The sequence below is a fragment of the Sarcophilus harrisii genome, chromosome 3 (assembly GCF_902635505.1).
Source record: "Sarcophilus harrisii chromosome 3, mSarHar1.11, whole genome shotgun sequence".
Lineage (NCBI taxonomy): Eukaryota > Metazoa > Chordata > Mammalia > Dasyuromorphia > Dasyuridae > Sarcophilus > Sarcophilus harrisii.
The window spans coordinates 214,181,234-214,325,412 of NC_045428.1; the positions used below are offsets into that span (position 1 = coordinate 214,181,234).

The 144,179-nt window shown below is 33.9% G+C and overlaps 1 protein-coding gene across 2 annotated transcripts; it reads left to right on the plus strand.

Moving 5' to 3' along the window:
* The first annotated feature begins 13,854 nt into the window (after positions 1-13,854).
* On the plus strand, positions 13,855-72,419 carry MXRA5 (matrix remodeling associated 5). 2 transcript variants are annotated; one of them, XM_031959039.1, is made up of 8 exons: positions 13,855-14,534; positions 17,427-17,638; positions 27,025-27,154; positions 27,374-27,764; positions 32,159-37,276; positions 42,157-43,057; positions 48,462-50,409; positions 71,937-72,419. In XM_031959039.1, the coding sequence occupies exons 2-7, from the start codon at positions 17,439-17,441 to the stop codon at positions 50,368-50,370; spliced, it is 8,649 nt and encodes a 2,882-aa protein (XP_031814899.1). In that variant the 5' UTR covers positions 13,855-14,534; positions 17,427-17,438; the 3' UTR covers positions 50,371-50,409; positions 71,937-72,419. The 2 variants fall into 2 exon arrangements, with proteins under 2 accessions (XP_031814899.1, XP_012401571.1); XM_012546117.3 differs by lacking the exon at positions 71,937-72,419 and having other exon boundaries at positions 48,462-51,953.
* Positions 72,420-144,179: the final 71,760 nt, after the last annotated feature.

The following is a 144,179-nucleotide window of genomic DNA, read 5'->3' on the forward strand; positions in this document are numbered from 1 at the left end:
CTTTCCTTCTTGAATGGACTACTCATATAGCTCTATGTCTCTGTGCCTACCCCATGTGAATTTTTTTCTATGTTACTACATACATGTCTGATTTGAATATCAGATCACCTTTTCCTTTCCCCCACCTCTTTCCTATTTTGTATATAAAACTTACATATTAAACTGCTTTGCCTCTTATTATGATATTATTCATGGTATTCAAACTCATTACAAAGCTAGTTTTCCTTGACATGTTTGCCCCAAAGGCTTTTCCTTGACATAAAGTTGGTCCCAGATAAAGACTTTCCCTTTTGACAGATATATCCCATGTTAGAGCTTGGGTACTGTGAGCCCTGTCCTAGAAAATGAGTATTGAAAGGAGAACCTCTGTCCTCCCAGCATGGACTTCTTTAGGCCAAAGGATTGCCACAAAACACATTATATATATATATACACACACACATATATATATACACACACACATACAAGTACATATGTATATATATGTCCCAGTTTTCCCGCATCCCCTCCAACAATCATCATTATTTTTTCTATAAAATGAGGTGAAGAAGGAAATGGTAAACCACTCTGTATCTCTGCCAAGAAAACTCCAAATGGGATCACAAAAAGTCAGACAGAAAATATAAACAAAAGAATAAGTGAATGAACAAATAAATTTAAAGAAATACATATACATGCATACATACTGAAATTATTAACTTAATTAACTGAAATTATTATTCTTCAAGCTTGCTCTTTTTATAGTTAGAAACACATGTATAAATGGATCCTGAATATTTGTGCCCTGTCATGTATAGAGTGAACAAAAAATAACTTGCTTCTTTATTGAAAATAATTTAAAGGCAGAAGTGTTAAACTTAGGCTTTAAAGTTACTGTAAAACTAACAAGTTTGTATCCAATCATTTTAAAATACAATAACTAAATTAAATAAAAATATATAAATTAATTAAAATAAAATACAACATAGATAATGTCAATTTATCAATATGTTGCCTGCAGGGATCAGATCTATTTGAGTTTGATACCAATGGTTTAACATAAATATACTGCCATACACACACCCACACACACACACACACAATTACTCAATTTCTTGTTAGTTAAGCCAAGACATTCTTACTAATCTGTAAATTAAATGGCAGCAGATATAATGTCTTTCTGTGCCTTAAAAGAGTTAATAGGTAATTAGAATCATTTCAGACCTTTCCTCACTGCATAGTACCTTTTATTTGCCTTCAGTTAAAAGAGAACAAAAATATATTTTATGATATTCTTTTCTCCCAAGTTTCCAGGCCAACTTCTATATGAAATCCCCACAAGCCTCTTGGTTTCCATCCTGAGGCAGGCCAGCTGCCTGGAGTACTATGTGGAATGGTGTCAGCATAAATAGTAGCCAAAAATGAGTTGTAAAAAATGGCCTCTCTAAACGTGACAAAATAATTTTAAGTATTCAGTGCTGACCTAATGTATTTTTTTACAATAAATGTTTCCATGTGTAAAAGTAAAGATTCTTTTAGATCTACAACTCCAAAAAAAAAAAAAAAAAAAAAAAAAAAAAAAAAAAAAAACAGGAGAGAGAACAGTCTTGTTTCTCACTGCTTTGTAAATGTTGTATCATTTGCTTATGGAAATAATCACTGAAAAATTGCTAAATTTCACATAAAGATAAAATCTTCAAAGTAATTATATGTGGTATTATCTTCAAAACTCAACATTCATTTTATCTGGTTTTTTATATACCTGAAAATAGAGATCAAATAGGATGAAATGTTGTTTCGGTGTGTGTATGTGCATCATTATCTCTACTAATGAGAACAATTCCTGTTCCTAATGATTATTAGAGAAAACTAATGGCATTTTTCTGATTTTAGTGTAACACATACACTCATCATATATCAACTTCATATATTAATTCTTTTTGCTGCATGTACACAGGCATTTGTTGCTATTGTTGAATCATTTCAATTGTGTCTGACTCTTTGAACCCTATTTGGATTTTCTTGGCAAAGATATTGGAGTGATTTGTCATTTGTCATTTCCTTCTTCAGCTGATTTTACAGATGAGGAAACTAAGGAATTCAGGTTTAAGTAATTTGTTCAAGGTCGCACAGCTAATAAGTATCTGAAACTAGATTTGAATTCATGGGAATGTCTTCCTGATTCTAAGTTCAATGTTCTATCCAATGCACTACCCAGCTGCCCTTACACAGGTATATAGTTATCAATACCAGAATCAAATGTGATCAAGTAAGTGAAATACCAAATATTTATGAAAATTAACTATTATTTTTAATTCATCTTTTCCCCCAATAAAATTCTGTGACAAAAGGGTTTTAGAATACCATTCTATACTATTCTTTTATATTTCATTTTCTACATGTTATTTCACAGGTGGATAAAATAACTGATTTTCAAAACTGTATAAAAATATTAGGATAAAGTGGCATCTTTTGTAGACTTACTAAAAGCATTTTAGTTACAAGTAAGAGGACAGAGTCAGTGGTATATAGTACATATTTTCCCACATGAATTTTATTTCTTCCACTATGTTGCAGTATTTTTAAATATTTTCTTTCCATATAGCTTGGAAAATATGAGCATTTTATATAGTGACATCAATTGAAATGCTATTCTTAATTTTTTTATGGATCAGTATTATGTATAAGTAGTCAGTGAATTAGCATTTTTGAACACTTTCTAGGTGTCGGGCAATGTGTTAAGTACCACAGTTACAAATACAACAAATGTTGACACTCCTTAGTCACAAAGAGCTTAATGGGGAAAGGTAATGCAAAAGGAATATAGAAGAAAAAGGGGAGGTGAAAAAAGAAAATACTCTAAATAGATGTAGTCTACTCCAAAAGAGAATAATAAAATGAAAAAACCAAGAGAGAGCTCACTTTGGACTCCTCTTTAAACAATGGATTTGGTATCATATAATTCCATATAACTAATATCAGTCATTTGGCCATTTGGTCATATTTATTAAATGCAATGATTTCTAACTTTTGACAGCCTTTATTATTTTTTTGTAAATTAAGGTATGCTATTTTTCAAAATGTTTCTGTGACTGCTTAATCTATTTATAATGTGCTATGGAAAAATCTATTGCTATTCACTTTCCTTTGTAATGAAAAAGTGTTCTACTTTTTTATAATGCAAATCAAAATGTCATCCTCAGAATATCACTGGTCCTCTTCAAGAATGAAAAAAGAATAACAGCAAGTGATGAATTCTTTGTTTTGTTAATATTATATGAGTTTTTGTTTCAATACTTTCTAAATTCATTTTTACCCGTTTTTATTGTTCTAAATCTCTGTTAATGCTCCTATTATATAGGAGTGAATTGTTCTAATAGTTCTTTTCCCATCTCTTAACATACATCTTTCTCCTTGATAACTTCATATTTTATTTGCCTTGACTGAAGAATAACAAGATATTTGTAGGTAATTCCTTCATGTATTGGTTCAACTTGATCTCCATATTAAAGCTCATAATTTCCCATTTCTATTTTTCCTTGGTACACATTAAAAATCCCATATTTATCTTGAAGGTCAAATAACATTGCAAAATTATTAGAAAAAGTTTCCACTAGATGACACAGCTATTAGTTTATTTTTCAGTGGAGCCATATAACTTAGTGCTAATTAATTACTACTATGACATGGCACAATTCCATCTTTTACTTCCAAGTCATGCTGAGTTCTAGTCAGGAGTGACAATTATGAATTTGACTACATAGAATTAGAGCATGCTTAAAATGTTTTTTAGAAGATGGCATGTTTCATATTAATCATTCTTAACATTATCATGTTGGTGCTTAAGCTTTAAATATGAAACCATTTTCTACATAGACATTAAATACCTATTATTCTCACTATGCTTAGATATTTGAAATATTTGAAATACATTACAAAGCCAGGAGTATGGAATTGATTAAAAGAGTTTGTAATCAATAAAAATGGCTGATTATTAAAAATTCATACTCTGGGGACTTTTTTGGCAGATTACTTTTGCTTCTTAGGAATTGCTTTCTGTGAGTGTTTATGCATATTTAAGTGATGCAAGCAGTAATTTCTTTTTAGAAAGCACATAAATTTATATAATTGGTTTGTATTTTGATGACTCACTGAGGTTCTTATCTTTTTTGTAATACATATGTAGAATACTCTGACAAGAAGAGTAAAATTAGCCCTATATAAAAAAGGGAGCAATTAAAAGTATTTAATAGCAATTTATATTTCACTGTGAAGCCTTTGAACAAATAATTATGGCTCTCATTCATATCTATCACTTAAAAATTTCAGTTATTTCTCTTGACTTAAGTAGTGTACTATTATGCATTATATCAATAGTGACAAAATTTCCATTTTGTATTGTAGCCAATTCAAACATTTGTTATGTTAGACTTTCTTTGACCATGGAGTAAAGTTTTTTTTATACATTTCCATTGATAAGAGTTCATTCTCTTCTCTAATTTCATTGATTTTCAAGTCTCTATACTATAGTGTTTGATGGATCATTAAGTGGTTTGTTTTATTCTTTATATTGTTTTTAGAGCTTGCATCAAGTTAATCTTTTGACTTCTGTCCTCAAGAGTTTCTTATCAAGACTTTCTTAAATAATTTTTTAAGTTCTTTACTCCATTTTCATGTCTTTTTGTTTTCATTAATTGTATAACACATTAATCAAGTTTTCTTTTTTTTAAATTTTAATAGATTTTTATTTACAAGTATTATGCATAGGTAATTTTATGGCATTGACAATTGCCAAACCTTTTGTTCCAATTTTTCCCCTCTTTCCTCCGACCCCCTCCCCTAGATGGCAGGATGACCAATACATGTTAAATATATTAAAGTATAAATTAAATACAAAATAAGTACACATGTCCAAATCTTTATTTTGCTGTACAAAAAGAATCAGATTCTGAAATATTGTATAAATAGCCTGTGAAGGAAATCCAAAATGCAGGCAGGCAAAAATATAGGGTTTGGAAATTCAATGTAATGGTTCTTTGTCATCTCCCAGAGTTCTTTTGTTGGGTGTAGTGGTTCAGTTCATTACTGCTCCATTGGAACTGATTTGGTTCATCTAATTGCTGAAGATGGCCAGGTCTATCAGAATTGATCATCATATAGTATTGTTGTTGAAATATATAATGATCTCCTAGTCCTGCTCATTTCACTCAGCATCAGTTCGTGTAAGTCTCTTCAGGTCTTTCTGAGATCATCCTGTTGGTCATTTCTTACAGAAAAATAATATTCCATAATATTTATATACCATAATTTATTCAGCCATTCTCTAATTGATGGACACTACATTCTGGCCACTACAAAGAGGGATGCCACAAACATTCTTGCACATACAGGTCCCTTTCCCTTCTTTAAGATCTCTTTGGGATAAAAGCCCAGTAGTAACACTGCTGGATCAAAGGGTATGCACAGTTTGATAACTTTTTGGGCATAGTTCCAAACTACTCTCCAGAATGGTTGGATTCATTCACAACTCCACCAACAATGCATCAATGTCCCAGTTTTCCCGCATCCCCTCCAACAATCATCATTATTTTTTCCTGTCATCTTAGCCAATCTGACAGGTGTGTAGTGGTATCTTAGAGTTATCTTAATTTGCATTTCTCTGATTAATAATGACTTGGAGCATCTTTTCATATGACTAGAAATAGTTTCAATTTCTTCATCTGAGAATTGTCTGTTCATATCCTTTGACCATTTTTCAATTGGAGAATGGCTTGATTTCTTATAAATTTGAGTCAATTCTCTCTATATTTTGGAAATGAGGCCTTTATCAGAACCTTTGACTGAAAAAAATGTTTTCCCAGTTTATTACTTCCCTTCTAATCTTGTCTGCATTAGTTTTGTTTGTACAAAAACTTTTCAATTTGATATAATCAAAATTTTCTATTTTGTGATCAGTAATGATCTCTAGTTCTTCCTTGGTCATAAATTCCTTCCTCTCCCACAGGTCTGAGAAGTAAACTATCCTGTGTTCCTCTAATTTATTTATAATCTCATTCTTTATGCCTAGGTCATGAACCCATTTTGACTCCCTTCAGACTAAAAGGGTATGGAGCAGAGCAATTAATTCCTCTCTCAGTATCATTTTCTTTTTCTTTTTGACTGGATATTCTGCTTGTTTTCCCCTCCACAAAAATCATTTCCCAAGAGAGATAACTTCTGATACCCTCCATTACCATTTTCAGTTTCCTTTTGTGAATTGCCTTCCTCTATTAGATTGAGGGTAGAAACTGTCTTTCTTTTTCCTCTTTATATCCTCAATGCTTAGAATAATAGCTGCAGATAATAGGAATAAATAAATGTTTATTGATCTTTAACTAAAACAATGAGGTTTTTTTCTATATGATGTTAAATAAATGATTAATTAAAAAATATTTTCCCCTCAATCATTTTGGTTCTATGCAAACATAGCTAAATTATGCTTACAGATTAAGAACAATAACAAAAACAAAATCTTTTAGCTTGTATTACTGGATGCTTTATATTCCATTATCCTATTTTAAGATGATCTAAGCCAGCCTAGAAAGATCTTTGTAATATCAGAACTATAGGCTATGAACCTCTAGGGAACCATAGAGTTTTCAGGAGTTCTTTAAATATATATGGAAATCTATAAGCAACAAACCTTTAAAGGCTAATCCATATATGGGAACTATATAATAATTTTTCACAGAATTTAAGATTTGGAAAGGGACTTGGTTAGTTAGTTGGTTGATTCAATCTATACACAAAAGAATCTTAAGTATAATAAACTCTTTTCTTAAAGCCCTCTGTTCTCCACAGAGTAGGTAGCTGTCCACCCCTTCAATTGAAGGGAAACATAATTATGACTAATAATAATTTGGGTCATACATGTTCTCAGTCAACAGATTAACAGTATTACACATGGAGAATAAACAAAATATGTTTATATTGAAAAATTCACATTTGAAAATATTGGGGACTATTGACCTAGAATATAATTCCTCAAATTGATTATTCTGGGTGTCCACAATTAGAATACACCTCTCATTTTCAGCAACCTGTGGCTTACATTATTATTTAAGGTTACTTCAAAGAGAGTCAAGATTGAATAGAACTGAATTCTTTAAAAATCTGTTTCTGATCATCTAAGAATACATTTGCAATTGCTATTACTCTACTCATGAGATTTTCTTGTGAGGCTAACTCTAGAGTGCTGAGTTGGGATTTCCTGTTCAGCCAAGTTTTTTTTTTTTTTTAAACTTTTATAGGAATGATGATCTATATTCTCCTGATTATAAAGATTTAAAAAAAAGTTTTTATAAATATAAGGAATACTTTTAGTTATATATAGACTTTGGAGCTACATTTGCAATAATTATTAACTAAAAGTCACATGACTACTCTATTCTCAGTCTACTATAGTATAATTGTCTAATGTACAATTTAGGCTGCATATCAGATAACTACATACAGTTTTAGTCTCCATCTGATTTTCACTTCTTTACTTTCTACAGGGGAAAGGATTGAGAAGAAGAAAAGACACAGGCACAAAGAGGAGATCCCATAAATACTTTTATTAACAAGATGTTAAATAACTTAAATCTTCACCTCTTCCCAGTCCTAGTTCAAGAACATCAGGCCTAATCAATCATCTAATGGCATTGACAACTCCTGTTGTGTTAGGGAAGAAAATTTCTCTCCCCAAATATAAGGGGAGAAAAAGTGCTATTGAGCTTGGGTGGTACAACACACAATAAGAGTTCACTTAAATGGAAGATAGGGAACAAAAAAAGGCTGATTTTGAGAACATGCAACTATATGTTTCTGAATGCACAAAACAGAGAAGTGTATTTAGAGAACAAGAACTTCTCAGTTATGTCATTTCAATTTATAGGTCTTTATAGGACTGTGTGCTATCAAACTACTGATAAAGGGTAAGGGCATTTAATGCAGGCAGGATTCTAATGAAAAGCAATTAGCATGATAGACACTTGTAAAAAAAAGTTTCCATTCTTATATTTATTTTTTGTAGACCAAGTAATAAGTGTAATAAATGTATATGTGTATGCATATCTATCTATCTATCCAGTTCCAAATCTAGTAGAAGGATAGGCATGTTTCTAAACAAGAAATAAAACAAGAGCTCCTGATAATTTAATCTGGAAATTTAGCAAGCTAGCTTTTGACTTTCCCAGTATTTGGAACAAATATAGCATATATATCTAAGATGGGTCAGGCAATCTGGTGTATTTTGGAATCCAAATCTGGGTTTGATGTAATGGACACTTATTAGCTTTGTTGTCCAAAGTTAATTACTTAATTTCTTTGACCCTGTAGGTCCCTCTTGTTAATTTTCCCCATTTCTCTTCTTTACAATATTGTTTTACTTCAGGCTGTCCTTATTTGTCATCTAGAGACCTCTAACTGATCTTGCCTTCATACAATTCCTTTTCCAATCCATTCTATACAATTGCCAGATTAATCTTCCTAATGGCCAGATCATATCACATCACTAAATAAAATCTCCCAAAACCTCTCTATTGATTACTTTTCATGTCCAGACTCCTTAATTTGGCATTCAAGGCCATGATCTAACTTTGTTAGATGAATAAATGAAAAACCATTTGCTAAATCCTTACTTTGTGGCAAGCACTTCACTGAGTGTTGGGTATATAAAGAGCAAAGTAAGACAAGTCCTGCCTTCAAAGAGCTAACATTCTAAAAGTGAAGGTAACACATATTGGGAATTTAGCTACAAGGCCCTTAATTGCAGTGGCAAAGGTGGATAATAACATATCTTCTTTGAATTAATTTTCATTATTAAAATCATACCAGGAGGGTGGAGCCAAGATGGCAGAGAGGACATATGCTTCTTTCTGAGTTCTCCTATTACCCCCTTATTAATTACAAAATTCAGCTGGTGAATGGTAAAATCCATGAATATTGGGAATGTAGACTTACCAGCAGAAGTTAATTTCAAAGATCACCAGAAAAGGTCTGTTTTGATTGGGCGTGAGCATGAGAGGAGGCCAGGCACAGGCAGGGAGGCGTAGCATGGAGGCCAGCTCAAGCTGAGTAGACCGGGGACAGAACAGACTATCTACAGGGAGGACTCTACCACATTGTTGGCTACTCTGCCCTGGTTGCAAGCCAGTAGATCAGCAGAGAAGTTATAAAACATCCAACACAAATGCAAAAGATAGAGTGTACTGCAAAGCACCAGAATCTCACAGGACCTGGCCATGCCCACCCAGCACCTGGAGTGACTCAGCCTGATCCCAGCTCAGCCATGGTCGCTGCCTGGTCTGTAGAGGAAGTTTGGAATATCCTTGCCCTAAAAGCAGATCCCAACTTTTTTTTTTTTTTAATGAGTAAAAAGGTAAAGTCAACTCTAATTATAGACAGGTTTTATAGTGAAAGAAAACAGATTTCAAACCCTAAGGAGACTAAAAGTAGATTGTCTCCAGATGAAGTCCCAAAGGGTGATATTATCTGGTCCCCACCACACAAGGTTCTCCCTGAAATGTGAAACAGAAAAGGTAAAGAACTCCCAGGAAATTTAATTGAATTGGAAAAAGAAAATAACAACAAAAGAAAAAATAACAATAAAATTCATCTGGAAGAACAAAAGGTCAAGAATTTCAAGGGAACTAATAAAAAAACAATCAAATGAAGGTGACTTAGCTATAGTAGATCTAAAACAATATTATAAAGTGGCAATCATCAAAATAATTTGGCACTGGCTAATAACTAGATTAGTTGATCAGTGGAATAAGTTAGGTTCACATGACAAAATATTCAATAACTATAGAAATCTAGTGTTTGACAAACTCAAACACTTCAGCTTTTGGGATAAGAATTCACCATTTGACAAAAACTGGAAACTAGTATGGCAGAAACTAGGCATTGACCCACACTTAACACCATATACCAAGATAAGATCAAAATGGGTTAATGATCTAGACATAAAGAATGAGATTATAAATAAATTAGAAGAACATAGGATAGTTTACCTCTCAGACCTGCGGAAGAGGAAGGAATTTGTGACCAAAGAAGAACTAGAGATCATTATTGATCACAAAATGGGAAATTTTGATTATATTAAATTTAAAAGTTTTTGTACAAACAAAACTAATGCAGACAAGATTAGAAGGGAAGTAATAAACTGGGAAAACATTTTTTCGGTCAAAGGTTCTGATAAAGGCCTCATTTCCAAAATATATAGAGAATTGACTCAAATTTATAAGAAATCAAGTCAATTTCCAATAGATAAATGATCAAAGGGTATTAACAGACAATTTTCAAATGAAGAAATTGAAATTATTTCTAGTCATATGAAGAGGTGCTCCAAATCATTATTGATCAGAGAAATGCAAATTAAGACAACTCTGAGATATCACAATATACCTCTCAAGTTGGCTAAGATGACAGGAAAAGATAATGATGAATGTTAGAGGGAATGTGGGAAAACTGGCACACTACTACATTGTTGGTGGAATTGTGAACAAATCCAACCATTCTGGAGAGTAATTTGGAACTATGCTCAAAAAGTTATTGAATTGTGCATACCCTTTGATTCAACAGTGTTACTATTGGGCTTATATCCCAAAAAGATCTTAAAGAAGGGAAAAGAACCCACATGTACAAAAATGTTTGTGGCAGCCCTTTTTGTAGTGGCTAGAAATTGGAAACTGAATGGATGCTCATCAATTGAAGAATGGCTAAATAAATTGTGGTATATGAATGTTATCAAATATTATTGTTCTGTAAGAAATTACCAACAGAAAGTTTTCAGAGAAGCCTGAAGAGACTTACATGAATTGATGCTAAGTGAAATGAGAAGAACCAGGAGATCATTATCCACGGCAACACCAAAATTATACGATAATTAATTCTGATGGATGTGGCTTTCTTCAATGATGAGACGATTCAAACCAGTTCCAATTGTTCAGTAATAAAGAGAGTCAGCTACACCCAGAGAAAGAACTATGGGAAATGAGTGTGGACCTCAACATAGCATTTTCACTTTTTCTGTTATTGTTTGCTTGCATTTTTGTTTTCCTTCTCAGTTTTTTCTTTCTTTCTAGATCCTATTTTTCTCATGCAGCAAGATAACTATATAAATATGTATGTGCGTGTGTGTGTGTGTGTGTGTATACATATATAGGATTAAACAGATACTTTAACATATTTAACATATATTGGACTATCTGACATCTAAGGGAGAGGGGAGAAGGAAGGAGGGGAAAAGTTTAAACAGAAGGTTTTGCAAGGGTAAGTGTTGAAAAATTACTCATGAATATGTTTTTGTAAATAAAAAGCTATAATAAAAAATCATACCCTTATATTATTATCTCACACCAGTCTCATTAATATGCTTTCTACTCTACCCAACCTGGCCTTCTTAGTATGTACACAATTCAGGTATCACTTCCCTATTCCCAATCTCTAGTCTTTTCTTAGAATTATATCTTTTTAAATCTCTACCAATTGAAGGATTAACACCTTGAAATGCTAAATCAAATACTGCCTTTGTAACCCTATCTCATTATAGTACTCCCTGCCCTTGGACCTCTCTTCCTCTGATTGGAGAGGGTGGATGGTGGACATAGGAGAGTTCCTCCCAGATCTTCCATATAAGCATAGCACCCAGGATAGCCATCTCATCATTTCCCTAATACCTGGCAAAATATGTATATATGTGTATGTATACACACATATTATACATATGTATACACACATTAGCTATTATTCGTATCATTATCACAAAAATTGAATTGATGAGATCTAATGAAATCACACAGTGAAACTATGTAGTAAGAGAAAAGAAAGGAGTCAGGACATAACCTTGAGAGACATCCAAACTTAGAAGGAATGATTTAGATTAAGATACAAAAAAAAAAAAAAAAGAGACTGAGGAAAAACAATCAGACAGTTAGAAAACTGAAGCACTAAAAATAATATTTTGAATTGAAATATTATTTCAAATATTATGTCCTTTTATAAGTAAATGTTTTAAGGTCATTTAAGGTCAAAAGAAAAATTAATCAATGTGCTTAATGGATTCATGGATTTATAGCTGGGAAAATCTTACAAATCAAAATCCCCATATTATTAATGAGGAAACTGAGCTGTAGAACATTCTTAGGATTGCTAAAGTGACATCCAATGTGTCACAAAGATAGCAGAGTAGATATGTGAATTTAGAGGCTTCAAATTCAAATTCATTGTCACTTTTTCAAAGTGTTGGAAGTTTCAGAGATGGATCACATGTCAGCCCCTTGGAGATCTATCTATCTATCCATATCTATATATATATATATCTATATATCTATCTATATATATATATATATTTACCTCACAAATTGTAGCAATAAAAAAAGAAAGTGGCAATAACAATGTCAAAAGGTATTGTTTCCTTCTGATAATCAGGGATCTGTGATATTTTATTTTTTTAGCAGATTCAATCAAGAGATGTTCTGTTCCAATTCTGTTTATTTAATTTCATTTATGATTAAAATCAATTCTTTGCTATCCTTTTCCCACCTTAAAGCATAGGGGCTTTGTCTTTGATTCATACTGTCTTCAGATATCATCACGCTACATTCACGATGGCCACCCCACGCACCTGGGGAGAAATTATAGTGGAAACAATGTCTCTTTCACACAGGATAGGAGCAGCTCTCTACTTTCTAAATTATTCTTGTGAAATAGATTACTTGACTTTCACACACACACACAAAAACCATGAAATGGGAATTAAGATTATCTCCACTTTTTGGGCAAAGCAAGTTAAGTCCCAGAGGGACACAAAGTGACTTACCTATGTCCTCATAACTAGTATGTATAAGGACTGGAATTCAAATTCAGATTCTTGCAATGCTTAAGTCCAGAAAACCATTAGTAATACTGTGATGCTTCTCTTCAAAAGGGCAATCCAATCACATACATGTATTTGGTCAATTGATTACAACAATGAGGAATTGCAGAGAAAAAAGAATGTCATTAGAATAAGAAATAACCAGCAAGAGGTTAGAACAGTGTAAGGATGGCCTATAATTTCCATTGAGGTAGTCACAGAGTCAAGAGATTAACAATATATCTAAGGGCATCATTTGTAGAGAACTTACTTGAGGAGGACATAGACAAGATTGTGTAGGAAAAGAATGTGTGTGTGTGTGTGTGTGTGTGTGTGTGTGTGTGTGTATATATATATATATATATATATATATATATACCTGCATCAGTGAAATGAGTAATCACTGAGTGAGATCACAGAGTCACTGAGAGCATCAAGGTATACTAAGGAACCCCTGGTAAGCATTCAGTGAATATTTCTGTATTGTTTAATTTCTGTGGATACCATAAAGGACACAAATGATGACTTTTTCTTTTACCCACCTTTTACACACTTTCTTTTTTTCCTTATCTTCTTTCTTTCCTGTAGAAAATAAACTGATAAACTCTTTGAGTGATAGGAATCCCCTTTTTGTCTCTCCTGTACTCTTCTTCCCAGAAGCTATACCTTAATCTTTCTTTCTTCCCTTGGGGAGAACAATTGGCAGAAACTACATCTGTCTTTTTTGTCCCCCCCCCCCCCCCCAAACTTTTTTTTCCCTCCCAATGTCATGCCACCTACTCACCAGAGGAAACTCAGTTTCCTTATAGATTATTCCCTCATTGCCATTGGGATTATTCCTAGGAGCTTCCTACCCTGGAAGAAGAGATCAAGACTGCTGTACTCCTACTTTAACCTCACCGGCAAAGAAAATGGGAGGGGGAAGTAACAAATAGAGGAGGAGGAAGGAAAGGAGGGAGGGCCAGTCTCATATTGCAAGACTTCAATTTTGCTCTCCTTGTACTAGTTTGGAGGAGTCTGATCCTGCCTGCACACGGGCTCTGAGCTGTCTGCCAGAGAAAACTCACCCCTTCACGGAGGAGTGAAAACTTTGTTACTTCTTTCTGCCCTTAAAGGAAAAAAAAAGAAAAGTTTCCAACACTTCTGGGAAAAGAGCTCTGGGCAAAGCAGCAGACTTTCTGAACGGACTTTGAATTCCTCTCATTTCTTCTTCCCCAGCTGGGATTTCTGGATTTTCTCTGGAAAAAAGGAATACTCTTCAAAAGGGCATCTTTGTTGTTGTCGTTGTCATTGTCATTGTCGTTGCTCATATTTACTTCAGTTGTCCAAGTGAAGCTTTGGAGCAGGGATGCTTGCATTCTTCTCCTTTCTGGATGTGGCAAGATGAAAAGAGGTCCAGCAGGGTGACCTCAAACCCCACCAACGGAAGGGTCCCTGACGTTTGGCTCGTGGCATTGTCTCCCCCTGGGTGGGGCAGGGTGGAGGTGGTGGTGAGGCGTGGACTTTGGAAAACGCTGGAGCTGTGGAATAAAAAGCCCAAGAGCCCAGAATTCGTGGAAAGTGCTCGTTCCACAAGTCTCATCCACGAGTTCCTAGGTTTCTCCTCCTCTGGCACCGTTTGAAGAGGATGGGGTGTGCAGACTGATATGTAGGACGTCGCTTTCCCAAACTTCAGGTAAATGTGGCTGTTAGGGGCTTTCCTCTTACCTCCTTTTCCATTCCCCACACACATTTCCAGCTGCTTCGAAAAGGAAAAAAAAATTGGATAACTGCGATTATCAAAGTGGCTCAAATTTGGTAGGGAAAGGAAGGGAGGAAGAGAAAAGGGAAGAGAGGGAAGTAGGATTGAGGGTGGCTCTTGCATCGTCCCTGGAAGAACTCTGGGAGGCCAGGGAGAAGACTCAGTTTTAAGTGCTTCCAACTACTTTTCTTTTACAAGCTTAGGGGTTATTTAAAACCCTCAAACTCTGCAGGGAATATGCTGACTGCAGCAAAGAAGAAAAGTTGCCTCTATAGAGAAGTTGGATTTGAATCAGATTCCCTTACAAACCTCTGCTGCTTTTACGGTGCCTTTGCGCACCGACTATGTGTACAGAAATAGATATAGATAGATGTATATGTGTTTGTATGTTTGTGTGTGTATATACACAAAAATACATACACACATACATATACATACACATACACCCACACCCATCCCCTCATTCCTCAACTCCCTCCCCACCCCCCACATCTATATGAGCTCTCTTGCTTTAGACACTAAAACAGAGAATCGTGAATGGGGTTTCCAGGTGGGGCGGAATCTTCTCTTGAAATGGCAAAACAGAGAGAAAGATGCAATTCGCCTACCTCCTACTATGCTCTCCAAACACCCAGAGCATCTTCCCCAGCTTCTACTTCAATCCCTGCTCTTTACTCTCTCGAGGTTAAGATTTCAACTCTATAGAGGAAGGTAAGCGAAAACCCAGACTTTGATTTTCACCACGAAGGAACCAAAGCTCCCGTAATTATTCTCGCTTCAGCTAAGGAAGCTGGGGAAGTCATCAGCGTGCCCTAAAGGGAGGATAAGATCTGGCATCAACCCGAGAGAGAAGCTGCTGGAGAGCCCGCCTCAGGCTGCCCCTGTTATTAGTATTGGCGTAATTTATGGCGCTGCGCTCCTAGCGCACGAGAGCAGAGAATCTGGAGCTAATCCAGGCGGGGGGAGAGAGAGAGAGAGAGAGAGAGAGAGAGAGAGAGAGAGAGAGAGAGAGAGAGAGCAGGCGATCCAAATAAATTGTTCGCCTCCCTGAGAGAAAGGAAGTTTGACTCATTCCCTCCCCGCCCCAATTTGTCTCTGGTTAACAGTGCAGTCTGGAACAGCCTCCAGAGAGCCACCGAGAGGCTTTGGAAACTGGCTAAGGCTTAGGATGTGCCTCTACTTCTCTGTGTCCTAAGATTTTTCCCAACCCCCTCATGGAGCCCAGTGAGATCTCTATGCATTCTAGACGGTTGGTTTTTCTTGAGTTCTCCAAAGGAGCAATGAGTATTGAAAGGAAAGAGGGGAGAAAATCAGCGAAGTTTGGGAGACACTTCTGTAGGAACCCTTAAATAAGAAACAATCGACTTGGCTTCCTCTTTGGTTAGACAGCCCATGTGTCAGAGAAGCGATGAATAAACCTTTCAAAAAAAGTACCACTACCTATGTCAGATTTCAGTAGCATTGGGATTTGAGTAGGAATTGACTCAAACCAGAGTAGAAACTCTTCCCTTGACGTGTCTCCAGAGTTTATCTCTAAAGAACAATAACTATTCCCTCAATATATAACTGCCTTCCTTTTTCTTCACCATGCTTAGAATGTGAAACCGAATTTAGAGAAAATGTAGTTTCCTGGATCATGTTCATCTTCCCTTCTCTTTCTCATTTACGTATCATTTTTGTTTGCTTTTTGTTCCAAGTGAAAAGGATGGAGAAGAGGGATTATTTATACTACTGTGCATTATAGTTTTCAAGGAGACTGGGAAATAAAACGATCAATACTTAAAAAAAAATCCATTCCATATGAAGAAGACTAATTTTGATTTAAAACAAACAAGTATCTTAAAAGAGTGAGGGTCGTTATTTTTTATTCAGGGCAATGATGGTTAGACCACTGTTATAATATTGATATTCCTAAAAAATGTAGACGGAGCATTGTTGTTTTGTTGAAAAGATGAAAAGTATCTCCCTGAATATTTCTGTTATTGCTTTTTTTAAATGTCCCCAGTCCTTTGACTTATTTAAATATGCTTAGTCTTTGAAGACCTCCATACTTGATATTCTGTGAAAGGTAGCATTTTGTTTGTTTGTTTGTTTGTTTGTTTTGCTACTCTGTGCATAAAAATTTCCATAGAGTATCCCAAACAGCCATCAACACTATGGTGTCCCTTGACAAGCAACTTCTGACATGGTGTCTGTGGTTCTTTTAATGAAAAGAATGGTCTTATTAAAACAAAACATGGTGAAATGAATGTCTTTCCGCACCCTAACACGTTTTTTATTGGATCATGGCTGGAAATGTCATAAAAAATATGAAAATAGCAACAGATGTTTAATAAATTCTTTCACAGGAAGGACTTGCCCCTGGAAAACATTATCTATTATCAGTAGTGATATTAAAAATTCTAAAAATCTTTCAGCGAAATTACTTGGAGAAGAAGAAGCCACATTTCTTTTGTAAAAGTGATGGTAGTAGATGAAAAATACTATTTTAATTTTTTTGTTTGTTTGTTTAAAAGAGGGCTATGGTTAGATTTGAGAATTACACAAAGAATAAGAAGCTTAGAAAGTAACTAATAACTATTCTGAGTTAATAGAATGTAAAACAAATGTAAGGGGAAAGTTAAAATATATGTTGCTTTTCATAAATGATATAAGACTATTGAACTGATCTATTTATTATTTGAAATTTAGGAAATTTAGTTTAATATAATTTTAGAAAACAGTGCTAGAAAAAGAAACCAATGGCATATAAAAACTAAATGCATATGTATCATTACTATTGTTATTATCATTACTATCATCATCATTATTATTATTATAAAACAGGTACCAAAAATAATGAAGTTTGACAAGATGCAGAAGGCAACTTTGGAGGCACTATCCGTGGTGCTGATCCTGTTTTGGGGACATCCTCAAGATTCACTTGCATGCCCTCACCCATGTGCATGTTATGTTCCTACTGAAGTTCACTGCACATTTCGATCTTTAGCTTCAGTGCCAGCAAGGATTTCTAAACATGTGGAAAGAATCAATTTGGGGTTTGTACCACAATTTTCTAAGCACTTTAAATATGTATATTTTTCTTCTTAATAACATCTGAATGATTAAATATATATGAGTAATAGACAGAAGTCTTTATTCTAAATGCTATTCTTTCATAAAATCAACCACAATTACTTCTCAAATGAAACTAGTTGCACAAAGCTTACAAAAAAAGAATGTTTCTTATCAATATCAATTTATTAAGAAGTTTTATTGCCAATATTAATTATAGAGGGATTTGGTTATGTCTTAATGATTCTGAGAAATTAATATACATTTTGTCATTTTCTTTTATTGTGGGATAATATTAGTGATCTTTTGAAAATATTTTGGCAGAATTAAAAGAATGAATGTAGCATTGTGACTTTTTAAAAGTCATGTAGGTGTTTGTTACATTAAAAAGATGATATTAAATATTAATTACTTGGGGAAATCCTCTTTTATGTTGGCAAATTGAACTGCCTTATTTTTTATTCTCTCAAATTTTATTGTGATTTTTTTTTACATTTATTTCTTTTTCTTTTCAATATAAATTTTATTATCCTTTTAACCATGGAAAGGTGGCAAATGATTTAGAAATATAAGAAAATGGGAAAATAAATGCTTGGAAAGCTTCCTTATTGAATTATTTTCTTAAAAAGCTGTATTTTTTAAAGGAAGTAATGTTATAATTTTAAATATACAATGCACGAACAGAGTATAATTAGATTTAGTAGACATACATGAAACCGTAGAAAGAAACAAAGAAAGTTAAGGTAATAAGAAAAACTCCAACTCTGAGGCAATAGACCACATAACACTGTTTTCAATAATGGTGGAGAAAACCTCATGGATTGAATTACTTGAAAATCACACAGGGATGGCAGTAACAATCTGGGAAATAAAAATAAAAGCTAAATATTTCCATTTCTATCAATCTGACATTTGTTCATGTACATTACTTTTCCCACAGGGGAGGAGAAGTTTTTTTTTTTTTTAATCCCATTCTGGAAGATGAATTCTATACTTTGTTTTACATGTCACTTACCTCTATTTCTCATCTACATGTGCTCTATCTGCCCTTCATAGTTAGGGAATATCTATGTACTCTTTTCTCATGACCACCTTCTAAATGTCAGGATAAGGATTCAGCCTATTACAAACGCAAGTTTAAATTTCCTTTTCATACAAATTCTTAAATTAGGTTTTCTCAATGTTGAACTTTATTCTCCTTTGTAGTAGAAAATAATGATTACTTTTATTCAATACTAGAGATAAATATTTAGAAATAGAAAGGGGGAGCAGTAAAAAAGTATTGAATATAGGCAGTATATTATGGTCCCCTTATACTGTTTCCACATAAAACAAGAAAGACAACAAAGTGGAAACTTACTGTTGGGTTGATGTTGTTTGTTATTGTTGTTTTTTAACGTGAATGGCAACTAGATTTTTTTTTAAATCCTATTTGTTAATATTGTAAAAATGTAAACATTTAATTTAAAAGATGAATGGCCTCAAAATGCATTGCTACTAGTTCTATAATTTTGTTTTAAAAAAAGGAATACTATAATGCTGTTCTAGCATAATTGCGTTTAATTACTACAATATTATTTTGAGAGGAGAAATACTTCCAAAGGGGAAAAAATGGCATTGTGGAATGTGGCAAAGTAAAGGAAAGGAGAGATAGATGTTCACTGTAGAAAAACTTAGAATCTGAGTTGTCTTTTTAGTAGTTTAGAAAAGCTTTAGAACATTCAAGAGGAAGCTGAAATTGTTGGCAAGATACTGAGGAAAGATCATATTACTACACAGCTGTATACAATATGCCCAATCAGTTTATAATGAGAGATCTCCTGTTTCTACACAAGATGATCTGGAAGAGATTCCCATAAGTAAATTTCTCAAATGTAGAAAAGGAAGAAGGGGAGATTATTGTCTGCCTGACTGGCCCCCTTTTTACAAATTTCTAGAATTTCTTAAGAGCTGCATAAATAATAAAATATGCATTTTGAACTTTGATTTTTTTGGTAGACAACATTGTTTTGCCATTTCTAAACAATATATCCTTTATACATCAAGAAAAGAGAAAACCTACCCTTCCTTACTTACATATTGTGTTTTATTCAATTTTTATCTTTCTAGAATTTCAGCATATTTTCCAATCTATCACTCAACTTGGAAACTTCTTCAGCTCTCTTGTTCTTATTGAAAAATAGTTTCTGGAAAACTATGTAGGCATGATCAAGCTTATTCTTCACATGCCTTATTCTTTTTTTTTTTTCTTTTTTTGGTGAGGCAATTGGGGTTAAGTGACATGCCCCCAGGGTCACACAGCTAGGAAGTGTTAAGCATCTGACACTAGATTTGAACTCAGGTCCTCCTGACTTCAGGGTTGGCACTGCACCACCTAGCTGCCTCAACATGTCTCATTCTTGCAGATTCAAAGGGATAAATGGACTGAATGTTGGAAGGGGTTTTGGAGATTATCTGATTCAACTTTTTAGGAAATCACAACTCAGAGGGAATCACAACCCTGATCCCATGACTGATTCCAGTCCTCTTTCCCTTAAACTAGATTATCTTCCAAGCCAAGGCAAATGAACTTACTGCCTTATTGAGCCATTATCCTTATGAATAAGGATTACTTACTCTGCCTTGTATATCTGTGTTGCCTATTGAAATTCTTGGTCCTCTCCTTGTTGGAGGCCAGAATGTGGATTACCAAAAATTAATAGTTCTTCAAAACAGGTTCATATGCTGACAGAAGAAAGTAGATGAAGGAGAAGAGGACTAAATATTTCTGGCAAGCACTGTACTAAAATTCATACTAAAAGTGCATTCTCTACTCCAGTATAGCATTATCTATTGCATCTCAAATATTTCTTTCTAATATGGTTTCTTTAAAATATCATGTCTTCTGGAACAATTATTGTCTGTGTTGTCCCTTTAATTCTCTCTCCATGTAACTGAAACTAGCAAGGAGGTATCTTGTAATGGAAAGAACATTTTATTATCATAATACATGAGATTGAATCCTATTCCTACTAATATGTGATAGATCAATGATCCTCAGTTTCATTTCATGTGTAATAAGGACCTAAGATTATTTTTAAGATAACCTCTATCTTTTGATATGGTGAGGTCCTTGCTTTGGAAAGACATACATGTCTAATAGACCAACAGAGAAATTTGGCTTGCAAGTTGCAAGTTATGACAATTTCTTCACGGTATTTCTGTTGTTATAATAAAAAAACATGTACCACATTACATCTAATTTACATTTGATAAAGAGGTAAGGAAAATGTTATTTTAGAGATAAACTCTTTAAGAAGTCAAGCAATTTACTCATTTTGTTATTGCTCAGTTGTGTCCAAATCTTTGTGGCCCCATTTGGGTTTTCTTGACTAACGTTTTACCAAGTACTTTTTTTTTCCTTCTCCCCCTCATTTTACAGATGTGGAAACAGGATTAAATAACTTGCCCAGGGTCACAGAGTCAGTAAGTAAGTGTATGAGGCTAGATTTAATTCAGGGCAATAAATATTCAGAAGTGTTTCTGACTCTAATCTCAGTACTACTCATCACTTATCTGCCTTATATTTTATTTCTAGTCACATGGTTATTCTTAGGTGTCACTTCCTATACTAATTCTACTGGCTCAAAATCCAAAGCCTTTTCCAGTATAGCATACTGTCTTACTATATGATGCATGATCAAGCACATACTTGAAAAGTATAATAATGACTAAATAGTCAAGAATTATGCATGCCTTTAAAATACTTTATTTCAAAAACAAAACTTGGCAATTTGTATAGCAAAAAAAAAACTGTCTACTACATATTTGAATAGTAATGAAAAATGTAGTAATATAAATTATTGATAGTCTATTAAATGATATTCCTAGAGGCATATTTGATTGGATGGTTAGAAAATTGGAATTGGAATAATGAAATCTTGGAATAATGAAAATCTATGTTCAATTCCTGAGTCTGCTACATGCTACCTGTGTGATTTTGGGCAAAGTCAAGTAGTTTCTCAGTTCTCTTAGGAAACTTTGGCAGAGCAGGTGCCTATCTGAATCAGTAGGGAGAGTTTTATCACTGAGAATTCCTCCATGGATGAAATCACAGATCAAGTCTTCTCCCCACCTCAAAAAAGAAGTTTTAAAAATCCCTTTAATTTTAATTTCCATATAACTTATGCTCATGTAATTTAGAAATGGGCTTCAAATATATTCTCTGTTCTTGTGAAGTTTATAATTCCTAGAATGACTTTTTCAGGAAGAAAAGGAGAAATGAGCTTAATGGGCATAATAAGGTAATAACATATTTCCACAAGTACTTATTCATCTTTCTTGATAATTCCAAATCAAATTGATTAATTATTTTAAAAGCTGTATTTTTAAAAAGCAATTTTTAAAAATATCTTTCTGTATAATACCTCCTTATAGGATCTTAAAGTATCTGAGGCAGAAGAGATCTGGAAAGCACTTGGTTAGTTGTCTTTTATTCTCAAAGAGGGCAAAATGACATCACTATGTCAGAGTCAAGTTACAGTGTGTCTAATTGTGGCTGATCAGACCAATATAAGCTTGGGATTCTCTGCCACAGGTTGGACATAAATAGTCCTTTTGAACATTTAGAATGGTTTCTCTCATTTTGAACCTCTCATGTTTCCTTGGGGCTAATTAAATTTTGCTTTGCTCATTGAGCACAGCATCTTCTCTGATGAGAGCACTCCATGCTGGACTATGTCAGTGTCTCTCATATCATACAATCAATTCTAAAGTTCTTAAAAGATACCTTGAGTTGTCCTTGTATTGCTTTTTTCTGACCATCTTGTGAATGCTTTCCCTGTGTGAATTCTCCATAAAATAATCTTTTTGGCAAGCATACATTTGGCATTTGAACAATGTGGCCAGCCCAATGAAATTGCGCTCTCTGCAATATAGTTTGAAAGCTTGGCAGTTTAGTTTGAGAAAGAACCTCACTGCCAGGTATCTTATCCTGCCAAGTGATCTTCAGAATCTTCCTAAGATAATTCACTTGTCTTAAATACTTATGATTTTACAGATGAGGGGAATAAGCAGAATCTAGGTGGCTCAGTGGACAGACCATGAGTCCTGGAGTCAGGAAGAACTGAGTTCAAATCTACACTCAGAACTTAGTAGTCTTGTGATCTGGGGCAAGTCAATTAACCACGTTTGCCCCAGTTTCTGCATAAGTAAAAAAAAAAAAAGTGGAGAAGGAAATGGCAAACCATTCTAATATTTTTGCCAAGGAAACTTCAAATGTGATAACAAAAATACAGCTGTAACTGAAACAAATGGACAACAACAACGAACAGTATCTGTAATGGGCTGAAGCTCGAGTTGATGCACTGAGGTCCCAAGCATGTGAGGCTAAATAGTAATTGGACCATATATGCTTGGAGAAAGAATGGCCCCCACCCACTCTTTGTGCAAGTCCTGCTGTGTTGTATAGGAAATGATGCTTTTGGTGGGTGGAGGCAAAGAGGCCGAGAGAGGAGTGGAAAGAAACTGCTGGCTGGTTTCTTGACGCAGCTGCACACATTGCTATCATAATCCCCCCTTCACCTCTGATCCCCCTTCACCTCCGATCCTTCTTCACCTCTACTGAGAATAAAGATTGAAGATTTTCCCTTAACCTGAATTCCTGACTCCAGCTGATTTTAAAATACGCGGTCATCACAAGTATCTAACATGTTAAGCAACTTCTTATGGATAAAATGGCTAGTAAATGGTGAACTAAGGTATTCTGACATCCACATGAGCCCTAAATTAACCACTCCATACTGTCTCCCCCTCTTTTGTTCTAACTTTCCTCCTCTTTCTGTTTCCATATGTTCATTCATCATCTATCTGTGTTATAATATCCTATCTTCTTTTATCATACTCTTTAAATTGCCCATAGAAAGGCCTTGATTTTAAAGAAAAATCCTACATATCTATGATGTCATCCCAAAAAGAAACTTCTCTATAACCCTGTGATCCTATTAATATGATCTTATATAGTCATTGGTATTAGATTTGGAACAGTATTTGGAGGCTATTGAATCTAATTTCTTCACTTTAGAGATAAGGAGACTAAGAACTGGAGAGGCTAAGTGATTTGTTTAATATGACAAAGGTAATTATTGGCAGAACCAAAATGTGAACTTCGCTCCTCTGACTTCAAATCCAGCATGCTATTTTTTCTATTGCATAGTGCTATATTCAATATGCTTGAGTTTATTTAGCTTAGCAAAGAAAAATGTGTTACAGGGTAATCTATTGCTTTCATTTGAGTTATGAATTATGTTATAGATTCATGATAATAGATTTTAGAACAGGATGTTATACTTGTCAAGTTTGGTTATTCTTCAACCTATAAGAATAATAATATTATTATTGAGAGTACAATGAAAATACATAATTTAAATGATGACATTTTGGGGGGTCTGAGGAAGGTTGGCTTCTTAGTGGCTTAATTACCTTGTCTGAGCTTCATCCAGTTAAGTTTCTTGCAAACTCATATATGGTTCATTGATTTCCTAGACATTACCTTATCTCCATATTGCAGAATAGATACATAACACAAGATCATCTTAAGACAAATACTAGGAATCTGTGTATTTGAATTCATCAAGTAGGTAATATTATTTAAATAAATCTTGAGAGGCAGCAAGATGGGGTGACTTTTGAAATGCAACAGCCTAAGTTCAGATCCTATCTCATTCAGAGTCAAACTCTAATTCTGGGCAAGGCATTTGACTTCTCAGTGGCTTTAGGCATTCCCTAAGTTTATATATTGTAGGAAAGTGGCCTTTCTGCACTGGTAAAGGGAATTTCTTTTGAAGCATCTCCCTTTCACAGTAAAATCATTGATCCAGATTCCCCTAAAAATATTCATTACTCCTCTCACCAGAATAAAGTATAACTTTGAGAATCACATTGAAAAAGTCAGATCCTAAGGCTTTCACCAGGGAGGAGGTGTTCAGTAGGCAGAAAATAGTTGAGTCTTATAACAATTGTGAATCAAAAATATAATCCCTTGAAGAAATCCAGGACATCTGCTTCTGTGGCTTCATATAGAAATAACCTGTGACAATACCTGTCAACTACTCTTTCAAGAGATTCATGGACAAACATTTATATCCCATGTGTCTGAGTTAAATGAGATCATCACAGAAATACAAAAATAGATATCTAAGAATATGTTTGATATTTGTACATAGGGTTATCCTAACTGAGATGTTATCAAAGGAATTTATTTCATTGTCTCCATGTTCAGCACATTCAGATTCAAATTGGAGCTTAGTGAGCAGAATTAGCTTTTTCATAACCAGCAGCAATCCTTTACTACTAGCTACCTTGGTTTATACTCTGCACATAGTTTCAGTCCCAGCCTACTAAACTAATAGTCAAGAGATCATGTATCAGACTTGGTATCAGGAATATCTGTGTTCAAATCTACTTCAGATATTTTCTTGTGATTTAGGCAACTCACAACCTCTAAATGCTTCAGTTCTTTCACCTGTAAAATGAAGGGGTTGGACACAATGGCTACTAAACTCTCATTCAACTCTAAATCTTTGATCCTATGATTCTGTATCTACAACTGACTAGCTATATGTTCTAACAGGACTTCAGTTGCTGAAAATGGTGGAAAGTAGACTAAATGATTTTTAAAGTCTTTTCCATCTCCAACATTCGGTGATTCTATAAATATTAATACTTATTTGGCATGGATTTAGTTCTCACTGAACCAATTCTTTCCCTCTGCATGAGAGTCAGGAAAATTCAATATAAATTCATTATGGGAATAGAGATTTAGTGAATGAAGAACATCCAAGGCCAGCATGTGAAACATGCTAAAAATGGAGGTTGGACATGCATTGCACACACATATATCCTATATATGGTTATGATTATAGTATATATGAAATACACATATATTCATATTCACATTTATTCTATTATTCTCTATTAATATTTACTATTCTTGCCTTTGTTAAAGAAAAGTTTTAGGTTGAGATAATTAAGAAAGGAATGTATCAAAATCTTTTTTTTATTTATGTATTATAATAATATCATCTTCTTTTTCTTTTGGTAAGATGGTATAATGTGAATATTAAAGCTATCCTCTGAAATTTTTAAAATTATAACAGGGAATGATTTTGCCATTGGAGATTACCTTTCCTGTATTCAAAATTTTATAGCTAGCAGTTTTTTTTTCTAAAGTTGACTATAAGGAAAAATACTATTGATTAAAGGTTAATAGTCTACCACTAAGTACATCTGTTTCTAGGAAAATAGAGTGAGTTGTAAAGAAAACTTTGAGGATCTTAGTATCTAGCTATAAACTCTGTGTGTCTGTTGTCTCTGTCTTGTTTCTCCTTTTTCTTTATAATCACAAGTGCACAAATATACATACACATCAATCCATACATATATACACACATACACAAACACATACACACACACAGACACACATATAATATACACTGCCCCCTCACCTTGGAGTCTCAATATTTAGACAGTCACCACTTATCTTTTCTTAGTCAAATGGCTCTATGAAGTAAAATGCAAAAAAAAATTAGTCTGTTGATTTAAAACAAATCTGTAATATTTTCAAAATACATTCTGTTGAAGAAGACTAGTTTGGCATTTCCATATCCCAAGTTGTTATACATTGTTCCCAATCTCTGACCCCATTCATTTCAAAAATGAGTCTTTAATGATTGCATCCTTAAAGTTTTTAGAAGTGGAAATAGACAATGATATGGGTTTTCTAGTCTAAGAAAATATTGGTGGCAAATATATTTGCAGATTCTGAACTTTTGTAGGTGTCAATGACAACAATCTTTGTTTAGGGTACCTGTAAGGCATTGTGAAATGAGATTTTTCAGTGTTGCTACCTTTCTGTTTTTGGTGTCTGTATACTATTACTTGAAAAGTAGTACTATGGTGCTTCTAATGGTTTCTTTTGTCAGTCTTTCTCCTAATTAGAACTGGTCAGATGCCATTCATTGCTACCATTTCTGAGAAACATTTTGATGAGGAAACATAAGGATCAGTAACTATCAAAATTATTAGTTGTATTTATTGCTTTTTATTTAAAAAATAAAACAGCAACAAAGAATAATGACTGGCTAATTGAATTGGTAAAAGTTAAAGCAAAAATTCCAGTAATTGACCTCTAACTGAATGTAGCCTCATAAAAAAATGCTTAATTTAGCTTTTGGACCCTGCATTTCATTGAAACAAAGGTGGATTGGTGTTCTTTAGGATATGAGCCAATATAACTTTAAATTACCAGCTAGTTAACTTGCACCTGGACAAGCAGACTGGTTGTATCTTTCATGTATGCATTCTAACAATGTACTGTTTCTTTATTCTCCAGATTTAATAGCATACAGTCCATATCAGAAAACTCATTTGCGGGCCTCACCAAACTGGAGCTGCTCATGATTCATGGCAATGACATCCCAAGCATACCTAATGGAGCATTAAAAGATTTAATCTCTCTTCAGGTAAAACTTGAAATTTATGAACATCACTAATTACAGCTTATGCAAATCCATTATCAAGGACAGAAAAAAGGTAGATTTCTTAAATGATCAATAAAATTATTATTTCTTGATATTTAAGGAAGAAGTACAATATAATTTTTCATCATTCTTTGTTCTTGTTCCTTATTCTTCTCAGTGATATTTAAATATGAACAATAATGTTCTTTCCTGTCATTGTAGGTCTTCAAGTTCAGTTACAATAAGTTGAGAGTCATAACAGCACAAACCCTTCAGGGGCTTTCAAGTTTAATGAGACTACACATTGATCACAATAAGATTGAATTCATCCATCCACAAGCCTTTAATGGTTTAACTTCCTTGAGGTTACTCCATTTAGAAGGAAACTTGCTTCATCAGCTTCATCCTAGCACATTTTCCACATTTGCCTTTCTGGATTATTTTAGACTCTCTACAATAAGACACCTTTACTTATCTGAAAATGTCATCAGAACTCTGCCTGTTGGAATGCTCTCAAACATGCCACTTCTGGAAAATCTTTACCTCCATGGAAATCCATGGTCTTGTGACTGTGGATTAAATTGGCTCCTTGAATGGAATGCTGGATCTAAAGGTAAGACTTCAATATTATTTAGCCAACATTTATTAAAATCTACTCTTCGTGCTATTTTTTGATTAGAATGAACAGACAGTTTTTGTGTCTTCTACATGCAGGATTATACTTTGCCTGCTGTTAAGATATCAGAATTCAAATTATATTGTCTAGAAATCTACAAAAAAAATTCAAGGTCCACACATAGAAGTTGAGCTTCCCCATCCATATTTGAAGAAAACATACACATGCATATATATACATATACATGTATATGTATGCTCACAATGCACATATACAATCCATTTGTTTATGTATCTATACATGTATATATACATAAACACATGCATTATTTTAAAATGCAACTTTGCATATATGGAAACAGTTTTGTCAGGTTGGGGCAATGCATGTTATGTGATATATTGTTAAATTAAATTTAATTCAGAAGGGGATAGCCAAAATGATGACTAAACTGAAAATAATGTTATATGAGGAATAGTAAAAGAAAATGGTAACGTTTAGAGATGAGATATTAGAAAGTAGGAGGGATAATAGTGACATCGTCAAAATTTGAAGAGTTGCCATAAAATATAAAGCCAACTCAGTGAGCACTAATTAAATTTATCTGCTATTCATATCTTTTTAATTAGGTACAGATTTTTAAAAAGTTTTATGAAAACATGGCTGCTATGTCACTGAACAATCTAATAGGGGAATGAGTCACTGAAACTCAGAATTTCAGATTTAGAACGACTTGTGTGTCTAGTACAATTCAAACCTGAAAAAGAATATTTTTATAACAAAAATTTGATTAAAGACTTCTGAGGAATGGGAACACACCAGCTTCTGTGGCACCTCAAACTTAGATGTAAAAAAATAAAGGATAAGGACATAAGAGAAGTATAAAATACTTAGAAGAAGGGCAAGACTAATTTTGTTTTGCTTCAAAGGATAAAGTTAGCAGGGATGTAAGTTGAAAGGGAGATGCATTTCTGCTCAATGTGAGATAGATAAAGGAAACATTTATTAAATTATGCTACGCTCTATAGATATAAATAAAATATGCAAGGAAATCTCATCCTTCAAATAGCTTACATGCTAATAGATGAAGATAATACATAAAGGAAGCTTGAATGTAAAATAAAAGATGATATGTGGAAATGGTAAGAACTGGAGTAGAGGTCTGGTTCTGGGGAATATGAGGAAAACACTTTATGAGAGCCTGGCATCTCAGGGAACAAGGGAAAGTTTTTATTTGGAGGGGTAGATCTGTGACTGGAAATAGTTGAATTTAGAGAATATATATTAGAACTTTTAATTTTTCCCCCAAATCAAAAGGACTGACTCCTGAAATAAAGTATGCATACTCTATAATGAATGGAAGTTCTAACAAAAGTGTTTTCTAATTTTTCAATTTTGTGATTTAAATTAAATTCTTGACTGCCAAATACTAAGACTCTCAAAACTAGAAAAATGCAGAAATAGAATCCCCAAATTTTAAAAAACTACATAGGATTCAAATACATAGGATACAAATCTTATGATAGGAGAAAGGTAGCATGGAAAGTAAGAATCTTAAGCAAAATTTTTGCAAAGCTAGGTTATAAGTGTATCTTTGAGTTTATAACACAGATGAAAGGTTATAGATAGACTATCTTTCTGGTTTTCAACTTCAAAAAACTCCATTTTCGAGGAAAGGTTTAAGACTACTTTGTCTTAAGGGAATGACTTTATTGAAAACTTTAAGCCTAGATGAGCATTTATGCATCATTGCAATGGGTTAGTCGAATTTTGTGCTCATGTCAAATAATGAATGTATCTTAAATACATTTATAAGGTCACTTTTGAAATAAAAATGGTAATATTTAATTAATTCTAATGTGATTAAGTATCATCACCCTGATTCTGAAGGAAATTAGGGTTTAGACTGTTATAAATATCCAGAAGGAATTTGCAATAATAATAGACTATAGTGTTTTCAAAATTGAATAGTAATTCAAATACAGTACTTCATTTGATCTTCTCAACTCTTTGAGGTAAGTACTACAGTTGTTATTATTATCCCTATTTTGCAGATAAGGAAACTGGGGCTGTGAGGTGAAATTGGTTATCCTGGATTACACAATTACTAGTGGCTAAGGCAGAATTTTTACCCAATTTTTCCTGATTTCAAGTCCAGCAGTTCATCAATTATATACCATGTTGTACTATGGCATCCAAGTCAATTAAAATCAGCAAACATTTTAAAGCATTTACCACATACATGATACTGCAAAGATGAAAATGACACAGACTTCAAGGACCTCAGAGGCAAGACAATATAAAAAGGTAGAATATGGAATAATCTAGGGAGTATATATCTCAGTTCTTAATCTGGGTGGGTGAAATCATCATTTTACATTATAGTATGATTTAATTTTCCATTTATGATGTCAATGGGATTATCTAACTTTCCAGATTATTTAATATGAAAAATAACTAAAAGAAAAAAAGTTAAATGTGGCATATTTCATACCAAAAGTTTCTCTTTTGGCTCTATCAGATTGAAATAATTTGTGCAGCTATCTTGATTTTTTGTGCCAGCATGTACCTGCTTCCCTTCAGAAACTGAGTGCATAACTAACTGATCTTAGACTCGCAGGTAACTGCCTGATAAGGAACCTAGAATCACCTGATTCAATCTTTTTTGTTAGAGATACATTAATGCATTCATTTTGCTAGTTAGACAGCTTTTCCTTTAGGCATCGTTTTACATAAAGAAGTTTCACATTTTAAATTGCCCAAGTGATCATGCTCCTCCCCATTACCTATCTTTTGTTAATATAATTATTATTTCTTCATTCATACATTTATTTAGTTGACCTGAAAAATAGTGATCTCTAATATGGCCATTTACACATAACAAAATATTCTATGCTTTTTTAATTCCAATTTTTGCAAGCAAATGCAATATATTGATTCCATACTTATGATGACTTATTAGCCTGTTTGCTATTTTTGATTAATAAATATTCTTGCTTATACTTGTTTAAATGAGCAATGCTATACTATGTTTGGAAATATAGGAGACCCTCATGATATCACTAACTAGTTATATAAATGCTATAGATAAAATACCATTCCTTGCAATAGTCACTAAACATTGGCTGTAGTTATTGGTTGCAAATGTTTGTCCGACCTTAATTTTCCTAGAGGACTTTGGTCTCTCTTTAACTTTCTTGATTTCCTAACTTTTATACACACACACACACACACACACACTGAAAGCAGAAGTGTTTTATTTTTGTCTTTCTGTTCACAATAACTATCATAGTGCCTTGGATACACTAAGCATTTAATAAATGCTTGTTAAAATTAATTGACATTAACTATTGGTCTATAAGAACAATCCTAATTGCCTAACTGCCCCAATTACTATTTCAGTTGTAGCTGATGTCTCAAAATATAGATCCTTTGACTATGTTTTAGCAGTAATCATCATTTCACTTGGATATTATGCAATCTCCCTTGTCACCTGGATCACTATCTTTTAGACTCTTCACTGTTCATTAGCATCTATTCTATAAAGTGGAAAAGAAAATAAGAAAAAAAGTCTATTATCAGTTTTGTGACTGTTCTATTTAAGATTTAGCAAAGGCAAAAGTTGGAATATTAACAAAATTTTGTTAAAGATTATCCACATTTTTCAATTCTGGTTTTTTTTATAATCTTTTCATTAGATAGCCATCCTTTTCCATAAATAGCTAAAATGGACATGATAAAGGAAGCCAAAGAATTTTACTGATGAAAGCATCTTTAAAAATTGTCTATTTCAATGATATTTATAATCTAATCTTATCTCTCATACAGTTCAATGCATTATTTCTTTAATCTTTCATTAGATCCATGATCTCATCAATATGAGTTCCTATTTACGCTTTTTCAATGTATATAATTCTTATGCATGCCCTATGTAACACTTTCTCATATATCACAGATATATTTTAATTTATGTGTAGCCACCAAAATGAAGAAGATTCCTCTACTGAAAGTTTTAGAAACACTGTGACATAATGTTTGGGTAGGGGATAGTAAACTGGACTTGAAATTAGGAGATCATTGTTCTGAATCCTACTTTAGACACTCACTAGGCATCTTCTCATAGGTAACTACTTAGAGATTCATTTCCCTCAATCTGTAAAATAGAGATATAAATATTTGAATTACTTTATAAGGTTGTAATGCAGAAAGTGATTTGCAAAACAAATTAATATATGAATTATTATTCATACTGGTCTGGTTATAATCAGGTTTTAAATTGCCTGGAAGGTCTTAGATTTTTTTTTCTGATTTTAGTACTAAATCTTTATTCTTTAGTACAGTAAATTGGTTATCCTAATTTTATTAATTAAATTGATTCAATTGCTTAATTTTAGGGATTTTGAAATGTAAAAAGGATAAAGCATACGAAGGAGGACAGCTGTGTTCCATGTGTTCCAGCCCCAAGCAGCTGAACAAGCAGGAGATTCACAATTTGAAAGACATTCTTTGTATGAAGCCTGTCATACAATCTCCTCTCAAACAGAACTTCAGTAGCAGCAGCAATGAGGAGGAGGGTGAAGATGAAGAGGAAGATGAGGACAGCTCATTCTCTCTGGAAGAGATTCAATTTTCTCCCTGGAACATCACTTTAAATATGACTGATGAGCATGGAAATACAGTGGACTTGGCTTGTGAAATCAAGAAGCCAACAGATGTTTCAAAAATTCAACTAAACCAAAGTGATCCACAGGAAATTGATATTAATGCTACCATTGCCTTGGAATTACAATGCCCAATGAATCGAGAAAATTATGAGAAGCTATGGAAATTGATAGCTTATTATAGTGAGGTTCCAGTAACATTACAACGGGAAGTCATGCTTAGCAAAGACCCCAAAGTCAGTTACCAATACAGACAAGATACAAATGACGATGCCCTCTACTATACAGGGGTGAAAGCCCAAATTCTTGCTGAGCCATCATGGGTGATGCAACCAATTATAGATATTCAGCTTAATCGACGCCAAAGTACTGCCAAAAAAGTACTACTATCATTATATACTCAGTTTTCACAAATAATGCCAATCAAAGACCTGAAGCAGCAGAGGAGCAAAACCTGGGTAATGATTGAGCAAGGTGAAAAAGTGAAAACAGCTCAAACTGTGGTTGAAGGGTCCGTCTGCCAATTGAGCTGCAATGTGAAAGCCTCAGAAAGCCCAGTTCTCCTATGGGTGCTTCCTGATGGCTCCATGTTGAAAGCTCCATTTGCTCACGAAGAAAGCAGATTTTCTGTCCTAAACAGTGGTCAACTCATCATAAAATCTGTAGGTCGTTCTGACTCTGGTTTGTACCAATGCATTGCTCAAGTGAGGGATGAAATGGACCGAATGGTATATAGAGTTTCTGTCCAACTTCCTATCATCCAGCCAACCAAAAGACACATAGTAACAATTGAAAAAAATCCTGAAGAACCAATCATGTTGCCCTGTAATGCCTTAGCAATACCTGATGCTGAGCTTAGCTGGCTCCTACCAAATAAACAGATATTGAATGGATTGTCTAACTCAACACATGCCTATATGTTAGAAAATGGAACTTTATTCATCCCTAGTGGGCAAAACAGTGACAGTGGCTACTACAAATGTATAGCTATCAATCAACAAGGAGTGGACCATTTTACTGTTAAGGTGACAGTGAATAAGAAAGGAGCAAACAAGTCATCAAAAAGAGCCCAACTAAGAAAACGCCCAAGTTCTAAGACTGCTTCCAAAATAAGAGACAATGTGATAGAGGATGAAGGGGGTTCAGGTATAGAAGATACAGATTATTCTACCAGGCAAATGCTTACTCCAAAAGACCAAGAAGTATCTAGTAAGCCAAGGAATGATGCTCTCTCTGGGACACAGAACAAAAAAAATAAAAAGGGCCGGAGGAAAATGAAACATTGGAAAGATTTAGAAAGAGCCCCGGAAAGTAATATTGCAGAAGGCCGGAGAGTGTTTGAATCACGGAGAAGAATAAATATGGCAAACAAACAGATTAATCCACAACACTGGGCAGACATTTTGGCCAAAGTGCGTGGAAAAAATCTTCCCAAGAGTACAGCAGTGCCTCATACTGATTCTGTCATTAAAACCACAGTGGCTCCACCTATGAGACAAAAGGCTACACTTCCTTCTCCTATTAGCAGCCCTCCCTTGAAACATGCTGTGAAAACACCTAATACAGAAGAATCCTCAGCATCTGAATCTCTCTTCAGTGAAGATGAACTAGTTTCAGTCACAATTTCTTCAGCAAGTACTGATGAAAGTGATTCCAAAATATTTCTTACAGAAACAAAAATAACTCACACTCATTTGGAAGAACCAATAACTTATGGGACTCTGGGGACTCTCAAACCTCCATATGTTGCAGAAACTCCCTCTAAAAGGACTGAACCCATAATAACAACCTCTTTACCTTCTAAGTCAACTTATTCTACACCATCTCTGAATTTTTTTTCTGAGGACCCAATCAATGAGAAAACAACAGAAAATTGGTATACAGTAGATGATACTGATTTCACAGCAGGTTCTATAACAGATCAGGGTGAGCTGCCATTGGACACCATTATCTTGGCAGAATCTGAAACTGTGACATACCTTTACCCAGACTTGAAAACAGATTCACAGCTCAACAAAGGACATAGTGAAGATGCCCCATCCATTCAATTCATTCCAATTCCCGCAGCTGGAGTCAATGATGTTGATATCCCAAAGACAGGCTCAAATAGTTTAGATCCTCCAGCCTTGCCATTTGAAGACCCACTTTCTGGGGACCATAATATCCCAACAAGTCAATATCCACAGGTAAAAAACAAGAAAACTCAAAGAACTGGCAATGGACCAGACACTCATGATAGTTCCTCAATTCATCAGGATACTGATGAAGAATTTGAGACAACTCAAGAAGAAGGAAAACTGGAAAAAATGCCTATGAGCAACAGAATTTCTGAGAGGACTCGACAAGATGCTATATCTACCACAGTATCTGAATTCCCAAGTAACATAGTAAGTACTGTTGTTCCCCTTCTGGAGCCAAAGCAGATTACTACTACTACTGATGAAAAGTTTTCCACAACAGCAGCCATTACAACTGCCTATACAAAGAACACTCTCTCTAGCTCAGCAATAACACAGCATCCCAGAAGAAGACCTAATGGGAGAAAAAGATTAAGACTTCACAAACTTCATCGGAAAAAGCCAATTCTCCCAACTACTTTTGCTCCAGCAGAGACATCATTTAGTCCAAGAATTCTTGTAACTGAACCAAAGATTGCAAACAAAGTAGATATTATGGTTGTTTCTCCTCCTTGGACTGAAAACAAAACTACTCCTCCAATACAGTTAGAAAAGAAGAAATATGTAGAGACAGTTACAAAAGGAATATCACGTAGAAAATTTCCAAAGAGACCAAAATTAAATCAGTTCACAACAACCACAGTAGCTTCTTTTGATACTGAAAAAGAAATAACCATTGATCCCACAAGTAAACTCATTATACCTATGACAACCACTATGCAAACGGTAGGCCTTTTTGCTACTGCTTCTTTGACCACTGAGGCCTCACATAAGCAAAGACCAAAAGAATATATTACTACAACTCCTTCTGCTACAGAAATACATTTATCCAATCATCCAGTCCAAGAAACAACTTCACACACATATAAGAATTTGTTTGATGTGGATTCAGACAATGTAGAAATTAAAAGTGATCATGGAGTCACAGATAGTAATGTCTATTTAACCAGAAGTGTATTCCCCAGTGAGTTATTCCCTACTATTGTGTTACCTTCCGATTCAGTTCCCTCAGAGATCACAAAATTTCAAAAAGAATCCATTGATTTGAAGTCTTCAGGTACATCAAGCTGGGTACCTAAAAGGATATTTCAAACCACACATTCCCCAGTAGTACATCCAAATATTCCTAAAACTAGCTCTCAGGGTGCTAGTAAAGATTCACCAGTTTTCAAAGAATCACAGACATTAGATTTATTCCCCAAATCTACAACACTAACTGAAGCCCCTGATCAATCTCGACAGGAAGAAAAATATACCTCCTCTGTTCCCTCAAGCAGAAAAAAAGACTATCCTTCAAGTCATGAAGAAATTACTGCCCAAGAAAGTTCTATTGGACAAGATCTTAAGAAGACTGTGTCAACTGTTACACATCCCATAACAAAATTAGACAATCAAGTTTTCACATCTAAACCATCTAAGGACACAACATTCATAAATCCATCTTCATCTCCAATGGAACAGATGTCATCTCCAGTTGCTTTTTTACCGTTTACAGAATCTACAACATTGCCATCATTACTCTTTTCAAGCACTTCTAGTATATCCACCCAATTATTGATGGAGTCCAAAGAAAATATCATATTTAATCACGTAGGGGCCCCAGAAAGCAAAACATCTGAAATAAATGATCAGAAAACCAAGTTAAGTTTCAGTTCCAATGAATTCCCCACACCCAGTTTTAACCAAAATAGAATTAATTTACTTTCCAAACATGAAATACAGGGCAGCAGTTCCAACAATCGTTTGCTTCAAGGTTCAGATCACCTATCTCATCCAGGGAGGATGCCTGTCTTCCACCAGCAACCTGCCAATGTTCCTGAAAAGTATGAATTGCCAAGAGTGACTGTAAGGCCACCACATGTAACAAAACAAGGCTCATCTCAACATTTTATAACTTTGCAATCACCTCTTCATTTTACTAACAAACCAGAGATAACATCATACCCTTCACAAAATAGTCCTGAAAAAAGACTCCCTGCAATGACAACAGTAGCAACAACCACAATGACCATTCCATTGCCAAGGCCAAATCCACTCATACCTAGTAGATCCAGTCATTCAGGGACCAACCAATTTAATGGCAACCCCAAAGTGTTTGGAAATAATTACATTCCTGAACAAAAAAGCTCAGCTACAAAGATGCCAAATCCCAGAATCCCCTACACTGCAAATGGAAGATTCCCTTTTCTGTTTAATAGGACTCCTACATTCACACAAGTAGGAGTCACACCTAAGCCGCCGGCAACTGTTTTGCCTGTTTCATTGAGTACGAGAAAGAAACAAATAACACCAGACCTGCACAGCCAGATTACAACCCAAGGTACCATTCACAATGTCCTAGGTATTCCTGGAGCACCTTCAATATTCCACAGTACTAGTACTAGATCACCACCTTTGATTAATTTAAAAAATACTCCGGTGTTTCCTACTCGGAGGACCATTCCTCATACAGCATCTACCATTCATTCCTACAGAAATGTCCATCATAGTAATTCTAAAATTACATTCAGTGGAGGACCTCCTGCTCCTAGTTTCTGGGCACTTGGAGAGAAGCCCCATATCATTACCAAGTCCCCTCACACCTTATCCATCATTGCTGAAACAGATGTTGTCCTTCCATGTGATACAACTGGAGACCCCAAGCCTTTTGTTACTTGGACAAAGGTTTCTACAGGTAAGATATTTAAGTATTTCAGTTCAATCAGATCTAATGATGGATGAAGCCCAAGGGGGAGCTGATTAGGAATGATCTTGTAGAAACAAAAAATTCCCAGGTCTCTTCAGATAAGAAAATAATTAGTCTAGATTGAGATCAGGTAACTCATTTTCTAGGCATTCCACAAGTCTGGAGACTCAGGAGAAGAAAATTAGTGTCACCTTGGGGAAAAAAAAAAAACTTGTTTTACCAAGAATACTTTGGACAAATAATCATTTAATACTAGGACTATTCTAGAGGAATCCCTTCTTTCTACTTAGTTTTGTGAAATCTCTTCTACTAAAGTCTTATTCCCATATGTCATTGCAACATAGAAATGACTGTTCTTCAACAATATGCCAAAAGCAAGACTTTTAGAATGGGAGAAGAAAAGGAACCATAGAGGTCAGATATTACAGTCTCCTGCTAATTTTAAAACTGAAGAAACTAAGGCCTCAGAAGGCCTTAATTGCTCAGTCACACAAATAGCTAAAATCAGAGTCAGAACTTACTCCCCAAACCATTCATTTAATGTGGAATCTTGCTAGATCCTACTGTCCTATGAGAACAAGTTCACTAATGAGCTGTTTCCCTCAGTTAAGATTCAGCCTAACTACAGGTAGATAGACTTGTCAGTAGAAGGTAGGATATTAGGTGATTAACATTCTTAGCCAAAGAAACTCATGAAAAATATCTACCCAGGTGTAGATTAATTTTAATCTGAATGAGTACATGGGATATCTGGTCAATGGAATATTAGATTCTTAGCAAAAATACCCCATGAGGTAAAAGGCTCTTTTCATATAAAGAAAATGGTGTCAAAATTAAGCCTCAATTTTTATTTCAGAAGTGCCTGCAATGTGTTTATTCAGTAATATAAAATCAAAACACAACAGAAACATATAAATGTTTTGTTATTGGGAAGATATTACTCCTTTTCAAAATGAGAAAGACCTTATTCATTGTGCAATTCTATTAACAAGAATTATTTTAAGTGCCCTACTATGTACTTTGCACTGGGGATACATACATAAAGAATATAATGAATCTTACTTTCAAGGATGTTACATTCTAAGAGAAGAGATTACAAGTGCATACATAAAAACATATAAAGAATAAATATAATGATATACATATTAGTGGAAATAAGGTAGTCTTGGAGGAAGAACTTTAACAGTTGAGAAGATCAGAGACTTCATGTGGATCTGGTCCTTGAGTCAATCTTGAAAGGGAAGGATTCTATAACTCAGAGGCAAGTAGGAATGTATAATATTGCATGAGGAATAGTTAATGCATAGTTATGAATACATAAGATGAGGTGTCCTATGTGAAGAGCAGAGAGATCTGTTATCTACACAGACTGGGGCAGGGAGTCAGGGAGGGAAATAATTTTCAATGATGCTGAAGAAATACGTTGAGAACAAGGCTGTGGAGAAGAGGAAGCTGAATATTTAGATAGAAAGAAAACCAAGTTTAAGTAATGTAGCAAAACACCCAGCAAAAAGAACTCTGGGAGATGACTAAGAACCATTACATCGAATTCCCAATCCCTATATTTTTGCCCACCTGCATTTTTTATTTTCTTCACAGGCTAATTGTACAATATTTCAGAGTCTGATTCTTTTTGTACATCAAAAATAACAGTTTGGTCATGTATACTTATTGTGTATCTAATTTATATTTTAATATATTTAACATCTACTGGTCATCCAGCCATCTGGGGGAAGGAGTGGGGTGAAGGAGGAGAAAAATTGGAACAAGAGATTTGGCAGTTGTCAATGCTGTAAAGTTACCCATACATATAACCTGTAAATAAAAGGCTATTAAAAATTTTTAAAAAAAGTAATGTAGCAAAGAGAGAGTTCTTATAGAAAAGAGTGACAACAGTTCCAAATGTGGTAGATAAATTAAGAAGCATGATGACTAAAAAGAAAGACTTCTAGTTTGGAAATTAAGAGAATATTGACAGCACTGGAAAGAACAATTGTCAAGTGATGAGTTCAAAAACTGAACTGCAAAGGTTCAATCAATAAGTTAATGGAGAAGTAGAGGCAAGAAGTGTAGATAGTTCTCTCTCCCCACTCTGTCTCTCTGCAGCCCAGGAATGTGGCTAAAGTGGGGATAGAGAATATGATATATCTTAGAGATTAAAAGGTGTAGCAAAGTTTTGTCTATTTTTAAAGGAATGTTTGGAGGTATTAGAAAATATATAGAAACTGGCTAAAATTTTGTGAAAGAGGGAAAATGATTAAAGGTTCAATCTGCTCAAGTGAACAAGAAGAAAGGTTGGCAATGGCAATAAAAATGATCAATTCATTATCTGACACTAGGAGAAAATGGAAAGAATAGGGAACAATATAAGGAGTTTGAGAAGAAGAGAAGCAATAAAGAGGTAGGCAATATAGAATGACATAATTTTGTCTGTAAGTGAGATGTTAGGCCATCATCTGAGTGAACAAGGGGAAAAGAGGTGAAGTGGGAGGGAGAGTTTAATGAGAGAAGGTTTGGGGGAAAATCTGGTGAGAAGCGAATATTTGATTATTTGAATTACTTCTCACTTCAACTGAATTATAGAGACTAATGCTTGAACATTTTATATTTCACATTGGATGAAAGATTTGATTCTGTTTTCATAGCAGTATATATGTGAATACAATACATATGCATAGTTATTCAATTGTGTCTGACTCTCTGACTCTTCATGACTATATATTGATATTTTCTTGGCAAAGATACTGGAGTGGTTGTCATTTGCTTTTCCACCTTTTTTTTTTTTTTTTTTTGCAGAGGAGGATCTGAAATAAATAGGTTGGCCAGGGTCACACAGGTAGGAAGTGTCAGAATTCAGATTTTAATTTCATTGAATCCATTATTAGATTAATCATTAAAATATCCTTCCTTTCATTTGTACTCTCCAAAGTTCCTTTTATTGGACTAGTTCTATCTACTATGCCAGTGTTTTTTCAGCTACTCTATGGGCTTTTTTGATCAGTGGCAAACCTAATTATACAGCATTTCACTGTAGGAACAAGGAGTACTTTTAACCCAACATTATCTTGCTCAATCTGGATTTCTAGTGAGATTAATTTTCATCATTACCCTTTCATTCCTACCATTTAAAGAGAGAAGAGGGATAGCCTCTTCATTTTCATATAAAACTGATTTATACAGTGGTAAGTGGCTATTGCTCTGGAACTTACAAACTAATTTTGTTGAGCCATTTCTACTATTAGGAAACAAAATGTTTTGCTGGATAGCATGATGAATGTGGAGTTAGGAATGATTCAAATTCTATTTTTAATACTAGACAAGTGACAACTTTGACTTACTTTCTAAATTATAGATGGGTTAAATCATTAAGCAGTATATGTGTGAATACAATACACATGCATAGTTATTCAATTGTGTCTGACTCTTCATGACTATATTTTGATATTTTCTTGGCAAAGATACTGGAGTGGTTGTCATTTGCTTTTCCACCTTTTTTTTTTTTTGCAGAGGAGGATCTGAAATAAATAGGTTGGCCAGGGTCACACAGGTAGGAAGTGTCAGAATTAAGATCTTAATTCCATTGAATCCATTATTAGATTAATCATTAAACATGATAAACATTGATAAGCTAATAGGTCTGATATAAAGATGTCATGTGATTGTTGTCTGTGCAAAATCTGTTATTTATCGTGAGTATCTTTGTCTTGAACGAAGGCATATCTCACAATTCAAAAAGAAGAATAGAAAGGTATAATAATCTGGCACTAGAATTTTCTCTCTTCTATGAAGGATCATAGTTTATAGAGCTACCAGAGATATTATAAATTATCTAGTCAAGCCAAGGATGAATTACTAAACATTTGACAACCAGTATTCCTGAAATTAAATATACTTATGACACACCTGTATGTTTAATCTGCATTATCAATATTTTTTCTATCACTTTCTTAAGTCTAGACCAGGGATCATAACTACAAATCCTACTACTTCTTGTTTTTGTATGATCTACAACTAACAATGATTTTTACAATTTTAAAATGATATTTTAATGTATTTCAAAATAGAAAAAAAATTCTCAGTTTACAAGTTGTACAAAAACAGGAAGCCATTGGATTTTCTCCTTTTATCCTAAATTTCTCATTCCTGATTTTGGCAATTAACAAAATAACAGTTTCAGCCCTGTTATATAACATTTACCAATTTCTGAAACATATTCACTTTTTAAATTTATAAATTAGAAATTTAACAGTTGGCTCTCCAGAGCCAGTAAGAGTTTATTCCAGTTCTGCAAACCCTCTCTGGCCCTATTTTCATTTTACCTTATGAGATAAATAAGGGAAGCAATATTTTCATCACTTTCCAAATGAAGAAATTAAAACCCAGGGAGATATCTCCCACAAGGTATTAAGCATCTTCAGTAAGGGTAGGATTTTGCCCTACATTATCTGAATTTAAAATCCAGTGTTCTGGATCTAGGGAGGCCACTTTGCTTCAGTTCTTTTGAAGAGAGGCAATAGAATCTAGTGAAAAAGCTAAATTAAAATGCTAATTCCAACTATTAAAGCAAACCATTGCAACCACCAAATAAGTATTTTACTAGCTACACGTTGTAGACAAATCACCTAAATCAAATTCTCTGAAATTCAGTTTACTCACTTGTAAAATGAGGCTAATAATATTTCACTATTTATCTCAGGTAGTTTTGAAAGGATATTTCTTTGTAAAACCCAAACACTATATAAATATGCTATTCCTATGGGGAAAATGAAGCAGATTGGGCAATAATAACTTGTATTTATTTTAATGGAAATCTTTTTATAACTGGATGATTTTCTTCTTTTCTCTTTTTTTTAAAATTACCTTCCCAGGAGCCCTTATGACACCTAACACAAAGACACAACGGTTTGAAGTCTTGAAAAATGGTACATTCATTATTAGGAATGTCCAGCTCCAAGATCGTGGTCAATACATGTGCACTGCAAAGAACCTTCATGGTGTAGACAAAATGATTGTCACATTATCGGTAACAGCTCAGCAGCCCCAAATATTAGCTTCCCACTATCAGGATGTCACAGTTTACCTTGGAGACACAATTGCAATGGAATGCCTGGCCAAAGGAACACCACCCCCACAAATTTCTTGGATTTTTCCAGATAGAAAAGTATGGAGGAGTGTTTCAACTGCTGAGTCCAGAATTATGCTTCATGAGAACCGTACCCTAACTATTAAAGAGGCTACTTTTTCAGACAGAGGAGTTTACAAATGCATAGCAAGCAATGCTGCTGGAGCAGATAGCCTGGCTATCCGCCTACATGTAGTCGCTCTACCTCCCATTATTCATCAAGAGAGGCAAGAAAATATCTCACTTCCTCCTGGGCTCAGCATTCATATTCATTGCACTGCTAAAGCATTTCCACTCCCTAGTATTCGCTGGGTGATCTTTGATGGCACTCAAATCCGTCCTTCCCAATTTATCAATGGGAATTTGTTTGTCTTCCCAAATGGGACACTTTACATTCGTAACATCTCTCCCAAAGACAGTGGAAATTATGAATGTGTGGCAGCTAACATGGTTGGGACAGCCAGGAGAACAGTTCAGCTCAATGTACAGAAGACTTCTGCCAATGCCAAGATAACTGGGAGCTCCCCTCATAAAACAGATATTACTTATGGTGGCACTCTGCGCCTAAACTGCAGTGCTTCAGGGGATCCATGGCCAAGGATTCTCTGGAGACTGCCTTCAAAGAGAATGATTGATTCACTTTTCAGGTAAGTGATAGATTTAGTTTGTCACTTAATTCTATGCAAATGGTATTTTAAATATCCTTCTCATGGAAAACACACATAGTGGAATAGAGATGTTTACTCCCAGATACATTAGCAGTATTTCTTTAAAAGGGAAATGATGGGTATATTTGGTAGCTAGATATCACTAGTATTCTATCCACTGGACCTAGACTTAGGAAGATGAGTTCAAATTTGGTCTCAAATTCTTATTGGCTACGTGACCCTGGGCAGACCTTTAAGCTTCTGTTTGCCTCTCTTCAATTGCAAAACAAGAACTATAATATGAAGAAATAAAATAATAATGTTGTGAGGGTAAAATAAGAATAAAGCTTACAAAGAGCTTTGTAAACTTAAAAGCATTACATAAATGCTGTTACCATTATTGACTTTAATTGCCTCTCAAACTAAATCTATAAACTGGATAAAGGTCATAGATATTCTCTATAAATAAATCTTATTCACTGCCCTCTGCCCCAATATATACAGTACAAAGAATGCTATTGGGAAAAAAAAAATATTCTTTCTCTCTTTTTTTTTTTTAAGAAAGATTGGAAACTTTAAAAAAAATTTCATCAAATTTTTCTTTATTGGTAATACATAAAAATTCAATTAAAAATAAAATGCTTCATAAACTTTATTCACTTCAATCTTACTGGAAGTCTTTTTTTTTTTCATTTTCCCATAAATATTTTCAGTAAATGGTAAAAAAAAAAAAAAAAAAAAAAAAAAAGAAGCCATAGGATTTTGTCTTTTTTTAGATCAAAATACACAGGGATGTTAAAGTATTCAAAAGTCTAAAAAAATTGTTATTCTTCTTTTCCTGCAAAAAATATTGTCCTTTCTTCCCTAGTATAGGGCTTTGAACATAGAACCATAGTGAATGCTAATGCTAAATTCATTTAATATTTTCAGAACTATCCTCTTACTCACTTTCACCTCATTGGAGAAATCAGGTTTATGTGAGCTATTTTGTTGTATAATCTGGTTTATACAAAGGTTCCTCACAACCCCCTTTCACTAGGAACCAGGGATCATCACCTAGAAAACATGTATATAATGGCAAGGTTCCAGAGTATAAGCTTACACATGGTATGTCTTTCTATTATGTTTAATCTTTCTTGGTCATTTTCCATTAAGGAGAAGTATTTGGAAACAGCTTTCTAATATTCCTTAAACATCTGTACATCTGGAATCTCCTGTTTAATTCCTGTCAAGTTAGAATTTCAGTCTGCAATACATATAAATCTATCTCCCCACAAAAAAATTCTCACTGAATATACATTCTACAATTTGATTTTTTTTCAAAAGGAGATAGCAACATAATTATTCAATTGACTCACACTATCAAATGGCATTCCAACAGGAAAATATGATGCTTTACAACATTTTAACATGGAATTCTACCTTTTAAAATATCCTTTAACATTCATATGCTTTCTTGTAATTAAAAACTTGATTATCTATTCCTACTTCAATAAGCCTAATGTGTGTGGTTTTACCTTGATGATTAATAATATACATAGCTTTTTGTATCTTTTCAACATTTTCAATCCTCTGAATCAAATGTACTTAAAGTATTTATGAACTATTACATGTAATTTGCAATCAATAATTTCTATTCAAAAAGAATGAATGTCACCAAGTCATGCATATTCATTCTAAAATTAGTGGTCCTGAGTTTAAATTCTACCTCTTACAAATATGAACCATTGGACAAGTCAGTAAAACTTTGATATTTAAATTTCTTGTCTGTATAACGAGAAGATGAAGGTGCATTCCATCTCTAAAACTAAGATCTTATAACCTTTCATTCCCATCAAAATTACTCATTGGTTTCAATTGACTTTTAATTTTTATTATTGTTTTATACAGTTGTAATTTCCATATTTCAGGTCTGCTAGCTCTATTTTTATTCACATTTTCACATTTTTCTATATTTATTCATATTTTCCCATTTATATTTTCATTTAAAATTTCCAAATTTACTTATATGCCTCATACTCTTAAATACAGCTGGTATTCTATCTTAATCTTTATTTTACCATTCCTTTATTTTGAACATTTAATCTCTTTCAAATTTTTTGTTTGTACACTTGTTTTTTACTATGATAAATGATGCCACTATAAAAATCCTTAAATAGATAGTCTTTTAATTGTTTTTTGATTAAGCACTTGAAAGGACAATAGAATTATTTAGTCAGTGGATTTGTTATTTTGATAATCTTTACTCTATACTCCGAGTTTACCTTGCAGAAAGACTCTCCTGGTTTGCAACTTCACAAACAATATGAATGAATATAGTTGTTTCTTCTTAACCATGGGTAGCACAGACTTTTGAAGATATTAGTTTGGTCAATTTTATGGGTATGGTATAGTATGACATAGTACCACAGAGTTTTTATTTATTTAGCAATTTTAATTATTATCAATTTAATTTATATGTGAGATATTCATGAGGAGGCACACTGGATAAAAAAATAGCCTAAGTCAGTCCTGGCATCAAATTCTGTTTCTGAAACATAGTGACTGTGTGTGTCACTTAATCTCTCAGTACTCCAGGCAGCAAAAGCTGCAAATTGGAAATTTACTAACTGATCTTCATTGTTAGGGGGAATATATATATATATATGTATATGATATATATATATATATGTGTGTGTATAGATATGCATGTTTAATTATAAAATAATACTTAAAATATAGAGATATATTTAGACATATAATGTTTGAGTTTAGAGTAAATTATTAGTGAGTTTAACCATTTAGTGATTGTTAATTTATCTCCTTTGAAATTATCTGTTACTTTCCTTTTCCCATGTATCTACTTATGCTTGAGAGTTGCCTTTGTATCTTTTTACCAACTCTTTACATTCTATCAAATTTTATTTGTTGTATTTGTCTTAAATATTTCCCACATAAGTTTTTTCTTGCTATCATATTTTGTTATGCATTTAAAAATTAATGTAATTATCCATATTTATCTGTTTTCTAATTATTCATTCTGCTTATTTAAAAAAAACTCCCCTTAATAAATTGAAATTATTTCATTTTAATCCCATTTTATGATATTTTATTTTTAAGCTAGTCTATCACCTAATATTTATTTCTTAGAAATATAATATGAGATGTCTATCTAAATTTATTTTTTTGCAAATCCTGATTTCCCCAAGTCTTGAAAGCAAGGATTTCTTCATTTTTTTATTCTATGTGTTTATCATAATCCCTTGCACATAGTATGTGTTGGGTAAATATTTTTTAACTGATTAATTCCCCCCAAAACTGTATCTTTACCTAAACAGTTTCATTAATATAATGTTAACCAGGAGCATTTTATTTAAACAAGATAGTTAATATGTTGTTTCTATAATCAATGGCATAGTTGGAATTCAATCACATGTAGAATCTTGTTCTCATTTTAAACAATGATGTAATAGAAAAAAAATTTAAAGTTTAGAACTGGAACCAGATCTGTGATTCCATTAGTGTAGAGAACTTCCCATGAGAAAACTCCTGCCAATGAAACTTTTAGTCTTGGAAAGTTTCTTGAGAGTACTGACAGTCTTAGTTCCTTTCCCAAAGTCATATGACCTCCAATTATCAGAGACAGAACTTGAACCCAACTCTTCCTAGCTCCAAGTTCAATCCTCTCTTCATGATGACATACTTTCATTGAAGACATGAGTGATATTCTTTAAAATGTGGTTAGAACAAAATCTCTGAGGGCATTATAATTCAGCTCTTCAAAATACTTATGATTTTGTCCATATTGACAATGTCACTGATACAGGTCCCCAAACCATCTTTTAGAAGTCACTGTGGCCAAAACTATTCATCACCTGAGGGTCATACTTTGAGGATCACTCTTTCTTCATTTAAATAAGCTGGTCTTTGGACAAAACACCCTCACTTACTACTTTATATATTTAAAGACTTTCCAGTGTATAATAAATAAAAATAAACTATTACTTTGAAATTATCTTTAATATTAATATGCTTTCTCATAGCTATTAGTGATTATCTTGTGGAATTGTAGTAGGCCTAAAGTGTGTGATTTTTCAGTGTGAATTGAATATAGCTTGATGATTAATAAAAATTGATACCTTGTGCTTATTCAGCATTCTCAATCCTTTGAATCAAAGGCAATTTTAAAACACTAAAGCTAGAGCTAGAGGAGAGAAGAGGGAAGTATTTGAAGGGTTATCACTTGTTGTAGAATCAGCATTGTTATGTTAAGTAGAGCTGGGAGCAATTAATAGAAATAGCATGAGGCAAATTTCTCATTAGCTATAACTTTCTGAAAGTGGCAGTGATGTTCCTTTCACTGTAATTTTCCATTTAGAAATACGTTGACAACTTTCCTAAGAAGTTGTAAAAATGAACTGCTTATTCAAATATCATTATACCTGATGTCTCCCTGATGTCTCAATCATAAGATTCTGTTTTCTTAATTCTCTACCTGGAATTCAGTAAATATTTGACAAATACTCCTTAGATGATTGATGGATGGATTGATTTCTTAATTTTGATACTTTGAAAGTTAAATTTTCACTAAAAACCTTATATTTTGTACAATGCTTGAATGTCAGAAATAATTCTGAATTAGTCAACTGTATATTGATGTTTATAAAACAAACCAAAATTTTTTCTGGTAATGATTATAGTGACGATATGACTTCAATTGCAATCCATTTTGTAAATTTTATTTAGAGGAAATGTGGCACATGATCATCTTCTGTCTTTCCAAGTTGAAGATAAACTAATGCCAGAGCTAAGGTTTTAGTTGGCAAGTATCAGCCAGTTCTAGTTACAGTGGCCTGTGGAAGCTTCCTTTTGCCAGGTGCTGAGGAAACCATAATTTAGCCACAAGATTCTGTAGAGGAATATTTTATATGATTAAAATTATAACTGCTATCATGCTGTTTTTAATATTGTGAGGTATATCAAAACATAGTCATCTTGAGTGAAAATAATGAAAAAAACTTTTCTCTCTAAAAGAAAAATAAACATCAATTTATTTAAGATTAATCTAGAATCAGTTTTTCCTTGACTGTGACATTTCTTTTGATATCAGTGTACAAATGATTCATATGCCAAAGAAGCACTCATACTAGCAGAGGTAATGTTTTTGAGTAAATTTCAAATTCTTGAATCAATGGTTGGGTCAGCTCAAGTTCAGAAAAGACTGTGGATGTCTCTTGTACAGTAAATCATTTTAGCATTTGGATATAATTCCCTTAAGGCTACAAAACCTGTTTTGACATTTTCCAGTAGCAGTTCATGCATGAATATTCCTCTAGCACCAAATGTTTCCTTTTTGTTTTAGTTAACAGAAGTCAGCATGTATAATCAGGAGAGTCACATCTTGTTTCTTTTCTTTCCCATTTAGCTTTGATACCAGAATCAAGGTATTTGGAAATGGTACTTTGGTTGTACATTCTGTCACAGAAAAAGATGCAGGGGACTATCTGTGTGTTGCTCGGAACAAGATCGGTGATGATTATGTTGTTCTGAAGGTGAATGTTATGATGAAACCTGCTAAGATAGAACACAAAAAGGAGAATGACCACAAAGTCATCTATGGTGGGGACCTCAAGGTTGACTGTGTTGCCACAGGCTTTCCCAACCCTGAGATTTCCTGGAGTCTTCCTGATGGCAGTCTGGTCAATACCTTTATGCAGTCAGATGATAGTGGTGGACGGACAAAGAGATATGTTGTTTTTAATAATGGAACACTTTACTTCAATGAAGTGGGAATGAGAGAGGAAGGAGACTATACCTGCTTTGCTGAAAACCAGATTGGGAAAGACGAAATGAAAATTCATGTCAAAGTAGTCACTGAACCTGCAGCAATCCACAACAAAACCTACTCCATTGTCCATGTGCCTTATGGGGATGTTGTTACAGTGGCCTGTGAAGCAAAAGGAGAACCTACTCCAAAGATAACATGGCTTTCTCCAACCAACAGATTAATTCCAATTTCTTCTGATAAGTACCAAGTGTTCAGGGATGGCACCCTTCTTATTCAAAAAGCACAGCGATCTGATAGTGGGAACTATACATGTGTGGTGAGGAACAGTGCTGGAGAGGACAGAAAAATTGTCTGGATCCATGTTAATGTCCAATCCCCCACAATCAATGGCCACCCCAACGCTATAACAACCGTCAGAGAAATAGCTGCAAGAGAGAGCCGAAAGCTCATTGACTGCAAAGCAGAAGGCATCCCAGCACCACGGGTCTTGTGGGCTTTTCCAGAGGGTGTGATCCTTCCAGCTCCCTATTATGGAAACCGCATCACTGTCCATCGCAATGGCACATTGGATATCAAAAGCCTAAGAAAGACAGACTCAGTGCAGCTGGTGTGTATTGGACGCAATGAAGGTGGAGAAGCAAAGCTGATTGTACAGCTCACAGTGATGGATCCTTTGGAGAAACCTGTTTTCCGGAACCCAGTCAGTGAAAAGATTACTGCAATGGCAGGTCACACTATCAACCTCAATTGTTCAGCTGAGGGAAGCCCTGAACCTAGTATTGTTTGGATTCTTCCAAATGAGACAGAACTACAGAGTGGGAAACATTTACAGAGATTTTACCACAAAAAGGATGGAATGTTGCATATCAGCAGTCTCTCTGCTGCAGATGCTGGAGCTTATCGTTGTGTGGCTAGGAACAAAGCTGGTTATACTGAGAGACTGGTGTCTTTGAAAGTTGGATTGAAACCAGAAATTAGTAATCAATACCCAAATCTGGTGAGCATCATCAATGGTGAGACCTTGCAACTTCACTGCATTGCTCAAGGAAGTCAGAAAGCCCAGGTGTCTTGGACACTACCTAATGGTATGGTTTTAGAGGGTCCCCAAGTAGTTGGACGCTTCTCTCTATCAGAGAATGGCTCACTAACTGTGCATGAAGCATCTGTATTTGACAGAGGAACTTATCTGTGTAAGGTTGAAACAGAGTATGGCTCATCTGTTATGAATGTTCCTGTCATTGTTATAGCATACCCTCCCCGAATCACTAGCGAGCCAACACCTGTCATTTACACTCGACCAGGAAACACAGTGAAAATGAACTGCATGGCTATTGGGATTCCCAAAGCTGAAATAATGTGGGAGCTACCAGACAAATCACATCTGACAGCAGGGGCTCAGTCCCGTCTCTATGGGAATAAATTCCTTCATCCTCAGGGCTCATTAATCATCCAGCACTCCACACAGAGAGATGCAGGCTTTTACAAATGCACTGCAAAAAACATCTTAGGCAGTGACTCTAAAACAACTTATGTTCATGTATTCTAAGACAACTTTCTACATTGAGGAACTCCCAACAATGAAAAAGTAAGTACAGCAAGTAAAATATCATTTAAAAAAGAAGTGAGGGTTGATAAAGGGAGTTAACAGAACAGTATCATGATGGATCAATGGACGCCCTGTTGATTTTATAAGATGACTTAGATCCTTTCCCTTCTTGCCAAAGGAAGCAATGTAGACACTTTAATAGGATTCCAGCACCTTTGGGGGATTTCCTTTTGGGTTTACAGAATATATGTGGTTTCATGGGATATGTTATGGTACCCAAGATGTCAGCTACATGTTACTTTTTAAAGCAAACTACCCCCAGTGGCTTGACAAGCACCTTAAGGATACCAAAGAAGTATTAACTATAAATAAACTGCAGTGATTGAAAATCAAAAAGTGCTTTGTTACCACACTGAGGATACATCATTTATTTGCCTCCTTGCACATAATCAATTCTATCAAATGAATACTCTCCTACTTGTTTTTTTCTCTACCATTTCTTCAAAATCAAGATGACTGAGGATTTAGAAAATGAATGAGCTACTTCTAATAAAAACATTTCAAACATTAACCCTACAAATTATGTATGAAAGGACCACTTGAACCAATCTATAGGGATGGAATTCAATCATCATTTACTTTTATGTGTTGTTGTTTTATTTTTTAACCTAGACTATGAGACTAAAAAGACATATGATGATCTCTTGTCTCATTTTTATAAATTATTGGTCTTTACAAGACTCAGATATATAGCTGCAGATGTGGAAACTGATTTTCAGGTCCTGTCCAATTTCCTTCAATTTAACTACCTGATAATATTTTTGCTACTCATTTTCCCCTTTACCTGGAGAAGGGTGATATTGGATATTTCACAGATAGGAGGGATCTTTTGAGTCAGGAGGAGATAGGAATAGGTTGAGGTAGAGAAAAGGAGAACAAGCTCTCACACTGTTGATCATGTAAACTAGAGCCACCCAAAAAGCTTCTGGCTCTTCTCTGTGGTGTCAAAGGTATGCATACATACCAGGACCTCTTTGCAGTGCACCCCCCAGGTCACTAAATCAGTTATCCAGAATCTAATCTTGTCCTGGATAGTGGGTTGACAGTTACTTCCATGACTGCTTTAATGTGTTGATATGGTCAATGTACTGTACATTTTATAATAAAGGAAAATTTTCCAAACAAGTTGACAATGATTAAAAAAGATTTGGTGACATTTTTTATAACTAACTGTTGAAGAATTTCAAATAAATTTGAACTTAAGTTTCTTCAGCCATAAAATGTTTTGATAATCTTTAGAAACATCTTATTTGTATCTACCACAATTCCTATAATATTCTCAATAAAAATTTTTACAGATAAAGAAGCTAAGTTATACTAAATGACCACAAATTTTGTGAATGGATAAATACCACAAAGATGTATAGCAAGACAGGGATGCTTAGATTAATACCAAGTACATCTCATTTTGTTTCTAGTACTGCCTATCCAGGGAAGAATAACAAAAGTGATTGAGGATTTGAGAAAGTTTTTTCATATAGTAAAAAAAAAAAAAAAAAAGATGGAAGAGGATTTGCAGAGAGTCAGTACAAAGAGAATAGAGGGCTATATCTTGATTTTTCTTTGCAGAAGAAAGAACTGGAGATAGAATGACATTGTGATATTCATCCATTGTCTGTTTTTAGGGGAAATGGAAAAAGAAAAATATAAACCAGATTTTTAGGCTTGTTCTGACACTTGTTTTTCTTGAACCAAATCTATCTTCCTTGGTGTGACAATGCACTAAGAATATGAAGAGATAAGAGTGTGTTGAGCCAGTTCAAGCCAGCTCAGGAGAAGAGAGAGTTAAGTTTATACCTCAGAAATCAACAAATGGTACAAATCAGGACTTCATTTATTTTTCTGATTTTTAGGTTTAAGGAAATTATGGAAGAAAGGTTAATATTGAAGATTAAATTCATAGTGTGCTGTGTGTACATTCCACACACACATACCCTAGAGAGCCAAATGCTAAATGTTTACCAGCATACCCCTGAAAAAAATTATAAGTAAGCATCAGTCCATATTCAATCATTGTGGTGACAAAGTTCATGAGTTATTAGATAATATGATAGGGTCCAGGAAGTAATCCCTTGTCTCTAAGTAGGAATGTAAAAGCAATAAAGGCTGTGTATATGTGTATATTTGTGTAGGCAAGAAAGGAAAAATGAATTCTAGTTGTGGCACTGAAGAACTGGCCAGTGCCAACCAGTGGCATGCAAATCTAAATGACATATAATATCAACTGGCATGCAATACCAAACCAATAAAAAATTTTTTCTGAAAATTTTCAATAATGAGGCAGAAGATATTTTTAGAGGAAGCTTAGGATGATTTTAACTGGAAAGAATGATAAAGCATATTTTTCTTCAGGTTGCTTATACCATGTAAGCCTATTATTATGAAAAAAAATAGTAATGCTTAAAACAATTCATGCCCCAGGCAATGACATATAGATCTTCATAAATCTGAATTGCATATGATTCTATAATCATTTTTCAACAAAAAATAGTTTCTTTTTAATGACTAGCTTCTGACATCTGGTGCATGTGCTTGTAAAGTTGTTTGCACATGCAATAGGTCTTTGCTAGCAGTAAATTGGAAGTATTTCATTACCCCCATGTTTTCAATGAAGAGAAACACATGCTCTTTAAAATTTGCTTCTCAGTTTTATATTCTCTTTTTTTCCTTGGCTGTACTAAGTCAAATGAGTTTATTCTTTTGCCAGGCTACTGAATGTATTTATTATCCTGCTCATTTTTTTCATTTAAAATTCACATCTTCTGAAAGTGGGATCACTTCAGTCATACCATTTTGACAAAAATTTAAATTTTTTAAATAATAATTTTAAATGTGCTTTCATATTAGTGAGTTCTTGATACAGAGTAGGTGTATCATGTTTATTCATTGATAAATTGTCATTTCAACTTTAACCAAACTTTGCGAGGTAAATAGGATGATTAATATTATCTGAGTTTCATTGGTGAAAAGACAGAGGTCAAAGGATATTTGCTTGCTTAATGCTTGCTTAATTGAATTGAACACTCTACTCCTGTGCATTCTTCTGTGAGAAATGTCTTCTGAGTCCTTAGTTATAGGGTTCTTTCTTTAGATGGCAGTGTGGATAGAGTAATAGACTTTGGAGAAAGGAAGTCCTCAGTTCAAATTTTGTATGACCAAGTCATTCAACTTCTAACCTCAGTTTGTCCATTATAAAATGGGAATAATAATAGTACCTACCCTAATTCCCCCAAAATTGTTGTGAGTATCAAATCAGATTAAAATATGGAAAATACTTTGCAAACCTTCAAATGCTACATAAAGGTTAACTACTATTCTTAATATTTATCCATTTTAATATTGTAATTTTCAGTAGATAAGTTTCTTGAGAACAGAGAAAACTTGCAATTTTTTGGAGAATTCTAGTATATAGTGCTATGCCTTGCACATGATAGGCAGTTATTGAATGCTTGTGCAACATGCCCCCTGACAGTTTAGATTCATTTAAGTTTATTGTAGCTTTAGATCTTGATGATTTTTCTTTTACACATAAAGGGTCTATTAGTACAGTGGACAATGTATTGGTTTTGGATTCAGCAAAATCAGAGTTCAATTCCTATCTCAAACACTAGATGTATGATCTTAGGTATGCCAATGAACCTCATATATAAAGTGCTTTATAAACCTTAAAAGCTATATTGATGCTATTATAAATCAAATATCTATTTTGTGTGGGCTTGACATAGTAATGATCACCATAATAATCACATGTGATAAACAAGCACCTAGTAAATAGTCCAAAAAAATCAAGATATACATAGGAAATAGAGATAAGAACAGGAGAATGTTATAAATACTCAACTATGCTATATAAACAATTAGAAAATTAAATAATAGAAGAGGATAGAATGCTGAGCCTAGGGTCAGGAAGACCTGAATTCAAATCCAGCCTCAGATACTTATTGGCTCTGTGACCCTGTGCAAGTCACTTAATCCTGTTTGTCTCAGTTTCCTCATCTGCAAAAGGAACTGGAAATGGCAAACCCTTCAAGTATCTTTGTCAAGAAAACTCCAAATGAAGTCACTAAGAAATGAATGAAAGAAAAATCTAGGGACACAATACTTTGGTCTTGCTACCTTGCATTCAGGAAGATCTGTATTGAAGTTTCACTTCTGACACATACAGATTGTGTGACCTTGGACTAAGAGTAATTTAACTCCATAGTATTTCATGTTAACTTCTTAGAAAACAAATTTAAAGGATGATACCTATCTGTACTTGAATGGAGAAAGAGTTCCCTACATCCATGAAATCTCAAGTCTAATTTTTTAAAAATTTAAAATTAAGGCACAGATGATGAGGAAAAAAATTAATATTTGACTTAAGCCCTGAAAGGTAGGTAGGATGTGGAAAGATAAAAAAGATGTGTTTTGGTCAAGGGCGATAGTAGAAACAAAGCGGGAATAAGTATAAATTGAGAAAAAGCAATTAAACTTTGATTTGATTAAAACAAAGGGTTCACATTAAGGCATAATAGGATATAAGTCTATATAGGAAAATTGGGCATTTTGGAATTGCTCTAATAAGGTGCCACCACAGAGAGTCAGATAGGGCAGTAATATAATGACAATATTATTTTAGGAAAGTAAGCTTAGCATGAGTGAGCCCAGTCTGAATGCAATGGGTCCAAACTTAAATGCAGGAAGACTACTCAAAAGATTGCTACAAATGAATGATACCTTAGACAAGAAGGAGAACAGAAAACAGGAGAGAAAAGGATTGGTGATTTCTTCCCATAAATAACGAGGTGGACAACTACAAATGTGCAATGCTGCATATGCTATATGAATTCGGATACTTTTATTGAAAGGTTTTTCCTATTGAAGGTAGGGTCATAAATGGAAGTAAATTGTTAAAAACAACAAAAAAAAGCATCAATAAAGCTTTAAGAAAAAAAGGGGAGACATTTCAAAGAAAGAATTGACAATAAATGGTGATTGATTATGGAAAATAACAAAAAAAATTGAGAAACAGAATCTTCATGTGAAAGAAAATGATAAAGCCAAACTTACTAAGGTAACAGCCTAAGTAGACAATATGGCCAGTTAGAAATATGGAAATAGTTCCAAATTGTTAATTTGCATTTAAAAAAATAAGATTTGTTGCCCTGTTACCATGTGGGCATAATTATGTACTCAAACTTAAATTAGGGGTTGGGACTAATATAACTATAAATATCAGAATAGCTATCTATAAAGTATGGCTTGGGTATGCCTAGGTATTCTTGTACAACCAGCTCATGTTCTCCCAACCTATATGGATATTAGTATATTCATAAATTTTAATTAAAGTTATAAGAAAAAGTAATTCCTTGCAGAGAGTTAGTATAAAGAGAATAGAGGGCCACATTTTGATTTTGGGTGTAACAGTTCTTACATTTAGATTGGATAATGAATAAGAAGGTACAGTAGAGATAAAAAAAAAGTGGTCAAAGAAGAACGACATGTCAAACATGGGCATTATAGTTTATGTGTCTGTTTAGAAGGGGAAGATATAAAGATAGAGAAACTTTCTGGCATTTTAAATCATGTTATTAAAATAGTTGTTCATTTTACTTTTATGTGGTACTAAATTGTCAATACCTAAACAAGTCCAATGGACTGTGAAACTTTGGACAAGTCATTTATCCTTGCTGAGCTTCATTTTTTATATGTTTAAAATAGTCTAAGGTATCTGTCTACTTATAAAGTTACATAACTGACAGGTTATAGATTAACCTAATGATGGCAGACAAGAAGCAGAATGCAACAAGCTCTTTTAAAAAACCCACCTCTCTTCTCTGACCACTTCTTTTTATTTTTGTCTCATTTTTGTGGAGACAAAAATTACCCTGAATGATTGAAACAGAAGCTGAGGCAGAGCTCCAAGCCAAAGTAGTTTATGAAAGGAACCTGGCTCCCTCTAATAAAGTGGGCATCAGATATTCCTCATGATCTGAGATGCCCCCTCCTTGCAGAGTCCTATTTTTATAGGTTTTGATACCCAGACATTCTAAAGCAACTCTTCAAAATACAAAACTAAAAAAAAAAAAAAAAACCAATTCCATTGGTTGACATATGACAGATAAACTAAAATAAGTAAAAATTATATATCAGCAGGGTCATGAGTTGAATGAAGCAAGAATTATCTCTACTGACTAGATTCTAGGTCACAGGATTGATGGGTTTTTCTTAGATTAGGTAAGAGGAGATGGTACAAGCAATACATGCATTCCTAGGACATATGAGAGGGACTTTCCATACCATGCAACCACTTATATATTTTCAGTTTGGTCATGGAATCTGAGCAAAATAGAATGGAGATATATGTGTATTTTTACCAAAGTTTGTAAACAAGCAATAAATATTACATTTAAGTTTAAGAATTAATGTAGGGGTCTTTCTATTAGAATCTTTATTCCTATATAATTTATACAATATATGAATTAATACACTGCTTATTCTTATACACATTATTAATTGACTGACTCACTATATTTTATTAAATAAATATATTGAAATGATTAATAACTATTACTTCTTAATAGAACCATAGTGAATTAATATTGATTAGAGTTAGAATAGGGGTTCTCATTGAATCAACTCTCCAATTTTAAAATTTAATCTAATTAAATTTAAGTTAAAAATTAATTCATTAGCATTCCCTCCATTACTTTCTTGTCTATGTCTCAATAGAATAATAAGCTTTGATTTCTATCATTTGCTGATTTCCCAGGTATAAATGTTCATAGTGAAAATTTAACAATTGGCTCTTGTGACCTGGTTTGGATTGACTCTAAGATATTCTTGTACAAATGGAAGGGAATAGGCATTTACATAGCTCTAACTACTTTCAAGGCATTGTTTTAAGGTCCTTACCTCATATTATCTTATTCAATATGACCTCATTCAATCCTACAGCAACCCCGAAAAGTAGATGTTGTTATTTTTCCCATTTTACTGTTGAGAAAATAGAGCTTAACTGACTTTCCCAAAATTATACATTTAATAAATATGGATAAGTATCTTCTCTTCCTGATTCCAGGCTAGCACTCTATCCACTATGCAACCTAGATGCCTCCAATTATTTCTTTGCCAGAAGATGTGAATGTAAATAGTATACCATGTATTTTTAAGTCCTTCTCTTCCTTCTCATTTTCCCTCTCATCTTTTGGTCACTTATAGTAAATGAAAGGTAGTTAAAAAGATTTTAAGTCAACAAGGACAAGTTGATCATTAATTTTTGTTCCTTCCCCTTTCTGATTTTCTTATCTATCTTGTCTCCATCTTATCTTCTATCCTATCCATCTATCTTTTCATGTTTGCATCTTTCATTTCTCTATATACCCCTGTCTTTTTTTTAATAAAATACAAAACTTCCCTCCCCCATTGCACAAATTGTCTCTGGTGACTGTAATTTTCCTAATTTCTTAGCTACCACTTTGCTTTTGCATCCTATACTAATAGAAATAAATCATACTATATATGCCAATGTATTTCAAAGCACACATGTAAGTGAGTCACTCCTGAAAGGGGAGTGAAACCATTCCCAAATGAACAGTATTTTACAGGAATCCCCTTGGGAGTGTTTTCACAGTGGGAAAAGTACTTTTTGGCATGGAAAGGCACTTATTACAACTGTTACTTTTGGTCCTTTAAAAGAGGTTGCTATATGGCTAAAATTATGGGACATGATAATCTTGGAAGATTGGGGGCGAGCTAAAGGACAATGGAGAAAGGCACAGTGGGTACTAAAGGAGGCTGTCTTGTAAAAAAGTGGTTTAAAATAAAATATAAATATAAAAACATAAAGTAGAAGACATTTTTGATTGCAAAAGGAGGTTGACTAATCATGCAGTGAGAGTAAGGGATGAAAAACAAGCCTATGTGCTCCACTAATATCCAGAAAATATTATAAGACCTAGAGAAAGTGTTCTTTCATGTTGGGTATATTTTCTATTGAAAATTTTTCAAAGAACACAGAAAATAATTACACAGGATGAAAAGGGACAAATGAATTGGACTCTGCAATGAGGGTAATTGATAAGATCATGGACCCATTGGAGTATCAAATTAGAGAACAATATATAATTTTAAGCTGTCAAAACAGAATATAATGCAACAATTCTGGACTTAGGATGAAGTTTTAGCCAAAACTATAACCAATCTTCTCCTTATTGAATTTAGTAATATTTATTTTGGAATGAAAAAATGAGATTCTTTTCTATTATTGTTTCAATAACATAATGATTTGATTAAAAAAGACTATAAGAAAATGAATGTATCCAGTAAATATTCAAATTGATCTTTTATGTGTGCTAATGTCTTGACAATTGGAGGTAGAGCCAAGATGATAGAGAATATACAGGACTTTGTCTGAGCTCTTCCTGGCTTCCCTCAGAATCAACACCAAATGAAGTGTCTGAGATTTGACCCACAAATATTTGTAGTGTAACAAATTTCCAGCAGAAGATATTTTGGAAGGACTTCAGGAAAAGTCTATCTCAATGGGGTAAGGGGACCATAGCCCAGCACAGGGAGGCCCCATGCAGGGAATCCATTGGGAGGTTCTTAGCTAAGCTATAGCAGCATTGGCTACTCTATCCTGGGTTAGAAGTCAGTGGATCAACAGATTAGCTGTGAGATCTGGAATCACAGAAGACAAATAGTGAGCCCCTAAACCTCAAAATAACATGTGGGACTTGGCCATATCCAATCCACCAGGAAGGACGCCTTCAGCACCACACACTCCAGAGCACTGTTAAACCCCTGTCATCCTGTAAAGGAAGCTGGGGACAATCTACCCTGTGCCCACAGAGCAGACTTAAACCTTTAAAAATGATAAAAATGGTCTTGAACAATTCATAGGTATGGTGATAGTTTGTGAAAATCATGAAAATGACAATCTATTATGAAGTACACCAATTCCCTCCAGTTTGGGTTGTAAAGTGTCTTTACAAATAGGAAAAGTCATATAAACAGTATCTTTTCCAGGCAAAGGATTAGCTGTTTACAAAAAGTTAATGAACAAAGAAAGAAAAAAAAAGTCTATGCTCATAGAAGCAAAGCCAAAATCAACAGAACATTCCAATAAAGACTCACTTTCTTATTCATGACTTTGGAAAGTGAGGCATTTGTAAGGTCAGGATTTAAACTAATGGGGGGTAGGAAAAATCATGATTTCAATTTTCCTGACAAAAATTAAAAAGCTGCTATACTTGCCATGTTTAAAAATCAAAGGAAAAGTATGTCTTGACATCAACATTTAAAAGCCAAGAAGACAGTGGAATGAAGACCACCCAATGTCAGAACATAGTACTGAAGTAATGTAGTAAATTTAGAGACTAAGAATTTTGGATACTTCATTAGAAAAAATATATAGATTATAATGCAATATTAGGCACACATTTTATAAGAAAAGATATTTTTTAAATGTAACTTTAGTCACATAACTGGTTGTCTTAATGTTTCTTTTATCATTATTGCTATGATTGGGCAAAGTTATACAGTATTACTTTTTAGTCATATATCATTATAGCTTAAAGGAATCCTAGAAAACAGAAAATTCAAACTCTTCATTTTTATAAATGAGGAAACTAAAATCCAAGAGTAGTTGTTCAAGGTCATAGATTTTATTATTGAGAGTTAGTAGTGGATCTCAGGTTGGCTATTTCTTGACTGCTTGCTTTTTCATTCTTCCATCCTGTCCTTCAGTCTGGACAACAGTTGACATTCATGCAACTTTCAAAAAACTTATCAATAAACCAATATTGCAGTTCTCCAAACATTTGAAGGCAGCATTCATATGTTCCATATGCAAGATATACACAGGATGAAGGCACGGGATATCAAGACATTTTCAGGAGAATTTTTTTTTGAGATTTGGACTTTCAAGTTGTCTTCATTATGCTGTGGAGTAGAGTTGTCAAAGACTTGGATTGTGGCCCAACTAGATTAAAATGTAATTGGGAAATATTTAACAAAATAAATACATATATAATAGACTTTAAATAATGTTAATCTGTGATTTGCTAAGAAAATATGCATCCAAAGAGTTTTATGTACTTCCATATATTCAATTTTCATTGGTGTTCCAAAATACCAGCTGTCTGTCTGAAATAGGATCTACCAAAGAAATAACATCTAAATTCATACCTAGAGGCAGACTGATGGATAAAAATGACTCATATTCTTTAAATTTTGACTTAGTTCAGAGAATTGCCAATAACTTCCATGGGTACTATAATTTGTTCAAGTGACAAATTGAACTTCAATGCAGTCAAAATTAAAAGGAAGTAGGAAATTAGAAAAAAATAAATTTCTTATAAAGGCCTCATTTCTCAAATATATAGAGAACTCAGTCAAATTTATCAGAATTTAAGTTATTTCATGATTGATAAATGGTCAAAAATTGTGAATGGGTATTTTTTAGACAAAGGAAACAAAGCTACCTATAGTCATGGGAAATAAATGCTTTAAATCAATATTAGAGAAATGTAAATTAAAACAGTTCTGAGGTACTACTTCAAATCTATCAAATTGGCTGTGATAGAAAAGAAAATGACAAAGGGATGGAGGGGATGGGGAAAAACTGCAATCATTCCCAATAAGATCAGGAGTGAAACAAGGTTGCCTACTATCACCATTACTATTCAATATTATTTTAGAAATGTTAGCTTTGGCAATAAGAGTTGAGAAAGAGATTAAAGGAATTAGAGTAGACAATGAGGAAATCAAATTATCACTCTTTGCTGATGATATGATAGTATACTTAGAGAACCCCAGAGATTCTACTAAAAAGTTATTAGAAATTACCCACACTTAGCAAAGTTGCAGGATACAAAATAAACCCACATAAATAATCAGCATTCTTATATATCACTAACAAAATCCAACAGAGCTACAAAGAGAAATTCCATTTAAAGTAACTACAGATGGTATAAAATACTTGGGAATCTATCTGCCAAGGGAAAATCAGAAACTTTATGAGCAAAAATTAGAAAACATTTTTCACTCAAATTAAGTCTTATCTAACCAATTGGAAAAATATACAATGAAGGTGGCCTAGCTATACCAGATCTAAAATTATATTATAAAGCAGCAGTTACCAAAACCATTTGATATTGGCTAAGAAATAGATTAGTTGATCAGTGAAATAGGTTAGGCTCAAAGGACAAAACAGTCAATAACTACAACAATCTAGTGTTTGACAAACCCAAAGACCCCAGCTTTTAGGATAAGAACTTACTGTTTGACAAAAATTGCTGGGAAAATTGGAAACTAGTATGGCAGAAACTATGCATCGATCCATACTTAACACCGTACACCAGGATAAGATCAAAATGGGTTCATGACCTAGGCATAAAGAATGAGATTATAAAATAAATTAGAGAAACACAGGATACTTTACCTCTCAGATATGTGGAAGAGGAAGGAATTTATGACCAAAGAAGAACTAGAGATCATTATTGATTACAAAATAAAAAATTTTTATTATATCAAATTGAAAATTTTTTGTACAAACAAAACTAATGCAGACAAGATTAGAAGAGAAGCAATAAACTGGGAAAATATTTTTACAGTCAAAGGTTCTGATGAAGGACTCATTTCCAAAATATATAGAGAAGTGACTCTAATTTATAAAAAATCAAGCCATTCTCCAATTGATAAATGGTCAAAGGATATGAACAATTTTCAGATGAAGAAATTGAAACTATTTCTAGCCATATGAAAAGATGCTCCAAGTCACTATTAATCAGAGAAATGCAAATTAAGACGACTCTGAGATATCACTACACACCTGTCAGACTGGCTAGAATGACAGGGAAAGGTAATGTGGAATGTTGGAGGGGATGTGGGAAAACAGGGACACTAATGCATTTTTGGTGGAATTGTGAATACATCCAACAATTCTGGAGAGCAATTTGGAACTATGCTCAAAAAGTTATCAAACTGTGCATACCCTTTGATCCAGCAGTGTCACTACTGGGCTTATATCCCAAAGAGATCTTAAAGAAGGGAAATGGACCTGTATGTGCAAAAATGTTTGTGGCATCCCTCTTTGTAGTGGCCAGAAATTTGAAACTGAGTAGATGCCCATCAATTGGAGAATGGCTGAATAAATTGTGGTATATAAATATTATGGAATATTATTGTTCTATAAGAAATAACCAACAGAATGATTTCAGAAAGACCTGAAGAGACTTACACGAACTAATGCTGAGTGAAATGAGCAGGGCCAGGAGATCATTATATATTTCAACAACAATACTATATGATGATCAATTCTGATGGACCTAGCCATCTTCAGCAATGAGATGAACAAATCAGTTCCAATGGGGCAGTAATGAACTGAACCACTACACCCAACAAAAGAACTCTGGGAGATGACAAAGAACCATTATATTGAATTCACAATCCCTATATTTTTGCCTCCCCACATTTTGGATTTCCTTCATGGGCTAATTGTACAATATTTCAGAGTTCGATTCTTTTTGTACAGCAAAATAATGGTTTGGTCATGTATACTTATTTTGTATTTGATTTATACTTTAATATATTTAACATCTACTGGTCATCCTGCCATCTAGGGGAGGGGGTGGGGGGAAGGAGGGGAAAATTGGAATAAAATGTTTGGTAATTGTCAATGCTGTAAAATTATCCATGCATATAACTTGCAAATAAAAAACTATTAAATAAAAAAGAGGGACCCATGCATTGCTGGTGGAATTGTGAACTAGAGCAACTAATCTGTAGAGCAATTTGGAACTATGCCCAAAGGACTATAAAATGGTTCATATTCTTTGATCTAGCAGTATCTCTACCAGGTTTGTATCCCAAAGTGATTAAAAAACAATGATGAAAAGGACATACATACACAAAATATATTTATAGAAGCTATTTGTATTGGCAAATTCTTGAAAATTGAGGGAATTTAGGAATTTACAATTTAGGAATAACTAAATAAGATGTGGTATATGTGTAATGGAATTAATCACTACTGTTCTATAAGCAGTGATGAATAGATTGATTTCAGAAAGAAACTAAAAAATTGAAGGGATTAGTACCTAGAGAACACTGTATACAGTAAAGGTAATATCATATGATGATCAATTATAAATGACTTAGCTATTTTAATCAATAAAACTATCCAAGAAAATTCTAAGGGATTTATGATGAAAGTGTTATCCACCTCCAGAGAAATAACTGATGAAGTCTGAACATAGATTGACACACAACTTTTACTTTATTTTTCTTGCTTTTTTTAAAACAATATTGATAATATGGAAAGATGTTTTATAGAATTTCACATATATAATTGATATCACACTTCTTGCTTTCTCAATGGATGGATTAGATTTGGGAGGGAGAGAGAGAATTCAGAACTCAAAATTTAAAAATAATGAATGTTAAAACTCAATAATGATTTTTTTTAATCAAGTAAAAGAAGAAAATAAGGGAGGAATGCTGGCAAAAACTATAAGAATATTAAAAATATGAATGAAAACTTTCAAAAAAGAAAATATGATCCATCTTGATCCTGATGTTAGATATATGAATTATGCAATCTATAGTAATACTGAGCTAATTACTAATAACTTGACAGAATATAAAAGTAAATATTCAGGTATAATGTTTTGATTTATATTTCCCCCATACTTTCTTGAACACATACACACAATCTATAATTTTCCCCCTTAATATAGGTTCCTCGATAGAATGTTTCACAAGTAAGACCAACTGCTTACTCTAAGCCTTTGTTTTCTGACTAAATAAATGATTTCCAATTCCAAGGAAGTGGCTACTAAAAGATAATAATCTAATGAAAAAGTAATACTGATAAAAATACATTTTAATATTGAGTTATTTAGGGACTCTAAATTATTTTTCAAGTCTTGACATCTAGGCATTGTATGATACTTGAGAAAATATTAATTTCTCTCATGCCTGAGTTTCATTTGAAAAGAAAGAGATATAAATTTGAGTTTATCACTTGATACCTGAAAGCATCAACTTTGCTGTTATTATCACTAAAATAACTAATGCAAAAGCAAGCCAACCTTATCCTATGATCAGTTATGAATATATATCCTCACTTTACTTCCTGACAATAGGACAAAGACACTGTTGAAGGTGTTTTTCCATCTTTAAGCAGCTCTACTTCTATGCCCCACACTCCATTTTAGACAAACTCTAGTTAACACTACAAGACTGTGAGTTTTTGAATAGTGAACATCAACTTTTTTCCTCCTAGACACATCCATACTACATCCTAACCACTTTTATTCCAATGCTGCTTCATTCATACCTTCCCCAATAACCCTTTCTACTTCTAACCTTAAAAATAGTAATCAAATTAAATCAACACTACTTTTCCTAGAAAGTATTTATATCAAACATCCTATAATACCAATTACCTTTCTTTGTCAATAACTTTTCTGTTCATAATTTCTCATTCACTATCATTTACTACCAGATGCAGTGCCTTCTCATATTAGAATGAAAACTTAAAAAACTTTATTTCAAGTTATTTGATATCAGAGACTATCTTGTTTGCTAGTGTTTGTATATCCAGTAAGTAATATCCTACCTGGCACACAATAAACAATTAAATAAACTCATTTATTAATTATAATTTAACTCATTTATTCATAGGTACTTGTGATGCATCTAAAAGAAAACCAGACTGCTTTAAACTAGCTATAGGATTTATTGATTTTTAAAGCTCTGGTGTACACAAATACCAAGAGTATATGTGTGCCAATCTGGATTTCTGGCTCAATTTTTCATTTGTCTTAGAGATAATTTTAGGAAAAATAGGATCGAACACTATAGGTTGGTCAAAGTGACATACGTTATTAGAAATAACACTATGTTACATTAATTTGGAAGGGCCAAACCAGTTAGAATCTTTTTATAAGGTACTAATCTAATTAAAGCAGACCCCAAACACTTTTTGTATATGCTAATCATGCATAATCTAAGTAAGGATCCACTACAGAATTCCAGCAGGAGCCGGAAGAATTCTACTGGTTTCATGGTTACATTATGGGTTTTTGAATCATTACAGCTGTGCTGGTTTGCCTTTTCTCTTTCCTTTCTTTGGTGGAAAGAAGGAAAGAAGTAAAAGGAAGGAAGGAAAGAAAGAAGGAAGGAAGTTAAAGGAAGGAAGGAAAGAAGAAAGTAGATGCAATAGAGTAAAGAGAAGGAAGGAAGGAAGGAAGGAAGGAAATAAAAAGAAGGAAGGAAAAAGAAAGCAAGGAAGTAGAAACAAAGAAGGAAGAAAGATAAGTAAAGAAGAAAGGAAGGAAGGAAGGAAGGAGGAAGGAAGAAAGGAGGAAAAAAGGAAGCTAGGAAGGCAGGGAGGGAGGAAGGAAGAAAGGAAGGGGTGAAAAAAGCAAGAAGAAAGCATTTATTAAGTATCACTTTGTCCTAGGTATTGTGCAAAGAAGTTTACTAATATTTATAGAAGAGACCCAGTTTATTTATTTATATAAGAAGACCTGGTTTAAATAACTTGTTGAGGGTTCCATAGCTAGTCTTCATGACTCCATGTTGAGCATTCTATCCATTGTAAGAGACCATCTGGCCAGTGTGTGTGTGTGTGTGTGTCTGTATGCATACACACGTGTACACATCTGTATGTTCTTTTGGGGGTTATGATTTCTAAAGAATAATAATTGCTTCTTTTAATCCAGTCTTTGGGAATTCACCTAGGTGTGATAGAGTCTTAAGTGCATCGGATTTAGAGTCACAGGAGATCATGTATTAATGCAGACTTATGAAGGTTGAGAGTGCCAAGTTCCAATACCTTCTTATCACTTTTGTTACCACAGCAGAGTCCTTGGTCACAGGCTTAGTGTTAGAAGTAAGAGGGTCCTCCCAATAGGCACACATTTTCCAATCCAGTCCTTGGGTTCCTATGTTCCTTACTTTAAGATTCTGCTTATAGGTGTAGCTGCTGAGATCATTAAGTATAACTCTTATTATAGTTTTTACTTCTAAAAAGAGAATTGATGTAGCTGGGAGGTAGAGAACAGACAGAAATCAGCAGCTGATGGAAGTGGGCAAACAGAAAGTGAATCAATTGAAGTTTTATTGAGGTAAGATACACCTATAATGATGGGTGGTCAGAGAAAATGGACATAGGGTACTGTGCTGGAGTCTTGCATAAATTTAGATGCCCAACATGATTGAAGTGAGTAAGTTTTTATAGAGCTGTCATCTGAGACAATAGGATCCATCACTGGGGGAGGAACAGGAAAGATTGGACCTGGGGTGCAGGTCAAGGTTCAGGGCTAGTATTGATTCAGTTTGGGAGTTGGGAGAATTGGGAGAAATATCTGCTATTTGATGGCTAGTTGATATTATATATCTCCCCACACCTCCAAGCTTAAGACCTTATACATCTTACTCTGACAAATTAACTCAAGAATTTTTGAGCATCCCCAAAGCTTATTTGTTAAATGAGTGAGGGAGGCTACTCTGTTCCTTACCACTGGGTCCAAATCTTAATTTTGTTAGTCTCTCCACAGATCACTTCTCCTGACTTCAATTTCTATGTTTTAGCAAATGATAGTTTGGATTAAATGATTTCTAGGATTTTTTGGGCCTTAATTTAATGATTTCTCAGTCCCTAAACAACATTCTGAGAATCTGGATCAACTGGATTTCAGGAGCACTATTTAAGTAACCCAAGTCTAGCTATGTAAGGAAGAAAAACATGGTGATATTTGGTTTTATTTTGTTTGTTTCTTAGAACTGTTATCAGTTCTATGGCTGATGGTAGCAGCTTTCTGGAAAAAAAAGTTTCTGATAATTAAACTAAAGAGTGATTTTTTTTTTTCTTTGAGAAAGATATAGTCAAGGCCTTCAGTGGAATCAAGAAGCTGAAAGGAGAGGGAGCCATGTATCTAGAAAGACCACATTTGTGAACATCTGGCAGAGACTCCATGTATGGCAGGCCAGCATCTAATAGAGTTGTGTTTAAGAGACCAGCAAGGAACAGACCTGAGCAGCATGATGACACCATTAGATGTTAACAACCCTACAGTATTGCATATTCAAGTTACTACTCTATGCATGCTCCCTATCACAATTGATGTCTATATATGTGCTCCTTTTCTGGCTACATATAAGACCTATATGTATGTCTTTCTATGTGTCTTCCATACCAAATAGTCATTTGGACTATTTATGCCTGACCTGTGGTAGAGACTTTCAATTTTATATTGGTGTGATAAGCCATAGCCAGATAGGTTATATATTGACATCATGACCTTATTTTGATTTTCTTTGGGCACAAAGGATAAACAATTAACAGCAGCAACAACAATAAGAAAAAAAAAAAAAATATATATATATATATATATATATATATATATATATATATATATGTCTTCTGAATGTGTGTTCAAGCTCTCCAAAAATGATTATGCTTTGTGAGAGAATATGTTCCAACATTATGAAAGAAAAAAAATTTTTTTTTTCTATTTTTGTTGCTACTCCCCATGTAGAGGACTGGAACTCTGAAAAGGTATATTTGAATCAACAACAGGAGGGTCTTTATAGTTAAGCATCTACTCAGTATAAGATAATGGTTCTCTAAACATATACTTAATGTGATATGGTGATGTAATGGTGCATGCTCAGTGTGCTGTATGATGTAATCTTACTGAGGTATTAAAGGGAGTCTCAGCCACAGAAAGGGTCTCTCTCAGCCACAGACACAGAGAAGACTCAGGCTCCAGACTCCAGATTCCAGATTCCATTTTTGACCATCCTCCTGGTGGCTCTCCTGCCTCTTGCACTCCTCCACTAAGATCAAGGCTGGTCCAGAGGTCCTTCAGAAAGCTAGCCCGAACATTACAATTTCCTTTTATTAGATTATGTTCTCTGTGTATTGTTGTATTCATCCTTCATCAACAAAGAGGATCAATGCCATCATCAGTACTATCTTGACTTGCATGTGAATGTATTTAAATGAGGCAGAACTGCACAAAGTCATAAGCCTCATTTTTTTTCCCCCACAGTCATCTATGTCCAGTAGTAAAATAAAAACCAAGATATCTGGCAATGATCCAGGATACATTGGATGATCTTTCTAAATTAAAGTCTTTCTTATTTTTAAATATTAAAAGTAAACATGTGTAGGGCTCATGAGCTACGATTTTGAGTGCATGCAAACAAATAGGTCATCTTCAACCCAAGTTAGCTGTACTCTTGGGGATCTGTCCTGTGAGTTAGGGGTGCCCTTAGGTACCATAATGAAAAAAATATTTAATTATTAATTAAGCACTATTTCCTTGATTTTTTGTCAAATAGGCTCATTTACACCTTTTGTTTTCTGCTGGTGGTGTTGCTATTCACCACAACCAATTGCCAAAGAGGAAGTTTTGTAATGAAAAAAGAAAATCACACATTTACTCTTTAAAATCAAGGACATATGGGAGGATAGAAATATATACAAAATTACTGTATACATTGTTCATAATAAAGAAGACATGAAACATCCATTAGGATGTTTGACTGATCTTGACATAGTTTTCATGAAAGCAAAACAACCATTGATTCAGCAAGGGTTTTGCCAGTATAAGCAATGTAAAGTTGGATTTTTTGAGTTTGGTTAATTGCTTCAGTACTAGGGTGGAGTACCATTAAATCTTTCACTTTCTACCAAGAGCACACTAAAGCCCTTCCCACATACCTATGGCATGAATCATTTCTGGAACTGGAATTCCAATAAACTTACCAGGAAAGTAATAGACAAGATGAATTACACTTTAACACAGTCAGTGGTTGTCAGATTTTTTATTTTATTTTTATGGTTGTAACCATGGTGACTTATAAAGTAAATGAGTCTAAAAGAAAGTCATAACAAGAAGTACTGCAGTCAATATGGAATCACCCTCCAATATATATTTCAAAAAATTTATTATATTATGTTTATGTATAGTAACATGCCACATGTCATAAATTTTGAAGCTTTTAAAATAAAAGTCAGATAACAGAACAACATATCTAGTCTATACAATGATGATAGAAGAAATCAAACAGAAAAGAGGCAGTGATAAAAATAATAGATTGTCCATATGGAAGAAAAATTGAATCAAGACAATATATTTCTATGCCTGGAAATATTTCTTAGTGAAACAAAGACCATAACATGAAATATGAGAAGTAAGGAAAAAATGCTTGAAATGAAGATGAGCAATAACTTTATAGTATTAACAGGTATACCTCAAATTATCCAATTGATATTTTAAAACATTTCAAGGAAATGACATTCATTGCACCATTTTCAGAAGGAATTGAAGTTCAGAAATGTGTTAGTTTTGGTTAAAGGATATTGGAAATATTCCAGAACATTAAGTAGGTTAATATGTTCAAAGAAAATATTTTCAGAGTTGGAAGAGACTGTATTTTTTAACTAAATCCTGAAAAGAAACAATCTCTCCAACTCTGCCAAAGACCTTCTAGTTACCACTGACAATTCAGTCTACTTTGGAATAGCTATAAATTTTGGGAATCTTTCCCTTACATTAAGCTTAAATCAGCTCTCTGCCACTTTCACTGATTGTTCTGAGCTTTATCTTCTAGTTATGGATAGAGCAATCCTTTTTCTTCATGGTAGGTCCTTCAAAAAGTCAGAAATCATGATTTCCTTTCTCCATCTGTCCTCCAACTTGAATATCCTCAATCCTTGAGATGAGTTTGTAAAGCTCTCACCATCCTAAAAATGATCTATAGCTTTCTATTAAGATAATTATCACAACTCCAACCCCCAAAACACACACACACACACACACACACACACACACACACACACACACACACACCCCTCAGCAGATTACCAAATTTCATTAAGTAATTAGTACTTTTGTGGCTATTCTCTTTGAATTCCCTCTTTTTCCCTCATCCTAATCTGTCCCTTCTTTCATTATTTGCATCAGTTTCTGATGAAGAAATGACCCTTCTTATCACTAATGTCACCCTGCATACCTTTGGTCCAGTTTTCCCTAGTAGATTGTCCAAATACAGGCTCTTTCAAAAATTGTCAGTTTCCCCCTCGTCAACATTTTTTCCCTACAAATATGTCTGAATTCCCCATTTTGTTTTTCACCACAACCTTCCCAATTAGCCAGTCCATCAACAAGCATTTATTAAGCACTTCCTATGTTCTAGAGACTGTTCTAGATGTGATAGAAAAAGCAAAAAGAATCCTCATCTCACCTTTTATCACCCACTGCTTAATAATTGGCCTTCAAACTGCTCTGCCTTCAATCTCTTCTCCTCTATGTTATTTTTCAGTTTCCAAATCTGATCATTCTATGACTCACAGCCCTCTAATGGCTTTCTAATGGCTACTGAATAAAGTTTCAATTTCTTAAATAAGCATTTAAAGGTATTCAAAAACCGAATCTCTTATTATTTTATTGTTGTTATTCAGTTGTTCAGTCATGTCTAGCTTTCTGTGACCTCATGAAACAGAACACATCAGGCCTTTCTCTAGTTTACTATCTCATGAAATCTGTCCAAGTTCATGCTGTCTGTTTCCATGATTATTCATCTCATCCTCAACTGTCCCCTTTTTCTTTTGTCTTCAAACTTTCCAATACTGAGGTCTTTTCTAATGAATTCCATCTTCTCATTTTGGGGTGAAAGTATTTAAGTTTTAGCTCTAATATTTCACCTTCCAACGAAGAATTAAGATATTTAAGTATTTGCTGATTTGATCTCCTTGATGTCCAAGGGACTCTTGCAAATTTTTTCTAGAATTACATTTCAAAAGTGTTGATTCTATAGCACTCAGCTTTCCTTATAGTCTAATTCTCACAGTCCAGCATAGACATTGGATAAAACATAGTTTTGAGTATATAGACCTATTATCCAGATGTGCCATAGCTTACCTTTTAATGAGCAAGCTTCTTTTAATTTCATAGCTGTAGTCATCATCTGCAGGGATATTTGAACCCAAGAATATAAAATCTGAGAACCCCAAAATAAAAAATCTGATGACATTTCTATTTCTTCTTCCTCTATTTGTCAGGAAGTGATGGAACTATCTTATATATTGGGGTTTTTTTATGTTAAGCTTCAAGTCAGTTTTTACATTCTTATTTTTTTCATCCTTATAAATAGGCCTCTGAATTCTTTTTCATTTTTCCAAGCTTCATAGATGGAATTTATTTTCCAGAATTTATTTTCTGTAATCCATGCTTAACTTCATACTAGGATGAGACATGGAGTATGACTTCTTACAGTACAATTTTCAGAAGTCATTCTGGGAAGTAAATATAAGATAACACTTCATCGAGGAATTATTTATTGACAGATATATTTCCTCCAGTGGCATGAATCTCAATGTTTATATAATTTAACAGATGATCTTTAAAAGTAGAGATGGCCAGTCTGTGTTGATCTATGTTGCTTGATTATGTTTATTTATTAGATAGTTCTTTTTATATTCCCTTTATTTCTTTCTCTAGGATTTTTAATTGGGAAAGGAGACCAAAGAAAGATAAGGAAAGAGAGGAGGTGAAGTCAAGATATCAAAGAGTAGACACATCTTTATCTGTGCTCCTCCTAGTCTTCCTCAGATCAACACCAGATCAAGCCTCTGAAGTGGTTTTGAAGTGATAGAACCCACAAATATTTTGAGTATAACAAGGTGTGTATCAATTGGGCAGGGAAAGAGGCTTCAGAGGCTAAACTCAGCATAAGGAACCTGGGGCATGGAAGGAGAGCTTTGTAGCATCCCAAACTGGGAATCTACTGGGGGGCTTTTAGGCTACTCTGCCCTGGTTACAAGCCAGTTGATCACCAAAGCAAATACAAAAGACAAATAGTAAGCCTCTGAACCCCAGAAAAGTGCCAGAGTTGGCCATGCCTACCTAGCACTGGAAGTCAATTAGCAAGAAAAGCCCCAGGGCAACCTAAAGTGGCTGTCACCCCTTTGCCTTAAGAGAAGACCTCAATCTTTACAAAAAGAGCAGAAAGCAAAGAGAATGCTAACCATAGATAGCTTTTTTTAGAGAAAGAGAAGAACAGCCCTCATACATGGATGATCCTAAAGCCAAATCATCTCTGGATAAAACCTCAAAGGATGATATGAGTTGGTCCCCATTTCATAAAGCTCTCTTGGAAGAATTCAAAAAGGATCTTAAAAGAGAGTTAGAGGAAAAATGGGGAAAGGAAAAGTGATCTTGGCAAGAGAGTTTGGAAAAGGAAAAAAAAACAGAAATTATCTGGAGAAAACTCTTTAAAAATAGACTTGATGAAATGGAAAAAAGCATATAACCCCTTACAAAATAGAAATGAAAAAGAAAACATTTGGTTGAAAAACAGAATTTGTGAAGTGGAAAAAAATGCAATGAATAAAACACCTCATTTAAAAGTTCAATTGACCAAATGCAAAAGAAGATTAAAAAAGAAAGTTGAAGAAACATTTGCAATACTAATGTCTCATTCTCCACCCCCCCCCCAAAAAAAAGAGAGGTCGTGAAAATACATACATACATGAATAAATACACACACATACACATATAAAAGAGAACAAATGGAAAGTTGGAAGGATGAATAGATGAGGAGGACAATTTTGAATATAATGTGTGTAAGGGGTAAAGTATATGCCTTTGTAAAAGTGATATGATATAGAGATTTGTGATTTTATATATTATTCTCTTTTTTGTATGTGTGTGTATGTGAATGCTCTTATTTGATGTTTATCTTTTTTTAAAGACTTTTTTAAAAGAAAAAGAAAAATATACTGACCATGGCCAAAAGATAAATCATTTTGCAACCTACTAATGAGTTTCTTGAAATTTAGATAGGCAATCCTCAGGCAGTAGAAATACATTTCATCACCAGATCCACACTTGAAGTTCTTCCAGCTTGTTGGGTCTCTTCTGAAGTTAGGGATGGGACAGGAAAGTAAGCATCTCCTCCTTTGGGATTTCCCCTCTAATATAGCCTCTTTTTCTGAATAGTTTCCCACCCTCCTTTTTTTTCCTTTAGTAAGTTTCCTGCTCTGTTTCTGAGCTAGGATATTCTCCCCCTCTATGAAGCTAAATTGACTTTTTAAAAAACTTATTCCTAGATGCCCAAGGCAATATTTGACACACCCGATTCCAATTAAGAGCTCCAGGTATTTCAGAACATTTTAACACTTTTTAAAAAAAGGATCCACATTATATACTTCAACAACACTATATGTTAACCTGGCCATCCTCAGCAATGAGATGAACCAAATCAGTTCCAATAGAGCAGTAATGAACTGAACCAGCTACGCCCAGCAAAAGAACTCTGGGAGATGACTAAGAACCATTACATTGAATTCCCAATCCCTATATTTTTGCCCACCTGCATTTTTGATTTCCTTCACAGGCTAATTGTACAATATTTCAGAGTTCGATTCTTTTTGTACAGCAAAATAACGGTTTGGTCATGTATACTTATTTTGCATCTAATTTACATTTTAATATATTTAACATCTACTGGACATCCTACCATCTGGGGGAGGGAGTAAGGGGAAGGAGAGGAAAAACTGGAACAAGAGGTTTGGCAATTGTTAATGCTGTAAAGTTACCCCATACATATAACCTGTAAATAAAAGGATATTTTAAATAAAAAAGGATCCAGTGTACTTTTATACGCAATTAATATAACCTAAAACAAATTTAATTAAACATACAGCGTGCACATAAACATAAATAGATATCCTTTCAGATGGCTTTTGCCCAAATAAGTCCAAGCTATGAAACAAGTGCATATTCACCATTTCTACATCTATTGTATTAAATATAATGTAGAATTTTGCCAATGGTAAAAATTTCATAGTGCTTTAGGATGTAGGAAGCATTTTTTCTAACCAATCTTGAGAGGTAGGTCTCTGAAGTTTTAATATCAGTTTGTGGATGAAATAAACTGATGATCAGAGAGGTTGGGATTTATCTGAGGCTAGAGTTTTGACTAGACTCCAAATCTTTCCTTTATTTTAGAAAAGCATTTTTCCTCTTCTACCTCAATGCCCATTCTAGTCAACAGGTGTAAATAGTCAAAATCCAAGATTCCTCTCACTTTAGTGCCTTTTGAGATTCTATTTTTCCCATAGAGTAATATGAGATCTAATGCAAACTCCCAGGGCAGTCAACAGTTGGTAACTCTTTCAACCATTACTCATGGCCTACTGATAAATCTCATTATGGTAAATCTCTAAGCCACTGATTATCATTCCTAAGGCACAAGGGGTCCCACAACAGACTATTTTGGCTAATTCAACTGATTACCAATGAATGGTCTTAGCTGGAAACCTTCCTCCACTAGGACTGGATTTTTAAATAGTCTGAATCTCTAAATCGTTTATGAAGTAATGAACAATTTTCTAATAACTAGCACTCAGATTTGTCACCCCTTTTCTCTCCATGTCCTTATCCCTCTCACCCCTATTTCTTTTCTGTTCCTTCTTTTCTCCTTGAAACATTTTTTTTTTTGCATCATAGTCTTGAATAATAATGATCTTAAAAGTGTAGTAGACAATCCATAGGAAGCCTAGCAAATACTTCTTGGCTATTGATAGCAATATCTTGAAAATTTGAGGAATGATATATTTTTCAGACATTTAACTCTCTAGATTTATGTGAATTTAGAGGATTTTATGTGGTTTCAAAATAATGGTTTCTTTTGCCCTTAAAGTTGAATTTGAATGTGGTATACTACAAAGATGTGATAATGCAACTTAAACTAGAAACACCAAATTAGCATTAAGTAAATCTGGCTTGTCATATATAACCAATGATCACTACAAAAAGTGTTGTTCAGGTTGTAAAAGCCGAGTCTATTAAAGTACATTTCCATTTTTTAAAAATAAACTATAATAGTTAATATTGTATTGAATTAAATCACAATGGTCAAAAATCTTAAAAGGTTTCCAATCAAATGCCGAGATCTACCAAAATATTTCTCTACTTGCCAAATCAAATCTACCTAAGGACTGAACATATTGGATCCATGTCTTTTAAATAAAGGTATTAGGATACAAATTGTCAAGCATGTCACAGAATTTCCTTCTTTGGCCACAGCTCATCTGCTGAAAGGGTTTTAGAGCAATCCTGAATGGAAAAATGGGAACTAACTAAATGACTTCATAATATCCTTCCTGTTCCTATGATCTTTAGCCAGATTCTTGTCTCCCTCCTCACAGTTATTTTTATTACAGTGGAATATGTGAATTAAATAGGGAGTTTGGGAAGGGTAAGAATAGAAGGAATATGCTTTTATAAATGCCTATGATCTGCTTTCATCACTAAAAACTGGAATTTTAACACTGTGTGGGATGGCAGGCAATATAGATATGAATGCCCAACACATTTGGCACTACCTGTATGCTTCAAACTCCCCTTTAGGGTTCCTATCCATTCAACAGTTTCAACTTTGGAATAAAACAATTTCTAGTTAAGGTTCTGCAGACAAAATGACATCTTGTGTTTGTGAAGTTGTGGATGAAGAACTAAGAAAGAACATAAGTTCTCAAAGTATAATAAATCAAGTGATTTATTACTCAAAGATATGCAAACATATGCCTCCCCAGATCTGCAATATGGAAGTGTGACTTATACTTAATGTTGGACTTATGCATCCTCTTTCCTTTTCATGTTCTACTCTCACTGAAGACCCAAGAATTTTCCAACTGGAATATAGCTACCTACAACTGGAAAACAATTCTCCTTGTTATCAAGGATCCAGGGAATGTATATGAGGCAAAAGAAGTAGCTATTATCTTATTGAATGAACTTCCTACTTTACCACATAAAGTTGCACGATCTTGGATAAATTACTTTAATATCTAAGATTCAATTTTATAATCTATGAAGCAGAAGATCCATATAATTTATACCCCACAGCTTCAGTTCAAATTCATAGGACGATAAAATCAAGAGACCAAATGATCCAACCTATCATTTTATAGATAAAGAAACTGAAGCCCAGGAATGGCTTTTTTGGTGTCACACAGGTAGAAAGCATCAGAAGTAGGATTTAAACTTGTGTCCTCTGACTCCAGAAAAAGTTCTTTTCTTTCTGCCATGATTGTAATGAGAGCTGAATAAAATCTAAAGCACTTTTTAATCATAATGTCCTAAAACAACTGTAAAGTTGCTGTTATAAATAACAATAAGCATACATATTATATCCCGTTCCATTTTTAAAAAGCAAAGTTGATTTCATTTTAAATGGCTTTTTTGGTGTCACATAGGTAGAAAGCATCAGAAATAGGATTTAAGCCCTCCGACTCCAGAAAAAGTTCTTTTCTTTCTGCCATGATTGTAATGAGAGCTGAATAAAATGTAAAGCACTTTTTAATCATAATGTCCTAAAACAACTGTAAAGTTGCTGTTGTAAATAACAATAAGCATACATATTATATTCAGCTCCATTTTCAAAAAGCAAAGTTGATTTCACTATCAACTTTTGTTCACAGACCTCTGCATAATAGGTCTGTGCTTTTACTTAGGGAAAAAGAGGGTAATGCAAAGGGAACAAGCATCTACTCACTTATTTTATTATTTATTTATTTATTCATTCATTTTGTTTGTTTATACAGTACCTGTTATATGCCTACATTGTGTTAAGCATTTTTTCACTTGAATTTACAACAACTCTATGAGATAGGTGCTATTACTATTTCCTTTACGGAAACTAAAGCAAAAAGAGGTTAAGTGATTTACTTATTCAGAATCACGTTATCTTTTTTATTTCAGGAGACACCCACCTATAATTGTTTGTAAGAGGTGACATAATCCACTAGAAAGCATATTAATCTAGGATTTCTAAGATTTGAGTTCTAGTCTTAGATTTGATGCTTAACTAATTATGTGACCTCTCTCAAACAAATTGGTTAACTTTTTTGAGCTTCATTTTTGGTATCTGTAAGATGGATTTACACTTTTAAAAAAAATGAGGTTACTGTAAAGAAAACCCTTGGTTAATATTAAAACATTACAGAAATGAGAAGTAGTATAATAATAGACCAGCCGAGGTTTGATATGAACTTACCCCTGGATGAAACATCACAGAAGACAAGGTCAAGGGAACTTTGACAATTTGGCTCCAATATACACAGAGGCTTGATGTCAATATAATGAAAACCAGATAAATGAGATGGAATCTTCTGGTACCAGATGAAAATTTTCCTAAAGTCCTGGTTTTGAGAAAAGCAAGTAGATCGGATGACCAAATGACCCCATATATTTAAGACTGAGAAGTAGAAGGGCCACAGATCTCCATTAGAACAAACACTCTTTCTTCCCTTCAGAAAGATTATGCAGGCTCTGAACTTTCCCGACAACATGATATTCTTAAAATACATGTCTAGACAATTCAGTAGCAGTTCATCTTACTCGGGGATTTGAAACTTAACACTGAGAAAATGAAAATCTTTTTCTTCTTTTGACTGTCTGGAAAGGGAAAGTCAGAAATTGGCTTGGGACCCAGAAAAGACAGCTCTGCATCTTGTAAATAGTGCTGCTTCCTTTGGGATTGCCTCACACACTCAGATTTCTGCAGTCACGTATTTATAACAGTTTTGAGTACTTGTAAAAAGTCAGATGCCAACTAACAGCCACAGCAAATACTTGCTAAGTGCATGCTGTATTCACAGAAATCACTTCCTCTACCTGTACCTCTTGGTGGTGTCTTTCTAAGTACAGTAGTTCCTTTATCTATAGTAGTGATGAAGGAGTCAAAGGCAAGGAAATACAAATTACAATGATTCCAAACCTGGTGTCCAAGCTCCTCCCAGAAGTTGATGGATAGATTAGATAGGAAAAATAAGGTATCTATAATTCTGTTTTTCTTATCCTTTTCCCACCATAGATTCTAATGACAATCTACTAAAGTCTGTGCACCCTTCTCAGAAAACCAATTATATTGAAATACAATTTTCAATTAAAAATCATTCTGGGCTTTCTGGTTTAAAACTCCTGCAAAATCGAGCATTTCCATTAATTATTAAATCCTGAAAAGGTATCCATAGACTCGATCAGACAACCAAATAAATTTATGATATGCCAAAAATGTAAAAGGAAAGAGGAGGTGATGGGTCAGGTCAGATGAGAAGAAAGTCCCTTTAGTTTGAACAGAAGAGGATCAATATTTGTCCTCTGAAATAATTGTATTATGTCTTTTGGAGGACAGAATGGGCTTCATAGTGTCATGGCCAAATAGTCATAGAATTTTGTGAAAATGGGAATTCTAGACTCAATCTCCCAAAGAGACAGTAACTTACATGAAAGAAGAAAGTTTCATTACCTGTTGCTAATTGTTCAGTTAATTAAAGCATTGATCTAAGTTCAAGTGGCATATTCCTCTCTTGTAAAAATTCAAGACTACACCCCACCCAGCTTACAAACAGGATAAAAACCTATGATTCACTGTCTCTTCAAGCATCCACATGTGCAGCTTATGCTTGATATTTACATAACATCCAACTCAACCTCTTCTATTCTAGATATAATTGAGAAAAAATGATAGCGTTTACAGGTCAAAGCATGCAGGGTACTTGGAAGAAGTGTCAGGAGGAGCATATCTGTGAGAAGGCTTGCTGATGCAGTGGATCAGGGATACAGCTGACAGAATGGGTGGCCACACTTTAAAATGGAAAAGGCTACTAGAATAAAGCCAGATGGCTTGGTGGACAATTTGGTCTGGAATCTTGTGAGATAGCAGATACAGTATAAGAAGCTAAAACATGGCTGGTTCTTGTTACTGCAGCTTTGAGCTAAAACTTTCCTATTTTTATTTAACAGTTATCTATAACTGAAGCATCAAGTTTGACATTCCTTTAAAAATCATACTAACTAGCAGTCCCTGGCACTCCAAGAAAGAACAATCATTTATTATTTTTTTTAAAAAATCATCAAATTCATCAAAATCAATCAATTCATCAAAATCATCAAAGAGAATGAGGATGGATGTGCAAAATTCAAATGACATTAGAGAAGTCTCAAGACCTGGATATAAACTTGCCAGTTTTGAAACATAATAACAACTCATCTATTATCAGGACAGAGGCTTCACCTCTGTGTAACTACATTAATCAGCTATAATGTGAAAAAAAAATCTACATTACTTACCCAATTTTAAGGAGGACACATTTCTACCCCCTATAACATGTTAGATATTTGCAAACATGATGCTTCAAATATTGTTACCTTGCAACTATGATATTATTTGGTATGAGGTGAAATTATATTTAGCATTTCCTCTTCCTTCTTCAACTAAAGAATCTTGGTTATTAAAGAGTGGGGTTAAGACTGAAGCAATATCTCATTATAAAAATGTTTTCTTTTAAGGTGCTTCCTTTACTTGTTCCCTTAGGACACCCTAACAGAGAGACTTACTATAAGACTGTTTTACAACAATACTTCTGGCCACAAAGTACTATGGTCTTATTTTCTGTCCCTACATTTATTTGGCAGGAAATGAGACACCTTTATTTATAATTTAATTTGTTCTTGTTCTTTTACAATAGAATCAGTTGACTGGAAAAATGCAGAGCAGGAACATCATGCCATCAAGAGTGAAAAGAAATACAAGACTAAAGTACTTTTATGACAGAACTTATTTTTCCTCTTTTTCTTGCCCCCCTACCTTGGATAGAAAGAGGGGAAGCTTACTTTTTTCTGTTTTAAAGTAACTAAGTGTCCTAGTGAACAGTACTAAATTTGTAATCCTGTGTTCAAGTCTTGCCTTATAGATTCTAGTTGTGTGGTTCTGAGACAATCATTCAATCCGTAAGCTTGAGTTTTCTAATGGCACTTAATATTCCTAAATTGGGAGAAATAAATGAAGTAATATATGTAACTCATTTTGTCAGTCTCAAAGGTTTATATGAATGTTATCTATTAGTGGGGTCATAGTTATTTTATTTAAATCTAGACAAGGTTTTCTATCATGCCTGGGACTGCAAACTCTCCCTTTTCTGTAAAGAACTTTGGCTTACTGACCCTTGACTGGTCTTTGTGTATATTTGGGGATAGGAGGGAACTACAAGATAGCTTTTCAAAGCCATGCCAGGAGGCCATACTAAAATCTGATATAGCCCAATGTAGACACAGAACCTTTGTCTGGGTATACCCTGTCTGCATTCACTTGTCAGGGGTGTTATGTTCCACTTTCCAGGAATAGAAATTGAAGCAGTAACTGCTAAACTATTAAACAAGCTGACAAATGAAAGGATTTGATGCAAGTTCAGAATATTTTTAAAATGTTGTCTAAAGACAGCTTTGAGACCCTGAGAAAAACTGGGAGATAGCCAAGGTTTACTTATGCTACCTCCCATAATTTTTAGTAGTACCTCTCACCTTCAGCATCCTCCCCACCGCATTATCTCATTCTATTCTATCCTCACCACCACTAGACATGAAGGTCTAATGGCCCATTTTAATGCCTGTGTAGCGCTACATAAGACTTTGTCTATGACTTCTCAGAAATCCAAAGTTAAAAATCCTGTATTCTGTTTTATATCTAGGTTCTGTGCTCTAGATAGCAATAGGCTGGAAGTTCCAGTGACCACTTACTTACAGTCCTAATATCAATACTGAATAATAAGAATCTTTGACCTGTTTTATTTCTTCCTTGGGCTGGTTTCCCTTTTCTCAGGCAGCTTGGTAGCCCCATATTTTTAGGCTCTCTACTCACCATATGGGTATTAGGCTTAATGTGAATATCTTATTGATTTGGCCTGTTCTTAGAAAGTCAGAATTCTAGGGTTTAATCAATCTATTTGGCTCAGCCTCCCCAGTAGCAGGGATTATAAAAGTGTACAACCATGCCCTATTTATCAATCTATCAATCATTAAATGGCAAACCACTTCAGCATCTTTGCCAAGAAAACCGCAAATGAAGTCACAAAGAATCTGTCATGACTAAAAAAAGTGATTGAATATATGAATATATGAACATATGAATATATGAATATATGAACATATGAATATATGAATATATGAATATACACCTTATATGTCAGACGCTACTATGGATGATACACAGAAAAAAATGAAACATTCCCTACCCTCACAAAGCTTTCATTTAACTTTGAAGAAATAACATGTATACAAAGAACTCAATATAAAATAGCCAAAAAAGAGGTTTCTTCTACTGACTCCATTTCTATCTCTCTCTGGATTTTGCCGTCATACTTCAGCTATCTTTTTATCCTATTCTTTTATTCCTGTTATTATTCTCACCCTGAAACATACAACTATTCTTTAAGGTCCTTTTCCCATTGTTGAGTTTATCCCAGAACCTTCATTTTGGGGGGCAGAGCCAAGATGGCGGAGAAGGCACACGCCACTTTCTAAGCTCTTCTCTTACCCTCTTTATCAATATTATATCGAGCCTCAAAAATAGTCTTGACTGCTACAATTCGTAAAGATAAGAAGTATAACAACTCACCAGCTGAAGAAAATCTGCAGTCTCGCCAAAAAAGGTTTGTTCTGGGGATAGGGGGGAGATCAGCGTAGACTGGGAGAGAAATTAGGTTCCAAGGAGAGCCTCAAACCGAAAGTGAAAGCACAGATCTCAGCACAAGCTCGCAACCCCAACCCGCAGTACAGGGCTTTTCCTTGGGGTAGTTGCGAACCTACACGGCAGGAGGGCACAGCCCAGGTTAGCCTCTAATCAGCGCAGTGTGGGGATCGGCTTGGGGCCATAGAGCTTGCGCAGGGCCGATTTGTCTGGCAGAGACGATGGGGCAGAGATGTTGGAGCAGAGACTGCCAGGAAGAATCCCGGTAGAATCGGAGGTTTACAGTCAGCTGCTAATACCCACAGCCCCACAAGAGGCTTTGGACTGGGGCAGTGACACTTTCACCCCTTAGTCTCTAGCCCCGGGCAATCGCTAAGGCACACAGCCCAAATGGGCACTTTGATAGCTCGGCCAGTGCTGAATCCACCTCCTGTTGGGGGAAGGAAAACTCACTCAGAGCACTCCCATACCTCGGAGCTGGAAACCGGTTTACATCTCTCCTGTTCTGCAGAGGAAGCTGGTAACCCCTTGCCTAGGAGGCATACCCTAAAGGCTTTAAAACATGAATAAAAAGATGAAAAGAAAATCAACAGCTTCTATGCAGAAAAGAGCAGCTCAGCAAACCTGAAGAGACAGCAAAAGCAAACATGCACCAGACTGTCCTCTTTACATGATGCTTCTAAGAAGAGACCATTAAAAGTCTCAAAGAGAGTTAAAGAAGATAAATGGGGAAAGGAAAGAGAAGCCTTGAAGAGAGCAACAACTTCCTGAAATACAAATTGAAAAGTAAAAAATCTCAGGAAAGTAAGAATTGTGAATTGGAAAAAATAAAAATTCACTAGAAAGTAGGATTTGTGAACTGAAAAGACAAAGAACTTACAAGAAAGTAGGATCTGTGAATTGAAAAAGACAATAAATAAAAAAAAAATTAGTGAAATGGAAAAAATTCCACAGAACAAAACAATACATTTAAAAACCAATTGACAAATACAAGAAAGAAGTAAAAAGCTAATGAAGAAAATAATTTTAAAATTAGAACTGAACAATAGAAACTAATGATTCATTGAGACAGCAAGAATCAGTCAAGCAAAACAAAAAATGAAAACTGGAAAAACCATGAATTATCTACTTGCAAAATGACAGACTTTAAAATAGATTCAGGAGAGATAATCTGAGGATTATTGATTTCTGAAAACTATGATGAAAAAAAAAGAGCCTAGATAAAATTTTATAAGAAATCATCAAAGAGAACTGCCCAGATGTAATAGAATCAGAAGGTAAAATAGGCATTGAAAGAATTCATCGAGCACCTTCTGAAAGAAACCCTAAAATAAAAACCCCAAGGAATATTGTGGCCAAATTTCAGAACTACCAGATTAAGGAAAAAATTTTACAAGCAGCCAAAAAAAAAAAAAAAAAAAAACAATTTAAATACCGAAGTGCAAATAAGGATCACCCAAGATCTGACTGCCCACATTAAAGGATCAAAGGGCCTGGACCTGATATTCCAAAAGGCAAAAGAACTTGGATGCACTAAGAATAAACTACCCAGCTAAGCTGAGCATTTTCTTCCAGGGAAGAAGATGGACATTTAATGAAACAAGTGAATTCCATTTGTTTCTAAGGAAAACCAGAACTAAACAAAAATTTGATCTCCAACCATAGAACCTAAGAGATGCAGAAAAGGTAAAAGAACTCTTGAGAATTGTATTTCGTTGTGGATATACAAAAGAATACATGTAAATTTGATTGTACTGATATAACATACAAAAGGGAAGTAGATATGGAAAAGGGATGATGGCAGAATAAGGTGGGAAGGAGGAATAAAAAGAGGGAAACCACAACCCACGAAGAGGCAAAGGAAACTTATCATATCTGAGGGAATTTAGAGAGGGGGAGGAACATTGTGTGGATCTTACTCTCATCAGAGTTGGCTCAAAGAAAAATAATTGACATTTGTTTTAGAGAAAATTCTTCTCATTAAAAAGGGGAGAGGAAAAGGAAAAGAAAAGAGGATAAGGGAGAAGGGAAAAGATTCCAAAGGGGGGAGAGGATTCAAGAGGGTAAGGCATTATACAAGTGGGGTACATAAGTTCGAAAAGGGAAAGAGGTTTGGGGGAGGCAAGAAAAGTAAAGCATAATCTGGGTTATTAGGATGGCAGGAAATACAGATTTAGTAATTCTAACCGTAAATGTGAATGGGATGAACTCCCATAAAGAGGAGACAGATAGCAGACTGGATCAAAAGTCAGAACCCTACAATATGTTGATTACCAGAAACATATCTGAAGCAGGGAGATACATACAGAGTAAAGGTAAAAGGTGGGAGTAAAATCTATTATGCTTTAGGTGAAGTCAAAAAAGCCAGGGTAGCCATCCTTATCTCAAATCAAGCAAAAGCAAAATTTGATCTAATTAAAAGAGATAAGGAAGGAAACTACATCTTGCTAAAGGGCAGCATAAACAACAAGCAATATCAATATTAAAAATATATGCACCAAATGGTATGGCATCCAACTTCCTAAAGGAGAGGTTAAGAGAGTTGCTAAGAAAAATAGACAAAAACTGTAATAGTGGAGATCCAACCTTGCACTCTCAGAATTAGACAAACCAAACCACAAAACAAATAAGAAAGAAATTAAAGAAGTAAAGAGAATATTAGAAAAATTAGGTATGTTAGATCTTTGGAAAATTGAATGAGATAGAAAGGAATATATTTCTTCTCAGCAGTTCATGGAACCTGTTCAAAAATTGACCATATATTAGGACATAAAGACCTCAAAATTAAATGCAAGAAAGCAGAAATTGTAAATGCTTTCTTTTCAGATCATGATGCAATAACAACTACATTCAACAAAAAGTTAGGGGTAAATAGACCAAAAAGTAATTGGAAATTAAACAATCTCATCTTAAAGAATGATTGGGTGAAGCAGCAAATTATAGATACAATTAATAATTTCACTCAAATAATGACAATGATGAGACGCCATACCAAAATTTGGGATGCATCCAAAGCGGTAATAAGAGGGAATTTACATCCTTAGAGGCTTACTTGAATAAAACAGAGAAAGAAAAGATTAATGAATTGGGCTTGCAACTAAAAAAACTTTAAAAAGACCAAATTAAAAACCCCCAATCAAATACTAAATTTGAAATTCTAAAATTAAAAGGAGAAATTAAAAATATTGAAAGTAAAAAAACTATTGAACTAATTAATAAAACTAAGAGTTGGTTCTATGAAAAGCCAATAAAATAGATAAGCTTTTGGTAAATCTGATTAGAAAAGGAGGGAGGAAAATGAAATTAGTTATCTTAAAAATGAAAGGGAGAAATTCACCAATGAAGAGGAAATTAGAGAAATAATAAGGGAGTTATTTTGCTCAACTTTATGCCAATAAATTTGATAACCTAAGGAAATGGATGACTACCTCAAAAATATAGACTTCCAGACTAAAGAGGAGGAAGAAATTGTTGAATAGTCCCTTTCAGAAAAAGAATATAACAGGCAATTAAACAACTCCCTAAGAAAAATCCCAAGACCAGATGGATTTACGGAATTTTACCAAACATTTAAAGAACAATTGGCCCAATGCTATATAAATTATTTGATAAAATAGGGAATGAAGGAGTCCTACCAAATCCTTCTAATGACACAGACATGGTACTGATACCTAAACCAGGTAGGTGGAAAACAGAGAAAGAAAATTATAGACCAATCTCCCTAATAATTGATGCTAAAATCTTAAATAAGATATTAGCAAAAAGACTACAGAAAATCATCTCCAGGATAATACACTATGATCAAGTAAGATTTATACCAGGAAATGATTGTTCAATTAGGAAAACTATCAATATAATTAATTGGCCATGTTAATAACCAAATTAACAAAAACCATATGATCATCTCAATAGATGCATAAAAAGCATTTGACAAAATCCAACATCCATTCCTTTATTAAAAACACTTGAAAGTATAGGAATAAATGACTTTTCCTTAAAATAATCAGCAGCATCTATTTAAAACCATCAGTAAGCATCATATGTAATGGAGACAAACTGCAACCATTCCCAATAAGATCTGGAGGAAACAAGGTCCAGTATCACTGTTACTATTTAATATTGTATTAGAAATGCTAGCTTTGGCAATAAGAGCTTGAGAAGAGATTAAAGGAATAAGAATAGGCAAGAGGAAACCAAATGATCACTTTTCCGAGGATATGAGGGTATACTTAGAGAACCGAGAGACTTACTAAAAAGTTATTAGAAATAATCCACAACTTTAGCAAAGTTGCTTTATAAATAAACCAACATAGTCATCAGCATTCTTATATATCACTAACAAAATCCAACAGTCAGAGTTACAAAGAGAAATTCCATTTAAAGTAACTACTGATAATATAAAATATTTAGGAATCTATCTGCCAAGGGAAAATAAGAAACTTTATGAGCAAAATTACAGACCACTTTTCACAAAATTAAGTTTGATCTAACCAATTGAAAAATATTAAATGCTCTTGGATAGGGGATCAAATATAATAAAGATGACAATATTACCTAAACTAATCTATTTATTTAGCACTATACTAATCAGACCCCCAAAAAATTATTTTAGTGACCTAGAAAAAATAACAACAAAATTCATATGGAAAACAAAAGGTCAAGAATTGCAAGGAATTAATGAAAAAAAATTCAAATAAAGGTGGCTTAGCTATACAGGATCTACAGTTATATTATAGAGCAGCAGTTACCAAAACCATTTGGTATTGGCTAAGAAATAGATTAGTTGATCAGTGGGATAGGTTAGGTTCAAGGGATAAAACAGTCAACAAATATAGCAACCTAGTCTTTGACAAACCCAAAGACCCCAGCTTTTGGGATAAGAACTTACTGTTTGATAAAACTTGCTGGGAAAATTGGAAACTAATATGGCAGAAACTAGGCATTGATCCACACTTAACACTGTATACTAACATAAGGTCAAAATGGGTTCATGACCTAGACATAAAGTATGAAATTATTAATAAATTAGAGGAACACAGGATAGTTTAACTCTCAGACCTGTGGAAGGGGAAGGACTTTATGACCAAAGAAGAACTAGAGATCATTACTGATCACAAAATAGAAAATTTCGATTATACCAAACTGAAAAGTTTTGTACAAACAAAACTAAGTGACAAGATTAGAAGGGAAGCAATAAACTGGGGAAAATATTTTTACAGTTAAAGGTTCTGATAAAGGCCCTCATTTCCAAAAATATATAGAGAATTAACTCTAATTTATAAAAATCGCCATCTCCAATTGAAAATGGTGTGGATATGAACAGACAACTCAGATGAAGAAATTAAACTATTTCATCATATGAAAAGATGTTCCACGCCATTATTAATCAGAGAAATGCAAATTAAGACAACTCTAAGATATCACTACACACCTGCGATTGCTAAGATTTTCAAGAAGGAAAATAATGATGATTGTTGGAGGGATGCGAAAACTGGACATTGATGCATTGTTGGTGGAGTTGTGAACAATCCAACCATTCTGAGAGTAGTTTGAACTATCCTCAAAAAGTTATCCAATCGATACCCTTTGATCCAGCAGTGTTACTTACTGGGATTTATCCCAAAGAAATTATAAAGAAGGGTAAGGGACCCTTAGTGCACGAATCCAGGACAGCCTTTTGTAGTGGTTAGAAACTGGCAACTGAGTGGATGCCCATCAGTTGGAGAATGGCTGAATAAATTGTGGTATATAAATATTATGGAATATTATTTTTCTGTAAGAAATGACCAACAGGATGATGTCAGAAAGGCCTGGAGAGACTTACACGAACTGATGCTGAGTGAAATGAGCAGGACCAGGAGATCATTATATACTTCAACAATATTTATATGAACCAGTTCTGATGGACCTGGCCATCCTCAGCAAGGAGATCAACCAAATCATTTCCAATGGAGCAGTAATTAACTGAACTAAGCACGCCCAGAGAAAGAACTCTGGGTGGTGACTAAAAACCATTACATTGAATTCCCAATCCCTATATTTATGCCCACCTGCATTTTTGATTTCCTTCACAAGCTAATTATACAATATTTTCAGAGTCTGATTCTTTTTGTACAGCAAAATAACAATTTGGTCATGTATACTTATTGTGTATCTAATTTATATTTTAATATATTTAACATCTACTGGTCATCCTGCCATCTGGGGGAGGGGGTGGGGGATAAGAGATGAAAAATTGGAACAAGAGATTTGGCAATTGTTAATACTGTAAAGTTACCCATGCATATAACCTGTAAATAAAAGGCTATTAAATTAAAAAAATAAATAAATAAATAAAGAACCTTCATTTTGAGAAAGGTTCTGATTGGATTTTACTACCATGCCCCTGAAAGACATGTCTTGTGTTACTTTTTATGTCTAGGCCTTATGTATTGTAGGGTTAGATAAGATGTCTAAAATTATTTCTAGCATTAAAATTTTGCAGTTCCATAAGTCATTCAACATCTTTGTATCTTAATACTTTTATATGTGATATAGATGTGAAAACTCTTTAAAAACTATAATTACTATAGAAACTGAAGAAAAAAATGTGCAATGTTGGAGGAAGAGTAGAATGACAAACACACCAATATACAGTTATTAGACCCTTACATTAGTCAATCATTCTGAAAAGCAATTTGGAATTGTGCTAAGAAAGTAACTAGAAAGTCCATTCTCTTTGATTAAGTGATTCCTACTGGGCAAGGCATATACCCCAATGAAGTCAATAAATAAAATATTCTATGTACAATGTAAAATTCTATGTACTATGTAAAATATTTATAGAAACAATTTTTAGTAGTACAAAGAACTAGAAGCAAATGATCATTGATTAGGGAAGAAACATATTGAGTGGTTTACCAAAATGAACACAGTGCATGGTAGAGTTGAGGTAAACTCAAGGTTCTTTGGATTATCACACCAATGTATTTTGCAGCACAAAATGGTGCCTTTTTAGATCATCTATAAAACCATCTGGACATAGCTTCAGATTTCCAAGTTCTTCAGTTTGTTTAATTATTTATTAGCATTGTTTGTAATATTTGAAGCTTTCTTGAAATTTACTCTGACACATGAATGTATGGACTATTACTACATAATACAAAATAAGTAAAGGAAATACAGAGAAGCATAGAAAGATGTATGAACTGATGTAGAGTAAAATGAGAAGAATAACAAGAAATTTGAACTCTAAGTAATTAGAATGATAAAAACTGCTCCCATAAAGATAGGAAAAAATTTACATTGGTCCCTTCTTTGAAGATATGGAATTCTGTGTATGTGGAGCATGATATAATGTTTGACTCAACCAACAAATTGATTAGCTTTGCTAAACTTCTTTTTTTGTACTTTGCCTAAGGGATGGTTCTCTTAGTAGGAGAATGGTAGGGGACATAAAATGTCCCAAAAGCACACTAAGAATCACACTAAGACTTTTGGGACAAGCTATATTTGAAAATGAAGGTGATATAAAATAAAAGTTGAGGTCCAGTTTTTAAAAGAAAAAAAAAAACCCACTGTTTTAATTTATTTTTAAGCATAGGATTTAGAGTTAAAAAAAAAAAAAAAAAACCTAGTTTAGCCATTTCCAGTTGTATAACCATGGATTCCTCTTTCACTTATCCTTTCTGGGCCTCAGTTTACTCACTTGCAAAATAAGGGAGTACAATAAGAAAACTTGCTTAAAGTGATGCAGAGTAAGCAAGCAGAACTAGGAATTCAATATCTCAGAAGAAATGAAGCAATGTACTTAAAAAAAATAACATAAAGTTGAAAGCTATGTAATTATAGTGACTAATTCTACCCTTTTCCTACAATAGAATACAATTAAAATTTATTAAGTGACTATTATGTTTTGGATATCATTCTAGCTATAGGAAAAAAAAGAAAAATGAATAGTTCTTGCCCTCAAAAAACTTACATTCTATTGGAGGAGAATAAGATACAATAGGAAGCTGAAAAGGGGAAGGACCACTTGAAATAGGTTTTTGCCCTTTTAAGAATACATCTTATCAAAATTATTTAAATGTCCTTTCCTTAATTTATTTATTTTAGTTCTGGAAACCACTAGACAAGAGATGTGTGTGTATGTGTGTGTGTGTGTGTGTGTGTGTCTGTGTGTATGTGTCTGTGTACATGTTTGTATGTGTGTTCACATTTAGGAAACTATTAGGTGAACAATTAAAATGATGCTTTTTTTTTTTTTTTTTTTTTTTTTGTTATGGAAGTAATCCCACAAGGTGAACTTTGGTTTTTGTTTTCTGTTACTTGTAAAAAATTTAATACCTTCAAGTAAAATTTAACAACCCAATGGGAAAACAAAGACTCAAAGAGAAAATCAGGATTTACATGAATTGGATTCCTAGAAAAAATTAAAACAATACAGAATTGGAAATCTTGACAACTATCAAGACTTTTTAACAAATATCCCTATACAATTCTAATTTCTGCAGTCTTTATTGATTTTGCTATATTACATTGGAAGCAATAGTCACCCATCCCATTATGCATGATCATTCCTTAACTGATGTTCATTAATTCAATGAGATGTTGCGATGATAGGGGAATGTTTTTAAATCTCTGTCTCTCGGAGATACTTAAAACATTTTTTCAGTTTATACTCTGCTGTTTTCTGAACATCTTCACCTCAGTGGCTCAGTCCTGCTCTCAGTAAATTTTAAATTTAATTTTTTTACATATAAGGCTTCCTTTAGTACTTCTTGTGAATTTATATTCAGCAGGAAGGGTAATTGGAGTTTTTGTTGTTGTTTTTGCCTTACTCTGATTTATTTTTTACTACTATGTTAAAATCTCATTTATTCAGCATAATATTAAGAATCATATCTGTTCATATTTATTAATGACTGTAAGATTTACAAAACACTTTCATGACAAAGAACCTTAGATGTTAGTCTGGCATAGTGAAAGAATTAGTATCTATGGTATCTGAGGATAAAGTTCAAATTCTGTCTGTGTTACTTTAGCATTTATAAATTATTCATCTCTTTGGGCCTGTTTCTTCATGTCTAAAACAGAAGAACTGAATGAGAAAATATTTAAGATCCTTTTCAGATCTAAGGAGGTAGTAAAAGAGTCATTATCCCAATTTTACAAATGAGCAAACGAAGGCTTTGACTAATTTGTTCAGGTTAGTCACATAGCTTATAAGTGTTAGCATTTAAACCTAGATTTTCTGAATCCTAATCTTGTTTTGCATGATAGTGCTGCATTAATTTTCTAGTGGAGATAATTCCTATACTATAAGCACCTATATTAATTGAACTGTTTTTATCATTGTAATATCTGCCATAGAACCTAGCACACACACTGTAGTTGGCATTCAATACATGTTTGTTGTGCAATATTTGTCCCTATCTGGATATGAAGTTGAAGGTAAAACCTACAGGGTAAAAAGCATTCCCTCCTCTCGTCCCCATCTTTGGAATGTTGGCTTTTCTAGTCAGTGAGTCAGCCATGTCTTTTTCCTTCTAAATAGTAAGTTCCTACTCCTAATCTCTATGCTTGACTCCCCTTTCTGAAAAGAGCTATCTCTGCTCTCATGTGGAAACTTGGAAAAAGGGGTGTATAATTAAAGCCACATGACATACCAGCTCTGCCCCATCCCATCAGCAACTTTGGCACTCTAATTCATTTTAGCATGGGGAGTAGAAATAAAAACTTGATCCAGTTTTGTTTCACCTTTGGAGAAGTTTATCCAAAATTAATAAAGCAAACCATATTCACAATTCGCTTTATCTCCATTAGGAAGAAACCCTGACACCAGGACCAGGGTTTAACCTTGTCTCCCTTACTATGTCTGAATATATTAAATTCAAACATTGTTTTTTCCAATTGATCATTCTCTGTACATTTGCAATTAAGGGCATTCACACATTGAAAGTTATTAAAATAGAAGAGATGCTATCTATAATGAGCAAGTTTTTATAATTGTTTTTCATAGCGAATAAACAGCTTTAAAGAACAGATGATTTTGAAGTATAAATCTCTTGTCTCAGAAAGAGAAGGAAAAAGGAGAAAGTGGATTTACAGGCTGTCTAAAGTCTTGGCCAATGGAAAATTCAACAATGATTGGAGAACCCCTAAACTCTGGTTGTAATTGTGCCATTTACTCTAGTGGAAGAAGATTTCTTCACTGCCACAATTGCTCCTAAGTCTGCCAGATGCCTCTTCTCTTGCTATCACCACAGTACTTGATTCTAAAATCACCTTTACCCCAGTCCCACACTCCAAGCTCTATTCCTGTGAGACTTCATGGGTCAAACTACATCTCTCATAAAACCAGGAAGTCAAGATAAGTATCTTTCAAAATCATCTGGTTACATTTGACATCTGCAATTATACAAAATAGCATCAATATTAGTATTATTATTTAATAAAACAAATACAGCTAATTTAGTATCCCAAGTAATTAATTTAGGGTGCCAGCCACAGGAAATATGCATCAACAATATATGCAGCACAATTTAACAATTTAACATGCATCAAATAAACCACCATGTACAGCATCTCTTAACTATTTGCTTCAGTGACAACAGGTTTGAATTATAGGCAGGTCACAAAATATATGAATGTCACAGTAGTATGTATATGATTATAAAACATCATTAAAAAAAATCCAAGCAAGCAAGCAAGAGTGAAGCTATATTAACATCAACAATTCAACAAAGTACAGACTATACAAATCCAGCAACATATACACAAATATTTAAACCATGCATATTGTATGGACTTATGGGTATAATCCATGCATCAGAGTTACACAAAATCAAATAATGTGATTGTGCAGATAATCAAATGAGTCATACTCAAAATATGAAATAATTTCCTTGAAAAGATCAATATGTGCAATTGCATACAAGCACAAGCAAACATTATTATTTGGTTACTTGTATAACTGCTTGGTCAGCTAGATGCCCAGTGGATGGATTGCTGGCCCTGGAGTTAGAAAGACTCACCTTCTTGAGTTCAAATCTGGTCTTAGATACTTACTTAGACACTTAGAGACTTTGAAACATCAATCATTAAGTAGGGATGATAGGCCCAAACACCAGCAAATAGGGGATAAAGACTGTGGCATAATTCTTGATGGAATTATATGGATATATCATGGAATTCTATATCAACCTCTTTGCAGCTGTTATTCTTTTTTCATTGTAAGTCTTAAAAGCATTAAAGTTGTGTTTCCTCTAGACAGTGATAAAAGTTTTGTTCTAGCCTTCTTGATGCCAGCCAAAGCTAACATCTCCTTGAAAAATATTTTCACATTTTCTTCCTTAGTCTAAACATATTCTTCCAGGAAATCCCTACATGGAGAACTAATTCTCCTACAACACTTTTAACAACCATGTGAACTTCAGGTCTCTTGCTCTGGTAAACTTGTGCAAGCTTTGTGAAGTGGTGCTCCTTTCAATATACAGCTCTTGGTTTTTTACTGTCATATTCGATAGCTAGAGATCCATAGGATCTCTAAGAGCTGATCCTGAGTTCTGATAGTGAGTTTCAAAACTTAATTTCCTTGGATCCAGACTTCTGTTGTACACCACCACAACATATTTTCTTCACTTGAAACATCATCTCTAACTCTACCCCATTGGGAATTTTATATTCTCCACCACCATTTCAAACCTGAATAATCATATATTCACCCTGGGTTCTGATTGGTTAGCTTTGTTTGGGATTTTATTTCCTGGAACCATGCCACTAACATACTACTTGACTACCTCCATGCCATGCCCTGCTCATGAAACTCCAGCTTTCAGCTGACCCTTATGTACTACATCTGGCTATTAGAATATAAATTCCTTTAAGCACGACAGTTTTTAAAATAACACATTGAATAGATCATATATATTTATATATATTAGATAGCTACAGTTTCATGTACAACCTTCTCTTTCCCTTTGTGTACGTGAAAGTTCTCCTTTTAGTTTATAATTGTTAAGTTCAGAAATTTTAATTTAAAAAAGAACTATAATTTATATAAGAATCACAAACAAGTTAAAATACTATATATTACAAGCAGGTCAAAGATAGAAACAAAGTTCCTTAATACACCAAATACAGAAACATTTCCCTCACTTTGATATTCTCCAAGAACTGGAAACAAAATAATTGCTCATCAATTAAGGAATATCTAAGCAAATTGTAGTATGAAGACATAATGAGCCATTATTATACTCAAAGAAATAGATATAAATAATGCTGAGAAGCTTGGGAAGACTTATTTGGACTGATATAAAGTAAAGTAAACAAATCCAGGAAAATAACATACATAGTGATAACGACAATGTAATTGGAGAAACAACAACAGCAATAACAATGACAAACCTAAATACTATGTAATTAGGGAGCTATAGAGTATAGAAGATAGAGCACCAGGTAGGGAGGGAGGGAGACCCTAGTTCGAATCCATCCTTAGACACTTAGTAGTAATGTGACTTTGGGCAAGTTACCTAACTCAGTTTGCCTCAGTATCCTTATTTGTAAAATAAGCTGGAGAAGGAAATGGTAAACCACTCCAATATCCCTGACAATAAAACCTAAATCAGGGTCACAAAGAGTCAACTATGACTAAAACAACTGTACAAATAAGTAATTATGGTGACAAACTAACTCCAAATAAAAAGTAAGAAAATGTACCTCTCATTTCCTTCTAAGAATAAAAATTATGTACTGTGATATATTGGTTAGTTTTGATAAACTGCTTTCTTTCCCCCTCATTCTTTTTCTATTCTTAGATCCTTGGATAGGGAAGCAAAGAGGGATATATTTGGAAATGAAGGTGATGTGAAATGTATGCTGTGCAAATTTTTCATAAATTGTCTTTAAAAAAATTTAGCTTTTTTGAGAGTAGGGACTAATTTCTTTTTTGCTTTGTATTTGTCTACCCAGCATTTAATACAGCTCTTGATTCACATTTTAAAGTTTTCACTCAGGGGGTTTAGCAGCAAATGCCTATAATCTTCATTGCTAGAGCTACCATTTGAGCTCAGAAGGTTTGTGGCACAGTAAAGTTAAAGCTTATTGTATGGTTACACAGTTTGGGATCAACATAGTGAGTTTTTGGAAGCAGGGGACCACCAGGATGTCTAAAGAGGTGCAAAATAGGCCTGCTAAATGTTTTTATGTCAGTTATTAGTGGGGTCAAGTTTGCTACACTTCAAACCTGGATCAAAGGAATAAAGTAGGATGGAATAAGAGGAGTGATCAAGGAAGGGAGGTGTAAGAGGGGAAATAGGGGAAGAAGGGAGAGAGGAGGAAGAGAACAAGCAAAGGAATGAAATATTGAAATGAACAGAGGGAGGAAGGAAAGAAGAATAGAATGAAAAAAGAGCATAAAAGGCAAATAAATTAATATATAGATAAATGTTCTTTTTCAAATATGTAACACAGGTTGACAGTACTTTTCTTTGCATACAATGAGTAAAAATCTCATACTTCTTTGTATATCTGTAGTACTAATTTTGAACCAATAAAACCTGTTTTATAGGAAACTTCATATGAATATATAGGGTTCAAAGAATCCATGAGCTATTGATCTAAATGTACATGCTCTCATGTAAGTGATATATCTTTGGTAATATTCCCAATTTTTGACATAAGGAGCAATTTACTTTTTTAAGTTTGGAATCGAAATATGATACTCTAATGATAAAAAAAACCCATAAAGTGTGAATTTTGGAGTGCTTTGTTGCTGTTGTTCAGGAATTTCCATTATGTGGGATTTTTCTTGACAAAGCTATTGGAGTGATTTGCCATTTCCTTATCCAGCTCATTTTATAGATAAGGCAACTGAGGCAAATGCAGTTAAATGACTTTCAAGGTCCCAGTATTTGAGGCCAGATTTTAATTCATTTCTTTCTGACTACAAGCCTGTATTCTACTGCTCCACCTAGTTACTCTTTGGGTACTTGGTTCTATTTGAATTTTTTTTTTTAAATAAAACTGTTATTAAACGTCTTTCCCCAAATTGTATAATTAGTAAAATTTTGTAAAAAGATTTTTTTACAAAATTTTTTACCAAAAATAAAAGTAAAAAAAATGTAAATATCTCTGAATGCTATAAAATGCTATAAAAATTGGAATTTTATTGTTCCCCAAAGTAGACCAAGAAAAGACCTATGATACCAGTCTACCTTCCCTTCACCTTTCACTAACTCCCCCTCCTAAAAAATAAACAAAGTTTTCCTTCAGGTCACTATGAGAGCTTTGGTTCCCAATCTATTCCCACAAATCCGTTTATGCCACTTTTACAATTTAAAACTTAAAAAAAATAAAGTATTTTATCCTATTTTAGTATCATACAAGATAAAGAAATATTCTATTTTGGTGGTAATAATGCAGCATAGGGAATAAAACACTGAACCTGTAGTCCAAAAGATCAGAGTTCACCACTAACCTTAGACACTTAAATAATTTAACCTCAGTTTTCCCTAGTTTCCTCATATTAAATGGGAATTATAAGAAAAGCACCTACCTGCCATGGTTTCTGTAAAAATCAAATGGAAATAATACTTGTAGAACACAACATAGATTTTGGCATCCAGTAGGCACTTAATAAATGTTTATTTACTTCCTATACATTTTACTTTGATTTTTTTTTTCCTTTTGGTACATATGTCCTCTCTCTTGTTAACTCTCTAATGCCAAGGAAAAGGACAATATTTACTTTTTTTTTCCTTTGCTGAGCCCTAGGTAGGAGGAGTTATGTGATGCAATGGATAGAGTTCTGAACCTGCAGTAAGAAAGATATCTTCTCAATTCAAATCTGACTTCAGATACTTCAAAGAGCAAGTATTTTAACCTCATTTTCTTCCGTTACCCCATCTGTAAAATGAGCTGGAGAAGAAAATGACAAACTGCTTCAGCATCTTTGCCAGGACAATCTCAAATGGGATCACAAGAGTATGAAATGACTGAACAACTCCTAATAAGGATAGAAAAACTTTTACCCAGAGCAACATAATTTGGAGGCCATTAATAGTACTTATATTCTGTCTTCAAGCCTCACATCAGATTGGAAAAAATAATCATTTTAAAATAGAATACCAGCAAGTGGTATATTCCCTTACCTCTGATGCAACACCTACAGTAAATTCCTTCTCATACTTGCCTTTGCCTTTAAAGTCTTTCTTTACAGACATTTTCCTGCTGAAGGTAATTTAGAAACTCAGCAGAAAAGTTCTGTGACACTATGGTGGGAGTGCAGCATTCAGTCCCAGTGCAGGATACACCAATACAGTCCTGGACTCAGCCCAAGCCCCAAGCCAGGCCCTGACCTCTGATCAGTGGCAGAACTGGAGTTTTCCAGACCTTTCAGCCCAGAGACACCAAAGAAGACTTGGAAGGTTGGCAGAAAAGTTCTGTGGAGAAAATCATCTCCAGGATAATACACTATGATCAAGTAGGATTTATACCAGGAATGCAGGGCTGGTTCAATATTAGGAAAACTATCAATATAACTGGTCATATTAATAACCAAATTAACAAAAACCATATGATCATCTCAATAGATGCAGAAAAAGCATTTGACAAACTCCAATATCCATTCCTATTAAAACACTTGAGAGTATAGGAATAAATGGACTTTTCCTTAAAATAATCAGCAGCATCTATTTAAAACCATCAGTAAGCATCATATGTAATGAAGACAAACTGCAACCATTCCCAATAAGATCTGGAATGAAACAAGGTTGCCCAGTATCACCGTTACTATTTAATATTGTAATAGAAACGCTAGCTTTGGCAATAAGAGCTGAGAAAGAGATTAAAGGAATAAGAATAGGCAATGAGGAAACCAAATGATCACTCTTTGCCGCTGATATGAGGGTATACTTAGAGAACCGCAGAGATTCTACTAAAAAGTTATTAGAAATAATCCACAACTTTAGCAAAGTTGCTGGTTACAAAATAAACTCACATAAGTCATCAGCATTCTTATATATCACTAACAAAATCCAACAGTCAGAGTTACAAAGAGAAATTCCATTTAAAGTAACTACTGATAATATAAAATATTTAGGAATCTATCTGCCAAGGGAAAATCAGAAACTTTATGAGCAAAATTACAGACCACTTTTCACACAAATTAAGTCTGATCTAATCAACTGGAAAAATATTAAATGCTCTTGGATAGGGCGAGCAAATATAATAAAGATGACAATATTACCTAAACTAATCTATTTATTTAGCGCTATACCAATCAGACTCCCAAAAAACTATTTTAATGACCTAGAAAAAATAACAACAAAATTCATATGGAAAAACAAAAGGTCAAGAATTTCAAGGGAATTAATAAAAAAAATTCAAATAAAGGTGGCTTAGCTATACAGGATCTACAGTTATATTATATAGCAGCAGTTACCAAAACCATTTGGTATTGGCTAAGGAATAGATTAGTTGATCAGTGGGATAGGTTAGGTTCAAGGGACAAAACAGTCAACAACTATAGCAACCTAGTCTTTGACAAACCCAAAGACCCCAGCTTTTGGGATAAGAACTTACTGTTTGATAAAACTTGCTGGGAAAATTGGAAACGAATATGACAGAAACTAGGCATTGATCCACACTTAACAATAAGGTCAAAATGGGTTCATGACCTAGGCATAAAAAATGAAATTATTAATAAATTAGAGGAACACAGGATAGTTTACCTCTCAGACCTGTGGAAGGGGAAGGACTTTATGACCAAAGAAGAACTAGATATCATTACTGATCACAAAATAAAAAATTTCGACTATACCAAACTGAAAAGTTTTTGTACAAACAAAACTAATACAGACAAGAATAGAAGGGAAGCAATAAACTGGGAAAATATTTACAGTCAAAGGTTCTGATAAAGGCCTCATTTCCAAAATATATAGAGAATTAACTCTAATTTATAAAAAATCAAGCCATTCTCCAATTGAAAAATGGTCAAAGGATATGAACAGACAATTCTCAGATGAAGAAATTGAAACTATTTCTAGTCATATGAAAAGATGCTCCAAGTCATTATTAATCAGGGAAATGCAAATTAAGACAACTCTAAGATACTACTACACACCTGTCAGATTGGCTAAGATGACAGGAAAAAATAATGATGATTGTTGGAGGGGATGCGGGAAAACTGGGACATTGATGCATTGTTGGTGGAGTTGTGAACGAATCCAACCATTTTGGAGAGTAGTTTGGAACTATGCTCAAAAAGTTATCAAACTGTGCATACCCTTTGATCCAGCAGTGTTACTACTGGGATTATATCCCAAAGAGATTATAAAGAAGGGAAAGGGACCTGTATGTGCACGAATGTTTGTGGCAGCCCTTTTTGTAGTGGCTAGAAACTGGAAACTGAATGGATGTCCATCAGTTGGAGAATGGCTGAATAAATTGTGGTATATGAAAATTATGGAATATTACTGTTCTGTAAGAAATGACCAACAGGATGATTTCAGAAAGGCCTGGAGAGACTTACACGAACTGATGCTGAGTGAAATGAGCAGGACCAGGAGATCTTTATATACTTCAACAACAATACTATATGATGACCAGTTCTGATGGACCAGGCCATCCTCAGCAACGAGATCAACCAAATCATTTCCAATGGAGCAGTAATGAACTGAATCAACTACGCCCAGAGAAAGAACTCTGGGTGATGACTAAAAACCATTACATTGAATTCCCAATCCCTATATTTATGCACACCTGCATTTTTGATTTCCTTCACAAGCTAATTGTACAATATTTCAGAGTCTGATTCTTTTTGTACAGCAAAATAACGTTTTGGTCAGGTATACTTATTGTGTATCTAATTTATATTTTAATATATTTAACATCTACTGGTCATCCTGCCATCTAGGGGAGGGGGTGGGGAGTAAGAGGTGAAAAATTGGAACAAGAGGTTTGGCAATTGTTAATTCTGTAAAGTTACCCATACATATAACCTGTAAATAAAAGGCTATTAAATAAAAAAAAAGAAATATAAGTTCTGTGGATTCAGAGTGATAACTCAGCATACAGGCAGGCCCAGTCCTGGCTCCAGCTCTGCCCTGACCTCAGCATCAGCTATGCAGGACATCTAAATTAGCAGCTGGAAACTTCTAGATACCAGGAAGGACTCATAACATCAGTGAACAGAGCCTGTGGCAATTGTTGGAGGGGAAGAAGGGGTGAGTCTGGTCTGCAGTCCCAACATAACCCATTGTCAGATCAGTGGAGTTCAAGCCCCCAAACAGCAAATTCAAGCTTATAGCTACAGTGGGGCTGGGTCATACCTAACAGGTCCTAGGCAGAACAGAGTGTTAGTACTCAGGGTTTTAGAAGCATCTAAAACAGCTGCATAAAACCCTTGAAGCTTGAGACAGTGTAACCACCAACGTGGAAACAGAGCCCTACTTTAACAAAGAGTTTTAAAAGCAGTGCAATAGGCTCAGAAAATGATCAGAAAACAAAAAAAATGTTTCTGACCATTGAAAGTTATTATGATAACAAGGAAGATCAAAGCACACACTCAGAAGATGATAACAAAATCAAAGCTCCTGCATCCAAAGTCTTCAAGGAAAATAAGAATTGGTCTTATATAATGTTCTAGCTAGCTTTCTGGAGGTGTCAGGACCTCCTTGGTTTCAGCAGAATAATCACCACAAGAATCGTCAGGAATAAAGGCCAAAGTCTTTATTATCTCCTTCACAGTCTGTCTTCTTCATCTGGGACCAGGCTAGCTTTCTGGGGGCCCTTCAGATGGGCCTTGATCTCAGTAGAGAAGTAAAGGAGGACAGACAAGCCACCATGAGTGTTTCTGTCTTCAAGTCTCTTCCAGTTCTCCTCTAAGTCTGACTCTGACCTTTTAAATACTCTATTACAATTCAATCCATTCATCATACTGAGTATAAGCCAATCATCGTATCACTTAGGGAACCATTATTTGTTATAAGATTAAATTAATCATACTGAACTAGAGAATTATTAATCACCATGCTAAACTAGATAACCATTGCTTATCAATTCCACTAAGTTAACACCTTGTTGTAAGAATCCTTTCCTCAAGAATATTTCTCTAGAGTTCTGGCCCATTACCATTTTAGGCCATGAAAGAGCTCAAAAGGGATTCTGAAAATCAAGTGATAGAGGAAAAATTAGGAAAGAAAATGAGAGAGGTGCAATGAGGAGAAGAATATCTTAAAAAGCAAAATTGGCCACTTGGGAAAGAAAGCACAAAAATTTTCTGAGGAAAATAATTCCTTAAAAAACAGAATTGAGAAAATGGAAGCTAATGACTTTATGAGAAATCTAGATACAATAAAGCAAAAGCAAAATAATGAAAAAATAGAAAAAATATGAAATATTGCATTGGGGAAAAAATTTGACATGAAAAAAATAGGTTCAGGAAAGATAATTTTTAAATTATTAGTTTATCTGAAAGTCATGATCAAAAAACGAGCCTGGACATCATTTTTTTAATTAAAGCTTTTATTTTTCAAAAATATGTGTGGACAATTCTTCAACATTAGCCCTTAAAAAACCTTGTGTTCCAATTGTCCCTCCCTTCCCCCATGCCCTCCCCTAGATGGCAAGCCGTCCAATATATGTTAAACATGGTAGAAATGCATGTTAAATCCAATACATGCGTACATCTTTGTACAATTATTTCGGTGCACAAGAAAAAAATCAAATCAGACTGAAAATAAATAAGAAAATAAAATGCCCAGCAAATAACAACAAAACACTAAAATGCTATGTTGTGAACCACACTCAGTTTCCACAGTCCTCTCTTTGGATGTAGATAGCTGTCTTCATCACTGAACAATTGTTGAAGAGAGCTACACTGGACATCATTTTTTTTACTATCTTCCACAGAGGCCCAATTAATTTAAACTGGACATCATCTTTCAAGAAATTATCAAGGAAAACTGTCCTGATATTCTAGAACCAGAGGGTAAAATAGAAGTTGAAAGAGTGCATTCATCTCTTCCTGATAGGGATCCCAAAATGGAAGCTCTTAGGAATATTATAGCCAATTCCAGAACTCCCAGGTCAAGGAAAAAATATTGCAAGCATCCAGAAAGAAACATTTATGCAAAAATGTTTGTGGCAGTATCCCCTTTTTATAGTGCCAAAAAACTGGAAACTGAGTGGATGCCCATCAATTGGAGAATGGCTGAATAAGTTATGGTATATGAATGTTATGGAATATTATTGTTCTATAAGAAATGATCAGCAGGATGATTTTTAGAGAGGCCTGGAAAGTCTTATATGAAGTGATGTTAAGTGAAATGAGCAGAACCAGGAGATCACTATACACAGAAACAGCAACATTATATAATAATCAATTCTGATAGGCATAAGTCTTTCCAATAATATAATGATTGAGGCCAGTTCCAAAGATCTTGTGATGAAGACAGCCACCTACATCCAGAGAGAGGACCATGGGAAATGAGTGTGGATCATAGCATAGCATTTTTACTCTTTTTGTTATTGTTTACTTGCCTTTTGTTTTCTTTCTCATTTTTTCTTTTTTGATTTGATTTTTCTTGTGCAGCAAAATAATTATATAAATATGTATACATATATTGGATTTAATATATATTTTAATATGTTTAAGATATATTGGATTACTTGTCATCTAGTGGAGGGAGGAAGGGAAGAAAGGGAAAATTTGGAACACAAGGTTTTGCAAGAATCAGTGTTGAAAAATTATCCATGCATATGTTTTGAAAATAAAAACCTTTAATAATAATAAAAAAGAAACAATTCGAGTGTAGTAGATCCACAATCAGGATAATACAAGATTTAGCAACTTCTGCATAAAGGACCAGAGAGCTTGGAATACGATATTCTAGAGAGCAATGGAGCTAGCACTGCAACTAAGAATTACAACTCCAGCAAACCTGGTTATAATCTTTCAGAGGAAAAAACGGCTATTTAATGAAATAGAGGCTTTTCAAGCATTCATTATGGAAAGATTAGAGCTGAATGGAAAATGTGATTTTCAAATACAGGATTCTGGAGAAGCATAAGGTAGTAATCAGGAAAGTGATATCACAAGAGACTGTAAGGTTTATAAGACCATAAGGTTTATCTGTTTACATTCTTACATGACAGGATATTTGTAACATAGAACTTTCTCATTTAAGGCATTTAGAAGGAGTATATATAAGGCAGAGGGTATAGGTATGGGTTAAATATAAAGGGATAAGATCACTTTTTAAAAATGATGAAGTTAAGGGGTGAGAGAGGAATGTACTAGGAGAAAAGGAAAAGGAGAAGTGGAATGGTGCAAACTATCTGCCTTGAAAAAGCTTTTACAGTGGCGGGGAGGAAGGGGAGGAGAGAGTAAGAATTGGCTCAAATAGGAAATAACATCTCAATAAGGATAAAGAAATGTATCTTACCCTGAAGGAAAATAGCAGGAGAATGGGTATGGGAAGAAGGAGTGGGTGACAAAAGAGAGGGCATAATGGGAGAGGGAGTGGTCAGGAGCAAAACACTTTTGAGAAGGGACAAGGTAAAAGGAGAGAGAGAATAAATGAGGGGAAATACAATCAGCAATAGTAAATGTAAAAACAAAAATTCAAAGCAAATTTCTCTGATAAAGCCCCATTTCTCAAACATAGAGGGAACCGAGTCAAATTTATAAAAATTAAGACTCATACCCCAATTGATAAATAATCAAAATATATGGTCTGTGCCTGAAGGTCTGCAAATTCATGCATTTCCTTTGACCTAACTATACCATTACTAATCATGAATATCAAAAGAGATTCAGAAAAAAAAACAGAAAAAAAGGAAAATGACCTATATGTACAAAAATATTCACAGCAGCTCTCTTCTTGGGACAAAAATAAATTAGAAATTGATAGGATCTCCATAAATTGGAGAATAGCTCAATAAACTGTGTTATATGTTTGTGATGGAATATTATTGTTCTCTAATAAATGATGAGCAGGATGCTTTCAGGAAAAAAAAAAAGACCTGGAAAGTTCTCCATGAACAAAATAAAATATACTATATACAAAGTAAAAACAGTATTCTGAAATGATCAGCCTTAAATGATTTTGTTATTCTCAGTAGTACAATTATACACAACTCCTCTGAAGGATTTTAAGATGAAAAATCCTATCCATACCCAGAGAAGGAACTGATTGTATCTGAATACAGACTGATGTATTTTCTATCTCTCTCTATATGTCTCTCTTTCTTTCAACTTAATTTTTCTTTATTTTGTTTTCATTGGGATGGGAGATCTATGTTTAATTTCACAATTTGACTTTTTATGGTAATGTTTTGCATAACTTCACATGTGGTTTCTTAATTGTGGGTGGGGATAAGGGAAAGAAGTTAGAGCTCAAAAATCTTAAAAACAAATGTGAAAAAATTGTTTTAAATGTAAGTGGGGGAAATATTAAATAAATAAATTTAATTTATAAAAAGAATTGATGGATAAACAAAGTCATTCCTTACAATAGCTTCATTGTTTTCTGATTCTCTCTGCTTAGGGAAGCTGATATGTATGATTAAGATCTCCTAACCACAGACACAGAAATATTGACTGGAACATATGCCTAGGAAACTCTTTCATCTCAGGAGGAGGTAGCTATGTTTTCATTCTTCATACACTTTGACTTGATAAATCCAATCCCAGAATCTCAAGGATAAATCATTTAAAACTTAGATTTAAGCTAATGTCATGGAATTTCCTCCAAAGATACACTATTTATAATATTCATCAGTTTTAGTGTAGTTATTTATTTCCTATACACACAAAAAATGCTAAATCATATTCATAATATTATTGAGCATTGATTGTAAAAATTAAACTAAACAAGGAACAGTGCCAACTATCGTTATGCTAAACTGGGAAATTAATTTTTTTGTTTGTTGTTCAGTCTTTTCAGCTGTATCCAACTCTTTGTGACCCATCTGAGCTTTTCTTGGCATTGATAATGGAGTGGTTTGCTTTTTTTCTTTTCCAGTTCATTGGTACTTATGTTTATTTAAATATGTAACTATTTGAAAGGCTGCTTCTTAGGTATTTTGTATTTCAATTTATCTCTGCATTGTCCAACTCCTGGCATATACTGTATATTTAAATAGCTGTGAGAGGCTGTCTTCTCCAAGAGCCCTGAAAAAGTTGGCAGGGACTCCTCATTTTGGCTTCATTTGGCACCAAGGTACAATAAATTACAGACCAAAAGCAACAGTAAAGCCATCATTGTCAAATAAGTGAAAACACTACCAGCATCACCTCAACCATTACCTACCCTCAGATTCTCTTTGAAATAGTACTTTCAGTACTATTCAGTACTTTCAACTCAAATGTTTGGGGAAGATCAGTGTTCACTAGATTGGTCTTGGTTCCAGAATAGACCCTACCTAAAGATATCAATAAAAAGAGAAATCACAGTGGAGAAGGAAGACCCTTTCCTCACCATCCCCACCTTCAATAAGAATAACTGCTGATTACAGGAAGGAAAGACTAAGAGTCTTAGGAGTGGCAGCATTGCATATCAGTTTTCCTCTGTGGTTTGGGGTTTCCTTTGGCTCTATATCATTTGACATTCTTCTTTATTATTAATAGGTATCCTTCAGAGAAGCTGGAATTTCCTAGAAGTAACATAGTCATCTTCCCCAGAAAGCCCCAAGGTAGTGTTTCAATTAGCTTTCATATGTCTTTTGAAGACATCTAAGAATTTTCTCTCTCCTAACAGCCTGTCAATTTTTCTAGACATATGGCATCATAAGTTCAAGAATAATGATTCTCTGAGTTACCAAATGGAGTCTGTAAGTATACTAGTAAAAATTTGATTGCTGAACATACATTAATTCATACGCTTGTGACCTTTATCCTCCACCCCTATAGCCAGGAGGGAAAATTGGCATCCATAGAACAAAAAATGTAAAAGGTGAATACATATATATTACATTTGTATTGTAATTATCCATCCTTGTTTCTGTAGTAAGCAACTGGAAGAGATGGAATGTGTCTTATTCTTATTCATATATCCTACAACACTTAATGAATTATTCATAGTAAAAGCTTTCTTTGTAGGCTTTTCTTGATTCGCTACTAATAAGATGGTTGCATGTACATATATTTAGCTAATTAATGGCAAATATATGAAGTTTCTAATGGGTCTGTTTCCCGATTCAAAATATTTTTGCACATTTTAAATTTCAAGTGCTAATTAAATAAAAAGATTGATTTTTGAAAGTAGGTTTCTGCCACACACACCCAAAATGTGGTAATAATAGACATATGTTACTACATATATTGTACTTTAAAGTCACTTGCAATGTAGTATGCCAAATGCTTTACAGTCACTTTTTCTGGTTCAATGAAAAAAATCATATGCATGTGTACTTGCAAAGAGGCACTGTTAATCACAGCACATTAATATCACATGTTGTAAAGAGCAAAAAAAAAAAGTCATATGGATTTCATTTACATGTCCAAATGTATATCTGTTATTTAAAGGGATATAATGGAAATATTTCTTTAAAGTAGCTTAATTATTTCCATTAACTTGCCAGGTGAAATTAAAAGGGCCAAGAAAAGGCCATTCAGACTAACATTCTTTTAAATTCATGCCATGGATTAATCAGTCATCCAAATATTTCTAAGTTGAATATTAAATAAAATGTCCAATTAACAAAGAATCATTAGGCTAGAATAAATCAGAAAAAGTATTCCAGTTCATTTCTGAGCCTGTAAAAATGTATATAAACCCTGGTCCTTCCAAATCTACAATAAATGTCAAACAATACCTAATTATTCTCAAACGTTATTCCAGAAATTTATATTTCACTATTGTCTCTATACTCCCAACAAAGTTCCCATTGCTCCCACTCTAGCCAACATTTTCTCTTGCTTGATAAGAATGGAATAGAATAGAACCTTCCAATTTTTGGTACCTTAACCTTTTGAAAGATGAAATTAGTATTTAAGTAAAGAAATTATCAAGCCCCCAGTTTTTAGCTCTAGTTGATATGTTATCATCACATATTTTAAAAAATGAAGGCATATTACAATACTATTAAGTACAGATGATTTCCATAGAAAATATTAGGTACATTATTTTTTTTAAGTATGAAATAATCTACAAGAAAAAATATATCTAACAGAGTCATATATTCATCTCACTCCATGTCAGAACCACTATTTGCCCATGGAAGTTGGAATAAAGAAGGAAGGGGACAAGGGGGAAAAAGGCACCTGTTTGATAGGTTTTCCCATTGGCTTCTCTTCTTGTAGCTGTCATCTCTGAGTGTCTTTAAAGTAGCTTTTTTCAGAAAAAGCTCATTTTTTGCCTTTTGCCCTGCAAAGTACTTTCCAACAAACATTCAAATAGAGCACCTGAAAATATACATTTCCTTAAAACAGTTAAGAAATGCCTGATAACATGATTATAAGTAATGCAAATCACTTTACAATTCTATATTTTGTTGATTACTAATGAAAAATATTGTTGTGCAGTTATTTTTCAATCATGGCTGACTCTTAGGGACATCATTTGGGAGTTTCTTGGTAAAAAAAGTGATTGATTGGAGTGATTCACTCTTTCCTCCTTCAGCTCATTTTATACATGGGGAAACTTAGGGAAATAAAGTCAGGTGGCTTGTCCAAGATCAAACAGATAGAAAGTGTCTGAGGCCAGATTTGAACTCAGGAAGATAAGACTCCAAATCCAGGTAATCTATCCACCACACCACCCAGCTGCCTCTATTGATAAAAAGTAATTTCCTTCAGTTCTGTTAAACAAGCATTTATTATGTCCTGTTGGGAATTTATTATGATAGTTTAAAACATATTTTTGTCAAAACAAATTTCACTTTTCCCTATGTTTATTGCATAAAGGGTTCCCTCCCTAAAGTTTTGTTTTTTTTGAAATTTTCAAAAGATAAATTACTATATACATTTAAAAAAAAAATCTTATCTATTCTATTCCACTAGTGAACTTTTTCTGTTTTTTGATTCCTATGTAGATTTTGTAATGTACTTTAAGATCTGGTGTATGTGCATATATGTGAATATGTGCATGTATGTATATATGTTTTGTCTGTCATCTAGTCCTCCAAATGAATATTGCTATTATTTTGCCTAATTCTAGCAGTTTTTACTTGAAATATTTATGTGAAAATTGTTTATATAAATCCTGCAAGTGTCTCAGTAAGTTAACATCAAATTATGTATCTTATTTTATTGTTATCATAAATGGAAATTCCTTTAATATCGCTTCCTCACATATTTTGTTAGTAATATGCAGAATATTGAATTTTATTCCATGGCTTTATTCTGTATCTTGATACAAAACATGTTTTGCAGAAAGTATTGGTTGTCCCAAATATCATAATATCTGCATACAGGGATAATTTTGTTTCCTCTTGGCAGATACTTGTTTCATTATTGTCCTTTTCTGTGTGTTATCATTATTTATTGCTATTTATAGCACTATGCTAAATAATAGAGCAGATAGTGTTTATCCTTGCCTTAGTCTTATCTAACTGAGAAAGAGAAGTTCCAGGGATTACCTCTTGCGTGTAAAATAAAATATGAACTCTTCTTCTTGTCTTATATAGTTCTTCAAAATCTGGCTCCAATCTATTTTTCCAAAATCACTATATATGAATCTCCATTTTAAGAACATTTTTAAAGGGGACGGGAAGGGTATTTCCACCAGTTGCTTCTTTACTAAATTATGATATAACTATTTGTACATAGTGGGTTCCTTTTCCTCCTTTAAGATCTTTGGCATATAGCTCCAGTAGAAACACTACTGGGTCAAAGGGTATGCACAGTTTGATAACTTTTTGAGCATACTTCCAAATTGCTCTCCAGAATGGTTGGATTCATTCACAATTCCACCAACAATGTATCAGTGTCCCAGTTTTCCCACATCTCCTCCAGCATTCATCATTATCTTTTCCTGTCATCTTAGCCAATCTGAGAGGTATGTAAGGGTATCTCAGAGTTGTCTTAATTTGCATTTCTCTGATCAATAGTCATTTGGAGCATCTTTTCATATAACTAGAAATAGTTTCAATTTCTTCACCTGAAAATTGTTTATTCATATCCTTTGACAATTTATCAATTGGAGAATGACTTGAACTATCATAAATCTGAGTAATTTATATATATATATATATATATTTAGAACTCAGGCCTTTATAAGAACCTTTGAATATAAAAATGTTTTCCCAGTTTATTGCTTCCCTTCTAATCTTGTCTGCATTAGTTTTGTTTGTACAAAAACTTTTAAACTGAATATAATCAAAATTTCCCATTTTGTTATCAATAATGATCTCTAGTTCTTCTTTGGTCACAAATTCCTTCCTTTTCCACAGATCTGAGAGGTAAGCTATCCCATATTCTTCCACTTTACTTATAATCTCATTCTTTATGTCTAGATCATGAACCCATTTCAACATTGTCTTGGTATACAGTGCTAGGTGTTGGTCAATGCCTAGTTTCTGCTGTACTAATTTCCAATTTTCCCACCAGTTTTTCTCAAATAATGAATTCTTATCCCCAAAGCTGGGTCTTTGGGTTTGTCAAACACTAGATTGCTATAGTTATTGACTATTTTGTCGTTTGAACCTAACCTATTCCACTGATCAACTAGTCTATTTTTAGCCAATACCAAATAGTTTTGATGACTGCTGCTTTATAATAGAGTTAGATCAGGTACAGCTAGGCCACCTTCATTTGATTTTTTTTTTCATTAGTTCCCTTGAAATTCTTGACCTTTTGTTTTTCCAGATGAATTTTGTTGTTATTTTTTCTAGGTCATTAAAATAGTTTCTTGGGAGTCTGATTGGTATAGCAATAAAAATAATATAGATTAGTTAACATAGTATTGTCATCTTTTTTATATTCGCTTGACCTATCCTCTTGCACTTAATATTTTTCCAATTGTTTAAATCTGACTTTACTTGTGTGGAAAGTGTTTCATAGTTTTGCTTATGTAGTTCCTGACTTTCCCTTGGCAGATAGAGTCCCAAATATTTTATACTATTGACAGTTATTTTAAATGGAATTTCTCTTTGTATTTCTTGCTGTTGGATTTTGTTAGTGATGTATAAAAATGCTGAGGATTTATGGGGATTTATTTTGTATCCTGCAACTTTGCTAAAATTGTGGGTTATTTCCAATTGCTTTTTAGTACATTCTTTGGAGTTCTCTAAATATTTGCAAAGAGTGATAATTTGGTTTCCTCATTACCTACTCTAATTCCTTTAATCTCTTTTTCATCTCTTATTGTCAAAGCTAGCATTTCTAATACAATATTGAATAGTAATGGTGATAGTGGGCAACCTTGTTTCATTCCTGATCTTACTGGGAAAGGTTCCAGTTTATCCCCATTATATATGATGCTTACTGATGGTTTTACATAATGCTACTGACTATTTTAAGGAACTCCATTTATTCCTATACTCTCTAGTGTTTTTAATAGGAATGGGTGTTGGATTTTATCAAATGTTTTTTCTGCATCTATTGATATGATCATATGGTTTTTGTTAATTTGGTTATTGATATAATCAATTATGCTAATAGTTTTCCTAATATTGAACCAGCTCTACATTCCTGGTATAAATCCTACTTGGTAATGGTGTATTATCCCGGGGATGATTTTCTGTAATCTCTTTGTTAATATTTTATTTAAGATTTTTGCATCAATATTCATTAGGGAGATTGGTTTAAAATTTTCTTTCTCTGTTTTCATCCTACCTGGTTTAGGTATCAGTACCAAAACAAGCTTCTTAATATTGCTCTTCCTTCTTCCCTCTCCCCCCCTTTCTCTCTTCCATCCTTTGTTCTTCCTTTTTTCCTTCCTATTTTCTTTCCTCCCTTTTCTTGTTCTCTTCATTGTCCCTTTATTCCTTTGTTCCTTCCTTCCTTCCCATGTCCACTCATTCTTTCCTTCCTTTCTCCTTTTCTTCTTTTCTTTCCTACCTACCTTTTACCCTTCTTTTGCTTGTTCACAATTTCAGTTTGGGAATTTTCTCACCACTTGTGTAATCTAGAATCCTAGCACAAAATTGGGAGTAAGATTAATTCAAAAGAACATAATCCAGACTATGATACATTTGGATAATTTTAAGTTCCTTAATATTCATTGTTCTGAATAAATAATTACTTAGTAGAACAAGTAGTTTTTGTACCTTATATAACAGTAAAATTATTTCTTGCTTTTATCAATCAGAAATAGAAATAGTGGCCTCCTTCCATATGACACTTGAAAGAAAGCGTCTGAATTAACAGAAAGGGGACGTTTAAGACAAATTACTTATGCAATTCTCAGTGCCTCATTTGCTTCTGGAACATGAAGCAAGAGAGAAAAAAAACAGACATTAATAGAATACCTGGTGAGATGCTTAATGATCTGTATCATGTAAGAAAAAAATATCATAAATGGTTAACTGGTTTTAACACAAGTAGGATTTCCCTCTCTGAGGAATAAAGATTGATAGAAGTAGCTGCCAGCTATGGAAATCATTACCATTGGAAAGCAGAGCTCAAACTGAATAATCTTGTCACACTTAAAAAATTCAGTTCTTTTTATGTGTCTCCTTTTGATATACTCTAGTATATTTCTCAGAGGGCCACTTTCAGAACACTTAAATTTCTCAAAGCTAAAAAAGTAAACATCCACAAAATGACTTCTCTGAATTTTTGAGAAATGATTGTCATTGTCTACATTCATAAAAGGCTACATTATTGGCATTTCATATATTAAACTCAGCTAATCATTCTTGTCCCTAAAACCTGCCTTTTCCTTCAACTTCCCAGTAGTCTTTCAGACTGGAAACTGCCAAATCACTTATGATTTGCTGTAATGTTCTGGTTAGCTTTCTTGAGGGCTTTGGACCAACCTTTGTTTCAGCTGAGTAATCACCAGGAGAATAGTCAGAGATAAAGTCCAAAAGCCTTTATTGTCTCCTTCACAATCTGTCTCCTTGTCTGGGGCTCAGTTAGCTTTCTGGAGGCTCTTCAAATGGGCCTTGGTCTCAGTGGGGGAAGTGCAGGAGGACAGGTCAGCCACCATGAGGCTGATGAAGATGAAATGTCTCTCCTTGGCTGCGAGACCTTGAGCTCCAGCTTCCAGTCCTCTGTCTTCTCTGAGTCTGACTCTGAATTCCCCCCTAGGTCTGACTCTGACCTCAAATACTCTATTACAATTAAATCCATTCAGTATAAGCCAATCATTATATTACTAGGCAACCATTATTTGTTGTAAGATTAATTCAATCATACTGAACTAGAGAACTATTAATCACCATGCTAAACTAGATAACCATTGTCTTATCAATTCCACTGAGTTAACACCTTGTTGTAACAATTTCTCCAGAATTCCAGCCCATTACAATTTCCCTCAAAGGCCTAATCTGTTAAGGTATTCCATGCTTGACTTTTTAATAACTCTTAAATCTGTCTACACTTTATCATTGTGACTACTAAAACCCTACTACAAATTCCCATTATTTATCATTTGAACTATTGCAAAAGTCTACTTTGGATCTTTCATGTCTCCCCTAATTCTGATTCAAACTACAAAATGCTCAGAGAACAGGAATTGACCTGTGATGTCATTAGTATAATGTGTACTATATTTTACTTATCTACCATTCGATGAGCAAAATGTTTTTACTGATACAGCAAAATAGAACTTTCTCTGAAACATATTCTTAGATAATTGTCAAAAAACTGTGCTATATATTCAGAGATACAAAATCAGTATGAGTCAGAGGAAAAATTGTGTCAGAGGAAAGATTGAGCTCATAACTTGCTGACTTTAATGAAGACTCTCAATCCATTATGACATGTTAACTACTTTTACTATAGTCATTTCTATTCCTCTCTTATTCTCTCTCCTAAGACTGTAGGCCTCAAGAGGCCTTGTTCATCATTGTGTTACCCATGATTGGTACAGCTCTTTCTATATAGAAATTCTTCAGAATTTTCAATATTTCAATATTCACTATTCATTATTTCATTAAAAAGATTATTTTTCAAAACAATCTGTGCAAGAATTATTAAACAATTTTCAATACCCTCAAACTAATCTATTGAACTTATGTCTGCTGGACTTCTGATGATAGAGCCTTTTACCCAAAATCTTTCTTTAACCATCAATGTTAGTTTTTTGCTGACATAATCTTGAACAGCTGAAAGTCATTCTATGCCACAGTGACACTGAAGAGCTAGGTAAACTTTTTGAAAGTAGTTAATTATTTCATTCCCCACTCCCCTCCCATCCCAAGCACATAGAAGACTTTCTCCCCAGAAATATTGAATGATTGCTTGATTGACTTTAATGGAAATTGAACCTAGTAACCATTTAAAATATTTTGTGAAGTTATTGAATGGGTTATTATTCAATTGCATTGAACTTTATTTGTCACATTATTGATCTTTATTTACAACACAGGCTAGAGAAAGGATCCTCAAATAGGGTCAATAACAATTAATAGCATTGTTCATTATTAGCTAAAGCTATATAAATTAGGATAGTGTTCTTGCTTTTTCCTTTTCTTGGAATTTATTAACATACTTTCTTTCCAATAAACAATAAAGGAAAAGTCTCTTTTCATAATTATTTCCTCTCATAAGTCATGGTCATACCTAACTCCAGAGGGAATATAGCCTTTCTTTGGGGAGTTCTGAAAGATCTCATATAAGAGAAACGTTGACTAGTATGTGTGGATATCAGTCTGTCCAAAGAGTGCTCTGAGTTATTGTCCTATAAAGTCAGGGCTAAGGCTGGGTGGTAATAGGAAGTCAGATAAAGATACTTCACCTCTCAGAATTGCTGAAGGAAGCCAAAGTTATGTAAATAAAGTATATGAATTGCAATTTGGGGTCAAAAAGGAAGGTTTAGAGGGATTTTAAGGCACTAAAATGCATTGGTAATGCAGAAAAAAAGAGGAAATGAATGGGAAGTCAAGAGATCTGCATACTGATCATGGTTCCAAATAACTTCAATCTAGGGCTTCACTTTTTTTTTTCTAGGCTTCAGTTTTTTTTTCACCTGTAAAATGAGGTGACTTTGCTAAATAATTCCTGAAGTGTCTTCTAGGGTCAATATTTTCTAAATATTTTTTAAACAAACAATTCATATTCTACCTTTAGAGACCCAGGCAGAATCAAATGAATAATAAGGTCATATTGGTATTTCTAGCTACAAATCCTCTCAATAGAGTTCAGTGGAGAATCACCTCATACCAAATTTTATTGTTACAGGAGATAGTATTATTTTGAGGCTTCAGTATAATTACAAATCTGGATCCAGAGGTTATGTCCAGCACAAAGAAAATATGGCACTTTCCCATCTATGTGTTTCCATGTTCAGCTGGATGAACAGAATATCTCCAAACTCTTTCAAAGAGAGGAAACATCTGGATTAGGAAACATAATTCCTGAATTAGATCACCAGAAATCAGTAATGGGTAAAGCACAAAGCCCTTGGTGGTTAAATGATTTAATAAATTCCAGCATACACTGTATATGATGAAATCTTGTCAAAATAAATCTGCTAGGATGTCACACAAATTGTACATTTTATTTAGCAAGGCAAATTGATTTGGTTGATTTGAATAAATTGCTTCATTATAGAACAACTTTGATCAGTTATCTAGGCACATGATGCTGGTTACAAACAAATCAAGATATCCCTTCTAACAATTCAGAGAATCAGAAAGGCTTTCTGTAGGAAGGGCTATCAAATTCAATCTTGAAGGAGCATATTAATTAATTCTAAAAGGCAGAAGTGAGGGAGTGTGTTTTAAGTATGGGGGGCACCTGTGGAAAGGTATGTAGGTGGGAAATTAAATGTTTAGTTTGGAAAATAGCATGTAAACCAATTTATCTAGAATGTAGAGTCCTTGAAGTAAAGTAATGTGAAATGATCCTGAAAATGTATTTATCTCTGAAGACCTTCATTCCATTCTATTTTATTTGTCTCACACAGGCAACATTACCTGATGAATCGACCAGAATAAATTATTGAATTGTTTTGGATTCATGATTTGTTAATAGATCCAGGTAAGACCAAAACCAGTTGATTCCTAGAATGGACATTTTTTCCTTCTTACCCATTCTTTACTATGTAAGTAACACATATACTGGTTAGCTTTTTCTATAGTTGATAGAAGAACCAGGCACAACATGCTTTGCAAATTCAAACTTGTAAAACGTGTGTATGTATGTATGTATAATATATTTTGAATTTTGTATATGTTTATTTCTAAATCATGAAAATGGTATTTATTCATGAGCAATGAGAGAATTTTAGAATAAGATAATACATTAGAAATTATTGAATTCAATTTATTTCTATTTATCAATCAAAAATATCCAACATGCCAAGTACTATAAACAGTGCCTAGGATAAAAAGACAAAAATTAAACAATACTTGGAGGGAAAACATGTATACAAATAAGTACATGCAAAATAAAAGTAAAGTAAATTCAGTTGTGAACTAGTGTGAACACTAACAATTAAGAAATCAAAGAAAGACTTATGGAAAATGTATCACTGGAGCTGAGACTTGAGGGGAGATAGGGCTTTCAGAAAGAAAGAAAATGAGATAGAGATGAAATACTGAATTTGGACTATATATAAGAAAACTTGGTTGGAACATAGAGTGTGTTATGAGGAATGGAAATTTAAAGTCAGATTTTGAAGAATTATATATGTTCTTCTAAGAACCACAAAAAATGCTTGAGCAGGATATTGACATTATCAGGGAAATCAATTTGGCAATAGTTTAGAAGATGGATTGTAGAAAATAGAGACCAAAGAAAGAAAGATCAATTAAGAATATATTCTACTGGTTTAAGGAAACTGTGAAAAGAATTTATGAGTGAAGACAAAGGCACAGATATAAGAAATATAAAGTTAGCATCTATAAGACTTAGAAACTGATGGTATAATAGAATCATTAAAGAAAGAAATGGGATATACCCTAGATGGCATCTAATCTGACTCTCATTTTCCAAATGAGGAAACTAATGAAAAGTACCCAAGAACTCATAGCTAATTAATAGCAAATTTAGGATAAAGACCTTTTGACTAGATCAGTGTATCTTCTTTTTTTAAAAATCACATTTATTTTATTTGAAGAAACAGAATAAGAGAAAAGAAAAACAGAAAAGCAATACAAAATAAAATGAAACAAAACAAAAGAGGACACTGTCATATGCCCAGCAGAACGTCAGTGAACATTCAAAATATATAACAACAAATACCAGTTTAAGAAATTATATATATATATATGAAGAAGAAATTATATTCATGAGTGTCTGTCTTTTCTTAATTTCCTTGTAAATTATTCTTTTGTTCCTTGCTGTACACCTTTTTAACATAATTTTTTCCCTCTTTCTTCCCCCCAACACTCCCAAAGTACAGTTAAGAAAGGATATGCTTATATATACATGTATAGATATATACAAATATATACATACACACATATCTCCTTTTTATCCCACCCACTCCCAAGTTACAGTTAAGAAAAAATATACCTTGTATACATACATATATAGATATATACATACATATACATACTCAATGCTCCCCCCACTCTCACCCCCCGGATAAACACACATCTTTCCAACCCTGCTGAATTTTTCATTTAATCCTACTTCAAATTATTTAACCTACCCCCACACTGGGATCCCTCTTTTGTCTTCTTCTTCACTATTTTCTTCTCCATCCTTATTTCTTTATAGATTTTGGAGAATCCTATACCCTTTGGTATAAAGGTGTTGCCTATTGAACTCATTCTCAATGTAAGCACGTTTTCAGAACTACTAGCCCTCCTCCCCCTCTAATGCCTCTGTGTCGATTTTTCCTCTCCACCTCATTTGTATAGCATGAGTATTATTTTAGCACTTGTTCTGCCAGTTTTTCTTTTGAAATATCTGATTGTTGTTATAAATCTTAAACATAAAATATATGTTTCCTGGGGCAAAAAACCATAAACAATTTGTTCATGTTTAAACAGTTTGTCCATCAGTTGCTTAAAACTGATCTTTGATCTTATATGTTGAATTTTCTGTTAAGTTGAAATTTCATTGATAGAAAGTCCTGGAAATCTGAAAGTTTGTTAAATTTCCATTTTTTTTCATTCCAAATTAGATAATTGTGTTGGATATGATACTTTTGGCCCCAGTTCTTGTTCTTTTACTTATCTGTATATGTAATTACAGGACCTGTAGCTTTTTTTAATTGAGGCTGCTGAGAAGTCTTGTCAATTTCTAATTGTAGCTTCAGCATATTTTGTAATGGGCTGAGGTTTGAGTTGATGCACTGAGGTCCCAAGTACATGAGGCTAAATAGTAATTGGACTATACTCTATACATGATTGGATAAAGAATGGTCCCTGCCCACTCTCCGTGCAAGTCCTGATGTGTTGTACAGGAAATAACGATTTTGGTGGGTGGAGGCAGAGAGAGTAACAGGAAGAGAAGCTGGGAGAGATTGGGCCTGGGTTCTATTCTCCTGGCTGCTGGTCCTGTGGCTGCGGGTCTAGTTAGCTTCTTGACTCAGCTGCACACATTGCTATCGCCGATTCTCTTCCACCTCCGATCCTTCTTCACTGAGAATAAAGACTGACGATTTTCCCCTAACCTGAATTCCTGACTCCTGCTGATTTAAAAATATGCGATCTTCACAATATTTGAATTGTTTTGCCTTGTTTTTTGCAAAATTTTCTCTTTGATCTGGGGTTTTTGAAATTTGGTAATGATATTCCTGTGTGTTTTCCACAAAGGATTTCATTTAGGTGGTGATCAGTGGAGTTTTTCTGTTCTACTTTCCCTTCACATTCTGTCACTCCATGACAATTTTCTAGGAGTATTTCCTATTGTCAAGGTTCTTTTTTTTGTTTGCAACTTTCTGGCAATCCAATTATTTTTATATTTTCTTTTTTTTGATCTGTTCTCCAGATCTGTCATTTTTCTTATGTTTCACATTCTGTTCTATTTTTTTATAATCTGTTTTGTTATTTCTCCCCTTGCCTAATTCTAATTTTCAAATAATTGTTATCTTTGTGACTGTATCTCCTTTTCTAATTAGTTAACTTTTTTCATAATCTTCTTGGTTCTCTTGGATGGTTTTAAATTTTTTCCTTAGTTTTTCCTCAATGACTTGATTTTTGAATTCTTTTTTGAGTTCTTCTATAAATTCTCTCTGGGCAGGGAGCCATTTCACACTATTGTTTGGGAAAGCTTTTTTCCTATAAAGCGTCCTCCTCTGAAGATGAACTCTGGTCTTCCCTGTCTCCATAATATGTTTCAATGGTAGGGTTATTTCTTCTTAGCTTGTTCATTTTTTTTTAATAAGAGGTATTCATCTCAATGTAATCACCTCAAATGGGGGCAAGTGGGGAAATGGTACTTGAATTTTCCCTTTAGCTCTCCACACTGACTAGCAACCTCAAACCAAGAGCTCCAGTCTTCTGCAAGTGCTTGCAGCCAACAGTGTCCCTGCCCCCCTGTCTCTGCATTCATCCAGTGCTGTTTCCTTCTTACTCAAGACTATATCTCACCTGCATAGCTGGGCTCAGCATTCCCAATTAGTTTAGGTTCGCTTCATCTTCCCAGACTAAAACCCCCATTGAACAAACAATCCATGAAATGAAAGTATGTGTGGGTCCTACTGAGGTTCCCCAGCTTGCCGAAGGGGTCCCCACTTGCTGTTTCTGTGGAACTAACCTAGAGATATTTTCACTTCAGACCCGTTAATCCCATCCCAAGATCTGTCTTAAGATTTTTTCAGGTTGTATCAAAGGATCCTTGTTTCTACCCCAAATCTTCTTGATTTTTCACCAGTCAGCCTATGTTTGCCCTGAAGGACAAACTTATTCTATTTGTGAAATCAGGAAAGCTTGAAATTTAACAACCTACTTTGCCATCTTCTCAGAATTCTCCTCTTGTATTTTCAACTACATTATTATACAGTAGCACTTCTACATGGTGACTTTATATATCATGGTCTTAATATATCTCTGGTTAGTATAAGAAATTAAATGGTAATTTTATGGGGAGTTTTGTGGAAACCAGCAGAAACCACAGAAAATGTTTAGAAGCTTAGAAATGCATAAAACATATGTATAGTTTCATATAATTTCAATATATTTTATTTTAATACCATAATAATTCAGACTTTTTTTTCTCATACAAGGGGAAGGTCAAAAAATTTCACATGAATTTTCCAGATTGTGGGGGATGCCATGTCCTTAATCACTATGATGTGGAAGGAGTAACTGTATATTCTGCAATTCAAAGTTTTTTCCTATACTAATATTTGTGTCACTATCTATTATTCCTCACCTCAGTTAATGTTTAATTAAACTATATCATAGTTAATATAGACCAAAAAGGAAAAGTCTATAGATAGCAAATATTTGTTGAGATAATGAATTTGTCCTTACTAGAATAGTTGTTTATATATAATGTCATAAATAACATCTACATCTCAGAGTCCAACTGACAATTTTATTTTTCTAATCAGCTCAGGAATGTGCTTCATAAAGAGTTCTTCTCCTCACCCTCTCTTTTTCACATCCAAACTCCACCATGATTTTGTAAATACTACAGAGACTCTTTCTATAAAAGCAGATTTAGCCTATAACCTGTAAGATTGTCTGAGAACAATAAAAGTAAAATGATTTATGAATAGTAATACAGATGGTTTATACAAGGAACTGGAGATTTGTACCCAAGAATGGTGTTTTGCATTGTGCAAGTTCAAAAATAAGCAGTAGCAGTGGTACTCAAACTCTAAGAGCAGAAGTAGGGGTAGTTATGTCTTAGCTTCTAATCCAAGGTGGGGTCTGCAGAGAAATAACTAGGTAAGAGATTTTGAGACCAAAAGTTCATCCATAGTATTATAATCGTGAATAGAAGATCTTCCCAGATGGCTGAGAATTACTGAATCCAGCAGCAATCTATTGTTGTTCAGATCCAAATCCAGCTCAGGAACTTGCAGAACTCAGACAAGGGAATGTAGAAGTCACTTTCCCACAGCCCTATTACATGGAGAGTATTTACAATATGTAGGTCTCTAATCTGAACTACCCTTAAATTCCTGGAATAGCACAATATTCAATACTCCAAGAAAGTAATATAAGGATCAGTCCAGAATTTTGTTCTGGAAGTGCAGTCTGGCCCTAACATCAGTCCAAATTCAGAGAATAAACTTGGAAGAATGAATAAACAAAAAATAATCCTACCATTAAAAAAGGTTCTATTTTAAAAAGCATGCCAGAAGAAAAGAAAAGCTTCACAATATCTACAAAGCCTCAAAGAAAAATATGACTTGGGCACAAAATCAGATAGAATTCCTGGAAGAAATGAAGTAAGCATGAAAAATAAAATAAAATGTGTTTTTTATAAATTAAATGAGAGTACTAGAAGAAATTTTTGGAAAAGGAATGACGTGAAAGAAAGATTTGAAAAGGAAGGAAATAAAAGCATTTATTACATGACAGACATTGTGAAAATATTATTTCATTTGATCATTACAATCATCCTGGGAGGCAAGCATTTATTGTGATTTTTTTAAACTGAAGTAAACAGAGATTATGTGACTTTCCCAGGATCAACCAACTAATAATCTTTTGAAGCCAGAGTTGAACTCAGGTCTTCCTGACTCCAGACTCAGCATTCTATCCACATAATTGCCCTTAAATGGCAATTATCAGTTTGGTGAGGTACAAAATCTTAACTAAGCCACAAACTCTCCTGAAAATTATAATGGGACAGCTAGAAACCAACAACTTCATGAGCAACAAAAAATACTAAAGCAATTTAAGAGAGAAAATCTAGAGTAAAATGTAAAATATCTCATAACAAAACAACATTGCAAATAGATCAAGAAAAAAAGAAATATGATTTATTATATGACTTGAATGCCATTACCCCTTCCCCAAAAGAAACCTAAATATCATATTTCAAAAAATATTTAAATAAAATTGGATAGATATTTTAGAACTAAAGCCAAAAGGAAAATAGAATCCATTCTGAAAGAAATATTTTAGTGCAAATCCAGAATTTTTAGATCAAAAAAAAAAAAAAAAACAAAAAAACCAATATGCAAGCAGCCAAAAATAAATAATTCAACTATTAAAGAGCCATATTCAGGATCACACATATATAACATCTACTACTCTAACATAAAGGACATCTTGAGATATATTTCAGAAGGTAAAAATTACAGATTCATAGCCAAAAATAACTTACCTAGAAAAACTGAGTATAAAACTAAAAGGAAAAAAAATCAATCTTTAATGAAATGGAGGTCTTTCAAGCACTCTGATGTAAAGATTAGAGCTGCATAGAAACTTTGACGTTCAAATACAGTAGTTAAGAGAACATAAAAAGATAAATGTAAATAAAAATGAAAAAAAGTAAAGATTATATTCAAATATATCAAGGTTCATAAAGGAAATCTAATTAGACACAAGACCTAAGAGCATTGTTATGTACTGATAATTTTAAGGGGAAAATATAAAGAGAGAGGAAAAGGAATTCACTGTGGAATAGAGATAGGGAAAAGAAAAATACAAAAAATTCTTTTATGTAATCAGGATTTGCTAGTACACATGTATACAAACATGGTGGAATGAGTAGGGATGAGCTATTGAAACAAATTCTCTCTTAAACAAAAATGGTCAAAGGAGGAATACACACACACAGAGAGAGAGAAAGAGAGAGAGAGAGAAAGAGCTGGGTACAAAAATATATTTTATTCAATAGAGAAATAGGAAGGAAAGGGGAGAATGGAAAATAAGTGTAATGGATTGAGGGAAGGGTCATTCCTAAGCAAAATAAACTCTAATAAATACGAAAAATTGTAGCTTTATATGAGATTGAAAAAATGGAAATCTGAAGAAGTTCTCATAAATTGGATAATGCCAGAGCAAATTATGGTGTATATATAATGGAATACTACTGTATCATAAGAAATGGGGAATGCTGAAATCTTTACAAAGTGTTAAGCCATTAGAATTGATAGAGACAATAATTATCTAATTTAGCATGGTTCAATATGATTGATTTGATCTTAGAAGGAGATATTTTGGTTTATTGAAACCAAACAAGGTACTAAGTACAACTGATAGAAACGATGTTTGTGTTCACACCTTTAGAGAGCTCATAGAAGCAAGAAATATTTAAGTACTCATTGGAGTTCACATGTTTGGGAGATTTCAGGGTTTAGAAAGAGATCTGAATTCACACCTCCCTTGAAGTTCTTAGGGCCAGAGAGCATGCTGGAAGATATCCCACAATCCTACTCTCGGAGAAGTAGCATAAATACAGTTCCAGTGAGCCACTTGGGAGAGTTACTTAGGAATATTCCCAGGGGTTGGAGAGGAGCACTCTGGGAGGACGCCCACAAGTCCTATCTTTGAGGCAAGAGAGATTCATTGCATCTTCTACCTTAGTGCTGGCTGGAGGCTGAAGAAAGCAGAGGCAGAAGCCAAGGACAAAGCTGCAAGAGTCTTGGAACCAAGCAGAGAGATAGGCCTCTGAGCTAACCGGGCTATATTGAAAGACACAATAAAAGATCTGAACTTTTATCACCTGGCTGGGTTTTAAAGAACAAAAACACCAACATTTTGGCGCCCTGAACATGGGACACACAGGCCCTTCAGTGGATTTCAGTGGGAAAGCTCTGATCCTGATTCCAGTGGAAAAGCCTCTGATCCTGAATCCAGTGGAAAAGTCTCCTCAATCCAGAAATTAGGGTGAGTATAACAAAGAAATTTTGTTAAAAGAGTTAAAGTAGGATTTCAGCTAAGATGGGATAGATATTTAGAAAACACCCTTCTGTTTCTGCACAAGGAAAATGTTTAGAGAACATTGTCAAAGTTATGGAAAGTCAAGATTTGATTATAATTTTGGAGCAGATCACTGAACTTTTAGAAACTGTTAAGAACATCTGTCCTTGTTTCTCTCTGGAGAAAGAATTATATCTAGATGAATGGAAATTAGTAGGAGAGGATCTTTGTCAATTCTATAATAAAAATGGCCCTAACTCAATTTCTAAAGACATATTTAATACATAAAATTTAATATAACTGGCTATAAGAAGTTATTTTAGTGTTAGAATGAAGAAAAAGAAAGTGCAGCAGGGAAAGGTGCCAACTAAACTAGGTGCTAAGCAGGAAATTTAAGATAAGAATAGAGTTAAGTACAATTCTGAGTGTGATACTTCACAGCAGGAGGAATTAGATCATGACCCTCCTCCATCAATTAACCCTTCATGGGTGGAGGAAGAAGGGGGAGGGAGAGAGGCAGAAACACAGTCAGCTTCTCCTGTGAAGCAGAATATGACAAGATTAGAAGAGGCATTAATTAGGGCAAAAAATGAAGGAGAAGATATATATGATTTTATAAATGCATATCCTGTGATTGAAAAGCTTGACCCTTTCAGGTCAAAAGGAGAGAAAATACACTCCTTTTAATTTGGAAAAAATTAAAGATTTGAAAAAGGGTTGCACTCTTTATGGGGCTACATCATCTTATGTGAAGATATTACTAGATAATTTGTCTTATGAAATCTTAACCCCGAATGATTGGAAATCCATAGCGAGAACATGCTTAGAACCTGGACAAAATCTGTTGTGGCTTTCAGAGTATCATGAATTATGTAGGATTCAAGCCCAATGCAATAGGCAAACAGGAACTATTGGACAAATCACTTTTTTTTTTTAATTTAATAGCCTTTTATTTATAGGTTATATGCATGGGTAACTTCACAGCATTAACAATTGCCAAACCTCTTGTTCCAATTTTTCACCTCTTACCCCCTACCCCCTCCCCTAGATGGCAGGATGACCAGTAGATGTTAAATACATTAAAATATAAATTAGATACACAATAAGTATACATGACCAAAACATTATTTTGCTGTATAAAAAGAATCAGACTCTGAAATATTGTACAATTAGCTTGTGAAGGAAATCAAAAATGCATAAATATAGGGATTGGGAATTCAATGTAATGGTTTTTAGTCATCTCCCAGAGTTCTTTCTCTGGGAGAAGCTGGTTCAGTTCATTACTGCTCCATTGGAAATGATTTGGTTGATCTCCTTGCTGAGGATGGCCAGGTCCATCAGAACTGGTCATCATATAGTATTGTTGTTGAAGTATATAATGATCTCCTGGTCCTGCTCATTTCACTCAGCATCAGTTCCTGTAAGTCTCTCCAGGCCTTTCTGAAATCATCCTGTTGGTCATTTCTTACAGAACAGTAATATTCCATAATTTTCATATACCACAATTTATTCAGCCATTCTCCAACTGATGGACATCCATTCAGTTTCCAGTTTCTAGCCACTACAAAAAGGGCTGCCACAAACATTCGTGCACATACAGGTCCCTTTCCCTTCTTTATAATCTCTTTGGGATATAATCCCAGTAGTAACACTGCTGGATCAAAGGGTATGCACAGTTTGATAACTTTTTGAGCATAGTTCCAAACTACTCTCCAAAATGGTTGGATTCGTTCACAACTCCACCAACAATGAATCAATGTCCCAGTTTTCCCACATCCCCTCCAACAATCATCATTATTTTTTCCTGTCATCTTAGCCAATCTGACAGGTGTGTAGTGGTATCTTAGAGTTGTCTTAATTTGCATTTCTCTGATTAATAATGACTTGGAGCATCTTTTCATATGACTAGAAATAGTTTCAATTTCTTCATCTGAGAATTGTCTGTTCATATCCTTTGACCATTTTTCAATTGGAGAATGGCTTGATTTTTTATAAATTAGAGTTAATTCTCTATATATTTTGGAAATGAGGCCTTTATCAGAACCTTTGACTGTAAAAATATTTTCCCAGTTTATTGCTTCCCTTCTAATCTTGTCTGCATTAGTTTTGTTTGTACAAAAACTTTTCAGTTTGGTATAATCGAAATTTTCTATTTTGTGATCAGTAATGATCTCTAGTTCTGCTTTGGTCATAAAGACCTTCCCCTTCCACAGGTCTGAGAGGTAAACTATCCTATGTTCCTCTAATTTATTAATAATTTCATTCTTTATGCCTAGGTCATGAACCCATTTTGACCTTATCTTGGTGTACGGCGTTAAGTATGGATCAATGCCTAGTTTCTGCCATATTAGTTTCCAATTTTCCCAGCAATTTTTATCAAACAGTAAGTTCTTATCCCAAAAGCTGGGATCTTTGGGTTTGTCAAAGACTAGGTTGCTATATTTGTTGACTGTTTTATCCCTTGAACCTAATCTATTCCACTGATCAACTAATCTATTCCTTAGCCAATACCAAATAGTTTTGGTAACTGCTGCTCTATAATATAATTTTAGATCTGGTACAGCTAAGCCACCTTCATTTGATTTTTTTTTTCATTAATTCCCTTGAAATTCTTGACCTTTTGTTTTTCCATATGAATTTTGTTGTTATTTTTTCTAGGTCATTAAAATAGTTTTTTGGGAGTCTGATTGGTATAGCGCTAAATAAATAGATTAGTTTAGGTAATATTGTCATCTTTATTATATTTGCTCGCCCTATCCAAGAGCATTTAATATTTTTCCAATTGGTTAGATCAGACTTAATTTGTGTGAAAAGTGGTCTGTAATTTTGCTCATAAAGTTTCTGATTTTCCCTTGGCAGATAGATTCCTAAATATTTTATATTATCAGTAGTTACTAAATGAAATTTCTCTTTGTAATGGACAAATCAGTTTTGACCAACTAGCTGGTGAAGGTCAGTATGCAGAGAATTCAGAACATATTTATTATCCCATAACAGTGTATGAGGAAATTTCTAAGGCTGCATAAAAGCTTGGAATTCTTTCCCTGGACAGAAAGATGGAAGTAAAGCTTTCACAAAAATAGAGCAAGGTCCCAATGAACCTTTTGCAGATTTTGTGGGACGTTTGCAAACAGCTGTAATAAGAACCATTGGATATAATGCTGCTACAGAAATAATGACGAGACATCTGACTAAGGAAAATGCCAATGAGATTTGCAAAAGAATTATATGGGGAGTAGACAAAGATGCTCCTTTAGAGGAGATCATAAGACGCTGTGCCACAGTGGGCACAAATGCTTATTATACCCAGACTATGATGAATATGGAAAGACAGGGTCCCTCTTGGCAAGGGACTTCTAGAGAAATTCGTAGATGTTTTCAGTGTGGAAAAGTTGGACATTTGAGAGCTCATTGTAGATATGGAGATAGAATGAGTAGACAGGGTGAGAGAAAACCCAAAACTCCATGTCCAAAATGCAATCAAGGCTTTCACTGGGCCTCTGAATGTAGATTGACCCAGAGAAGTGAGAGGCAGGGCCCAGCTCCAAAGTATCAATCAAAGGACAGGTGGGGCTTCATAGCAGCTGAGTTTACACCCAGAGTCTTTAGAAATTCAGGACTCTGATGTCATTAATCAACAGAAAAGCAATCAGGATTACAGTTGGAGAGAATACAGATTTTTCAACCCAACAGGGCAGTGTCCAGTGCAAACAGCTCCAATGTAATTACCAGGTGATGAAGAGAAATCCCAAAAGTGGTAAACAGAAGGGAATTAGATAGGTTAATTGCTTGGGGATTTGCTTGTATCTCTACAGGAGGAGAAGGAATCAGATGGGTGCCAATGAGCCCTATTTGCCTAGTCCATCAGAGAGAAACAGAAAAAGGGAAAAACCTCAAAACAAAGGAGAAGATTTAAGAAACATCTGACACTGAAGGAGCATGGCTGACAATGAGACTGTTAAAATAACTTTTAAATCTTCAGGAATCATTGGATTTCTAACAAGATGAGACTCTTTCAGTTCTTGAAAACCAGCAAGAATTATTGAATTTCCTTGAGGGGAAGATAATGATTTTAGAGAAACCTGGGAAGGTCTAATAAACTACCTATGAATGATGAAATGAGCAAAACCAGGGGGAAAAAATGTATACATTGACAACAATGTGGTAAAGTCCAAAAAAAGTATTTGAAAGTATCAAGGATCATCATGATAACCAACTTGATTACAGAAGACTAATGATGGAAATACACCACTTTTCACTGAGAGGTGAAGGATTCTACATGTAGAATAAGACACATATTTTGGATTGACTAATGCAGCAATTTTTTTTTTGTTTTCCTCTATATGTTTATATAAGACTTTTGTTTTTCTTTTGTTCCCAATTGTGTGTGTGTGGAAGGTAAGAATGAGAGGTTGATGTAGAAAGGAAAAAAAGACAGATTTTTGCCAATTGAAAAAATAAATATAATTTAAAAACATAAAGTATAATTAGGGAGAAAGAGGAGAAAGGAGCAATAATTACCTTTGTCATGACTGTACTGTTCAATGTAATAAATACTGTTAAAATTTTTCTCACATGAGCAGATAGAATAACAAAATTATTTTCTTCTTCTTTGACACAATGGAAGAATAGAGTGGGAGTAAAACTAGGTGAGAGCATAAGCAGAGAAAATTATGCTTTTGACATGCTCTACTGTAATGTTCTCATTGGTTTTCTGGAGGTTTGGGGGCAGCCTTCGTTTTAGTTAAGTAACCACCACAAGGATAGCCAGGTGTTAAAGTCCAAATCCTTCACAATCTAGTTTCCTTACCTGGGGCCCAGGCTATTTTTCTTAGAGGCCTTTTGTTCTCTCTTTGAACTAAAACCTCTTTGGTTTCTGTGGAGAAGCTAAGAAGAAGAGCCCTGCCACCACAGTGCTATAAGATAGAGTGAATGAATCTGGCTCTCAGTCTGAGTCCCTTCCGAGTCTGTGTATGGCCCTTCTGAGTCTCTCTCCAAGCCCTTCTGAATCTCTCTCTGGCTCTCACTCTGGCTGAGTTTGTTGAAGCTTTATATGCTCTATTTTGAGTATAAACCAATCATTATATCACTAGAAAACCATTATTTGCTGTAAGATTAAATCAGTTATACTGAACTATTAATCATCCTGCTAAACTAGATAACCATTGTCTCATCAATTCCACTAAATTAGCACCTTTTAAGAATCTTTGTTTTAAGTACAGAGTTCTGGCCCATAACACTCCACTTTAACAAACCCAGAATCTATAGCTTTTGAATAAGACCAAATTTTAGGAAGCAATACTAACTAAACTGAAAAGCTAAAGTTTCCAGAAAAGTAAAGAAAAACATTAAAAGCAAGATTTAGCTTCCTTTAAATGAGAACTAAAACAATGCACTAGTTAAACACACCGTTCTTTTACCTTCAGTTTTGTTTTCTCTACAAAAGGGAATGAGTTTTTCCTTTTACTAGAGTTAAATAGTGCCTGATATAGTCAAGATTTTCTGGAGTTTATGATAATTTCATGCCATTCCATATGATGGTAATCTATTGTGGCTATATTGTCTCTCTAAGTCATTGCAGTTATGAAAGATATTTCACACAAAGATATTAGAGACACTAAATACTTGGCCATTTCCTTTCAGATAGCATAATACATCAAAAGCATATGAAGATTGGAGTGTTCACTATTGCTCTCTCTCCTTCCAACCCCAAATACTTTTTCACCAGTAAGATGCTCACTCAAATCCTTGCTCCATGTAGAACTTTAACTAAAAACATTTACTATTTTGTGAATAGTTGAATCTCTAGAGTTCTCATGGCTGTAACAAAATCTGCTTCGTTTCAAAACAATATAAAAATAAGAATGACTTTTATCTAAATTAATAGGCAAAAATAATTATCAGTCTTTCAGCTGGAAGAGACCTTGGGAATAATCTAATTTAAATATTGTCATTTTATAAATATGGACAAATAAGTGGAACAGTAGATAGAACAATAGGTCTAGAATCAGGAGGACAGCAACAGCAGCAGCAACAACAGTTATAGTGACAACAATGACAATAGAATTTTATAGATTGGAATATTGAAACTCAAAGAGACTAAGGTACTTATTGACGTTCACATCATTTGTTAGTTTCAGAGTCAGGTTAAAATCCACTTCTATGACTTCTGGTTCAATGCTATTTTCATTTACTTTAATATTTCAAGAAAACATACAATAATTGAATGATAGGTCTAGATTTGGATGTCAGAAGTCTTCTGTCCTTATTTCCTTCCCCCTTTTCCCTCTTCTTCCTCCCTCTTTCTTCTTTCCTCTTCCTCTGTCTTTTTCCCTTTCCTCCCTTCTTTCTTTCCTTGCCCCTTCTTTCTCAATCTCCTTCTCTCTTCCCTTTCAATATCACACAGTGACTATCACCCACAAACAAAGAAAATCCTCTATAACTTAATAGATTTCATGAGTTGTTTTGGCACAAACAAAATTCATTGTCTGTTGATCAAACTTTTTTTTAGAGACTCTTTTAACTTAATCAGTTTGGTCTTCAGACAAAAGATAGACTGTCTGATCTCAAACTCTGTCTTTTCAACTTGTTAGGACAATGTGCATCTTATAGACACACAAGCTCCTACAGAACTATATTTGAGTGACATGACTTTGTTGAGTTCTTATAATTAATAAATATTGTAGACAATATTTGAACATAGGTCTCATGATTCACAATCCAGAATTGTCTCCACCATGTGGAAACTGCTTCTATAAATTTCCTACAAGCTGTAAGAATTGAGTGCCCTTGTTAGAATGAAAATACAAAATAAATAATAGTTCAAGCTTGTCAATTAAAGTTAATTCCTTTTTGTCTATCAGTTCTGTGCCTGATGTATTTTTAGTGTAGAGATGGGATATGAAAAAGGGATCATAATGTACATAGTGTTTGGGAAACCTTCACAGGGGGAAGGAGAGCTGCATTACAATGTCAATGCTCCTTCTAAGTAGTATAAAGATAAATGTACATATGCCCCAAATGTGGTAGGAACAACATGCTAACTCATGCTCTCATTCAAATTAGTTTTTCATTAAAAGATTTTAGAACCATTCTTGAGACTTGGTTGGTTCAGAAGACTAAATTTTCAGGTTGTTGACAATATCTCCTGGTCATCTGAGTTGAAAAAGCCCCAAAGACCTCCAGATTCCTTACCTGATGCTTAAGTGGACCACAATGACCAAGTCATGGAAGGAAGCTTTACTCAGGTAAATAAGCTTGCAGTGTCATCAATGTCTATTGTGGTTGAATGTCCCACTGCTACAATAGTTAAGTAAATTTCTATGTGTTAATTGTCAATGATCTATGAATGTCTATCTGTACTTTTTCATAACATTAAATCTAAACCACTAGTTTAAGTAATTAGCCTGATCAGGGTCAGGCCAGAACTCTAGGCAATTTGAAACTATAGGTTTCTGGACTGAATGAGTAGGAATAATATTATGTGAGAATTTCACTACATTAGTGACATTGCCAGCCAGTCATAAATTATTGGAGCTCAATGGAACCCAATGTTTGAGTAATATTCACAAGCCTAAAATTGTGGAAAATCAATACCTTAAACACACTTTTCTTTTAACATATACAACTCTTTAATCAATCACAGGTAATAATTTTTGTTAATTTTGTTAATTTTGGGGGTCTTGTACTGTTCTTTCTTATTTGGTTTTCTGGAGGTCCATGAGAGCAGCCTTTGTTTCAGTTGAGTAATCTCCACAAGAATAATCAGTGTTAAAGTCCAAATCCTTTATTATCTCCTTCAAAGTCTTATCTCCTTGCCTGGGGCTTCAGCTAGCTTTCTTAGAGGCCTTCCAGAGTCTTGGTTTCAGTGGAGAAGCTAAGGAGGACAGTCCTGTCACTAAAGTGGTATGAGATGGGATGAATGAATCTGAGTCCAAGGGCTTGTGCTTCTGCCTCCAATCTGCTTGTCTTCCCTAACTCTGAATGAACCTGGCTGAGGCTCCCAACTTATATGCTCTACACTGAGTATAAACCAACCATTATATCACTAGGAAACCATTATTTGTTGTAAAATTAAATTAATCATGCCAAACTAAGAACTATTAATCACCATGCTAAATTAAATAACCATTGTCTCATCAATTCCACTGAATCCTTGTTTCAGCATTCTGGCCCAAAACAGGGTCTTTATAAGACTCAAAAATTAAAATTGAAATTAAGTCAAGTTTTTCTGCAAATGTTAGTTAATTGTTATTTGAATTTTTAGGATGAGTTTTTCTTCAATTTTTTTTTTTATTTCTCCTTCTCTTTCATTTATTCCTAACTGTAAGCAAATACCCAAATGAAAGTCACATATAAATGTACATTGAGAAAGTAATTCAAAAATTTGGCTTTACTGCAATTCATTTAAAGCCCCAAAGTTTCAGCTGGTTATATAGCCATAGCAAAGTTCTTTGAAAATTTCAATCTAATTATATATCTGCTCTTTTTTCATGCCAAGTGACAAATTCTCCAGAAGGAGAAAAAGTCTGTGCTCCAGATGCTTGAAATATTAAGAGGTTATAAAATAGTTCAACACCATAAGGACTACCTACTTTCTCTAGTTAAGTTCACATGGCATTACAGTGTATGTAGGCTTTGGAATCCTTAAGTATTAGAGTTAGAAAGGGGAAGTATGACTTTAAAGATCATTCCAGATGAGATTATTGAGGCCCAAAGATGTTATGTTCATAGTCATGCCAAAAGTGAAATTGAGAGCTGATAATTTTGGAACAAATCTAATCTTCAAAGTCGTTTAATTGGATAATCAAGACCCATAATGTATTTTTGACAAACTATTTCCTTGTACCTACACTGATTAAATGACTTCAGACCATAGATTGACAATTGTAAAGGAACTTTGGGGTCTTCTAGTCTAGGGACTCAACCTTTATTTTGTATATATTATAGACTCTTTTGACAACCTGAGGAAGGCTATGCTCTCTGCCTCAGAGCAATATTTTTAATATGATATAAAATATAGGTAATACAAAGGAAACTAATTATATTGAAGTAAAGACATCCACGTTTGAGTAATCCCTGAAATAAATCCATGAATCTCTCCTGAGTCTATGAATCCATGAACTCCTGATCTATTGCAATTCTGCTGTTTTACAAATGAAGAAACTGAGATTGACAGAAGTTAAATGACTTGATTAGGATCACATAATTAGTAAATATCTGAAGCAAGATTCAAACCAAATCTAGTTCTCTGTAACCATTAAGTCACACAGCTGCCTCTTATTGTTCTTATATTATCTTGTATCAACAAAATTTAAAAGACTGAATAATGAAAGTGTTCACAATTCTAAAAAAATACAGTCAGATTCAGTTGTAGTTATTAAATATTCTTGTTTTCAACAAAGCTTTTTTGGAAGCATAACAAAAAACAGCCCCGCTTTTTCTTTGTAAATTCAATGTAGTTTTTTAAATCTTCTTTTACATAATGACAGGAAAATAAGAAAAAATTCCATTTCTTGTTTTATGGTCTGCTGTGTGCTAGCTGAAAAATCAATAATACTACTCCTTTAAATTTATCTTCTAAGATATAATTGTAAAGACATGAAGGAGCATTTTAGAATATCAAATGAAAATCAAGAATGAGCAGTTCTTTAAATTTACTTTCTTTTAGTGGGGGAAGAATGATTTTGTACCAATAGGAAACATAAGATTTATTTTATACCTAATTATCAGCTATATTGGTAAAGGGTAGGCAAGAACAGTTTAGATATTTCAACTTTATAAATAACTCTAAGCTATAATTTTATACAAGCTTCTACTTCTTCAGCTTAAGAAATAAATTCAACAAGCATTAAGTACTGATTGATACATTCAGTTAAATACAACTGGATGATGTTAATAATATTAATTTATGTTAAATTTTCTCCTTCACCCTCTATTACATACATTCTGATAGATATTCTAATATGCAGGATTTTGCTTACATACCTATAATGGAAGAAAATAGGTACAAAAATGCACATATGTCTTAGTGGGCGGAGAATTGGTCACTGCTTTGCTTTTGTTTGGCCACTTCATACCCTTAGAATATTTAACACATGTCTCTTGCCTAATGACTATTATACAGAATAATACTCATAACTAGACAAATGTTACCACCCTCAGAAAATCTCATTTGCCTTTATTTGCTGTTTCAGACCATCTTCTGAATTAACTTCCTAATGAAAATTCTCTCCTTGGTATCTTGACTTCTTTCTCTTTTAAAGGTTCAAATTTAATGAAACATATAAATTAAGAGTTTTTCAGCATTCCACTCCTTAAATTTGTTCTATTTCCAAAATGTTGACCATTACATGGTAAGAAGTGTCCCCAAAATAAAAACCCATATGCATGATATCCTTTCAATGTATTCAATATTTAATAGCAGAATTATGGTGAACATCCTTCCAGAAGTTACTACATGACTCACTGGGAGTGCCTGATGTCCACTTCAACCAGATGTAGAAGTTCCCACACCATTCCTTTAGCATAAGTTTCTCATACAACAGAAATACAGATGTTTTCTAGTAAAAGGCTGCCAGTTGCTAAACTACTAGTAGAGTATAAGAAGAGCTTTGTGATCCATGGGCATTTGATTACAACTAATGCATTAGCTGGATTGCCTGAAAACTGGTGCTATGCAGGTTTCAAAAAAAAAAAAAAAGTACATTATTTTAGACATACATCAAATCTAGGAGTATGTATTAAATATTTAAAGTATTGTTGTAATATACATTAAGTACTGGGTGCCCACAATTTTACCAGGAATTGAAGGAGATAAAAAATAAGCTCTATTCTGAAGGAATGTATGATGACATTGGAATGAAAAGATTTATGTCCAGTAATTAATTAGCAGAAAAATAAGGAAGATAATAATTAAGAGATCATAGAACCATAGAATAGAAAGAAATCATAGTTAGAAAGAAACTCAAACATGTTCTAAACCCTTCATTCTATTGGCCCTTGACTTGTCCAAGACTAATTATAAAAGGAAGTAATTAAAAGCAGAGTTTATAATTTAAGAGGCAGTGCTAAATAAATGTTGTGGAATTTAACAATATGATAGATAGTTTATATGGTTAGAATTAGATAGGTGATATAGTAAAAAGTTTGGCCTGTGTCAAGAAGATATGAATCAAATCCAGACTCAGATATTTCTCTGCTATGTGACCATGGAAAAGTCAGTTAAACTAGTTTGCCTCTTCCCTTCATCTGTAAAATGAACTGGAGAAGGAAATGGCAAACTATTCCAGTATCTTCACTAAGAAAGCCCCAAATAAGGTCATAGAGAGTTGGACAAAATTGATATGAAATGTACAACTACAATGAAAATTATTTAAGACACATAATATTAACTGTTGACATAATTTTTCTTATCATTTGCTAACTTTGATTTATTCAACATTTTATATGTATTTATTAAGGACCTACAACCTGCAAGGTATTGTACAGGGTTCTGGGGAAAATAAAAATTAAAATAGTGCCAATACTAAAGGGATTTGTAAGTTATTGGGAGTAATAAAGTATATACACAGATAAATGAAATGTAAATTGAATATTATTAATATATCATATCATATCATGTAATACATTATAACTATATTATTATAGGATAATAGGATTCCAGATCTTGTACTAGATCTAGTACTTGAAAGGTACTCTATAGTCAAAAACCAATTTTGCCAGGGAAACAAAGAAATTTGCCAAAGGTCACCCAGGTAGCTAAACAACATAACAAGTATGTTGCAAAGTGACTTAGTAAACCACAAATCAACATTATCTATATTCCATTGTAGATTTATTTACTTTGTTAAATATTTCACAGTTTTTAATTTGGATCTGCTTGAGGGAAATATATGTGAGACCTTTGTATTAGATAATATCTAATATCTCTTTCAGCTCTCAGTCTATGCTTCTAGATTCCTACTGTGGTAAGAGTTATAGTAAGATGCTATGAAATCAGATAAAAGAAAATGTTAAATCATTTTCCAATTGTATCCAATTCTCTACGACCCCATTTAAGTTTTTTTTGGCAGAGATACTATAGTGTTTGTCATTGCCTCTCCAGCTCATTTTATAGATGAGGAAACTGAGGCAAGCAGGGCTAAATGACTTTCCCACAGTAACATAGGTAGTAAGAATCTGAGGACAGCATTGAATTCAAGATGAGTCTTCTTGACTCCGAGTCCAGTACTGTATTTATCGTGCTAACTAGCTGTCCTTAAAAGAGTATATGCTATTTTAATACTGTTAAGCAATATTCACAAATATCATAACTTTTATGATATTGAAACTTCTGTTTAGCTGTTTTTACATTATCATCTTCTGAGACTGTGTCTTAATCTCTTCTGCCACCAGCATAACAGCTTTTTGTGTTAAATTCTTTATTGTTGTTGGTATTGTTTGTTTATTTTTCCAGCTATTTCATAATTTTGAACTTTATATTAAAGTTGGACTCTGTTCACCTTGGGGTGGGGAGGTACTATCCCAAGTTGTGGGAGTTTTTTGTGCTGTTAGTTTTCTGTACTTCCATGGTGGTGTGATCCTTGGGAAAGTATGGTCATGACTCTCCTGGTCTGTACTCAGGTTTTTATCTCTGAAGGTCTCCAAGGGTCCTCCAAGTGCACATGCTTGCATTTCTCTTTGCTTAGAACTATGACCAGGGCCCTTGTGTCTTATGCCCAGTGCTACTTTCCACCCCTGAACTGTGACTCAGAACCACATAGGGGTAATAGACTTGCTAATCAGCACCAGCTGTATCCATTGCCAGTAAAGACTCTCCTGTAATTTTTTTCTGACCTTTTGTCTGACCTCACACTGACTCTGGGCACAGAGCCCTGGAAGTTGCTGCTGCTACTGCAGTTGCTATTGCTGCCTCTGTGTGTATGGACTCCAGATAGGCTTCCACTCCAGAGCCAGATTTCTCCTTTTAAGTTTTCTTAGGCAAGAAAAACCTATCTTACCCTAATCTTTTGCTGGCTTTGCCACTCCAAAATTTAATTTGAGATGTTAAAGTTGTTTAAAAGGGAATGTTGGGATAATTCAGCTGGGTGGCTGTCCCTAATCCAACATATTAGCTCCAAGTTGAAGTATTATTATTCAAAAAAATGAAATGGAACTTAATTTAATTTAATATAAACCCTTTCTTTTATTGTCAAGGATCAGAAAGGTTGTGATTTGCTAAACGTGGAGTCCTAGTTATTAAGTAAACAAGCACTACGAACCAGGTATCCTCAATATTGTCACACTCTGTTCATATCATGTTTCTACTTTTTTAATCTATTTGTGGTAATATATTCAACTCTCCCTATTCCTCTTGAAGTAAAGAGGAAAAATGAATGCTGAAGGACTCAACCTATAATTTTTAATTGATATAATCATCTGATTTTTTAAAAGTTTTGTTATTATGTTAATAGTTTTTGCTATGTTAAACCATCTCCATATTCCTGATATAAATCCCATTTGATTATAATATAGATTCTTTGTAATATATTATTATAATCTTTTAACTATAATTTTATTTAGGATCTTTGTATCCATATTCATCAAGTTGATCTGTAATTTTTTCTTTTTCTTTTTTAAAACTCTTCATGGTTTAGGTATCAGTATCATACTTGTTTATGAAGTATGGTAAGTGTGATAAAATGTCTTCCTTTTTTTGTCTTTTTTATGTTTTGTTTTGTTTTGTTTTTATTAAAGCTTTTTTATTTTCAAAACATATATAAATAATTTTCAATATTCAACCTTGCAAAATCTTGCATTCTAAATTTTCCCCTCCTTTTCTCCCCACTCCTTCCCCTAGACAGCAAGTAATCCAATATATGTTAAACATGTGCAACTCTTCTATATATATTCCCACAATTATCATGCTGCACAAGAAAAATCAGGTCAAAAAGGAAAAAATGAGAAAGAAAATAAAACACAAGCAAACAACAACAAAAAGAGCGAAAATACTATGTTGTGATCCACACTCAGATCCCACAGTCTTCTCTCTGGGTGTAGATGGCTCTCTTTATCGCAAGATCATGTCATTGTTGAAAAGAGCCACATCCATCAGAATTGATCATCATATAATCTTGCTGTTGTCATATACAATGTTCTGTTGGTTCTACTCACTTTACTTAATATAAGTTTCATACCTCCCTGAAATCATCCTGCTAGTTGTGGCAGTCTTTTAAGAGCCCTTTGATCTCAGAGGCCCGATGAATGAGGCAGGAGATTCATAGAGTATGAAAAGAGCTCCAGTTTTTTATACAGCACAGCTTTGTTGATATACCTTTTTGCAAGCATGATCAGTACATGAACAGTAGGCAATCCCCAATCACTATTCAGAGAAGCAGCTAGTGGCCTTTGCATATGCATGATGTCTGCCAATAGGAGGAGAGCCAATCCAGAAATTCAGCAACTCCCTCATAGGCGAGAGGCCCTGTTCAGGCATCCCTGTCATTGGCTGTGACCCTTCGGCTTACTGTTCCCATGATCACAAATCATTGCTCCTTGCTCAAACAAGGGAGTTTCTACAATGTGGCAGAAAATTTATTGTGCAAAAGGTCGAGGTGGCCTCAGTACTCCCTCTCAATAGAATCCCACATCCTTGCGAACAATAATATTCCATAACATTTATATACCATAATATATTCAGTCATTCTCCAACTGACGGGCATCCACTTCATTTCCAATTTCTTGCCACTACAAAAAGGGCTGCCACAAATAGTTTTGTATAGGTGGGTCCCTTTCCCTCCTTTAGGATGTCTTTAGGATACAAGCCCACTAAAGACACTGCTAAATAAAAGGGTATTCACAGTTTGATAGTCCTTTGGGCATAGTTCCAAATTGTTCTCTAGAATAGTTGAATCAGTTCACAGTTCCACCAACAATGTATTGGTGTCCCAGTTTTCCCACATCCCCTCCAACATTTGTCATTATCTTTTCCTGTCATTTTAGCCAATCTGAGAGGTGTGTAGTGGTATCTCAGAGTTGTCTTAATTTGCATTTCTCTGAACAATAGTACCTTTTCATGAGACTAAAAATGGTTTCGATTCCTTCATCTGAAAATTGTCTTATTTCCTTTGACCATTTATCGCTTGGAGAATAGCTTGAATTCTTATAAATTTGAGACAATTCTCTATATATTTTAGAAATGAGGCCTTTATCATAACTCTTCAATATAAAAATTTTTGCCTGTTTATTGCTTCCCTTCTAATCTTGTCTACATTGGTTTTGTTTTTTAACTCAACACAATCAAAACCATCCATTTTGTATTCAATAATGATCTCTAATTCTTCTTTAGCCACAAATTCCTTCTTTCTTCACAGATTTGAGAGGTAAACACTTTTGTTCTTCTAATTTGCTTATGATATCACTTTTTTGTCTAAATCATAAACCCATTTTAACCTTATCTTGGTGTTAGGTGTTAGGTATGGGTCAAATGCCTAGTTTCTGTCACACTAATTTCCAATTTTCCCAGCAATTTTTCTCAAATAGTGAGTTCTTATCTCCAAAATTGGGGTCTTTGGGTTTGTCAAATACTAGATTACTATAGTCATTGACTATTGTGTCTTGTGAACCTAACCTATTCCACTGATCAACTGCTCTATTTTTTAGCCAATACCAATGATTTATAATATAGTTTAGTTCTTTAGATAGGTCATCTTCATTTGCATTTTTTTCATTAATTCTCTTGAAATCTTTGACTTTTTGTTCTTCCAGATGAACTTTGTTATTATTTTTTCTAGCTCTATAAAATAATTTATTGGGAGTTTGATTGGTATGACACTGAATAAGTAGATTAATTTAGGTAGTATTGTCAATTTTATTTTATTATCTCAGCCCACTCATGGGCACTTGATATTTTTCCAGTTGATTAAATCTGACTTCATTTGTGTGGAAAGTGTTTTGTAATTGTTTTTATATAGTTCCTGACTTTGCCTTGGTAAATAGAGTCCCAAATATTTTATATTATTTACAATTATTTTAAATGGAATTTCTCTTTGTATCTCTTGCTACTGGACTTTATTGGTAATACATAAAAATGCTGATGAATTCTGTGAATTTATTTTATGTCCTGCAATTTTGCTAAAGTTATGAATTGTTTCTAGTAATTGTTACTTGGTTATCTAAGATTCTCTAAGTATATCATCACATCATTTGCAAAGAGTGATGATTTGATTTCCTCATTATCTACTCTAATTACTTTAATTTCTTTTTCTTCTCTTATTGCCAAAGCTAACATTTCAGTGCAATATTGAATAATAATGATGATAGTGGGCAACCTTATTTCACCTTATTGGGATCTTTTTGGGAATGGTTCTAGTTGTCAGATCTCTTCTTTATCTATCATTCCAAATAATTTATTTAATATTGGAATTGATTGATATGTAAGTGTTTGACAGAATTCACTTGTAAATCCATCTGGTTTTGGTCATTTTTTTCCCCTTAGGAAGCTCATCAATGTCCTGTTCAACTTCTTAAAAAAAAACAAACAAACAATCGATGTAGTTAGATATTCTACTTCTGCTAATCAAGGCAATTTGCATTTTTGTATTCATCCATTCACTTAAATTGTTAAATTGTTAAATTTTTTCGGCATGTAATTAGGTAAAATAATTCCTTATACTTGCTTTGATTTTATTTTGTTATAGTATATTCGCCCTTTTCATTTTTCATTTTTATAACGTAATCTCATTTAAATTCAATTTATGCATAAATCAAAAGACATCACCATAAATATTCACATGGATTATCTGTGGTAGATCATTCCACATTTGTATTGATTCTGATCAACCATAGTTGGACACACTATAATTTAACTCTACCATAGTCATGTGATTTTGGTCTTCTTTAAGCACAAGGCAACCAACAACTAACCAACTCTATCTCTGTTATTATTTCTTTTTCCCTTACATTCCTATTCTTTATTGTATCCACTCCTCCACTAATCCACCTTCCTAAATCTTAGTCTACACCCCCTTCCAAAAATCCCTCCTTATTCTGTCCCATAGACCTCTTATTTCTATAGAAGTTTAGAAGACTTTTATACCTTTTTAGATGTATATGTTATTCCCTCTTTAACCCAGATCAGATACGTAAAGTTCCAGCACTACCAGTCTTCTATCACTATCTGCTTCCTCCATATCCATTTGCCCTTTCATGTCCCATTTGTGTGTATTTTTTTTTTTTGCCTTTTTCTGTTTTTATACTTATTTCATTATATTCAATTCAGCCCCAACCTTTCTTTCAAAGTATCTTAGTAATGATGACTATCTTTTTTTTTTTTAATAACCTGCAACTTTGCTAAAGTTGTGGATTATTTCTAATAACTTTTTAGTAGAATCTCTGGGGTTCTCTAAGTATACCATCATATCATCAGCAAAGAGTGATAATTTGGTTTCCTCATTGTCTATTCTTATTCCTTTAATCTCTTTCTCAACTCTTATTGCCAAAGCTAGCACTTCTAATACAATATTAAATAGTAACGGTGATAGTGGGCAACCTTGTTTCACTCCTGATCTTATTGGGAATGGTTGCAGTTTGTCCCCATTACATATGACGCTTACTGATGGTTTTAAATAGATGCTACTAATTATTTTAAGGAAAAATCCATTTATTCCTATACTCTAAAGTGTTTTTAATAGGAATGGATGTTGGATTTTATCAAATGCTTTTTCTGCATCTATTGAGATGATCATATAGTTTTTGTTACTTTGGTTATTAATATGGCCAATTATACTGATAGTTTTCCTAATATTGAACCAGCCCTGTATTCCTGGTATAAATCCTACTTGATCGTGGTGTATTATTCTGGGGATAATTTTTTGTATTTTTTTGCTAATATTTTACTTAAGATTTTAGCATCAATATTCATTAGGGAGATTGGTCTGTAATTTTCTTTCTGTTTTCAACCTACCTGGTTTAGGTATCAGTACGATGTCTGTGTCATAAAAGGAATTTGGTAGGACTCCTTCATTCCCTATTTTTTTCAAATAGTTTATAAAGCATTGGGACTAATTGTTCTTTGAATGTTTGGTAGAATTCACATGTAAATCCATCTGGTCCTGGGGATTTTTTTTTAGGGAGTTGATTAATAGCTTGTTCTATTTCTTTTTCTGAAATGGGACTATTTAAGCAATTTACTTCCTCCTTTGATAATATGGGAAGACTATATTTTTGGAGGTAGTCATCCATTTTGCTTAGGTTATCAAATTTATTGGCATAAAGTTGGGCAAAGTAACCCCTTATTATTTCTTTAATTTCTTCTTCATTGGTGGAAAGTTCTTCCTTTTCATTTTTAAGACTACTAATTTGATTTTCCTCTCTCCTTTTTCTAATCAGATTTACCAAAGATTTATCAATTTTATTGGTTTTTCATAAAACCAACTCAGTTTTATTTATTAATTCAATATTTTTTTACCTTCAATATTATTAATTTCTCCTTTTAATTTTAGAATTTCAAGTTTAGTAACTGATTTAATGATGAGTGTCTTAAGAAGACATATCATTTGCATAAATGAATATAATTTGTAGTTTAATCTCTATAAGGCTCTTATAATTAGTCTTTAATGCTTTCCTTATAGTTCTCAAATATATATATGTGTGTGTGTGTGTGTGTATAATGTAAATAGTGTCCCCCTTTAACCTTTTGGGGGGAGCTGATGTTCCCCTTGGTGGGAGAGGAGGGAATTCCTGAGTCTCAAACTCTCCCAGCCTCTGGGAGGGGCACAGCCATTTTTGATAAGTAATCTCATTCAATTGAAGGCCATGGGCATAATCACCACCCTCCATTGAATTGGAGATTAGTCCCTCAACTGCTCCCATCTTTGGGGGAGAAAAGGGGGTAGCTTGGGCAAACCCTGATAAAGCCTCAGAAGGCTAATAAAAGGCAACTCTGAATCCCAAATCTTTACTAAATCCTAACAGGATTTTGCCCACTGATGAAGATATTTTGTTCCAACTGTAAATGCAACTTTGCTAATTCCTAAACAGGACCATGCTTACTAAGAAAATTGTCTTCTTAGGAAGCTATCTTCTTAGTGTAAATAAATTCCCTTTTGCCATGAACTTCAGGTTTACAAATTCTTTCCCAAGGGATCTACGATATCAACCAGGGGATTTTTTACCCTCAATTCTTACACCTCATCATATACATATATTGTGTGTATGTATATAAGTGTGTATCTAGCTAGCTATCTGGAGAGAGCGAAAGAAAGAAAGAAAGAAAGAAAGAAAGAAAGAAAGAAAGAAAGAAAGAAAGAAAGAAAGATACAAGACAGATAGATAGATCAATGAGTTTTATATGTATACATCAAATTTTCTATTGAGTCATCTGGTCTTTTAGTAACTTATGCCTGAAAGTCTTTCAGTTTATTAAATGTCCATTTTTGTTCATTCATTATTCTAACTCAACTTTGCTGGGTAAGTTATTTTTGGTTGCAACTCCAGCTTTTTGCTCCTCAAAATATAATGTTCTGAGACCTACAGTCTTTTAGCGTAGAAGCTCTGAGATCTTGTGAAATCTTGATCATATCTCTGTAGTATTTAAATTGTTTTTACTTGTTGCTTGCAATATTTTCTCCTTAACTTGGGATTTTTGAAACTTGGCTATGATATTCCCATATTTTCTTTTTGGAATCTGTTTCAGGAGATGAATCATAACTTTTTTTTTCAATTTCTACTTTACATTGTTGTTCTAGATTTCAGAGCAATTTTATTTAACAATTTCTTGTAATATTGTGTCAAGATTCTTTTTTTTTTTTATTATAACTTTTGGATAGTCCAAAAAATTTTATGCTGTCTCCCCTAATCTGTTCTCCAAATCATTTGTTTTTCTAACAAAATACTATAGAGTTATTATTATCTAGTTTTATTGTAGCTTGGTGTCTTATAATGTCCTTTGATTTCCCTTGTCCAATTCTAATTTTCAAGGAGTTACTTCTCCCTTAAAGTTTTGGACCTCTTTTTCCAATTTGATTAATTTTCTTTTTATAATTTTCTTGGATTGCTTTTATTTATTTTCTAATTTTTCCTTTATCTTTTAATTGATTTCTGAAATCCTTGTTAAGTTCTCCCAAGAATTCTTTTTTTGGACTCATAATCATTTGAAATAACTCTTTGGAGATAGAAGTGGGTTTTTTAACCTCAGTATCTTTCTCTGAATATGAATTCTGATTTTCTTTTACACCATAGTATTTATCTATAGTTGAATTTTTTCTTTTTTGTTTGCTCATTTTTATTTTTTAATTTTAGCAGTTTATTATTGTAATCAGGTTTTAATTTCAAATTTTAAGTAATGATGCCCAAGGACTCAGGTCCTCCTTACTGTTAGAGTTCTGTCTATCTGCCTTAGGCACCCTTATCCTTCCTTGAGCCACATAGGGGCTCCAGCTACACTGTCCAAAAAATACTTTTGCTCCCTACAATACTGCATTGAACTGGCATGTGCTCACATCTCCTCATCCACAGCTATATCCTGGAATCATATCTGATTAGAATCTGGTGTCTAGAAATAAATAGGCTTCAGAGGGTATCCTTCAAAGTTCTCTCAGTCATTTGGTGATCATTAAATGAAAATTTGTGAGGTGAAATTTCTTGAGGTCTAGTCTCCTTCTCCCAGGCTTGCTGCCATTGATTCAGAAGAGTCAGCCTCAAAGTGTCTACACTTTGCTCAAAGTGAAACCTCAACCTCTGGAGGTCATGTCTTTCTTAAGACATGTTGTCTTGGGAGGACAGCTGCTTTGCTCCCCCCACCATTTTTTTTTTTTTTTTTTTTTTTGCTACTCTGCATTCATTCTTTGGTAATGGTCTATCTGCTTGTGGAAGAAATGTGAAGTCTGAAAATGTCTGTCCTACTTCGCCCTCTTCCCAGAATGCAATCTCATTCATAAAGGAAATTCCAGAAACTCGCTTCAATTGGGGAATGTCAGAACAAGTTGTGGTTTAATTGAAATACTGTTGAGGGATAAGATATTCTAACAGCAATGGGGATCCCCAGGCCAGTGTCACAGGCTTGTGAAAGAATTTGGAGTTCTAGTCTCCAGGTGAGATTTGGCAAAATGGGTTTATTTTCACTGAGAAGCTCTTTCTCTCAGTGAGTCCCTTCCTGATTAGTAAGATAGCAAAGATTGGAATACAGAGTTTTGATTTTATTTAGCCTTCTATGGCCTGGGACTAAGGAATGATTGAGGGGCTAATTTCCAAATCAAGGGTTGTGATTGTTTCCCAGGCCAAAGTGATTCCCAGATCAATTGGAAGTAGGAGCCTTTGGGAACCAGGTAGTTTTCCTAGAGCCAGGACAGGTTGAGATTCAGGGTTTTTCTAACCCAGATGCACCCTCCCCAAAGATCAGGGAGACACAG

What these genes read in the sequence shown, in the direction of transcription:
- MXRA5 (XM_031959039.1), top strand. Translation starts at nt 17,439, where the DNA reads ATGAAGTTTGACAAGATGCAGAAGGCAACTTTGGAGGCACTATCCGTG. An exon ending in TTGGACAAAGGTTTCTACAG is followed by an intron (nt 37,277 to 42,156) that starts GTAAGATATTTA and finishes TTACCTTCCCAG; the next exon opens with GAGCCCTTATGACACCTAAC. An exon ending in ATGATTGATTCACTTTTCAG is followed by an intron (nt 43,058 to 48,461) that starts GTAAGTGATAGA and finishes TTTCCCATTTAG; the next exon opens with CTTTGATACCAGAATCAAGG.